This window comes from Triticum urartu, chromosome 3, assembly GCF_003073215.2.
Source record: "Triticum urartu cultivar G1812 chromosome 3, Tu2.1, whole genome shotgun sequence".
Taxonomy (NCBI): Eukaryota; Viridiplantae; Streptophyta; class Magnoliopsida; order Poales; family Poaceae; genus Triticum; species Triticum urartu.
The window spans coordinates 239687003-239831181 of record NC_053024.1 but is presented as its reverse complement, the minus strand read 5'-3'; positions in this window follow the sequence as shown (position 1 = coordinate 239831181).

Sequence of the window (144179 nt, the reverse complement as noted above, 5' to 3'; positions counted from 1 at the left end):
CGGAACGCTTCAAGCGAGATCATGAGGAGGAGGCACCAGAGTCATCTACCCCCGGTTTATGAGCCAAGGAACCTCTTCAACACACCTGGAGCAGGAACCTGCTACCTCTTGAGCACTGAGTCGGTTTTCCCTTGAAGAGGAAAGGGTGATACAGTAAAGTAGTGTAAGTATTTCCCTTAGTTTTTGAGAACCAAGGTATAATTCCAGTAGGAGACTACACGCAAGTCCCTCGTACCTACACAGACAAATAAGAACCTCGCAACCAACGCGATAAAAGGGTTGTCAATCCCTTCACGGTCACTTACGAGAGTGAGATCTGATAGAGATAATAATAATAAGATAAATATTTTTGGTCTTTTTATGATATAGATTGAAAGTAAAGATTGCGACATAAAATATATTGGAAACTTATATGATAAAAGATAGACCCGGGGGCCATAGGTTTCACTACTGGCTTCTCTCAAGATAGTATAAGTATTATGGTGAGTGAACATATTACTGTCGAGCAATTGATAGAAAAGTGCATATTTATGAGAATATCTAGGCATGATAATGTATACAGGCATCACGTCAGCGACAAGTAGACAGAAATGATTCTGCATCTACTACTATTACTCCACACATCGACCGCTATCCAGCATGCATCTAGAGTATTAAGTTCATAAGAACAGAGTAACGCATTAAGCAAGATGACATCATGTAGAGGGATAAACTCAAGCAATATGATATAAAACCCATCTTTTTATCCTCGATGGCAACAATACAATACGTGCCTTGCTGCCCCTGTTGTCACTGGGGAAAGGACACCGCAAGATTGAACCCAAAGCTAAGCACTTCTCCCATTTTAAGAAAGATCAATCTAGTAGGCCAAACCAAACTAATAATTCGAAGAGACTTGCAAAGATAATTAAATCATACATATAAGAATTCAGAGAATAACCAAATATTGTTCATAGATAATCTTGATCATAAACCCACAATTCATCGGATCTCGACAAATACACCGCAAAAAGAGTTACATCAAATAGGTCTCCAAGAAGATCGAGGAGAACTTTATATTGAGATCCAAAGAGAGAGAAGAAGCCCGCTAGCTAATAACTATGGACCCGAAGGTCTGAGGTAAACTACTCACACATCATCGGAGAGGCTATGGTGTTGATGTAGAAGCCCTCCGTGATCGATTCCCCCTCCAACGGAGCTCCGGAAAAGGCCCCAAGATGGGATCTCTTGGCTACAGAAGGTTGCGGTGGTGGAAATAGGGTTTCGTGGTACTCATGGATGTTTTCGGGGTATATGGGTATATATAGGGAAGAAGTAGGTCGGTGGAGCTACGAGGGGCCCGCGAGGGTGGAGGGCACGCCCAGGGGGGTAGGCGCGCCCCCTGCCTCGTGGCCGCCTCGTTTGTTTCTTGACATCCACTCCAAGTCCCCTGGGTCACCTTTGTTCCAAAAATAACTCTCCCGAAGGTTTCATTCCGTTTGGATTCCGTTTGATTTTCCGTTTCTCTGAAACACTGAAATAGGCAAAAAAAACAACAATTTGCACTGGGCCTTGGGTTAGTAGGTTAGTCCCAAAAATAATATAAAAGTTCTTAGTAAAGCCCATTAAACATCCAAAACAGATAATATGATAGCATGGAACAATCAAAAAATTTAGATACGTTGGAGACGTATCAAGCATCCCCAAGCTTAATTCCTGCTCGTCCTCGAGTAGGTAAATGGTAAAAACGGAATTTTTGATGTGGAATGCTACCTACCATATTTCTCAATGTAATTTTCTTTATTGTGGCATGAATGTTCAAATCCGAAAGATTCAAGAAAAAAGTTTAGTATTGACATAAAAATAGTAATACTTCAAGCATACTAACAAAATAACATGGCCAAAGAAAGTTATCCCTACAAAATCATATAGTCTGGCTATGCTCTATCTTCATCACACAAAGTATTTAATCATGCACAACCTCGACGACAAGCCAAGCAATTCTTTCATACTTTTGGTGTTCTCAAACTTTTTCAATCTTCATGCAATACATGAGCGTGAGCCATGGACATAGCACTATAGGTGGAATAGAATGGTGGTTGCGGAGAAGATAAAAAATGAGAAAATAGTCTCACATCAACTAGATGTATCAATGCGCTATGGAGATGCCCATCAATAGATATGAATGTGAGTGAGTAGGGATTGCCATGCAACGGATGCACTAGAGCTATAAGTGTATGAAAACTCAACAAAAGAAACTAAGTGGGTGTGCATCCAACTCGCTTGCTCACGAAGACTTAGGGCATTTTGAGGAAGCCCATCATTGGAATGTACAAGACAAGTTCTATAATGTGAAATTCCCACTAGTGTATGAAGGTAACAACATAGGAGACTCTCTATCATGAAGATCATGGTGCTACTTTGAAGCACAAGTGTGGAAAAAGGATAGTAACATTGTCCCTTCTCTCTTTTTCTCTCATTTTTTCATTTTTTTCAATTTGGGCCTTCTTCTTCCCTTTTTTATGGCCTCTTTTATTTTTTTATTTTCGTCCAGAGTCTCATCCCGACTTGTGGGGGAATCATAGTCTCCATCATCCTTTCCTCACTTGGGACAATGCTCTAATAATGATGATCATCACACTTTTATTTACTTACAACTCAAAGATTACAACTCAATACTTAGAACAAGATATGACTCTATGTGAATGCCTCCGGCGGTGTACCAGGATATGCAATGAATCAAGAGTGACATGTATGAAAGAATTATGAACGGTGGCTTTGCCACAAATACGATGTTAACTACATGATCATGCAATGCAATATGACAATGATGAAGCGTGTCATAATAACAGAACAGTGGAAAGTTGCATGGCAATATATCTCGGAATGGCTATGGAAATGCCATAATAGGTAGGTATGGTGGCTGTTTTGAGGAAGGTATATGGTGGGCGTATGATACCGGCCAAAGGTGCGCGGTATTAGAGACGCTAGCAATGGTGGAAGGGTGAGAGTGCGTATAATCCCTGGACTCAACATTAGTCATAAAGAACTCACATACTTATTGCAAAAATCTATTAGTTATCGAAACAAAGTTCTACGCGCATGCTCCTAGGGAGATAGATTGGTAGGTAAAGACCATCGCTCGTCCCCGACCGCCACTCATAAGGAAGACAATCAATAAATAAATCATGCTCCGACTTCATCACATAACGGTTCACCATACATGCATGCTACGGGAATCACAAACTTTAGAACAGGTATTTCTCAAATTCACAACTACTCAACTAGCATGACTCTAATATCACCATCTTCATATCTCAAAACAATCATCAAGTATCAAACTTCTCATAGTATTCAATGCACTTTTTATGATAGTTTTTATTATACCCATCTTGGATGCCTATCATACTAGGACTAATTCTTAACCAAAGCAAACTACCATGCTGTTCTAAAAGACTCTCAAAATAATATAAGTGAAGCACGAGAGATCGATAATTTATATAAAATAAAACCACCACCGTGCTCTAAAAGATATAAGTGAAGCACTAGAGCAAAATTATCTAGCTCAAAAGCTATAAGTGAAGAACATAGAGTATTCTAATAAATTCCAATTCATGTGTATCTCTCCCAAAAGTTGTGTACAGAAAGGATGATTGTGGTAAACTAAAAATCAAAGACTCAAATCATACAAGACGCTCCAAGCAAAACACATATCATATGGTGAATATAAATATAGCCTCAAGTAAAGTTATCGATAGAAGAAGACGTAAGAGGGGATGCCTTCCGGGGCATCCCAAAGCTTAGGCTTTTGGTTGTCCTTGAATTTTACCTTGGGGGGCCTTGGGAATCCCCAATCTTAGGCTCTTGCCACTCCTTATTCCATAATCCATCAAATCTTTACCCAAAACTTGAAAACTTCACAACACAAAACTTAAACAGAAAATCTCATGAGCTCCGTTAGTATAAGAAAACAAACCACCACTTAAGGTACTGTAATGAACTCATTCTTTATTTATTTTGGTGTTAAACCTACTGTATTCCAACTTCTCTATGGTTCATAACCTCCGATACTAGCCATAGATTCATCAAAATTAGCAAACAACACGCGAAAAACAGAATCTGTCAAAAACAGAACAGTCTGTAGTAATCTGTAGGTTTCAAATACTTATGTAACCCCAAAAATTATAAAATAAATTTCTGGACGTGAGGAATTTATATATTAATCATCTGCAAAAATAATAAACCTAATCTCACTCTCTAGTCAAAAATGGCAGCAAATCTCGTGAGCACTAAAGTTTCTGTTTTTTACAGCAAGATCGCAAAGAGTTTCCCCATGTCTTCCCAAAGGTTCTACCTGGAACAAACACTAATTAAAAGCATAAAACCACATACAAACAGAGGCTAGATGAATTATTTATTACTAAACATAACCAAAAAGCAAGGAACAAAAATAAAATTGGGTTGCCTCCCAACAAGCGCTATCGTTTAACGCCCCTAGCTAGGCATAAAAGCAAGAATAGATCTAGGTATTACCATGATAATGATAAGGTAAATCGTGAAAAATCATCTCATACTCCCTACGTTCAGCAGCAAGCTTTCTTTGTGGCAAGAAAAATTAATCAAAAGGGCCAAATTTAATGGGACAAAAGTCCCCAAGATCAAGCTCGGGAGGTATTGGTTCCTCCTTTGGCCCTTCATATTGCTCAACCAATTCATCATTATAAGCATTGTTTTGGCAAAGAGTCATGAGCCTTTGTTCAAGGGAAAAACCTAACCCATTATTCTGGATAGAAAAATTATCATTAAGTTCAGAGATCCTGTCAACAAGAACATCGGTAGGAACCTTTTTTCTAAGGTTTTCATTAAAAGCAACATGATATAAAGATCGTAAACACATAATGTCTTCTTGATAAAAAAGGATTGCTTCTACGGGAGGACGGCCGACGTCCACCCTATAATGCGCAAAAATTTCATTGGCCTCTTTTATTATAAATCTGAACTCATGAGATAAAAAGATGGTTGCTGCTCGCTTAACAGAAGAATGCTCAATATTAGAAAATTCTAGGAAAATCCTTTGTATGGAAGGATGCATATGTAAAAATTGTCTTTCAAGTTCAACTATGAGCAAAGATATAGCATCCGTGAGACTACTAGTTTTATGAAGAATAGAACCGCTCATGGTAGGCAAAGCACCGGCACAAGTAAAGAAATCCTGAATAACTCCCTTCCCAATAATATTACCGCTACCAATCCGAAACTTTTTAGTGTGTAAAATAGTATGATTTTCAAGGGGATCATCAATAGAATCAAAGTTTTCCATATTATTATCCTTATCAACGATAACCTCCCCAGTTTCAGAGATGATGGCAACAAATTGCAAAAAGAACGAGCACACAGAAGGCAGGAAGGAAAAAGAGGGCGAACAAAATGGCAAGGGTGAAGTGGGGGAGAGGAAAACGAGAGGCAAATGGCAAATAATGTAATGCGGGGGATAAGAGTTTGTGATGGGTACTTGGTATGTCTTGACTTGATGTAGATCTCCCCGGCAACGGCGCCATAAATGGCTTGTTGACGGGAGATCAAATCTTGACTTTTCTTGGTGCAACCTCCCCGGCAACGACGCCAGAAATCCTTCTTGCTACCTCTTCAGCACTTCGTTGGTTTTCCCTTGAAGAGGAAAGGGTGATGCCGTAAAGTAGTGTAAGTATTTCCCTCAGTTTTTGAGAACCAAGGTATCAATCCAGTAGGAGACTACACGCAAGTCCCTCGTACCTACACAGACAAATAAGAACCTCGCAACCAACGCGATAAAGGGCTTGTCAATCCCGTCACGGTCACTTACGAGAGTGAGATCTGATAGATATGATAATAATAAGATAAATATTTTTGGTATTTTTATTATATAGATTGAAAGTAAAGATTGCGAAATAAAATAGATTGGAAACTTATATGATAAAAGATAGAGCTGGGGGCCATAGGTTTCACTACTGGCTTCTCTCAAGATAGCATAAATATTACGGTGGGTGAACAAATTACTGTCGAGCAATTGATAGAAAAGTGCATAATTATGAGAATATCTAGGCATGATCATGTATATAGGCATCATGTCCGCGAAAAGTAGACTGAAACGATTCTGCATCTACTACTATTACTCCACACATCGACCGCTATCCAGCATGCATCTAGAGTATTAAGTTCATAAGAACAGAGTAACGCATTAGGCAAGATGACATGATGTAGAGGGATAAACTCAAGCAATATGATATAAACACCATCTTTTTATCCTCGATGGCAACAATACAATACGTGCCTTTCTGCTCCTGCTGTCAGTGGGAAAGGACACCGCAAGATTGAACCCAAAGCTAAGCACTTCTCCCATTGCAAGAAAGATCAATCTAGTAGTCCAAAACAAACTGATAATCTGAAGGGACTTGCAAAGATAATTAAGTCGTACATATAAGAATTTAGAGAAGAACCAAATATTGTTCATAGATAATCTTGATCATAAACCCACAATTCATCGGATCTCGACAAACACACCGCAAAAAGAGTTACATCGAATAGATCTCCAAGAAGATCGAGGAGAACTTTGTATTGAGATCCGAAGAGAGAGAAGAAGCCATCTAGCTAATAACTATGGACCCGGAGATCTTAGGTAAACTACTCACACATTATCGAAGAGACTATGGTGTTAATGTAGAAACCCTCCGTGATCGATTCCCCCTCCGGCGGAGCTCCGGAAAAGGCCCCAAGATGGGATCTCTTGGATACATAAGGTTGCGGCGGTGGAAATAGGGTTTCGTGGTGCTCCTGGATGTTTTTGGGGTATATGGGTATATATAGGAGGAAGAAGTAGGTCGGCGGAGCTATGAGGGGCCCACGAGGGTGGAGGGCCCGCCCAGGGGGGTAGGGGTGCCCCCCTACCTCGTGGCCGTCTCGTTTGTTTCTTGACGTCCGCTCCAAGTCCCCTGGGTCACGTTTGTTCCAAAAATAACCCTCCCGAAGGTTTCATTCCATTTGGATTCCGTTTGATATTCCTTTTCTGCCAAACACTGAAATAGGCAAAAAAACAGCAATTTGCACTGGGCCTTGGGTTAGTAGGTTAGTCCCAAAAATAATACACAAGTGCTTAAGCTTCCCATCGCTCGAAGTACACTTCCGGTGCACTTCTGACTGGTCAAGCACTATCGCTTGATTTCTCTCATAACTCTTCCACCTACTCCTTTGAGTAAAGGAAAAGATTGTTGGATTGATCACTTGATTTGGACACTGGAGGGAGCTTATTGCAGAGAACAACCATCACATGGATCAAGCTATAAGGAATAACCCGCGAGCGAGGGAAAGTATCAATTACGGTAGGAATGGAATACACCAATCATAACTCTGGTCTGGTCCCTAGTTCCCTAAGTAGTTAGTGAAACTTCCAGCTGGACTGACTTGATTTAGAGCTTAATGCTCCTATCTTTGAACTAGAATCTTATATGAATTTGAATTGGTTCTTAATTGAGATTCGATTTGATAATTTTAAAATACAAGGATAAGATGTTAGAGATCTTGGTATCCAAAGAAAGGTCCGTAAGGGGCATTCTTTTTTTCAATCTTCCACGAACCCCCCATGAATGGCCCTCCCTTAATTCAATGAACTATGAGAATTCCTTTTTTTCTTTTTTTCTTTTCAGTTCTCATAAATATACTAGCAGAAACTCAATACTTGACCGACTGCGTCACAGTGCTCAAGTAAAGTGGCAGTGGTTGAAAGAGAGCGGCAATGTCAGTGTTTTCTATCTTTTCGGCGCCTCATTCATTATTAATCTTCCTCCAGAGATTCAGGATCCCCAAGCTCTAGCTCATTTAGCAGGGCTAAACTTATATCTGAGCCTTTACGAGCAGGATCCTGGATGGGTTACGTTCATTCTGAACGAGCTTAATCACAATACCCCTCTAGAGGACATACCTGGACGGCACAAGAAATCAAACCAAACAAAGACACTTAGCATAGGAGTAGATCGGAATCAAACTAAGACAAAGAACACCTAACATGAAAACAAATGTCTCTAGACACTTATTGAATTTAAACCAACCTTAGAAAACTAAAAAGAGTCTACGGACTCTCCTATTCTAGCGAGATGCTAGACAAATAAAGAGCACTTGCTGCTAAAGCCCATTAAACATCCAAAACAGATAATATAATAGCATGGAACAATCAAAAATTATAGATACGTTGGAGACGTATCAGAACCAGTAACCCGCCGTTGGTGAACCTAGCGGTCGAAGCCCCTGGGACTGGAGCACCGGTTCAGCCACGTGCAGTGGACCCACCACATTTGAATAACACTCCACCTCAATATGTTCACGCCTCTGGGTCATTATTCTAACCCTTTGGACAATATGATTACTACAGCAACGCGATTGGCGGCTCTACCAGTTGAAGGCGAATCTCCGACGGTAATAGAGACACGAAGGGACAGAGAACTTCTTCAGACAGCTGTGGCTCAACATGCGGCTTATTCTTACAGCCACGAGCGGATTCACTCAACTCCTCATCCAAGCCGGAGCTATAGCAGGCACACTGACTCACCGGAGGTTTCAAGCAGTGAATAGCGTCGTAACTAGCCTCGTGGACATGACCCGGCGCATGGTGGTACCAATGCTCAGACTTTAGTTGATAAGGGTAGAGCGCGTCAGGAGGCCGAGCTAGCGGCTCAGCAAGCGGCTCATCAATATTCCCTGATTTATCTGTCATCTTCAATGGAAGCAGGCATGGCATCTAGAACCTTGGGTGTGCCATGTCTAGTGCCGGCTTTGCGTAACGAGCGATTGCCCAAGGATTTCAAGGGTCCTCGTAAGGTGCCTAACTATACAGCAGATCAACCCCCTAAAGCCTGGATCGAAAGTTATGAGATGGCAATGGAGATGCTGGACGTTGGCGATGCTGCATGTGCTAAGTATCTCACCATGATGTTGGATGGGACGGCTCATACTTGGTTGAAACGGTTGCCTGCTAACTCCATCGGGTCATGGGCCGGGCTAAAAGTTCGGTTTATCGTGGATTTGGACTCCTCTGTCCAAGGCAAGGGCGAGTCAACAACCCAATGGGTGCGCCAGGTCTCAACCATCCTACATTCATCGGATCGTATCAATGTCAGTTCTGGAGTTCTGATGTTGGAGAAGTGTCGGTGTACAAAAGTAGGGGCCTTTTTGTACCCCTTTACTTGTGCACGGGCAGTCGTAGCCACACCTGCGGCCATGCTTGGTAGGGCAGAGGAAGAAAAGGTACGAGGCTGCCAAGGCAGCACTCAAGCCAGAGGCATGAAGAGCAAAGGGACAAGATGGACCTCCCCCGGCAACACTCTTGCCGGGAGGGCCTACGTAGCCCCGGCAAGAGCCTTGCCGGGGCGACTTGCCCAGCACCATCAAGACCGCCACCCTTGATCCTGAGAGTTCTGACACCATAGACAACGTCGAGACCAAGACTCGGGGGCGCCTGCATGGTGGCATGTAGATCTTTGTGAAGACCAAAGCCCTGTGAGTCTAGATAAGCACCCGAGGACCCCCGACAAGATCCTTGCCGGGGACGGCCGAAGACCCCCGGCAAGATCCTTGCCTGGGACGGCCGTGAGACCCCGATGCGGGGCCATGGCCAGGCTTGCACCTGCCAAGGTTTCGCTGCCCCGTGGCCGTTCCAACGCGGCAACAAGCCCGGTAACTAGACAAGCGCCTATGTGGCAGCATGCAGCTTCTAGGACAACTAGTCAAGCACCTGCGTGATGGCATGCAGATCTTCGTGAAGGCCCTATCACCACACCAGCACAGCGACCAGCCAGCCAGCATGGCGCAGCATGCCTCGTCAGACTAGATGCGCGTCAAAGCCAGGCGAGGCGGTGACGGACGGGACGAGCTCTGTTGCCGTCCCCAATAAAGCAAGAGGGCACGTAGGCAGCGCATTAAATGCGTTTGTCCTACGGTGTCAGGTGATAAACTTGTACACTGTAGATACTTTCCACCTCCTGTGTGCCACTGTGGCGACCCCTTTGACATATAAAAGGAGGCACGAGGCATACTTTGGAAGGATTCAGACTTTTTGGACTGGGCACGCATAGTAGCTAGTCCAAGAACTGAAGAGCACAAATAAACACAGACAGGCAGGACTAGGGTTTTACACGTCATTTGTGTCTTGAACCTGGGAAAAATCCCCTCGCGTTGATTGCTAAACCTGCTCTTTGCACAACTCATCACCCCCGCCCACCGTAGTAGGGGTTCCCGGGATCCCATAGGTGTCGTTTTCCCCGACAAGAAGAATTGTCGTTTCATGCCCCTTAAGCAGAAACTGGGGCGGCCTAAACACCACTGCAGCGACATGGGGGAGCTAATGGTTGCTCTTGTCAAGTATGCCGACTCTGATAGTACCAAGGACCCCGAGTCTGATGATGAAAAGCCGGGAAAGGCAAAGAAGAGCGGCAACACGAAAGGGCAGCACTATAACCCGGCAAGTCAGGGTGGCAACGGTAAGTGCAAGGCTGATGGTAATATGGATTTTGTGGCCAATACCAATACCCAGAATAATGGTCAACGCCGCAAGGGAAAGTCGCCCCTCGATTTGGAGGACCAAAATTCAATCTTGAGGCGATGATGAATTAGCCTTGCCCGAAGCATGGTACGCGGGAAAGCCGACCACTCACCCCTGGAAGAATTGCTTCATTATGAGGGAGTATAGAAATTCCAATTTTTTCAGAATAATCATGGACCAGATGGCGGCTCAGGATTCGGCTCTCACGGTCCTGGTTATGGTGGTGGCGGTTCTAATTCCGGTTTCCATGGCCAAGGCAATCAAGGTGGTTTTAATCAACAATCCGGTCAAGGGAATCAGCAGCAGCAGTCTGGTTATCAGAGTAACCCAAAGCGGTGAAATGGTGGACAATACCATGTTTTCACCATAGTTTATGCAAGCGGGATCAGAAGCTCCATAAAAGGGCAGTGAACGCAGTTGCGCCGGTGATTCCCCGTTACTTGCGATGGTCTGAACACCCTATTCTCTGGAGTCGTGAGGATCACCTGCCCCGGGTTGATAACCCGGGTCATTTGGCGTTGGTGGTGGCACCCCAAGTCGGAGGGTACAAATTCACTAAGGTACTCATGGATGGGGGTAGCAGCATCAATATTTTGTATTATCTAACTTGTCGTCGTATGAGCTTGACTGACAAAGTTCTTAAGCCGTCAAACATTGTTTTTCACGGTATGGTGCCTAGTAAGTCGCCATATCCAGTGGGCAAAATATCTTTGGAATTAGCCTTTGGAGATGATCATGATTCCATATCTGAGACATTGACTTTTGAGGTGGTTAAAGTCAAAAGCCCTTATCATGCTCTGTTTGGGCGGCCGGCTTATGCTAAGTTCATGGCAATGCCTTGCTATGTTTATTTGCAGCTTAAGATGCCGGGTCACAAGGGCACCATCACAGTGCATGGAACCCGGAATATAGCCTTGTAGTGTGAGGAAGGCGATGCTTCTTATGCTAAGTCTGTCTGTGCAACAGAAGAATTGAAATTTTACAAGGATGACGTTGACCCGGCGGACATGACATCTTTGAAGAGGCCAACCACAAAGCATGACCCCATGTTGAAGTTTATGTCGGAAGATGACACTAAGCTAGTTGACTTCGTTCCTGGTGATTCATCCAAGCAGTTCAGTATCAGTGCTAATCTGGATCCGAAATAGGAAAGCACGCTCATCGAGTTCATCCGTGAGAATCAGGACATCTTTGCATGGAAACCTTCAGACATGTCAGGTGTACCGAGGGAACTCGCTGAGCACACTCTCAATATTGATCTGAATTTTAAACTGGTCAAGCAATTCCTTCACCGTTTCAATGAAGAGAGGCGCAAGGCTATTGGTGAAGAAGTAGCCCGGCTTTTGGCGGCTAGGTTTATTGTTGAAGTTTTTCATCCGTAGTGGTTGGCTAACCTGGTGCCGGTACTTAAGAAAAACGGTACTTGGCGTATGTGGGTGGATTACACGAATTTAAACAATGCTTGTCCGGCTGATCCCTTTGCTCTCCCCATATTGATCAGATCATTGATACTACGGCGGGTTGTGAGCGTTTGAGTTTTTTTGGATGCTTATTATGGTTATCATCGGATCAAGATGGCAGTTCAGGACCAAGGGAAGACAGGCTTCATCACTCCCTTTGGAGCCTTCTGTTATGTGTCTATGCCTTTTGGGCTCAAGAGTGCCCAGGCGACTTACCAACGGTGTGTGCAAAATTGCCTTCATGATCAGATTGGGCGCAATGTTCATGCTTATGTGGATGATATTGTGGTGAAATCCAGGAAGAAGGAAACATTGATAGATGACTTGAAAGAGACCTTTGATAATCTCCGGGTCTACAAGATGATGCTTAATCCGGCCAAGTGTGTCTTTGGTGTACCAGCTGGCAAGCTCTTAGGCTTTCTGGTTTTTGAACAGGGTATCGAAGCTAACCCAGAGAAGATAAAGGTCATCACCTCCCTGGCTAAACCGGCATGTATTAATGATGTTCAGCGTCTGGCGGGTTGTATTGCAGCCTTAAGCCGGTTCATAAGCCGGCTGGGTGAAAAGGCTATTCCACTTTACCAGATGATGAAGAAGACATGTCACTTTGTCTGGAATGGTGTTGCTGATCAGGCGTTTGAGGCCTTGGAGAAACAGTTGGCTAAGCCGCTGGTTCTCACTGCTCCCAATGATAAAGAGCCTTTGTTGTTATATGTGGCTGCCAACAGCCGAGCTGTCTGCGTGGCAATTGGTGTGCGAAGGAAGGAGTCAGACAAGGAATATCTGGTTCAGAGGCCGGTTTACTACATCAGTGAGGTGCTCATTGAGTCCAAGCAGAGGTATCCGCATTGGCAGAAGCTTGTATATGGGGTGTTCATGGCTAGTCGAAAGCTCAAGCAATATTTTCTGTGTCATCCCATCATTGTGGTTAGTTCTGCTCCTTTAGGGGATATTATTCAAAACAGAGAAGCCACAGGTCGGGTAGCCTAGTGGGCCATTGAGCTTGGACCCCATGGGTTGAAGTATATGCCTTGCACAACCATTAAGTCTCAAGCACTTGTGGATTTCATCAATGATTGGACAGAGTTGCAGATGCCTGAGGAGAAGCCGGATAGCACATATTGGACTATTCACTTTGATGGATCCAGGCAGTTGGAAGGCTCGGGGGCTGGAGTTATCTTGACTTCCCCACGAGGTGATAAATTTTGTTATGTTTTAAGGTTGATGTTCCCTTGTACTAACAATGCAGCTGAGTATGAGGCCTTGATCCACGGTCTTCGGATGGCTAAGGAGATGAACTTAAGTCGGGTAAGGTGTTTTGGTGACTCGGATTTGGTAACTCGGGAGGTCTCTGGCACTTGGGATTCTAAGGACCCACTCATGGCGGCTTATCACCGAGAGGTTGATGCTATTGCTGGTCACTTCAAAGGATATCAAGTGGAGCCTGTTGGTCGAAGAAAAAACGAGGCGGCTGATGCTTTGAGCCAGTTGGGATCCCAGCGTAAATCGGTGCCACCCAATATTTTTTTCCTTGATATTCTGCATAATCCTTCAGTTTAACTGCCTACAAAGGAAGATCTTGGTATTCTTGACTCGAAGGCGCAGCTGGTGGCAGCTCTTCATGCTATTCCTGATTGGACAGTTCCATATTTGGTGTATATGACCCGGGGCGAGTTGCCTGAAGATGAAACTTTGGCCAGGAAGGTAACCCGGCGATCCAATTCAATGACTATTGTCAATGGAGAGTTGCATCATCGTAGTGTTACAGGGGCATTCCAACGTTGTGTTTCTCCTGAAGAAGGTCGTGAGATCCTATGAGAGATTCATGAAGGAGATTGTGGTCGTCATTCCGGCTCTAAGTCTCTCGTGGCCAAGGCTTTTCGTCATGGATTTTATTGGCTGACGGCTCATGCGGATGCAGAGGATTTGGTTAGTAAATGTGATGGTTGTCAGAAAGTTTCAAGATGAGCTCACGTGCCAGCTCAAGAGTTGAGGATGATTTCAGCTTCTTGGCCATTTGCAGTCTGGGGGCTTGATATGGTTCGGCCTTTCAAAAAGTCCAAGGATAAAAAGACCCACCTTTTGGTGGCGGTTGACAAATTCACAAAGTGGGTCGAAGCAGAGCCGGTTAGTAAGTGTGAAGCGGCAACAGTGGTTCAATTCATCAAAAAGGTGATTTCTGTTTTGGTTTTCCCTATAACATTATAACTGATAATGGCACTAATCTGTCCAAGGGTGTTATGAAAGAGTTTTGTCAACGGGAGCATATTCTACTTGATGTATCATCATTGGCTCACCCCCAGTCCAATGGCCAAGCTAAGAGAGCCAATCAGGAAATCTTAAAAGGCATAAAGCCCCGGCTTATGGTCCCTTTGCAGAGGACGCCGGGTTGTTGGGTGGAGGAATTACCCTCAGTGTTATGGAGCATCAATACCACACCCAACAGATCTACGGGTCACACGCCTTTCTTCATGGTTTACGGAGCAGAGGCGGTTCTCCCTAGTGACATCCGTCACGACTCGTCCCGTGTGGTGGCTTATGTTGAAGCTGATTATGAAAAAACACGTCGTGTAACGACCAAACCTCGAAGGATTTGAGTCTCTGTGCGTACCGTGCTAGTCCCTGGATCGAACTCGCAGCACACACAGTATAGACGAATACCAGAATAGCAAGTGCATCATTTATTACATCGTATGATCCAGAATATATAAAATAAAACAATCTGCATAGCACTTGGCTAGCTTTATTCAATCAAACAGCGGAAAGTAGCAGAAAATAACAATGAGTCAAATCATAGCCCACTGGCGATGCTGAGTGCAGACTCGCGACCCTAACGGTACCTTACTCTTCGTCAGAATATCCTGCAACATGAGACGTTGCAGCCATATAGGTCAATACTTGGAATGTATTGGCAAGTTACACAGGAGTAATAATATAGCAGACCTACATGTATATGCATAGTATATCAAAAGGAAGGCTTGAGGGTTTATTTTTGCACAAAGCTGATTTTGTCCTCATAACTACCTAATAGTCAAATTTTTATTTAGTTCTTTTATTACTACAATTAAATGCACAAGGTTGAGTTGGCAAAATCAACTCCAACCTACCCTTTATTAAGTTGCCCACAAATATTATTAAGTGTCACATCTGTCAAGATCATCCAACAACTGTAATGGCATAGTGGCTCAAATTTACCCGGCTAATCATGCATAGTTTTAATACTCTGCAGAGTTTTGTACGCTTTACCCACTGGACCCAATCCGAAGATTGAGACAAAGTATTTCAGAAGAGGTTCCCTTAACCACCTGACGGCCACATCCCACCTACATATGGTATATCTGTCGACACTGTCTGGGCAAGGGTTCCAACAACTGATCAACTAAGCCAGAGCCCATATAGCCAGTGGCCGCACATGGAAGCTACTAGTCACTAAGTCTGTCTGATCTTTTTGAACCTGGGCGGCATTGCACTTAGGGTGCACTCTCATGGGCGCATGGCCTTAGAAAAGGTGCAAGACCCCATGACGCATTCCCTCAACACCAAGCAATACCACTTCCGCCCAGAGGTGAGTTAAATACTGAGTTACTACTCAATTTGTTAAATATATATAATCCTCACATAAACTCAATGCATACATGAACCACCCCCGTCTACAAAGCATAGCAACCTACCACTACCACGATTTGCAAAGACGGGAAGATAGCTCAACAGCATAGCAAAAAATAATATAGTATTCCTATACATGCATATATTCATAGTGTGATATAACTACATGCATAGAAAACAATAGGTAAAGGATGATCAACATGTAACTTGCCTTGGTTCTGGTTCAGAAAGTCACACTCCTGACAATATCTCGCGTCGCACTCCGAACAATCTACACGTTTCACACAATTCAACAACCAATCACCGGAACACGAAAAGAACCAAAACAAAACCAAAAGCAACAAAACCATTTTAAAACTCAACAACGGAATCTTAAAAGCACCTAAATTGCACTACGGTCACAACGCAAAAAGAATCACTCGATTCCGATAAACGGTTTGAAAGTTACGGCCTCCGGAAGATTTAATTCAAATTCAAACGAATTCAAATTTGAATAGAGAAAACATGTGCCAAGTTGGTACTGTGATATTGTGCTGATTTTTGTGAGTGCACAGGAAAAGGAATTACCTAAATTGGATATCTAGAAAAGAAGTTATACCTAATTGACTTTGGATGAAAAACTGAAAGAAGGAAAAAAACAAAAACAACAGAAAATTCCTGGGCTGTAGCAACTCCTGTGCGGTACTGTAGCAGAGCGCCACGTGTCAGCTGCTGATTGGCTGGGCGCGTGTGGTGTGCGCGTGTGCTCACCAGAACAGGGGAAAACGGCGATGGTGGTCGGGTGTCAGCGGCGGCGGCTCTCCGGCGGGTTTCCGGCGAAGGCGAGGTGACAGACGGGTGCGGAGGTGAGTGGTGGAGGCACTTGTGGTGCTCAACGGCGGCGGGGCGTCCTCGAGCGGCGGTAGCGAAGACGTGAACTCCGGCGAACTCAGGTGAAGTCGGCTGGCTTGTTCCTCTCCCTCTGCTGCGTTTTCGGCAACACAAAGACGTCAGGCGAGGGCGGCTTCGAGCGAGGAAACGAGTGGAGCAGGCGGAGTGGATCTGCGAGTTCTTACGGCGCCAGGAACAATCGGTGAACGACGGCGAACAGTGGAGCTCCGGACGAGATGCGTTCTGCCCTAGCTCGCGCGTGCGGCAGCGAGAGGTGTTGAGGGAAAGAGGTTCGGCACGCCGGGGCCTTGGGTATGCGCCAGACAGGTCGGGCTGCATCGGGGTGGCCCGGGTCGGCCTCGGTGTGCGTACGTGCGTGCAGCGCGGCGGCTGCAGTGTCCATCTCGGGGTAGGGGACGAACAGGGGCGCGGGACCTGCTGTCAGCGGCTGGAGGCGAGGTGGATCGGGCGCGGGTCGGGTGCGAGCGACGCTGCGGCGTACTGCTTCGCGGGAAGTGGGCTGCTGGGCTGCGGGCGGTGGGGTTTGGTGGGCCGCGGCTGTCTGGGCCGCACAGTGCGCTGCGCTGCATTTTTTTCTTTCTTTTTTTTAAACACAAACCCCAGCAGTAAAAATAAATAAAATAACATACATAACATAAAATCTAAATAAAAATACCCAGACACATAGTAAATCTATACTGCTAATATAAACTACAGGAACACTAGTTCCTCACCTAATGCAATTTTAGAAATTCATTTTGATGCAAAAGGCCACACAAACAGTAAAATAACACACAATTAAAATATTTTGAAGATCGCAAAAATTACCAGAACATATTAGATGAACTGGAAATAATATTCTGCACATTATGAACATTTTTTTAAAAATAGGGGAGAAGTCATGTTATCTCCACTCCAAATAAATTGCCTTTTGTTGCATAATGATTCGAATATTGCAGAAAGACAAATAATGCAATAAAAATATGATATGCATATGAATGATCTAATAACATCCTAATTTAGGAAAATTGGGATGTTACAAACCTACCCCCCTTAAGATGAATCTTGCCCTCGAGATTCAGGCTGGCTAGCAAATAGGTGTGGGTGATCCTTCCTGAGATCTTCCTCTCGTTCCCAGGTAGCTTCCTCCTCTGTATGATGATCCCACTGAACCTTGCATAACTTGATTGTCTTGGTGCGAGTAACTCTCTCTGCTGTCTCCGGAATCTTAACAGGCTTCTCCTCATATGTCAAATCACTCTCCAACTGAATTGCCTCAAGTGGCACCGTGTCCCTCAATGGAACATCCATCATCTCTGCATGGCACTTCTTCAACTGAGATACATGAAACACATTATGAACTCCTGACAAGGATTCTGGCAACTCCAGCTGATAAGCTACCTCTCCTCTACGCTCCAAGATCTTGTAAGGCCCCACAAAACGTGGTGCTAACTTACCCTTGATTCCAAACCTCTTAATTCCACGAAGTGGTGAAACTCTAAGGTATGCACGGTCTCCTACCTCATATGTCACCTCCTTACGTTTTGCATATGCATAACTCTTCTGTCTGGACTGTGCTATCTTCAGCCTGTCATGAATCAACTTGACCTTCTCCTCAGCATCTCTGATCAAGTCTGGTCCAAAGAATTGAAGCTCTCCAACCTCATCCCACATCAATGGTGTCCTGCACTTCCTACCATACAATACCTCAAATGGTGCCATCTTCAGACTAGCCTGGTAACTTTTATTATATGAGAACTCTGCATAAGGTAAATTATCATCCCAACTAGACCCATAGTCCAAAGCACAAGCTCTCAACATATCCTCCAAAATCTGATTTACCCTCTCTGTCTGCCCATCTGTCTGTGGATGGAAAGCTGTACTGAACTCCAACCTGGTGCCCAAGGATTCATGCAACTGACGCCAAAATTTAGATGTGAACTGGGTACCTCTATCAGACACTACCTTCCTTGGAACTCCATGCAGACAAACAATCTTAGACATATAAATCTTTGCTAGCTGAGCACTAGTATAAGTAGTCTTTACCGGGATGAAGTGAGCAACCTTAGTCAAACGATCAACAACTACCCAAATAGAATCATAACCTGACCGAGTCCTGGGTAAACCTGTAATGAAGTCCATACCAATATCATCCCACTTCCAATCAGGTATAGGCAATCGCTGTAACAAACCTGCTGGTCTCTGATGTTCCGCCTTAACTCTTTGGCACACATCACATGTTGCAATATACCCAGCAATTTCCCTCTTCAGGCTAGGCCACCAAAATCTTTCCCTCAAATCCAAATACATCTTAGTATTACCTGGGTGAATAGAATAAGGTGAATCATGCGCCTCCTGAAGAATCAACTTCCTGATATCTGCATCTTGCGGTACACAAATACGCTTCTCAAACCATATGGCTCCATGTTCATCCTCACGGAAACCTTCTGCCTTACCTTTAGCCATTTTCTCTTTTATCTCAGCAATCTCCTTATCACCCTTTTGATCTTCTCTGATCCTGTCAAGCAAAGTAGGCTTTACCTCAAGTGTTGACAAATATCCCTTAGGAACCATCTCCAACCTGAGATTCCTGAACTGTTCACATAACTCGGGTGGCATATCATCAATGTTAATTGCATTAGCATGGCTCCTACGACTCAATGCATCAGCAACAACATTAGCCTTACCAGGATGATACTGCACATTCAAATCATAATCCTTAATAAGCTCCAAGCATCTCCTCTGCCTGAGGTTCAAATCCTTCTGAGTAAAAATATACTTCAAGCTCTTATGATCAGTAAATATATCACAATGATTACCAATAAGATATTGTCTCCAAGTTTTCAATGCATGCACAACTGAGGCTAACTCCAAATCATGTATAGGATAATTGTGCTCGTGATTCTTAAGCTGACGTGAAGCATAAGAAACAACTTTACCTTCCTGCATCAAAACACTCCCAAGTCCTTGACGAGAAGCATCACAATATACCTGGAAGTCCTTATGTATATTCGACAGAGTTAAGACTGGTGCTGTAACCAAACGCTGCTTCAATTCCTGAAAGCTGGCTTCACATTCATCAGTCCAAACAAACTTCTTCTCCTTCTTCAATAATTCAGTCATAGGCTTTGCAATCTTGGAAAAGTTCTCAATAAACCTCCTGTAATAACCTGCAAGGCCCAAAAAGCTGCGAATCTCTCCAACTGTCGTGGGTGTCTCCCACTCTGTAACTGCAGCAACCTTAGATGGATCAACTGCAACTCCATTACCTGACACAACATGTCCAAGGAATGCTACCTCATCCAGCCAAAACTCACATTTGCTGAACTTGGCATACAGCTGATGTTCCCTTAGTTTCTCCATTACCAAACGCAAATGCACCTCATGCTCTTGCTTATTCTTGGAGAACACCAATATATCATCAATGAAAACAACCACAAATTTATCCAAGAACTCCATAAACACCTTGTTCATCATATTCATGAAGTATGCAGGGGCGTTAGTCAATCCAAATGACATAACAGTATATTCATACAACCAATACCTCGTAGTAAAAGCAGTCTTTGGAATATCTTGTTCATGAATCTTTAATTGATGATAACCAGAACGAAGATCAATCTTAGAAAACACAGTAGCTCCCTCCAACTGGTCAAATAGATCATTTATCATAGGGAAAGGATACTTATTCTTAATGGTTACCTCATTCAGAGAACGATAATCAACACACATCCTCAAGGTCCCATCCTTCTTCTCCACAAACAAAACTAGGGCTCCCCAAGGTGATGAACTTGGGCGAATAAATCCTTGTGCCTGCAATTCTGTTATCTGCTTCTTCAATTCCTCCAACTCTTGAGGAGGCATTCTATACGGTCTCTTTGCAATAGGTCCAGTGTCTGGTATTAAATCAATCAGAAACTCAATATCTCTATCTGGTGGCATACCTGGCAACTCCTCTGGAAACACATCTGGATAATCTCTCACAACTGGCACCTCTTCCAGGCTACCCCCCTTAAGAGAGTTCACCTGCACCTGATTACGCTTATACTTACACACATATTTGATCCTCTTCCCTCCTGGTGCACTGAGAGTAATAGATCGACTGGCACAATCAATACGACATTTATATAACTGCAACCAATCCATACCCAAAATAACATCCAGACCTTGTGACTTCAATATAATCAAATCCATAGGAAAATCATGCTTTCCAATAGACAAAGTCAACTGAAGGCAACCAACACCTGCTATCATCTCAGCTCCTAGGGAACTCACTCTAATAGGCATACTAAGTGTTTTGGTTGGAAATCCATGTTTATCAACAAATACCCTCGAAATAAATGAATGTGATGCTCCAGTATCAAAAAGAACTAGTGCAGGTACTGAATTAATCAAGAACTTACCAATCACTGCATCAGGTTCATTGTAAACCTCCTCCACATTAACATGATTTACATGACCCTTTTGGAAGGGGTTTGGCTTGCTGGATCCTGAGTTCTTCGCCCCCGGGCAATCTGTGGCATAGTGCCCCATAGCCTTACACCTGAAGCACTGCACCTGACTCAAATCCCTTGGCGCACGTGTAACCTGGTGGTTCTGGTTATTGTTCCCTCCATTGCCATTACCATTACCATTACCTCTGCCATTGCCATTGTTACTCTTGTGCCCATTATGATGATGGTGGCCATTATGGTTGTGGCCATTCCCTCCATGATGATTATGATCATTACCTCCATGATGATTATGTCCATTACCTCCATTACCATGATATGAAGTGCGTGGTTTCTGCTGTGGTCCTGAATTATACTTGTTATTGTTGTTGTACTTCCTCTTGCGATTCTCTATGGCATGTTGCTTTCCCTCCAACACAATGGCCTTATCAATTAGGTCCTGACAATTCCTAAAAGTGGCCACTGTCAACTGAAGGCTCAAGTCATCATTTAGGCCCTCCAAAAATTTCTCCTGCCTAGATGCATCAGTGTTAACATCATTAGGAGCATAGCGTGCAAGATTATTAAATTCCTCCACATAAGCATTAACTGTGCGACCTCCCTGGCGCAAACTGTGAAACTCCTTCTTTTTCAGACTCATAGCACCAGAAGACACATGTGCAGCACGAAAAGCATCCTGAAACTGAGGCCATGTGATAGTAGCAATGGGATAAGTGACCAAGTAATTGTCCCACCAAGCTGCAGCAGGACCCTCCAACAAATGTGAGGCAGAAACCTCACCCTCTCTGCATCAGTGCATCCAACCGTCTCCAGGTTCCTATTGACTGCACGGAGCCAGTCATCAGCCACAATAGGTTCAGGGGAACTGGAGAACCTCTGAGGATTCAACCTCAAGAACCTGGTAAGCATATCCACAGGTGGCGGTGGCGGCGATTGTTGTTGTTATTGTTGTTGTTCTGGTTCTGAGTAAGCAACTGGATCAACTGGGCCTGTCCCTCAATAACCTCTGTATGTATGGTGGTACTCCATTGCCATTATTGTCTCCTCCTGCAGTATTGCGTCTAGTATCACGCCTCGGCGGCATCTGGTGGGCAAGCATAGATGAGTTATAGATATAATAGGGCCAAAAGCTATGTATATATAAATATATTCTACCCATATGCATAATATGATCAAGCCAACAAAACACAACAACGAATAACACCAACAAACAAACAACAAACAATATGGTAATATTATTATATATAGTCGAATAATTTCGACACTAAGCAATTTAACAAACAACTACCAATCAAGCAAACAATCTAGTATCTTCATACCACGAAAGTGGGCATAATCAGATACGCTAACACGATAACGTTGCAATATAAAACAAACATGAATGGTGGTTTTCAGCACTAGTTCCTACTTAACTGTTCAAGATACTTGAGGGGGTTAACTAATAAACAGTAAGAAGGATAGCTAGTTTATAAAATAACTTTCACTCCTATGGTTTTTCTAATCCATTTTCTAGGGTCACGTCCTACAGTCAACACACTGCTCTGATACCATCTGTAACGACCAAACCTCGAAGGATTTGAGTGTCTGTGCTTACCGTGCTAGTCCTTGCATCGAACTCGCTAGCACACACAGTATAGACGAATACCAGAATAGCAAGTGCATCATTTATTACATCGTATGATCCAGAATATATAAAATAAAACAATCTGCATAGCACTTGGCTAGCTTTATTCAATAAAACAGCGGAAAGTAGAAGAAAATAACGATGAGTCCCATCATAGCCCACTGGCGATGCTGAGTGCAGACTCGCGACCCTACTGGTACCTTACTCTTCGTCAGAATATCCTGCAACATGAGACGTTGCAGCCATATAGGTCAATACTTGGAATCTATTGGCAAGTTACACAGGAGTAATAATATAGCAGACCTACATGTATATGCATAGTATATCAAAAGGAAGGCTTGAGGGTTTATTTTTGCACAAAGCTGATTTTGTCCTCATAACTACCTAATAGTCAAATTTTTATTTAGTTCTTTTATTACTACAATTAAATGCACAAGGTTGAGTTGGCAAAATTAACTCCAACCTACCCTTTATTAAGTTGCCCACAAATATTATTAAGTTTCACATCTGTCAAGATCATCCAACAACTGTAATGGCATAGTGGCTCAAATTTACCCATAACCGGGGGCACGGCTAATCATGATTAGTTTTAATACTCTGCAGAGTTTTGTACGCTTTACCCACTGGACCCAATCCGAAGATTGAGACAAAGTATTTCAGAAGAGGTTCCCTTAACCACCTGACGGCCACATCCCACCTACATATGGTACATCTGTCGACACTGTCTGGGCAAGGGTTCCAACAACTGATCAACTAAGCCAGAGCCCATATAGCCAGTGGCCGCACATGGAAGCTACTAGTCACTAAGTCTGTCTGATCTTTTTGAACCTGGGCGGCATTGCACTTAGGGTGCACTCTCATGGGCACATGGCCTTAGAAAAGGTGCAAGACCCCATGACGCCTTCCCTCAACACCAAGCAATACCACTTCCGCCCAGAGGTGAGTTAAATCCTGAGTTACTACTCAATTTGTTAAATATATATAATCCTCACATAAACACAATGAATACACGAACCACCCCCGTCTACAAAGCATAGCAACCTACCACTACCACGATTTGCAAAGACTGGAAGATAGCTCAACAGCATAGCAAAAAATAATATAGTATTCCTATACATGCATATATTGATAGTGTGATATAACTACATGCATAGAAAACAATAGGTAAAGGATGATCAAGATGTAACTTGCCTTGGTTCTGGTTCAGAAAGTCACACTCCTGACAATAGCTCGCGTCGCACTCCGAACAATCTACACGTTTCACACAATTCAACAATCAATCACCGGAACACGAAAAGAACCAAAACAAAACCAACAGCAACAAAACCATTTTAAAACTCAACAACAGAAGCTTAAAAGCACCTAAATTGCACTATGGTCACAACGCGAAAAGAATCACTCGATTCCGATAAACGGTTTGAAAGTTACGGCCTCCGGAAGATTTAATTCAAATTCAAATGAATTCAAATTTGAAGGCGAGTGGCGGAGGTGAGTGGCGGAGGCGCTGGTGGTGCTCAACGGCAGCGGGGCGTCCTCGAGCGGCGGTGGCGAAGAGGTGAACTCCGATGAACTCAGATGAAGTCGGCTGGCTTGTTCCTCTCCCTCTGCTGCGTTTCGGCAACACAAAGACATCAGGCGAGGGTGGCTTCGAGCGAGGAAATGAGTGGAGCAGGCGGAGCGGATCTGCAAGTTCTTATGGCGACAGGAACAACCGGCGAACGACGGCGAACAGCGGAGCTCCGGACGAGATGCGTTCTGCCCTAGCTCGCGCGTGAGGCAGCGAGAGGTGTCGAGGGAAAGAGGTTCGGCGCGTCGGGGCCTTGGGTATGCGCCAGACAGGTCGGGCTGCACCGGGGTGGCCAGGTCGGCCTCGGTGTGCGTGCGTGTGTGCGGCGCGGCGGCTGCTGTGTCCGGCTAGGGGTAGGGGATGAACAGGGGGACGGGACCCGCTGTCAGCGGATGGAGGCGAGGTGGATCGGGCGCGGGTCGGGTGCAAGCGACGCTGTGGCGTATCGCTTCGCGGGAAGTGGGCTGCTGGGCTGCGGGCGGTGGGGTTTGGTGGGCCGCGGCTGTCTGGGCCGCGCAGTGCACTGCGCTGCGTTTTTTTTCTTTTTTTTTAAACACAAACCCCAGTAGCAAAAATAAATAAAATAACATTCCCAACATAAAATCTAAATAAAAATACCCAGACACACAGTAAAATCTATACTGCTAATATAAACTACAGGAACACTACTTCCTCACCTAATGCAATTTTAGAAATTCATTTTGATGCAAAAGGCCACACAAACAGTAAAATAACACACAATTAAAATATTTTGAAGATCGCAAAAATTACCAGAACATATTAGATGAACTGGAAATAATATTCTGCACATTATGAACATTTTTTTAAAATAGGGGAGAAGTCATGTTATCTCCACTCCAAATAAATTGCCTTTTGTTGCATAATCATTCGAATATTGCAGAAAGACAAATAATGCAATAAAAATATGATATGCATATGAATGATCTAATAACATCCTAATTTAGGAAAATTGGGATGTTACACGTCGGGATGCTATTGACCTGTTGGATGAGGAGCATGACCTTGCAGCGGCTCGTTCGGTGATTTACCAGCAAGATCTGCGCCATTATCACAGCCGCCGGGTTAAAACCAGGACCTTTCAAGAAGGTGATTTGGTGCCCCGCCTTATCCAGGATCAAACTGATATGCACAAGCTATCCCCACCTTGGGAAGGGCCCTTTGTGGTCAGCAAAAATCTGAACAACGGGTCATACTACCTTATCGATGTTCGAGACCACAAGGACTCACGCACATCGGAGGAGGAGACCCGCCGGTCGTGGAATATTGCTCATCTTCGGCCTTATTACACTTGAGCCACTGGCTCTTGTGATGTACATATTATAATGAGTATAATAAAGCTAGCATCCCTTATAATTCAGGGCCTCTGTCGTTTCATTTCTGAGAATAATGAGTCTTTATTGTCACCTCATATTATCACTTGTGGGCTTCCTGCTCATTGAGCATAGCTATGACTACCCTTTTGATCTGGCTTGTACGCCATGATTACAAAATACTTGGGGGCTTCGTGCTCATTGAGCATAGCTATGACTACCCTATTGATCTGGCTTGTACTTCTGGACTGAAATATTACTTGGGGGCTCTTTGTTAAAATGGACAAGAGCTTTTGATGACCCCTGTAGTAGGCTTAGAAGCCAGGTGTATTCGCCTAAAAATCCGGGTTATCCTGCCTTTTTTAATTCTGCCACTCCACCCAGGAATGCCTGGAATGACTCGCCGTACTCTTGAAAGTCAATCTTATATAGACCCTGAACTTGTCAAAGTTAGAACGGCGATTGGTCATGTGAGGCCTGACTTATAAGGTTGAATGAAGGTTTAACTCAGTGGTTGTGCGGCCCTTGAAAAGTACTTGACTTGAAGGCTTGGCAGCCTGTGAAAGCCTTGTTTTGTTTTTGATTTACATTGGATTTAACCATTTTTTAGATTCATCTTTTGTGACATGTTAATACATGGTTGAAAACCGATGAGGGCTATGTTGCCTTATGGTTCATATACGAATCTATCCGGTCCTTGTTAACCCGGCCTGGTTTTGGACTTTAAGTCACTAGTGTATGATGATTTCATGTGCTTAGAGCGTTGTGCTCTAATTTTTGGGATACTACCCCTTGCTGCATGCGGCGTTGTAAGCCGGCGGTACAAATCACTTGAACAGGGTGTTGCGCTCCCCATCTTTGGGTTATAACCCTTACTGCACAGCTTTGATAAGCCGGCAGTATGAGCAAATATCACAGGTATGATATTTTCTTATGAGTATATAAGGTTGTGATTAAACCGGCCCTGGTTATGGACAGTTTTAGTCACCAATGGTTTTTTATATCAAGTATTATGACCCGCACTGGGGTAAGCTGCCAGGGCACTTGTGATCTATTTGTATGTAGGAAAAATGGTAAATCTGATCTGCATAATTGATGATATCATGAAGCATAAAGTTGCAGATCTTCCACTGGCGGATCAGCAGTATTTATGCAAAACAAAACATGCATGATGGCACGGTAGATCAAAGTTTAACTAGCCTATTACAAGGCATTCGATGGCCCAAAGAGGATAAGTGTTTTTGAGGCATCAACAATAAACTACTATAAAACGGCTCATGACTCCTGGCGGGTTGAAGCCTCCGGATCATCCTGCGCTTCTTCTTCTTTAGCTCCTTGATTATCCATCAGCTGGAAGTCAGACGTAGCCCAGTTGATACCGTTCAATGCTCTAAACACATCTTCATCATCAATAAGGTTGGATGGATCAATGCCACAAGCAAAGGTGTGCTTATGAATCAGCAGGGTGAGATCCGTCTCCTGATGAACCGTCGCCTTCATTTTCTTGTTAACAGCGTCATAAGCCGCCTGGTAGGTGGATAGATTGGTTTCTTCGGCCAACTTACTTGCTCGTGGGTGCATTGTTCTGGCTATTTCTGCAAAGTCATCAGCACTGAAGGCAGATCCATCCTCTTTGACACTGGGGCAACAATTGGCCAAATCTTCTGGATCCAAGTTTGCTTGCCATGCCTCTGCCCGGCTTAAGGCAGTCAGTGCGTTGGCTCTGGCAGAGGCTCGCTTTAACTCATCAATCCTTTGGGGGAGCACTGATAGCCTCTCCAGTGTATCTTTGATAAGAGTGGGTGCAGATTTCTTGTGCATAGCAGCAGCAATTGTACATTGGGCGCCAGTATATAATTGTTCTACAAGAGTGTAGACAGCTTTAAGCCGGATGTGCAAATCTGGGCCCAACTTGGCGCTCCGAGAACTTGCATCGGTAAATTTATTGATAAGCTGACAGATGCTTTATAATATGTTTATGGAGATGCAAGGGGATAAAATTTTTCTACTTACCAAAGATGGCTGATGACATGTTATTGATCTGTTGCCTTAAGCCGGACAACTCGTCAGTCACCGGTTTAAGTGCAGCTTCAGCATCCTCTGCTCTCTTTAATAGAGCCGCATTTTCAGTCTCCCACCTGTTTTTGTCAGTGTTGAAGTTTTGCTTCAGCTGCTCAATGTTTTCTAAAGTAGTCTTCAGTTTTGATTTGGCCTTGGATGTCTCAGATTGCTGAGTTTTAATATTGGCCTTCAGATCATTGAGCTGTGAATCCTTCTCACTCAGTTCAGCCTGCTATATAGACAAACATGGAAGATATTATTAGCATGATTTTTTTGAAGTCCTGAGGACAATACAAGTATTTTCCTTGGCACTTGGGGGCTAATGTCCATTGCTCTTATGAATTTTTGAAGTCCCAAGCACAATACAAGTATTTTCCTTGGCACTTGGGGGCTAATGCCTATTACTCTTTTCAAAGACAAATTTATATGATGACCCGGGTATAATGATATGATCCGGTTTACTAAGGTGATATGTTGAAGTGTTGAATTATCAATGTGCATAAGGCCTGGTTTAACTATACTAGTTAAATCGACCCTTGGGGGCTACGGATGCGAAGTTCATTTCTTATACTTAAAGTCACAGCTTAACTTGGTGATTTAAGCCAGCCCTTGGGGGCTACTAATGATGATGTTTAGTTTCTTTATGGCAATTGGAAATTCTACGGCTTATTCAATCCTACCATAGCCAATAGACTTGGCGGCTGATAGACATATGATTATGGCAATAGTGGTTGGATTACCTCATAGCGTTCCCTCATCAAATTGATTAAGCCGGTTCAAAATCACGGATGGTGTATAGACGGTTCAAGTAACCAGAGTGGATGTCTTGGGCAGTAAACAGGGCGTAGCTCTCTAAGTCGACCTTCCACTTGCATTTATCATCAACGGAAATTTCTTCCTTGGCGCTATGCTTGGATAAGACAGTGGGGTTACCCGGTGCTATGTAACCAAACCTAGTGGCGACGATGTTGTCAGTCTTCTCTTCAGTAGGCTTAGCTGGGTTTGGTGGTTTAGAAATGGCCGGTTCAACATCCTATGGTCTACGGAGATTTCATGGTCTTCTGGTGGCGGGTCATCAATGGTGGCTTCAGCAATTGGGTAAGAATATTCAGGCTGTTGTTTTTCTGGCTCAGACGGATTGGAGTCGTCAGTCGGCTTGTTTAGTTTTGCCTTTTTACTGGGTTTAGCCTGGCCATTGAGAATAAGAAATACACAGATGTCAACATATCAATCAAGTATGAAGTTTGATGGATTAAATATACCCTTACCCAGGCACAGTCTTGAAGGCTGGGACGTGAGTTCATGTTGAGTCGCCGGAGGAGGAAAGAGACGTTCCCTGATAATTTGAATCAAACGGATTAAGAGTTTGACGGAGATGACTCGCCTTGGGATAATCTAAGTCAGAAATGTTTGAAACGTCATGTCGACGTTTTCGAGGTGCTGGCGTGTTGGGTAAGCCGGAGGATAACACTCCACCGCCACTGTTCCAGGTTGTGGGGCGAGCTTCATGTTGCTGCTTCTTCAAAAGAAAGTTGAGATCCAAGTGAGCTAAAGGGTGATAAAATCTTACTTTATGGCTTGCTTGTCGAGTTTTCTATGTTGGCAGAGGTTCTGAGTCGGAGGAAAGAATAATTACCTCTGCATCACCTGCATGGCTGGCCTCCGCCTCATCCTAATAATAGTCATTGTCAATAAGATGTACAAAAAACGAGCTAAGGGAATCAAGTTCTACTTCTGGCTCGTCATCATCATCTTTGTAATCCAAATTGAGTAATTTGGCAGTGTTGGACTTCTTCTTAGCAGGCCTTTTGGTGGCCTTAGTCTTTGTCCAGGTTTTCTTTGGCTTTTCGGGCAATTTTTTGTCCCTGAAGGGTGAGTTGGCCTATAAACAAATGAATAAGTACGAACTAGAAGTAGAAATGAAGATATGAGTTAAGTAAAGGCTTGATTAAAAACTTACAGATGGCGGCTTATTCAGAATACAGAAAGGACTCGGTCCGAATTGACTGCAATCTTCCAAGCTCTCATTCAATAGACTCTTGGTCATGTTGTTGGTATCTTCCTCAGTTATCTCGGTCTGATAATGGCACTGAGGATCTGTTAGCTCGCCAGTATATTCACACATTAAGCCGGCCCGGATGGTTAGAGGCAATATTCTCCAGGCGACCCAGCAGCGAACTAGATCGATCCCGGTCAAGCCGTTGGCCATCAGAGCTCAGATCTTTGCAAAAGTTGGCACATATTTCTTCCGTTCTGCTGTGCTAATATGGTCTGGAAGAGGGTGTCTGCTGCTAAGCCGGCTGGCGCGGTAACCCGTCAGGGGATTTTCTCCATCTGGCAAGGTATCTTGGCAGTGAAACCAAGTCTGGTTCCAGTCTTTGGGGTAACTGTGCAGATTAGCAGCTAGGAAGATGGCCTCCTTCCGGCGTTGTATGGATATACCGCCTAGTTCAAGGCTAGGTCCATCTGTGAATTCATTCTGCCGGTTCAAATAGTAGAACTCTCTGAATAGTTCTACGATGGGATCCTCTTGAAGGTACACCTCGCAGAACACTTGAAAATTGCAGATGTTTGAAACGGAGTTTGGTCTGATATCTTGTGGATGGAGCTTGAAGAAATGCAGCACATCATGGAAGAATCTTGAGCCGGGAGGACTAAAGCTCCGGTCCATATGATCCATAAAAACCACCACTTCACCATCTTTGGGCTTAGGGCGAGTTTCGTTACCCGGAACCCTCTAGTGGATGGCTTCTTTCTTGGCTAAAACGCCAGTTTGAACGTATGTGTTCAAGTCTTCTTTCGCAACCCGGGAAACAGCCCAGTTGCAGGTGATGATGGTCTTGACCACCTTCGAAAATAAGGTGCTAAATGAAGGAAACATCATCGGTTTAAGGTCAAGCTATTAAACTGAACCATTGATTCAAAGCTAAAGTGTTATGAACAATTGACAGATTAAGCCGGGGGATGAACATTGAAGTACTGGCGGCTTAAGTGGGGTCTAATGGTACCTACCAGATTAAGGATTTTGCTGGTAAGCCGGACAGAGTCTAACCATCAAGATATATGTTGCAGAGTTAAAATTATGCGCAAGCATGGTTAAACCGGAAATATATTTTGCCGGGTCAAGCAAGTTATAAAGTGTATGGTGGCGGGTTTAACAAAATTTGGTGTCTTATGATGGATCGTGGTTTACAGTATAAGTCACCGTAACAGTTATGGCACTTCAAATTTATCAAGTGGTGGACAAGAAGGTTTTCACAAGTTACCACTATAATTTTGGATCTACCGCAGTTCAGAAAAAAGCAGTAAAATTCTATCCTAAGGTGGCGGCAATGGAAAGGTTTGGATGCACTGATGAGATCTTCTATGGAGAGATGTTGTTCTAATAATAAAAATGATGTTTAAACTACTTCCGCACAAGATTTATGACTGATCTAGAATGAAAGTCATCAGATTTGATGGGAACAATGCAAGAATAACAAGACACAGACGAACAAGCCCAAACCCTAAATGCAGATCTGAAGTTGAGGAAGAGAAGCACTTAAAGTGGCGGATGGGCTGCGGCGCCTTCCCAGAGTTCTCTGGTCCGATCAGGTTGATGTAGCGGCCTGCGTTGATGCGGCGGTCGGAGGTCGCGGCGGCGGAGCTCGAGCGATGGTGCGGCCATGTGAAGGAGGAATACGAAGGAGGAAACGAAGGAGAAAATGATAAAGACCCCCTGCCCCTATTTATAAGGGGTGGTTGCAAAGGCATGCACGGGAATCGAGGGGCCGAAATCATTATATGGCTATATGGACGCCACGATTCTCGGGACGTTTATTAAGATAAGGATCAATTAAAATGTTCTGGGCCACGTGCGAAGTTAATATGAAGTGACGTCACGACGGCTTAAGAAAATTCTGTGAGCTGACATCATGGCGGTTTATAGCAAGGTCTATCAAATAAAGGCGATGCAAGATTTTGACATGTCAGATATTGAAGATTGACATGAACAAGTTCAAGTCAATCTGGGGCCTAATGTTGGGGATATGACTATTGGGTATGAACCACCAAGGAGGGGTCAGGTCATACCACTGGCGATTTATCAATGAAGATGGCGGATCATATGAGCCCGTTGAAGGCCCAAGACCTAGAAGAGACTTAAGGCCCGGGAGGATGAACCTCCATGTATGTATGACTTGTGTTGTAAGGCATGCGTAGTTAGTCACCAAGCCGGACACGTTGTGTATGAGCCAACCGGGACTCCGTGAACCGCCGGGCGTCACCCTGTGTATATAAAGGAGCGACCCAGCGGCGACTTAGGGCAAGAAACAAGAGATCGATAACTAGCTCAAGCGTATTCTCTCCCTGGTAATCGAAACCCTAGCAATACAATCCCAAACAGGAGTAGGCCTTTACCTTCATCGTAAGGGGCCGAACCAGTATAAACTCTCTATGTCCTTTGTCCCGTTTAACCCCTTTAAGCTAAGCTAGCTGCGATGGCCCTGCGACTAAGTCCTTCTGCTAGGACATCTGCCGTGACAATTCCACAATAGAACCCATCTAATAAGTCTAGGTTTAGCATCTTTCTTTTCCATAAGATATTTAATAGTAGCATGATCAGTGTGAATAGTTACTTTGGAATCAACAGTATAAGGTCTGAACTTATCACATGCAAATACAACTGCGAAAAATTCTTTTTCAGTGGTAGCATAATTTCTCTGGGCACCGTCTAGAGTTTTACTAGCATACTGAATAACATTTAATTTCTTATCAACTCTTTGTCCTAGAATAGCACCAACAGCATAATCACTAGCATCACACATAATTTCAAAGGGTAAATTCCAATCAGGTGGTTGAATAGTAGGTGCAGAAATCAAGGCTTTCTTAAGTATTTCAAATGCTGCTACACAATCATCATCAAAAATAAAAGGAACATCTTTTTGTAAGAGATCAGTGAGAGGCCCAGAAATTTTAGAGAATTCTTAAATAAACCTCCTATAGAAATCAGCATGACCAAGGAAACTTCTTATACCTTTGATATCTTCAGGGCATAGCATCTTTGAAAGGTAGCAGGTGCATTGCATAAACCAAAAGGCATACGTCTATAAGCAAAGGTACCGAAAGGGCAAGTAAAAGTGTTTTTCTCTTGATCCTCTTTCGATACAGGTATTTCAGAGAAACTAGAATAACCATCTAGAAAGCAAAAATGAGTATGTTTGGATAATATTTCTAGCATTTGATCAATAAAAGTTAAGGGGTAATGATCTATTCTAGTAGCTTTATTTAATTTGCGGAAATCAATTACCATTCTATAAACTGTAACAATTCTTTGAGGAATCAATTCATTCTTATCATTAGGAACAACAATAATACCTCCCTTCTTAGGGACACAATGAACAGGGCTTACCCATTGACTATCAGCAATAGGATAAATTATACCTGCCTCCACAAGCTTTAGTATTTCATTTCTTACCACTTCTTTCATCTTAGGATTTAACCGTCGTTCATGATCAACAACTGGTTTAGCATCTTTCTCCAATTTAATTTTGTGCTGACATCAATGTTGAGGATATCGCTTATCGTTATCGTCTCGGTTAGCTAGGGATTAGAGATTAATCCGAAATCGGCCGATTAATCGATTTTATTGGTCGACTATTAATCGGATATTTTTTGCAAATTTCATGTTCCCAACAATAAAATACGCTATATCCAACACTAAATCAATATTTGAAAGAAGTGTTACCTTGATTCCTACCCTTTGAATCCTTGTATAATGACAAAAAATAGGACACCAATACATATTGCGTAACAAGGTCCACAAATCATAAATAAACATAGTTTTTGCAAACATAGTGCTATGAATAGGTCTGATTTATCTGTAGATTCTCGATAAATCGCTTGTCAGAGCAATAAATCGGTCCAAAAGATAGATGGTGAAGATAAGGCATAATCTTATCGGTCACCCCCGATTAGCGATAAATCGGAAGATTAATCGCTGAATCGGAAGATTTATTGAACAATGGCTGACATAGAGTGGGACTAATGCCCTTAAGATCATCAAGAGTATATCCAATAGCGGCATGATGCTTCTTCAGTGTTTTCAATAATTTCTTTTCTTCATGCTCTGAAAGGTTAGCGCTAATAATAACAGGATATATCTTCTTTTGATCAAGATAAGCATATTTTAGAGTATCAGGTAACAGTTTAAGCTCGAATACGGGATCATCCTTAGGTGGCGGAGGATCCCCAAGGATTTCAACAGGCAAATTGTGTTTCAAAATAGGTCCCTGATGAAAGAATACTTCTTCTATTTCTCTTCTTTCATTCATAAACATATCATTTTCATGGTCTAGCAAATATTGTTCTAAAGGATCATTAGGAGGCACGGCAGTAGAAGCAAGACCAATAATTTCATCTTTACTAGGCAATTCTTTATCATGGGGTTGTCTATGAAATTTAGAGAAATTAAAATCATGAGACATATCTCCCAAACCAACAGTAACACTATCTTTCTCGCAGTCTATCGTAGCATTAATAGTATTCAAGAAAGGTCTACCAAATATAATGGGACAAAAATTATCTTCTGGGGAACCAAGAACAAGAAAATCACTAGGATATTTAATTTTCCCACACAAGACTTCGACATCTCTAACAATCCCAATTGGTGATATAGTATCTCTCTTGGCAAGCTTAATAGTAACATCAATATCTTCTATCTCAGCAGGTGCAATATCATTCATAATTTCTTTATACAAGGTATAAGGAATTGCACTCACACTAGCACCCACATCACATAAGCCATGACAACAATGATCTCCTATTTTAACAGAAACAACAGGCCTGCCAACAACAGGTCTATGTTTACCTTTCATATCGGGTTTAGCAATACTGGCAACTTCATCACAGAATAAATAACATGCCCATCAATATTATCAACCAAGAGATCTTTAACCATAGCAATACTAGGTTCAACTTTAATTTGCTCAGAGGGTGTAGGTGTTTCCGTATAACTCTTACGAACCACAGCTAAAGCTTTAGTGTCGGTGTACTAGAGTAGGGGTACCCTAGTATCCCGAACTTGTGCACGGGCAGTCGCAGCATCCCGCGGCAAGGCTTGCCGGGTGGCCGCCAAGACCCTCCGCGGCTACCTTGAAGACCATTCAAGGACAAAGTACTCAAAACAAGGCCCCGGCAAGAGGAGCTTGCCGGGAAGGCCAACCAAGGCCACGGCAAGAGAAGCTGGCCGGGAAGGAAACAAGACCCCGGCAAGAGGAGCTTGCCGGGAAGGCCACTCAAGGCATACCAAGAAAACTTACCGCGACGCGCCACGCATCCCGGCAAGGCCCGGTGAGCGACAAGCTCCCGGACACGCCAAGACGACGACCGCGGCAAGGAGCTTGCCGCGGGAAACCCCCACTTCGTGCCCGCGCTCTAGCACACCTGCCAACGTGTCGCTCTAGGGCCATCTGGAGCACACGTGGCAGGGGGGCGTGCAGCTAGGGGTGCGAGGTGGCAAGCAGGCGCTGACAAGATAACCACCGTGGCAAACGGTGGCGTCCCTAGCGGTCCCTTTCGGTACTGTCTAGGCGACACAGACGGGCAATTAATGCCCTTGTCCCCTACCGCCAGGGTTAGGTATGATAACACTGTAGCAGGTAGCTGTACCTACCACAAGCACCTTTCCATTTTTGCCCTTTACCTCCGTTGCTATGTCGGTAACCCCTTGAGCATATAAAAGGAGGCCCGAGTGCAATGAGAGAGGAGGTTAGCCACTTCGTCCACTCACGCTCGGTCTTGCTAGCCGCCGGTGTGTACTGTAGCACTCCGCGCTCCCGAGCTAGAAATCAATACAACACCACAAAGCAGGAGTAGGGTTTTACGCATCCGTGCGGCCCGAACCTAGGTAAATCGCCCGTGTGCTTCGCCTCGATCTGCTCTTTGCGCGACCTCCGCCCCTGCCGAAACGAAAGGGACCCGGTCCGCCGGTCCCATAGGTGCCCGTGGATCTAGCAGCCCCGGCATCTCTGGCGCGCTAGGTAGGGGGCGTCGAAGTTGTGTGAACCAGATCCGGCGTTCTTGCGAGCTAGATCTTCATCATCTTCATCAACATGCCGCCGAAGAAGAAAGTTTCGGAGGCAGCTGCTCCGTCCGCGCCGAGCCAGCCACCGCCGGAGCAAACGGTTGGTGGGGCAGGCACCAGCGGAAGAACACGCGTCGACGAGGGAACTCACGGTGCTGCCAGGTCCCAGGACAAGGATGCGCTGCCCCCCGGCGGCGTAGCCGGCTCCCACAATGACCGGGCGCACTCCAAGACCTCGGCGTCCGTGCATGCACCGCGCCCATCTCAGGAGGCGCGGGACCGGCAGCGTCATGGTACTCACGGTACCATGCGTTCGCTAGGTCAAGATCGAGCTGGTGGACCTCGGAGCGCTCGGGACCACCATGTACGCCAACCTGCTGGCGCGAGCGAGACACGGTTGCCTGGACGGGATACGGCTCCTTCTAACGTAGTTAGAAGTCCGAGCATATCCCGCTCCTCGCACCGTTCGCCACCGCCACCCGCCACCGCAGCAGAAGCTTTGGCGCGAGCTCAGCTGCTCCTAGACTACCCTCCAGCGACGGACAAGATCGACGACTGGAGAGCCACTATCCAGAGTCTCATCGGCTTTGCCAACGGCGACGCTCCGCGGCAGCCGAGCACGTCTCAGCCGCGGCAAGCCAGCCAGGCACGAGCCAGAGATGACAAGACTGGTGGGGGTGCAACTACTGTGCACTCTCCACCCCGAAGGCCAAGATCGCCGACTCGCTGGGTCCACCTCGACAGCGACTCCACCGCGTCGTCAGATCCACGAGCTCATCGCGATCAGCGCCAAGTTCTCCAAGAACGACAACAAGAAGACGCTCGTACTCGCATCGAGCGCCGGAGAGAAGCGCGGCGTCAATCAGACCAGCGCGCTGGGCCCTCTGTTGACATGCATGCGCCAGGGGAACCAGGCGGCTTGCCGTACGCGGTAGGCTGCCCTGCGTTCACTCGTGAGCTGCGGCAAGTCCAGTGGCCCAGTACGAAGAATTTCAAACCAGATGTACCCGAGAAGTACGACGGCAAGTCACATCCATCGGAGTTCCTCAGCATCTACACCATCGCGGTGCAGGCTGCTGGGGGGCGGGACGATAAGATCCTTGCCAACTACTTCCCGTTGGTGCTCAAGCCCAACGTCAGGTCCTGGCTCATGCACTTGCCGGACAACTCCATATCCTCTTGGGCTGATCTATGCCAGCAGTTTGTCGGCGCCTTCACAGGCGGCCACAAACCCCATGGCCAAGAGAGCGATCTTCATTTGCTCGTCCAGAAGGAAGGAGAGCCCCTGCGCAAGTATATCCAGAGGTACAGCCGTGTACAACACAACATCCCAAATATCCACCCTGCCACGGTAATCAGCGCGTTCCATCAGAACGTGCGTAATCACAGGATGCGGGAGGAGATGGCGATGTGCAAGATTCGGGACGTCAGCGAGCTATATGCCCTGGCCGACAAGTGTGCACGCGCTGAGGAAGGGAGAAAATTCCCCAGAGAAAGCACTGGAGAAGGGGGATCTGACAGCGAGGATGCCGCCCCGGCAAGGAAAAATCGGCGGCGCAACAACAGGAAGAAGCAGAACAAAGAGGTGCTGGTCGTTGAGCAGTCCTGCAGCGACGGCGGCGCCAAGCAAGCCAGGGTCAGTAGCTCCGGCAAGGAGGTTGCCGCGTGTACCAACTGCCAGGCTGTGGCAGCCGCCGACAAGTAGGACGGCTCTGACAAGCAATACTGCAAGATTCACCGCACCAAGGGCCATGACCTCCAGAGCTGCAAGAAAGTCGAGTAGCTTGTCCAGCAGCAAAGAGCTGAGTACGAGCGGAGCGACAAGGAGAGGGCCCAAGGGGGTGCGGGAGGATCCGGTAAGAAGCGCGCCGGACAGGGAGGACGCCGCGACAAGGCCAAGCAGCGGCAAGGAGACAGGCCTCCCCGCGGCCGCGACAACGACGAAGATGACGACGACGAAGACATGGATGATGTTGAGACCAGTGAACAGGAGTTTCAGAAAGCCACAGAGGTCTTGTGCGTTGACGGCGGTGCTTCTCTGCACACTTCACACCGCCAACTCAAGCAGTGGGCGCGGGAAGTCAATGCAGCGGAACCACCTGTCGAATCGCGCAAGCTTATGAAATGGTCCAGCACGCCTATCATCTTTGACATTGAGGACCACCCTGATCGAACAACTGCGGTCGGGTGCTTGCCGATGTTGGTCTCACCAACTATCCGCAACCTCAAGGTCACAAAGATGTTAGTTGACGGCGGGGCCGGCTTGAACTTGATCTCCTCCGCTGTTCTCCAGCAACTCCAAATCCCTGACAGCGAGCTCGAAGAGACCGGCACATTCCAAGGAATTAACCCGGGAAGGAGCAAGCCGAAGGGGAAGGTCACGCTGCCGGTAACATTTGGCAGCGAGCTAAACTTCAGGACTGAGAGGGTCACATTTGACGTTGCCGATATCCCATTGCCCTACAATGGGATACTTGGCCGTCCAGCACTCACCAAGTTCATGGCAGCCTCTCACTACGCATATAACATGCTGAAGATGCCAGGCCCGATAGGCGTCATCTCTGTCCCCGGCGACAAGAAGGATGCTCTTATCTGTGCCGACAAGATCTACCGGGAAGCAGCAGCCACGGCAGATCGCAATCCACTTGCCGCTGAAGCTCCCGGGGGGAAGAAGACCCAGTCTGGCAAGAGTTCTGATGCCCACTCCGGCAAGCGCACCCCTTCGGAATGCTGCGCTGCCGTCGAGGACGCACCATCGAGCTCCACCGGCAAGACCAAGTCCGGCAAGAGTTCTGATACCCACTCCGGCAAGCGCACCCCTTCGGAATGCTGCGCTGCTGTCGAGGACGCACCATCGAGCTCCACCAGCAAGACCAAGTCCGGCAAGAGTTCTGGTGCCCACTCCGGCAAGCGCACCTCTTCGGAGTGCTGCACTGCCGTTGAGGACGCACCATCGAGCTCCACCGGCAAGTGCAAGAAGACGATGGCAGCTCCGCCAGAGACGAAGAAGGTGTCCGCTAGGGAGGACGGCACTGGTGGTACCTTCACCATCAGTGCCGCGCTCGGCCCTAAATAGGAAAGCGTGCTCGTTACTTTCCTGAGGGCGAATGTCGACGTGTTTGCATGGCAGCCGTCTGACATCCCCGGTGTTCCCAGGAAAGTGATTGAGCACCACCTCGCCGTTTGTCCTCATGCGCGGCCCGTCAAGCAGAAAGTCAGGAAGCAGGCAGTGGAGCGCCAAGAATTCATTACAGAAGAGATCAAAAAACTGGAAGCAGCAGGCCTTGTCAGAGGAGTGCTCCATCCCACGTGGTTGGCCAATCCTGTAGTCGTGCGCAAGGCAAACGGGAAATGGAGACTTTGCATCGATTTTACCGATGTTAACAAAGCTTGTCCCAAAGACCCATTTCCTTTGCCGCGCATTGACCAGATTGTTGACTCCACAGCTGGATGTGATTTGCTTTCATTCCTTGACGCATACTCAGGATATCATCAGATCTTCATGGCAGAAGAAGATGAGGAGAAGACCGCATTTATTACTCCATGTGGCACGTACTGTTTCGTACGGATGCCTTTCAGACTAAAAAATGCTGGTTCGACATTTGCAAGGGTAGTCCACATTGCTCTTGAGCCGCAAATACACAGAAATGTGGAAGCCTACATGGATGATATAGTGGTCAAGAGCGAGGACAGAGCAACCCTGATTCAAGACCTAGACGAGACCTTTGCAAATCTGCGCAAGATCAGCCTCAAGCTCAACCCAGAGAAGTGTGTGTTTGGAGTTCCCTCCGGCAAGCTTCTCGGGTTCTTCGTGTCTCAGCGGGGAATTGAAGCAAATCCCGACAAGATCAGGGCCATCGAGCAGATTGAAGCACCAAAGCGCGTCAAGGATGTACAGAAACTTGCCGGTTGCGTGGCCGCTCTCAGCAGGTTTATCTCTCGGTCTGCTGAGCGCGCCCTGCCGTTTTTCAAATTATTGAAAAAGGCAGGTCCAATGAAATGGACTCCGGAAGCGGAGGCTGCGCTGCAGGACCTGAAGAGATACCTGTCCTCCCCTCCAATACTTGTCGCACCTAAGCCACAAGAGAAGTTGCTGCTGTACATAGCGGCAACCAATCAAGTGGTTAGTGCTGCGCTAGTAGCAGAGAGGGAGGCAGATGATGAGCCAGCAACCGCGGCAAGCGCATCCAGCGACAAGCAGGGGGCTTGCCCGACAAGCTCTGGTCCCGACAAAGATGGATCTGCGCAGATGCACGAGGAGACACGGAAGAGAATGGTGCAGCGCCCAGTTTACTTTGTCAGTTCCCTCCTGCAGGGGGCTAGGTCAAGGTATTCTGGTGTGCAGAAATTGCTTTTCGGCCTTCTCATGGCCTCGAGAAAGTTGCGCCATTACTTCCAAGCACATGAGATCACAGTCGTCACTCGCTTTCCGCTGAAGAGGATACTGCAGAATCCCGAAGCGACAGGCAGGATTGTTGAGTGGGCGCTGGAACTGTCAAGCTTTGGCCTCAAGTTTGAAAGTACTTCAACTATCCAGAGCAGAGCATTGGCAGAGTTTATAGCAAAATGGACGCCAACACCAGATGAAGAAATTCCAGAAACGAGCATCCCCGACAAGGAAGCAAGCAAAGAGTGGCTGATGTACTTCGATGGTGCCTTCTCGCTGCAAGGCGCCGGCGCTGGTGTGCTTCTTATCGCACCCACCGGAGAGCACCTCAAGTACATAGTCCAGATGCACTTTCCCAAGGAGCAAGCAACAAACAATACTGTAGAGTATGAGGGATTGCTTGCCGGTCTCAGGATCGCGGCAGACCTTGGGATCAAAAAGCTCATTGTCAAGGAAGACTCACAGCTTGTCGTCCGCCAAGTAAACAAGAATTATCAGAGTCCGTTGATGGAAGCTTACGTTGACGAAGTGAGAAAGCTGGAAGAGCACTTTGTCGGCCTACAAATGGAATATGTTCCAAGAGCTCAGAACGCCATTGCCGACGGCCTGTCAAAGTGCGCCGCACTTAAGTTACCTGTGGAACCAGGGATCTTTGTGCTCAAGCTGACTCAACCGTCTGTAACATCATCAACTGGACAGAGCAAGAAGAGGAAGTTGGTTTCTGGTGACTATTTGCCGGCAGAGCTTCCCGAAGCCGCCGCCAAGAAGGTCCCCAAGATCAACGCCAAGAGCACTGAGGAGCAAGATGCTCCGGCAAACCCTAGGGTTTGTTCCGTTGAAGCAGAAGCTCCCGGCAAGCTTGTCGCGGAACGTCAAGCTCCGGCAGAGACACAACTTCTCGCCGTAGAAGCGGATGTTCCCGCGGCAGCTGAGTCCAACACCAAGAGCGCTGAGGAGCAAGATGCTCCGGCAAGCCCCTGGGTTTGTTCCGTTGAAGCAGAAGCTCCCGGCAAGTTTTGCTCCGGCAAGCTTGTCGGGGAACGTCGAGCTCCGGCAGAGCCGCAGGTCCTTGCCGTAGAAGCGGATGTTCCCGCAGCAGCAGAGTTGCCTTTAGTCCTTGTTGTCGAGCCACAAGCTCCAACGTGGGCGCAGCAGATTGTCCGTTTCCTTCAGACAGGAGAACTTCCCGAAGAGCAAGAAGAAGCGGAAAGAGTAGCCCGGCAGTCAAGTATGTACCAGTTCATCGACAAGACACTGTACAGAAGAAGGCTCAATGGGGTGAAATTGAAGTGTATTCCCCGGGAAGACGGACAAAAGCTATTGGCAGAGATACACGGAGGCATGTGTGGTCACCACATTGGCGCAAGAGCACTTGTCGGCAAAGCGTTCCGGCAAGGTTTCTTCTAGCCAACAGCCCTCCAGGATGCAACTGCACAAGTAACCAAGTGTGAAGCGTGCCAGTTCCATTCCAAGCAGATACACCAGCCAGCTCAAGCTCTCCAGACAATCCCTTTATCCTGGCCATTTTCGGTCTGGGGGCTCGACATCCTCGGCCCCTTTCCCCGAGCTGTCGGGGGCTTTGAGTACTTGTACGTTGCAATCGACAAGTTCACAAAGTGGCCAGAAGTGGAACCAGCGAGGAAGGTGACCGCACAGTCAGCCGTCAAGTTCTTCAGGTCGATTGTCTGCCGCTTCGGGATCCCTAACAGGATAATCACCGACAACGATACACAATTCACGAGCCGCACCTTCATGCAGTACATCCAAGATCTTGGCGCCAAGGTCTGTTTCGCTTCTGTTGCTCACCCGAGAAGCAACGGTCAAGCGGAGAGGGCAAATGCTGAAGTGCTGCGCGGGCTCAAGACCAGAACTTTCGACAGGCTGCACAAGTGCGGAAGAAACTGGATCGAGGAGCTGCCGGTGGTTCTTTGGTCGATCAGAACGACGCCAAATCGAGCCACTGGACAGACACCCTTTGCTCTAGTCTATGGAGCAGAGGTAGTTACCCCCACGGAACTCGTATACGGGTCACCTCGAGTGCTCGCTTATGATGAGCTCGAGCAAGAGCGGCTGCGACAAGATGACGCGCTGCTCCTTGAGGAAGACCGTCTCCAGGCTGCTGTGCGAGCTGCTCGCTACCAGCAAGCTCTGCGCCGCTACCATAGCCGCAGAGTCAATGCCAGGAGTCTCGAGGAAGGCGACCTTGTTCTTCGGCGCGTTCAGTCGGCCAAGAATTCCAGCAAGTTGACGCCGAAGTGGGAAGGCCCTTACCGAGTGAAGCGAGTCACAAGGCCTGGCGCTGTCCACCTTGAGACCGAAGATGGCGTACCAGTGAGCAACTCCTGGAACATCGAGCATCTACGTAAGTTTTACCCGTAAGGCGCGGTTGTCGGACCCAGTCCGGCAACCACCCTTCTGTACAAGTCTTGCCACTGTTGCATGTAATCCTTTGTACAGAGCCAGGCGCAGACCCTGAGCACCAGTAAATGAAGCGCTGATCACCCCGGGGTTATAGCATGCATGCTAGGTCAAGTCTCGTCCTTGGTTAGGGTTGATAGTGCCTAACAGCGGCTAACCCCTAGCTTAGAGGTCGAGTGTCCGTCCCTTTGCTTTTCCTTCGTTCGCAGGGCTCGCCTATCCTGGCCAGACTGCTTGAGGACGAAAAGGAGAAGAAGGGCGCGCCGGCACCTGAGCCCCGGCAAGCCAGTGTTGCTGGGGGCTGCGAGCGCTAAGATTTATCCACGGCAAGCCAGAGTTGCCGGGCGCTGCAATATCAGATAAGTCTTTCGTCCCTCATCATGTATCCTCTTATGGACTGGGGAATGCGAAACCGCGTTTCTTCCCGAAAACTGCCGTGCTCCCTCAACTCCAGGCCCCGGGGCCAAGTTCGGTCGTAGTCGCGGCAGCAAAGGGATGAAACGAGGGGGCCGCACTCACCTCGTTCCCGCCTCCGTCAAAGGCATGAGAAAGGTCGAGCGACGTGGGAAGGCGGCAGGGCCTGTTGCCGGGAGACGTAATGTCTGTCCGAGGGATACCAAGGATGTACTCCTTGGCGTGGGTTCAACCCGCGAGACAAATAACCCGGCAAGCATCCCCTTTTCATTAAAAAAAATCCCACTCAGGTACAGTCCATAGAGGATGAAAAACATGAAAGAGAGGACTACAAGTTTTAGATGCAGCTAAGGCCCGAAGGCTTACAAATTAAAAAGATAAGATGCCCGTAATCCTTTTCATGTCCCTCTCTTCAGGAGGTAGGTCAAGGAGGCGAGAAGGGCAAAAGAGGCACCTAGGCGAGCTACGGGCGCCAGAAGACACCAAGAGAACATCCCGGGGCCGTCCGAAGGCTGGACGGTGATGGCGGCGCCGGAAGCGGGGCTCGAAGACGGGGCGGCAGGACGTCAGCACGCTGTCGGGGGCACCACGCCCTCGTACTCCGACCTGACGGCCTTGTCGCCAGCCCTCTTCCCCTTCCGCAGCCTCCCTACGCCAGCCGCCCAAGGAGACGACCCCGGGGAGTTCAAGACGCCGGCGGCACGGATGATGGGGTCGCCGATGCCGCACGGAGCGGCGCCCGACACCTAGTCGGACCCGCCATCCCGCCGCTCGTTACCCTCATCGTCGTTGTCGCTCCCCTCCTCGTCACTATCGCTCGAGGAGGAGCCTTCACTATCGGAGGAGCTGTCCACGCAGCACTTCGCCCGAGTGCCGAAGCACCCGAAGACCTTGACGGAGAGGAGATCGCCCTCCATCAACTTAAAATGGAGGGTGAGCCCCCCCGTCAGGCTGTGGATACGTGCGAACGTCTTCCACCCTCGATCAAGATACATCACATTAGGGGCTGGGAATACAACGCGGACTCGTGTGCCGCTGATCCCACAGCCCCTCATGTGCAGCCTCAGTGTCTCGGGCGGGTCCGACTCCATCGCGCTCGCAAACGGAGCTGGAAGCCGGAGGCGACGACGAGGCGCCCGGCGCAGCCTGGCGAAGAACTCGCAAGGGTCGTCCCCTATATGGACCGCCGTGGGGAGGGGAGCCGCCGGCGGAGGCGGAGCTGGCGCGCCGCCCCGTCCGCCTCTTCCCCGAGCGCCTCGACCTCGTCCACGACCTCGCCCCCTCCCTCTTCCCCTTGTGGCTGGCTCTGCCACCACGGGCGCGGGGGAGGAAGGGGTGCGCTGTCTGGCGGCGACCCTCGCCGCCACCGATGAAGGGCCAGGATTCCCTTTCTCCATGGCGAATGAGAGAAAGGGAAGCAGAAGCTGAAGAAAGGAGGAGATGAGAGAGTGCGGGCTTCTGTGCTCCCCTCCCGCTCTTTATAAAGGAGCGAGGTGGGGGCTCGGCCGCCCCGCTCAGCGAGTCAAGGCACGGGCAAAGCAGGGAGTCGGGCCCAGCCCGCTGCCTCTGCTCACGTTTCCCGCTCCCACCATCCGCGACCCCAAGCGCATGGGAGCCGCGTGGCGGGGATGCAGAACCAAGGCGACGAATGAGGCGGCCTCACCCCACCCCGTGATCGCGGGGAGCAGACGCCTCGAAAACCGCGCATCGGCCCCGTCCAGTAAATGCACCACGCCCCCGCGCCTACCTCCATTTAGGGAGGAGGGCGCGAACCGTCCCCTTCATCATGGCCTGACGCATGCTCGCGGGGCTTAGCCCCGCGCACGCCGCCCACGTCACCCACGACGCCGCATTTGACGCGTGCTGTTCCGTGCGTGCGCGGTGGAAGCGGGGAATGCGGCATGACCTAGGCCGCGTGTGCCCGTGCACTGTTTTGGGCCTGGCCCAACAGCGCTCGGCACCGTGTCTGGCCCAGGCCCGGGGGCTCCTGTCGGTGTACTAGAGTAGGGGTACCCTAGTATCCCGAACTTGTGCACGGGCAGTCGCAGCATCCCGCGGCAAGGCTTGCCGCGTGGCCGCGAAGACCCTCCGCGGCTACCTTGAAGACCATTCAAGGACAAAGTACTCAAAACAAGGCCCCGGAAAGAGGAGCTTGCCGGGAAGGCCAACCAAGGCCCCGGCAAGAGAAGCTGGCCGGGAAGGAAACAAGACCCCGGCAAGAGGAGCTTGCCGGGAAGGCCACTCAAGGCATACCAAGAAAACTTACCGTGACGCGCCACGCATCCCGGCAAGGCCCGGTGAGCGACAAGCTCCCGGACACGCCAAGACGACGACCGTGGCAAGGAGCTTGCCGCGGGAAACCCCCACTTCGTGCCCGCGCTCCAGCACACCTGCCAACGTGTCGCTCTAGGGCCCTCTGGAGCACACGTGGCAGGGGGGCGTGCAGCTAGGGGTGCGAGGTGGCAAGCAGGCGCTGACAAGATAACCACCGTGGCAAACGGTGGCGTCCCTAGCGGTCCCTTTCGGTACTGTCTAGGCGACACAGACAGGCAATTAATGCCCTTGTCCCCTGCCGCCAGGGTTAGGTATGATAACACTGTAGCAGGTAGCTGTACCTACCACAAGCACCTTTCCATTTTTGCCCTTTACCTCCGTTGCTATGTCGGTAACCCCTTGAGCATATAAAAGGAGGCCCGAGTGCAATGAGAGAGGAGGTTAGCCACTTCGTCCACTCATGCTCGGTCTTGCTAGCCGTCGGTGTGTACTATAGCACTCCTCGCTCCCGAGCTAGAAATCAATACAACACCACAAAGCAGGAGTAGGGTTTTACGCATCCGTGCGGCCCGAACCTGGGTAAATCGCCCGCGTGCTTTGCCTCGATCTGCTCTTTGCGTGACCTCCGCCCCTGCCGAACCGAAAGGGACCCGGTCCGGCGGTCCCATAGGTGCCCGTGGATCTAGCAGCCCCGGCATTTAGCATGACCCTTTATTCTAACAGGGAAGGTGGTTTCTCAATATAAGCAGTTGGTACAATAGGATCTACATTATAAGTAATAGTTTCTTCTTCAACTTTGATAGGTTCAACTACTTTAACTTCAATGGGAGGATGATATTTAAACCACTTATCCTTAGGGAGATCAACATGAGTAGCAAAATATTCACAAAAAGAAGCTACTATCTCAGAGTCAAGTCCATATTTAGTGCTAAAATCACGAAAAGCATCGGTATCCATAAAAGATTTAACACAATCAAACTTAAGGTTTATACCCGACTCCTTACCTTCATCGAGATCCCAACCTTCATATTTGCGTTTAATTCTTTCCAGTAAATCCCATTTGAATTCAATATCCTTCTTCATATAGGAACTAGTACTAGAAGTATCGAGCATGTATCGATCATTATGAGAAAGCCGAGCGTAAAGTTTTTGAATAATAATTTCCCTTGAGAACTCATGATTGGGGCATGAATATAACATTGACTTAAGCCTCCCCCAAGATTGAGCGATACTTTCTCCTTCATGAGGTAAAAAATTATATATATATAATTCCGATCACGATGAACCAGATGCATAGGATAAAACTTCTGATGAAATTCCAATTTCAATCGGTTGTAGTTCCATGATCTAATACCATCCAATAGCCTATACCATATGAATGCCTTTCCCTTCAAATATAAAGGGAAGACCTTCTTCTTGACCACATCCTCGGGCATACCTGCAAGCTTAAATAATCCACAAACTTCATCCACATAGATTAGGTGCATATCGGGATGTAATGTTCCATCTCCTGCATATGGATTAGCTAGCAGTTTCTCTATCATACCCGAAGGAATTTCATAATAAATATTTTTAGTAGGTGCAGTAGGTTGAGGAGCAACTAATAGTGGTTCCGGTTCAGGTGAAGATACCCCGAACAAACCCTTAAAGGGTTATTTTCCATAGTAACAAGTGACGGTAAATTTCAGCACACTATATAAATGTTTCCTTACCAAATTCCACTTACCAAAGGCGCTTCACTCGCCACCAATGGCGCAAGAAAAGAGTCTTGATGACCCACAAGTATTTGGGATCTGTAGTAGTCCTTTTGATAACTAAGAGTGTCGAACCCAACAAGGAGCAGAAGGAAATGACAAGTGGTTTTCAGCAAGGTATTCTCTTCAAGCATTGAAATTATTGGTAATAGATAGTTTTGTGATAAGATAAATTGTAACGGGTAACAAGTAAATAAAGTAACTAAGGTGCAGCAAGGTGGCCCATGATACGTCTCCAATGTATCTATAATTTTTGATTGCTCCATGCTATATTATCTACTGTTTTGGACATTATTGGGCTTTATGATCCACTTTTATATTATTTTTGGGACTAACCTATTGACCGGAGGCCCAGCCCAGAATTGCTGTTTTTTTGCCTATTTTAGGGTTTCGAAGAAAAGGAATATCAATCGGAGTCCAAACGGAATGAAACCTTCAGGAACGTGATTTTCTCACCGAACAAGATCCAGGAGACTTGGACCCTACGTCAAGAAACAAAGGAGGAGGCCACGAGGTAGGGGGCGCGCCTACCCCCCCCCCAGGCGCGCCCTCCCCCCCCATGGGCCCCCTGTTGCTCCACCGACGTACTCCTTCCTCCTATACATACCTACGTACCCCCAAACGATCAGATACGGAGCCAAAACCCTAATTCCACCATCGTAACTTCCTGTATCCACGAGATCCCATCTTGGAGCCTGTTCCGGAGCTCCGCCGAAGGGGCCATCCATCACGGAGGGCTTCTACATCAACACCATAGCCTCTCCGATGAAGTGTGAGTAGTTTACCTTAGACCTTCGGGTCCATAGTTATTAGCTAGATGGCTTCTTCTCTATTTTTGGATCTCAATACAATGTTCTGCCCCTCTCTTGTGGAGATCTATTCGATGTAATCTTCTTTTTGCGGTGTGTTTGTTGAGACGGTGAATTGTGGGTTTATGATCAAGACTATCTATGAATAATATTTGAATCTTCTCTGAATTCTTTTATGTATGATTGGTTATCTTTGCAAGTTTCTTCGAATTATCAGTTTGGTTTGGCCTACTAGATTGATCTTTCTTGCAATGGGAGAAGTGCTTAGCTTTGGGTTCAATCTTGCGGTGTCATTTCCCAGTGACAGTAGGGGCAGCAAGGCACGTATTGTATTGTTGCCATCGAGGATAACAAGATGGGGTTTTTATCATATTGCATGAATTTATCCCTCTACATCATGTCATCTTGCTTAAGGTGTTACTCTATTTTCATGAACTTAATACTCTAGATGCATGCTATATAGCGGTCGATGAGTGGAGTAATACTAGTAGATGTAGGCAGGAGTCGGTCTACTTGTCTTGGACGTGATGCATATATACATGATCATACCTAGATATTCTCATAACTATGCTCAATTCTGTCAATTGCTCAACAGTAATTCGTTCACCCAGCGTAAAATACTTATGCTCTTGAGAGAAGACACTAGTGAAACCTATGGCCCCCGGGTCTAGCTTCATCATATTAATCTTTCAATACTTAGTTATTTCCTTTGCTTTTTATTTTGCTTTTATTTTACTTTGCATCTTTATCACAAAAATACCAAAAATATTATCTTATCATATCTATCAGATCTCACTCTTGTAAGTGACTGTGAAGGGATTGACAACCCCTTATAGCGTTGGTTGCGAGGAGTTATTTGTCTTGTGTAGGTGCGAGGAGTTATTTGTCTAGGGACTTCGCGTGCAGCCTCCTAGTGGATTGATACATTGGTTCTCAAAAACTGAGGGAAATACTTACGCTACTTTGCTGCATCATCCTTTCCTCTTCAAGGAAATCCAACGCAGTGCTCAAGAGGTAGCAAGAAGAACTTCTGGCGCCGTTGCCGGGGAGGTTCGCGCAAGTCAAGATTTGACTCCCGACAATGAGCCATTTCTGGCGCTGTTGCCAGGGAGTCTACGCAAAAGTCAACATACCAAGTACCCATCACATACCCTTATCTCCCGCATTACATTATTTGCTATTTGCCTCTCGTTTTCCTCTCCCCCACTTCACCCTTGCCATTTTATTTGCCCTCTCTTCTCGCTCGCCTTTCTTCTGCCATGTCTGGATCAAAAAGGGTTGGGGGTTCTCTCCAGAGTTTTAGTACTTTGGACAACCCTTCTATTCTCGCTAAGCTCATAAATAAGGATACTATGGAAAAACCTACCAGAGTTATCAATGAGAGTCTTAATAATTTTGATGAAGATGATTCTGGAATTTTTCGTTATTTACTTGATGAATCTTTGAAAGATGCTTGGTATAGACTATTAAGGATCAGGGCCAGCTATGTGCCCCAATATCAAATTGAAGTTTACTTAAAGAGCTTTTATATTGCCCTTCCTTCTTATTTTAAGCATGTCTTAGATTATATATTTGAAGAAGGTTTTCTTGAAGGGGATGTCGTAGACACTTATGAAAAAAAATGAAAACCATATTTGGGCAACCCATGAATGAGAAATTTGAATCTACATCTCTTTTGCTCTCTTACCAAAACGAATCTATTAAAGAGATAAAGGCTAGCCTAGATACACATTTCCGTAACATACTTAATATTTCCTCTACCATTAATAACCATGTGCTTTATCAAAATATAAGGATTAATTCTATAGATAGCAAGTTTGCTCTTTTCTTTCCTAATACCAAAGATGGCAATACCTAGATCTACCCTTGCTTTTTATGCCTAGCTAGGGGCGTTAAACGATAGCGCTTGTTGGGAGGCAACCCAATTTTATTTTTATTCCTTGCTTTTCGCTCCTGTTTAGTAATAAATAAATTACCTAGCCTATATTTTGGTTGAGTTTTTGTGTTTAATTAGTGTTTGTGCCAAGTAGAACCGTTGGGAAGACTTGGGGAAAGTCTTGATATCTTGCTGTAAAAAACAGAAACTTTAGCGCTCACGAGAACTGCTGCCATTTTTATTTGGAAAGTGATATTTAGTTAATTCTTTTTTATATGATTAATAGATAAATTCCTAAAGTCCAGAAATTTATTTTAGAATTTTTGGGGCTCCAGATCTTGCGCTAGCTACAGATTACTACAGACTGTTCTGTTTTTGACAGATTCTGTTTTTCATGTGTTGTTTGCTTATTTTGATGAATCTATGGCTAGTAAAATAGTTTATAAACCATAGAGAAGTTGGAATACAGTAGGTTTAACACCAATATAAATAAAGAATGAGTTCATTACAGTACCTTGAAGTGGTCTTTTGTTTTCTTTCGCTAACGGAGCTCACGAGATTTTCTACTTTAAGTTTTGTGTTGTGAAGTTTTCAAGTTTTGGGTGAAGATTTGATGGATTATGGAACAAGGAGTGGCAAGAGCCTAAGCTTGGGGATGCCCATGGCACCCCCAAGATAATATAAGGACACCTAAAAGCCAAAGCTTGGGGATGCCCCGGAAGGCATCTCCTCTTTTGTCTACTTCTATCGGTAACTTTACTTGGAGCTATATTTTTATTCACCATGTGATATGTGTTTTGCTTGGAGCGTCTTGTATGATTTGAGTCTTTGCTTTTTAGTTTACCACAATCATCCTTGCTGTACACACATTTTGAGAGAGCCATACATGATTTGTAATTTGTTAGAATACTCTATGTGCTTCGCTTATATCATTTGAGTTATATAGTTTTGCTCTAGTACTTCACTTATATCTTTTAGAGCACGGTGGTGGAATTGTTTTATAGAAACTATTGATCTCTCACGCTTCACTTAGATTATTTTGAGAGTCTTAAATCGCATGGTAATTTGCTTAAATAATCCTAATTTGCTTGGTATTCAAGAATAGTAAAAACTTTCTTATCAGTGTGTTGAATGCTATGAGAAGTTTGATGCTAGATAATTGTTTTGAGATATGAAGATGGTGATATTAGAGTCATGCTAGTTGAGTAGTTGTGAATTTGAGAAATACTTGTGTTAAAGTTTGTGATTCCCGTAGCATGCACGTATGGTGAACCGTTATGTGATGAAGTCAGAGCATGATTTATTTTTTGATTGTCTTCCTTATGAGTGGCGGTCGGGGACAAGCGATGGTCTTTTCCTACCAATCTATCCCCCTAGGAGCATGCGCGTAATACTTTGCTTTGATAACTTGTAGATTTTTGCAATAAGTATATGAGTTCTTTATGACTAATGTTGAGTCCATGGATCATACGCACTGTCACCCTTCCACCATTGCTAGCCTCTCTAATACCGCGCACCTTTCGCCGGCATCATACACCCACCATATACCTTCCTCAAAACAGCCACCATACCTACCTATTATGGCATTTCCATAGCCATTCCGAGATATATTGCCATGCAACTTTCCACCGTTCCGCTTATTATGACGCACTCCATCATTGTCATATTGCTTAGCATGATCATGTAGTTGACATCATATTTGTGGCAAAGCCACCATTCATAATTCTTTCATACATGTCACTCATGATTCATTGCATATCCCGGTATACCGCCGGAGGCATTCATATAGAGTCATATTTTGTTCTAAGTATCGAGTTGTAATTGTTGAGTTGTAAGAAAATAAAATTGTGATGATCATCATTATTAGAGCATTGTCCCAGTGAGGAAATGATGATGGATACTATGATTCCCCCACAAGTCGGGATGAGACTCCGGACGAAAAAAAAGAGGCCAAAAAAAGAGAGAGAAAAGGCCCAAATAAAAAAATGAGAGAAAAAGAGAGAAGGGACAATGTTACTATCCTTTACCACACTTGTGCTTCAAAGTAGCACCATGATATTCATAATAGAGAGTCTGTCATTTCGTCACTTTCATATACTAGTGGGAATTTTTCATTTTATAACTTGGCTTGTATATTCCAATGATGGACTGCCTCAAAATGCCCTAGGTCTTCATGAGCAAGCAAGTTGGATGCACACCCACTTAGTTTCTTTTGTTGAGGTTTCATATACTTATAGCTCTAGTGCATCCGTTGCATGGCAATCCCTACTCACTCACATTGATATCTATTGATGGGCATCTCCATAGTCCGTTGATACGCCTAGTTAATGTGAGACTATCTTCTCCCTTTTTCTCTTCTCCACAACCACCATTCTATTCCACATAAAGTGCTATATCCATGGCTCATGCTCATGTATTGCGTGAAGATTGAAAAAGTTTGAGAATGTCAAAAGTATGAAACAATTGCTTGGCTTGTCATCGGGGTTGTGCATGATTTAAATATTTTTTGTGGTGAAGATAGAGCATAGCCAGACTATACGATTTTGTAGGGATAACTTTCTTTTGCCATGTTATTTTGAGAAGACATGATTGCTTTGTTAGTATGCTTGAGGTATTATTATTTTTATGTCAATATTAAAGTTTTATCTTGAATCTTTCGGATCTGAATATTCATACCACAATTAAGAAGAATTACATTGAAAATATGCCAAGTAGCACTCCGCATCAAAAATTCTGTTTTTATCATTTACCTACTCGAGGACAAGCAGGAATTAAGCTTGGGGATGCTTGATGTACGTCTCCAACGTATCTATAATTTTTGATTGCTCCATGCTATATTATCTACTGTTTTGGACATTATTGGGCTTTATTATCCACTTTTATATTATTTTTGGGACTAACCTATTAACCGGAGGCCCAGCCCAGAATTGCTGTTTTTTTGCCTATTTTAGGGTTTCGAAGAAAAGGAATATCGAACGGAGTCCAAACGGAATGAAACCTTCGGGAACGTGATTTTCTCACCGAAGATGATCTAGGAGACTTGGACCCTACGTCAAGAAACAAAGGAGGAGGCCACGAGGTAGGGGCGTGCCTACCCCCCCCCAGGCGCGCCCTCCACCCTCATGGGCCCCCTGTTGCTCCACCGACGTACTCCTTCGTCCTATATATACCTATGTACCCCGAAACGATCAGATACGGAGCCAAAACCCTAATTCCGCTGCCGTAACTTCCTGTATCCACGAGATCCCATCTTGGGGCCTGTTCCGGAGCTCCGCCGGAGGGGGCATCCATCACGGAAGGCTTCTACATCAACACCATTGCCTCTTCGATGAAGTGTGAGTAGTTTACCTCAGACCTTCGGGTCCATAGTTATTAGCTAGATGGCTTCTTCTCTCTTTTTGGATCTCAATACAATGTTCTCCCCCTCTCTTGTGGAGATCTATTCGATGTAATCTTCTTTTTGCAGTGTGTTTGTTGAGACCGATGAATTGTGGGTTTATGATCAAGACTATCTATGAATAATATTTGAATCTTCTCTGAATTCTTTTATGTATGATTGGTTAGCTTTGCAAGTCTCTTCGAATTATCAGTTTGGTTTGGCCTACTAGATTGATCTTTCTTGCAATGGGAGAAGTGCTTAGCTTTGGGTTCAATCTTGCGGTGTCCTTTCCCAGTGACAGTAGGGGCAGCAAGGCACGTATTATATTGTTGCCATCGAGGATAACAAGAAGGGGTTTTATCATATTGCATGAATTTATCCCTCTACATCATGTCATCTTTCTTAAGGCGTTACTCTGTTTTCATGAACTTAATACTCTAGATGCATGCTGTATAGCGGTCGATGAGTGGAGTAATAGTAGTAGATGCAGGCAGGAGTCGGTCTACTTGTCTTGGAGGTGATGCCTATATACATGATCATACCTAGATATTCTCATAACTATGCTCAATTCTGTCAATTGCTCAATAGTAATTCGTTCACCCACTGTAAAATACTTATGCTCTTGAGAGAAGCCACTAGTGAAACCTATGTCCCCCGGGTCTATCTTCATCATATTAATCTTCCAATACTTAGTTATTTCCTTTGCTTTTATTTTACTTTGCATCTTTATCACAAAAATACCAAAAATATTATCTTATCATATCTATCAGATCTCACTCTCGTAAGTGACCGTGAAGGGATTGACAACCCCTTATCGCGTTGGTTGCGAGGAGTTATTTGTCTTGTGCAGGTACTAGGGACTTCGCGCGCAGGCTCCTACTGGATTGATACCTTGGTTCTCAAAAACTGAGGGTAATACTTACGCTACTTTGCTGCATCATCCTTTCCTCTTCAAGGAAATCCAACGCAGTGCTCAAGAGGTAGCAGCCCAATCCTTTTTGTAGAAAAGAACAAGCCTGGACAAACTCTTATATAAAGCAAAGTGCTCCCGAGGACACATGGGAATTGTTGTCAATCTAGTTTTCATCATGCTCATTTGATTCGCGTTCGTTACTTTGATAATTTGATATGTGGATGGACCGATGCTTGGGTGCTTCCCTTCCTTGGGAAAGCCTCCCACTTATGATTAACCCCTCTTGCAAGCATCCGAAACTATGAAAGAAGTATTAAGGTAAACCTAACCATAGCATGAAACATATGGATCCAAATCAGCCCCTTACGAAGCAACGCATAAACTAGGGTTTATGCTTTTGTCACTCTAGCAACCCATCATCTACTTATTACTTCCCAATGCCTTCCCCTAGGCCCAAATAATGGTGAAGTGTCAAGTAGTCGACGTTCACATAACACCACTAGAGGAGAGACAACATGCATCTCATCAAAATATCGAACGAATACCAAATTCACATGATTACTTATAACAAGACTTCTCCCATGTCCTTAGGAACAAATGTAACTACTCACAAAGCATATTCATAATCATAATCAGAGGAGTATTAATTATCATTAAGGATCTGAACATATGATCTTCCACCGAATAAACCAACTAGCATCAACTACAAGGAGTAATCAACACTACTAGCAACCCACAGGTACCAATCTGAGGTTTTGGGACCAAGATCAAATACAAGAGTTGAACTAGGGTTTGAGAGGAGATGGTGCTAGTGAAGATGTTGATGGAGATTGGCCATCCCTCGATGAGAGGATCAATGGTGATGACGATGACGATGATTTCCCCCTCCCGGAGGGATGGTTCCCCAGCAGAATAGCTCCGCCGAAGCCCTAGATTGGTTCTGCCCAGGTTCCACCTCGAGACGGCGGTGCTTCGTCCAGAAAGCTTTTGCTTGATTTTTTCCAGGGTAAAAGACACCATATTGCTAAATATGGGCACCGGAGGCCTGCCAGGGGGCCCACAAGGTCGGGGGGCGCGCCCTCCACCCTTGTGGCTGGCTGGTGGCCCCCCTCTGGTTCTTTCTTCGCCCAATATTTTTTATATATTCCAAAAATAATCTCCGTGAAGTTTTAGGACTTTTGGAGTTGTGCATAATAGGTGTCTAATATTTGCTCCTTTTCTAGTCCTGAATTCCAGCTGCCGGCATTCCCCCTCTTCATGTAAACCTTGTAAAATAAGAGAGAATATATAGGCATAAGTATTGTGATATAATGTCCCATAATGCATTAAATATCAATATAAAAGCATGATGGAAAATGGAAGTATCAAGTATCATCAACCAAAAAGGATCTAACTTAGTAGTACCTGGATAGAAGATGTGTGCAAGGAAAGACGATAAAGCTGCAGTGGAAACATGGCAAGAAGCATGCATGACTAATGGAGGAGAGGAGCAGTGGAGATTATATACACGCCCGTCGAATAAATGGAGAAGATGAATAGACGAATCAGCATTGTAACGGATATGCGATAATCGATCCTTAATGAGTGGCGTACATCGATTTCCATTAATTAAGGCCTCCAGAAACGTCCTCAATCGCCGGTTGTTTCTTTCCTTCAGTCTGGGTGAGTTGGCTGTGTTTTCCATCTCAAGCCCGTAGGCCCAAACAACAGAAAAGCTCTGAATTTGTTCTTGGAGTAGCGGCCCAATCGTGTAGCACTCTGTTTTCGTGAGGGAAGCCTATGCAGGATTGAAACCACATCAAATGGCCACAAACGGTCAGAAGTGCAGATCGACGAGCAAAAATACAAGTGGCATGAGAGGGCTCGAAAGGTGCACAGTTATAATGTCTCTAAATTATATCGTTCTTTATGAACTTAATACTCTAGATGCATGCTAGATAGCGGTTGATGTGTGGAGTAATAGTAGTAGATGCAGCATCGTTTCGGTCTACTTGACACGGACGTGATGCCTATATTCATGATCATTGCCTTAGATATCATCATAACTTTGCGCTTTTCTATCAATTGCTCGGCAGTAATTTGTACACCCACCGTATTATTTGCTATCTTGAGAGAAGCCTCTAGTGAAACCTATGGCCCCGGGGTCTATTTTCCATCATATAAGTTTCCGATCTACAATATTAGTTTCCGATTTACTCTTTTTGCAATGTTTTACTTACCGATCTATAAACCAAAAATATTACTTTACAGTTTATCTATCTCTATCAGATCTCACCGTTGCAAATAACCGTGAAGGGATTGACAACCCCTGTATCGCGTTGGGTGCAAGTTATTTGTTTGTTTGTGCAGGTATTTGGTGATTTGTGCATGGTCTCCTACTGGGCTGATACCTTGGTTCTCAAACTGAAGGAAATACTTATCTCTACTTTGCTGCATCACCCTTTCCTCTTCAAGGGAAAAATCAGCGCAAGCTCAAGAAGTAGGACCAAGACGCAAGCTTGGGGACGCTATGTTTGATGAGAATGGCATGTTTAAGAATTTATTTGCTGCAATTAATGTTTTTCGCAAGCTTGGGGATCCTATGCTTAGTGAGGATGACCTTTTTAGTCCCCCTATATTGAATGATCAAATTTGTTATGATGATTGCATGCCTCCTATTTATGATGATTGCAATATTTATGAAAGTGGGTTTGGAAGAGTGTCAACTTTAGATAATAATTATCCCACTATTTTGGAGGGTGTTAAATTTTATTATAATGATAAAAGTGGATTCAGAGAGGTCGTGACTTTATTTTGTAATGATTCCACTATTTCGGAAGAGGTTTCAATTGACTATGATGAAAACAAAGTGGCTACTTATGATGATTATTGTGATGATACTTATGTTATAAAAATTAGTGATAATTATTATTTAATTTTCAATATCCTCTTACTGAACATTACTCTTTAATGTGGAAGCAATTTATTGTATTCGATTTTCAGATGATACTCCCACTATTATGAATGAGAATAAAATTGCTTGTGTGGACAGTAATAAAAATACTATGCTTGGGGATCATGAAAAGAATGCTTTGTGTGATAGTTATATTGATGAATCTATTCATGATGATACTGAAAATTATTATGAGAGAGGAACTTATGATTCATGATGCTCTCGTTATGTTTCAATTCTTATCTTTTATATGAGCATCATTGAAATCATCATGCCTAACTAAAAAGGCATTAAAGAAAAGCGCTTTTTGGGAGCCAATCCAACACTTTTACCTACTGTTTTTGTCTGTACACATGATTAGTCTACTGTAATAATCATGTTTTACAACTTTTGTTTCAATAAAGAACCAAGTAAAGCCTTTGGGATAGTGTGGATGATAGTTCACTTGATTCTGTGCAAAAACAGAAACTTTTGCGCTCAGTCCAGGAATTTTAAAAACTCACTGGAACGTGATTTTGATCTGAATTTTTTACAAGTGATATATGTACAAATTTCCTACGTTTTCCTATTATTTCAGAATTTTTGAAGTAGCAGAAGTATGGTAGTTTTCCAGATCATTACAGTCTGTTATGTTTTTGACAGATTCTATTTTCAATGCATAGTTTGCTTGTTTTCTAGTTTCTATGGCTTATATTGATCAATATAATTTGTAGAAATGACATTCTACAGTAGGCATTGTGTGGAAACAATTATTAATCCTATCTTGATAGTACCAAAGTAAATGATTTGCCTTTATCATACTAACCTATCTCATGAAGTTCCGTTAAGTTTTGTGTCATTGAAGTTTTCAAGTATTGGGTGAGATATCGATACGTGGATAATAAGGTGTGAAAAGACCATAAGCTTGGGGATTCCCAAGGCACCCCCAAGTTAATATTCAAGGAAGATCCAAGAAACTAAGCTTGGGGATGCTCCGGAAGGCATCCCCTCTTTCGTCTTCAACATTATCGGTAACCTTACTTGGAGCTATATTTTCATTCGTCACATGACATGTGTTTTGCTTGGAGCATCATTTTATTTTGTTAGTATTTGCTTCCTTTTATTTAGAATAATATTTTGCATCTTTTATTTCAATAAAAATGTCAAGTATAGCCTTTGCCATGCTTATTTTGCAAGTCTATATGTTGCTGTTTGAAAATAGAAAGTTGCACGCTAGCGCGTGAATTCTTAAAAAAGGTCAGAATGTGATAAAATGTTGAAATATTTTGCAGAATAAGCTATGCTAAATTTTATACAATGTGATAATTTTTAGGAGTTTTGGAGTTAAATAAGTATTGATATACTTGCATCCTTACAGACTGTCCTGTTTAGACAAATTGTTGTTATGTTTGCATTGTTTGCATATCTTTGCTTGTTCGATGATTCTATTTGAGGATAGGAGTATTAAATATGCAAACGCATTTAGTATGCAGTGTTAAATAATAATTTTACTGTTTTTCTACAATAGAGAATGATAAGGTTATTGCATTGATTTATACTAACTTATCTCACGAGTTCTTGTTGAGTTTTGTGTGGATGAAGTTTTAAGATTTAGGGAAACTGTGATATAGAAGGAATTAAGGAGAAACAAAAGCTCAAGCTTGGGTATTCCCAAGGCATCCCAAGATAATATTTCAAGAAGTCTCAAGCATCTAAGCTTGGGGATGCCCTGGTAGGAATCCCACCTTTCTTCTTCAACAATTATCGGTTACTATCGGTTGAGCCTAAGTTTTTGCTTCTTCACATGAGTTGTGCTTTTCTTGGAATGTCATTTTATTTTGTTTTGCTTGCTATTTTAATAAAATACTTAGATCTGAAAGTTTTTTAACAAGAGAGAGTCCTCAAATAGCTACCCATTTACTTAACTACTCGCTTGATCTTCACTTATATCTTTTTGGAGTAGTTTGTCATTTACTCTTGTGCTTGCCTTATATCCTATGAGTAAATTGTTGAATGAATTGAATATCATGAAGTTGAAATTATATGTTCATATCGTTCCTAGTAGTAGCTTCATAATGGGTTTAGAAAGTGAAATCTTTTGAAGCTTGAACAATATTGGTCATACAAGCAATTCCTGAATGATTAATATAAGGAAGAGAACTTCCACATGAAAATATATTATCTTAGAAATCTTCTATGATTGTGAATACCCATTAATTATTTTCAAACTTTAGAAAATTAGTTGAAGTTGGAGAAGCAAGACAACATAATGAGTTATGGTTGTGTATATTTGCATAGAAGTTTTATTGTTATGGATCCTCCAACATGTGGTGTTTTCTTAGGATCTTTTGCTAGCCAAAAATTCGTACTAAGTAGAGATACTACTTGTGCATCCAAAAACCCCTAAACCCAGTTTCTTGCCATGAGTGTCCACCATACCTACCTATGGATTGAATAAAATCCTTCAAGTAAGTTGTCATCGGTGCATAAAGCAACAAAAATTGCTCCTAAATATGTTTGATCTTTTATTACAAGGGAAAATTGAGCGTTGTATGCACTTGTGATGGCAAATTATAAAAGCGATGGACTGCATAATAAAGGTTGCTATCATAAGGGGCAATATAACGTGACGTTCCTTTGTATTAAGAGCTTGGGCATCCAAATAAAAAGTGCATGGCAACCTCTGCTTCCCTCTGTGAAGGGCCTATGTTTTACTTTTCATTACTTTTATGCAAGAGTCAATAGTATGAATTCTCATTTCAACCTCAATTATTCTCTAGTTGGCAAGCATCATGTGGTGGGGAAAGATCTAGGCACATATGACCATTCAAATATATTTGATCATGAATTATTATTGTTGACAATTATGTCTATCATAAATGAGTTGGGAGGCGAAACATTAAGCCCCTATCTTTCTCTGTGTTCAATGGATGCCATTAGTTCTAAGAATATGCTTTGAGTACTAGCAATCATAGAAGACTATATGATGATTGAGTATGTAGAGATCTTACTTAGAATTTGTTGAATACATTGAATTGCAATTGCTTGGTGACTGAGAACATAGGTTGTTAAGTTTCAAGAGAATTCATTGTTTGAACCTTAACATGGGAATTGGTTGCTACTTTATCATGATGAGTTTGAGAAAGATTTTCTCATGATGCAAGGAAAAGTGATTGAAATTATCATTGATCAAACTTGTGCACTTTGCTAGCATTCACACTTCATAAATTATTTCTTTTATCATTTACCTACTCGAGGACGAGTAGGAATTAAGCTTGGGGATGCTGATACATCTCCAACGTATCTATAATTTATGAAGTATTCATGCTGTTATATTAGCATTATTGGATGTTTTACAATCATTTTATAGCAACTATATATCATTTTTTGGGACTAACCTATTGACATAGTGCCAAGTGCAAGTTGCTATTTTTTCTTGTTTTTTACATGCAGAAAATCAATAACAAACGGAGTACAAACTCAGCAAAACTTTTTGGAGAATTTTTATAGAATAGAAGACACAACATGGGCCAAACAAGTACCATAGGGGGCACAACCCACCTGGGCACGCCTGGGCCCCCAGGCGCGCCCTGGTGGGTTGTGCCGACCTCGATGGCCTCCCGCACCGCCTCTTTGCCCTATAAATTCTCAAATATTCCAGAAAACCCTAGGGGAGTCGATATATCAAAAGTTCCGCCGCCAGAAGCTTTTGTAGCCACGAAAAACCAATCTAGACCCCATTTCGGCACTCCGTCGAAGGGGAAAATCATCACCGGTGGCCATCTTCATCATCCGGTGGCCACCATGATGAGGAGGGTATAGTCCACCCTCGGGGCTGAGGGTTTGTACCAGTAGCTATGTGTTTAATCTCTCTCTCTCTCTCGTGTTCTTGAGATGTCACGATCTTGATGTATTGCGGGCTTTGTTAATGTAGTCGGATCATATGGTATTTTCCCCTCTCTATCTTCTTGTGAATTGAGTTTTCCCTTTGAGATTTCGTTCTTATCGGATTGAATACTTTTATGGATTTGAGAACACTTTATGTATGTCTTGCTATGAATACTCATGGTGACAATGGGGTATCATATTGATTCACTTGATATATGTTCTGGCACTCAACTCACGGATTCCCGAGGTGACATATGGGTAATCTATGCATAGGGGTTGATGCACGTTATTGTCTTTGTTTCTTCGGTAGACTTGGGGCACTCTTTGAGGTTCTTTGTGTTGGATTGAGTATTATGAATCTTATTTTTTTATGTATATCGCATAATCAACTCACGGATACTCGCGGTGACATTGGAGTATCTAGGTGACATTAGAGTTGGGTGATGTGTATCATATGGTGTTATTTTAGTACGAACTCTTGGTTAGATCGACCAGAAAGAATAGCTTGGTGTTATTTTAGTATGACCTCTAGGATAGATTGATCGGAAATAATAGCTTTGAGGTGGTTTCGTACCCTACAAACAATTTCTTCTTATGTGCTCCGCTAGATAAGAACTTCGAATTTATTCTTCATCGCACGTGAGGGAAGGTTATATGATCCAATTATATTAGCATTGTTGAGAGATTGCACTTGTGAAAGTACGGACCCTAGGCCTCATTTTCAAGCATTGCAATACTGTTTGTGCTCCGTTTTATCAATTGCTACCTTGCTGTTTTTTTATTGTTCCTATTACAAAAATCAATATCTACTATCATTACTATGCTTCCATTACCATCTCTTCACCGAACTAGTGCACCTATACAAATTACCATTGTATTTGGTGTGTTGGGACACAAGAGACTTTTTGTTATTTGGTTGCAGGGTTGTTTGAGAGAGACCATCTTCATCCTACGCCTCCCACGGATTGATAAACCTTAGGTCATCCACTTGAGGGAAATTTGCTACTATCCTACAAAACTCTACGCTTGGAGGCCCAACACAAGTCTACAAGAACAAGTTGTGTAGTAGACAACACAGAGGTTTGGCCATGTGAATTCCCAAGTGATGCATTCTTGAGGGAGGCCGGAATTTATGATGACTTCTATTATTTGGCGGAGAATGCCGACATCACTGCCTTCCTCCAAGATAAGTGTAACCAATACCTCCTACTCACTAATACCTTCGCGCAAAACTTTCATTTTTATCCGAGGAAATCACCACATATGATAGAGTTTCATTTATATGATGAGCCTAAGGAGATAACACTTTATGATTTTTGCGATGTTTGCAAATTACCTTACGAGCGCAGCGTCAGTGAACCACGTCCTAGAGATGTGGAGGAATTTATTGCTAAAACTACTGTGGGAGAAGAGAGAGAGGGGGGGTGTCGAAAGCGAGAGTGGGTAGCTTACATTTTCCTATTTTACGCTATTACTCATTATTTTCTGGGAGATGTTTGATTGGTCGTGGGGAGAGAGGAACCCTTAGTGCCCTTGACCTTGCTATTTTGCGCCATGCTTTATATTGTGATAAAACGTTTAGTTTGGGCACTATTGTTGCTCATCGGTTAAACACAAAATGCTCGAAGGGCCCTATCTTTGGAGGTATCTATGCCTCCCACCTTGCTAAACATTTTGAGATACCCATTAGGCTTGATGAGGAGGAGGAGATGTTGTTACCCACTAAGTATTTAAACTATGCTAGTTTGGTAACACATCATTTTATTAAGAAAGATGGTAACAAACGACTCCTCTACAACCTAGCATTTAGTCGGGGTACTTGTAAGACTATTGCTCTGCCTGCACCTTCTTTGATCGATACTTATTCAAGCAGGTACACTATTATGCTCGAGGACATCTACATATTTTGGGGTCTTTCACAACCCCCAGCACCTGAGCAAGCACCAGTTCTTGATCCGTATCAGGAGTCTGTTTATCAGCGGGAGCCACAGGAGCTGACCAACCATTGGAACCCTCGGGACCCTCCGGAGTATTGCGGAGAGGGTTATTTCGAGTTTTGGCCATAGACCAACATAGGCCAAAAGCCTAAGCTTGGGGGAGTACGTATTTCTCATTGATATTAGATTCATGTTCACACATTCATTCCAGTTGTCGGTGTTCATCCTTTTTCATTGTATCATCCATGCTAGTTTATTTTTCTTGCTTTCTTCTTGTGTGTTTGAAAAACTTTTAGAAAATCCAAAAAAATTAGTTCTCGCTTCTTTCTATATTTTCTTTGAAGTTTATTTAGTAGTAGTATTAATAGAAAACCCAAAAGATTTCTTGTTCTTCTTTTGCTTGTTGGGAGCTTTCCCGTGTAAATAGTTTTTCTCATTCTTGTTTTTGCTTTGTTTAGAAAAACAAAAACTCCAAAAATATTTCAGTGTGTTTCTTTGAAATTATCTTCCTTTCTTTGGGTCGAAAGGAGAAGACCGCAATGAAAATGTTGAGTGGCTCACATATGCATTATTGTTGATCTAACAAACAGCCCATATTACCTTGCTTTCTCCTTTGAATAAATGTTTGCAGATTCCAGCATAGTCCAATGTACGTGCACTCTTATTATGCACATTGTTCGGTCGTGCAAGTGAAAGGCAATAATGCCGATATTTGATAAAATTATTGAGATGGAGAAAAGCCAGTACGAAGTCGACCTATTTTGTTTCCGTAAATATGATTAGCTCATCGTTCTTGATTCGGCCCATTATGAATGAGACATGTTTGCAATGACAATTAGATATTATAGTTCCTCTTGCCATGCTTAATTAGCTAGGAATGGATAATGGTTTATCTTGTGTGCTAACATGCTTTTAAAATGGTTATGATGTAGTATGATAGGATGCTATCCTCCTTTGAATGATACAAGTGGCTTGACTTGGCACATGTTCACACATGTAGTTGAAATAAAAACAACATAGCCTCCAAAATATTTATGTTCATGGTGATTGATACGTCTGCAACGTATCTATAATTTTTGATTGTTCCATGCTATTGTATTATCTGTTTTCAATGTTTTATATGCATTAATATGCTATTTTATATGATTTTTGGGACTAACCTATTAACCTAGAGCCCAATGCTAGCTTCTGTTTTTTCCTTGTTTTAGAGTTTCCCAGAAAAGGAATACCAAACGGAATAAAACTTTCACGATGATTTTTCTTGGACCAGAAGACACCTAGGAGACTTGGAGTGCAAGTTAGAAGAGCCATGAGGCGGCCACAAGGCTGTACGGCACGCCCAGGGGGTGGGGGCGCCCCCCAACCTTGTGGGCCCCTCGATGACCTCCTGACCAAGATCTTCCTCCTATATATACTCTTATACCCCAAAAACTTTCAAGGGAGCCACGAAACCACTTTTCCACCGCCGTAACTTTCTGTACCCGTGAGATCCCATCTAGGGGCCTTTTCCGGCATCCTATCGGAGGGGGATTCGATCACAGAGGGCTTCTACATCAACACCATTGCCTCTCCGATGAAGCGTCAGTAGTTTACCACAGACCTATGGGTCCATAGCTAGTAGCGAGATGGATTTTTCTCTCTGTTTAATTCTCAATACAAAGTTCTCCTTGATGTTCTTGGAGATCTATTTGATGTAATACTCTTTTGTGGTGTGTTTTCCGAGATCCGATGAATTATGGATTTATGATTAGCTTATCTATGAATATTATTTGAATCTTCTCTAAATTCTTATATGCATGATTTTATATCTTTGTAGGTCTCTTCGAACTATCGATTTGGTTTGGCCAACTAGATTGGCTTTTCTTGCGATGGGAGAAGTGCTTAGCTTTGGGTTCAATCTTGCGGTGCTCGATCCTAGTGACATAAGGGGAACCGACACGTATTGTATTGTTGCCATCGAGGATAATAAGATGGGGTTTTCATCATATTGCTTGAGTTAATTCCTCTACATCATGTCATCTTGCTTAAGGTGTTACTTTGTTCTTATGAACTTAGTACTCTAGATGCATGCTGGATAGCATTCGATGTGTGGAGTAATAGTAGTAGATGCAGAATCGTTTCGGTCTACTTGACACAGACGTGGTGCCTATATTCATGATCATTGCCTTAGATATCGTCATAACTTTGCGCTTTTCCAACAATTTCTCGGCAGTAATTTGTTCACCCACCGTAATAATTCCGTTCTTGAGAAAGCTTCTAGTGAAACCTATGGCCCCCGGGTCTATTTTCCATCATATAAGTTTCCGATCTACACTTTTAGTTTCCTATTTATTTTCTTTGCAATCTTTTTATTTCCGTGCAATAAACCCAAAAATACCAAAAACAGTACTTTGTCGTTTATCTATCTCTACCAAATCTCATGTTGCAAATAACCGTGAAGGGATTGACAACCCCTTTATCGTGTTGGGTGCAAGGTTGGTGTTTGTTTGTGCAGGTATTCGGTGGCTTGCGTGTTATCTCCTACTAGATTGATACCTTGGTTCTCAAAACTGAGGGAAATACTTACTCTACTTTGCTACATCACCCTTTCCTCTTCAAGGGAAAAACCAATGCAAGCTCAAGAGGTAGCAGTGATTTATATCCTACTCATGCCTACACTCAATGTTGGTTAATCTCAATGCACGTTTATTACCATTCTCGCTCTCTAGTTGGTTGCTCCTCAATCTTTTGCTAGCCTTCACTTGTACTAAGTGGCAATACTGCTTGTGCATCCACTTCCTTAAACCCAAAGTTGTTCCATATGAGTCCACCATACCTACCTATATGTGATATTTACCTGCTGTTCCAAGTAAAGTTGCATGTGCCAAACTCTAAACCTTCACATGATAATCTGTTTTGTATGCCCGAATCGCTAATGTAGCAAATGGGGGTTGTGTGTATCTTCCATGCTAGGTGGGTTATTCTCACGATGAGCGTTTATTCACTTGTCATTCACGAGAAAGTGGCCGATATTCGGGATTCCCAGTTCCTTACTCTAAATCAATTCAAAATATAAATATCAAACAGAACTCCCCCAGGACTGTTGTTGGTATGGACGGTACCCGTGGATTCGCCTAGCCGTGGAGTGTGATTGCTGGTGGAAGGGGAGTAAAAACTTTACCATTCTGTTTGGGAACCGCCTATAATTGAAAGTGCAACTAATCCCCGGGTGGTTTTGGAATTCATAACAACATATAGCTCATTGAAGTAATGTCCATTCAAGTTAAATATTTCAGAAAGTTCAATGATTGGCATGGCATGGACTAGACATATGAACCCCTCAAAATGCTAAGGACAAAGACTGGCAAAAGCTCAAGACTCTTCCTTTCTATTTTAGTGACCCAAGATCACATTGAGTCCATAGGAAAGCCAATACTATTAAAAGGGGGTAAGGTGTTGCTTAATGGTCTACTTTCTCAAAGTTCTTAGTGATATTGCTCCAAAACCCTCAGCCACTTTCTCATTTCCACATATGTCCAAAACTCAGAGTCAAACTTGGCCCCAACGATTTGATCTATCCGGCGCCATCGAGATCATTTGACATAGCCACTGCCAGAAACCCTAGACAATTCAGTCACACCGATACGGATCTCGGTCTCACCGAGATGGCCCTGCAAACTCTCTGTTGCCTATTGTAATTATTTCGCTCTCACTGACATGGCCCTGCAAACTCTCTATTGCCTATTGTAATTATTTCGGTCTCACCGAAATGTGCATTCGGTCCCATCGAGTTTGTTTGAGATATTCTCTATTTGCTCTTTGTTGAAATTGGTCTCACCGAGTTCAAGAAATCGGTCCCACCGAGATGAGGTTTTGCCCTAGCCCTAGCACATCGGTCCCACTGAGTTGTTCCTGTCGGTCCCGCCGAGATTCCTAATGTTCACATTTTGAACTAAATCGGTCTTACTGAGACCTTCTATTCAGTCTGACCAAGTTGGGTCAAATGTGTGTAACGGTTGGATTTTGTGTGCACACCTCTCTCCATCCCCCTCTCCATCTATGAGAGAGCCATCAGAACGTGCCTACACTTCCACTACTCATTTTTTGAGAGAGAACGGCCTACTCATGTGTTGAGACCAAGATATTTCAATTCTACCACAAGAATCTTGATCTCTAGCCTGCCCCAAGTTGCTTTACACTCAAATCATCTTTACACCATAGCCAAATCTGTGAGAGAGAGTTGAATGTTGGGGAGACTATCATTTGAAGAACAAGAGCAAGGAGTTCATCATCAACACACCATCTATTACCTTTTGGAGAGTGGTGTCTCCTAGACTAGTTAGGTGTCGCTTGGGAGCCTCCGGCAAGATTGTGGAGTTGAACCAAGAAGTTTGTAAGGGCAAGGAGATCGCCTAGTTCGTGGAGATCTACCTGAGTGAGGCAAGTCCTTCGTGAGTGATGGCCATGGTGGGATAGGCAAGGTTGCTTCTTTGTGGACCAATTGTGGGTGGAGCCCTCTGTGGACTCGCGCAACCGTTACCCTTCATGTGTTGAAGTCTCCATCAAGGTGGACGTACGATAGCACCACCTATCGGAACCACGCCAAAAATCGTTGTGTCTACATTGCGTTTGCCTTCTCCAAACCCTTCCCTTTACCTTCATATGCAATGTTTTACTTTCCGCCGCTACACTCTTAGAATTGCATGTGTAGGTTAATTGCTTGACTTGTACTAGTTGCTAAAATCTACCAACACTTAAAATTGGGAAAAGGTTAGATTTTTATTTGGTCAATTAGTCCAATCACCCCCCTCTAGACCTACTTTTGATCCTACAAGTGGTATCAGATCTTTGGTCTCTATTTGCCTTGATTTCGATAGCTTTGGTGATCATAGCCTTGGTTTCACAACCTAGGAGAGTATGTCATCTGGCAAGGGAAATTACAACCTTAGAGGTCCTTACTTTGATGGCACTAATTTTGCAAGTTGGAAGCATAAGATGAAAATGCATATTCTTGGTCATAAACCTGCCCTTTGGGCTATTCTGCGTATTGGCTTGCAAGGTGAATACTTAGAGGATGGAAGATAAGTAGATCATGAAGCGTCTGCGGAAGAATTGAAGATGTTGCAATACAATGCTCAAGCTTGCGATATTCTCTTCAACGGATTGTGCCCTGAAGAATTCAACAAAATCAGCCACCTTGATAATGCAAAGGAAATTTGGGATACTTTGGTTGATATGCACGAAGGTACCGAGTCCGTCAAGGAATCCAAATTGGATGTGCTTCAAAGTCAACTTGACAAGTTCAAAATGAAGGATGGTGAAGGAGTCACTGAGATGTACTATAGGCTTGCTCTCATCACAAATGAGATTGTCGGCTTAGGAAGCGAAGAGATGACCGACAAATTCATCATCAAGAATATTCTAAGAGCCTTGGATGAAAAATATGATACCTTGTGCACCTTGATCCAAATGATGCCCAATTACAAAGATCTCAAGCCAACATAAGTCATTGGTAGAATTGTTGCTCATGAGATGTCACTCAAGGATAAGGAAGAGCTCCATAACAAGTCAAGTGGTGCTTGTAAAGCTTCATGTGATGCTCCTACAACATCAAGTGAGAAACAAGTTGTCAGATCCGGGGTTCCGCAGACTGTTGAGAGGTTAGAACACTGGAGTGTGTGTGGAGAACTCGTCCTCACCAATCTGCCTACTCAACGATACCTAGGCCTAACTCGACGAACCCAAGGGACAAGAGACGCAACAGTTTATCCTCGTTCGGGCCACCTTGCGGTGTAATACCCTACTCCAGCTTTGTGGTGGATTGCCGCGAGGGGCTAAGCATGAACTAGTACATTGGTTGAACAGCCTCAGGAGGTGAGGTGTTCTTGAGCTCGATGAGCTAGTGGGCGAGAGATGATCTGAATGATCGCCCTCTCTATGGTGGTTTCTAATTCCTATTTATAGCAGCCTTGGTTCTCTTCCCAAATTCCAGGCGGGAAAGAATCCCACAACGGCCAAATTTGAAGGGGGACAACTAGTACAAGTTATCCTGGTAAAAGTAGTCTTCGCCTGCGAAAGCCTCTGGTGGTGACGCCAAGGTGGGCTTTGCGATGACCTCCGTCCTGCCATCCCGGCAGTCTTGGTCTTGTTGCACCGATATGGAAACCTTTGCTTGATTCCTCGAGACTCCGCGCCTGCGCTTTCCTCCTTCGCACCAAAGGGGAAACTGGTACATTGCGCCGGCTGGCGCCCGCCTGGCCTTGTTCATGGCTCATGTCCTGTGAACCTCGCGAGGTGCACCTTGCCTTGATATCTCCGCTCCTCGGGAGCCAGCCTGGTGAGCCCCCCCCCCCCCCAAGGGGGGCCTTGGTGTCATCCGCCTCGCGAGGCTTGGCCCCTCGCGAGGTTCTTGGGTCGTTGTTGCTAAAGCTAGGGCGTATCGGACCATCGATGGAGCCACGTCGTGGGCCACAGGCAGGCAAGCCTGGGTACCCCCGTTCCCAGGACGCCGACACAAGTCTTCAATGAGGAATTGAGATTAATGGTGAAGAACTTCAATAAGTTCTACAAGAGTAGAAGCAAAGAGAGAAGTTCCAAGTCAAGGTCCTACAATGACAAAAGATCTTCTAGCCGTGATTGCAATTGCTACAATTGTAGAAGACCCAGACACTACTCCAATGAGTGTACGACTCCCTACAAAAGAGAGAAGATTCGCCAAAAAGGAGAAGTAAAAGTGATGAATCACCACCAAGAGAGAGAGAGAAGGAGTAGAGATGATCGCTATGAACGAAGACCCTCTCGTAGAAGCAAGGATTCGGAAAGGAAGGACAAGTCATCAAAGAGCTACACAAGACAAAGACATCAAGCTCACATTGGTGAATGGGTATCCGGTTCCGACTCCGACAACTACTCCGAGAGAAGCTATCACTCCGACTCTGAATATACTCAAGATGAAGGTGTTGCCGGTCTTGCACTTGTGTCATCCAACTCCTATGACATATTTGACTCACCAAACGAAGGAATTGTAAGATGCTTCATGGTTGAAGGTCCTAAGGTATCACACCCCATGTATGTTGATTTCAATAATGATGAAGACGATTTGCTAGGTGATGATGATTTACTTGTTGACAACACTAGTGATGAAAACTATGAGGAACTTGCTATTAATCATGCTAATCAAGATGAAACGAATGACAATGATAAGAAGGAGATTTAGCGTCTAACTTAAGAACTAAACACTCTTAAGTTAGCTCATGAAACTACTTTAGAGGATCATCGAGAGCTTTTAAATACTCAAGAGAAGCTACGGTTTGAGAAGCTAAATTTGGAACAAGAGCATGGGTTCTTAAAAGCAATCAATGATGATCTTCAAAAGAAAAGTTCTTCTTACATTGTCAAGCGTTTACTCTTGTCTACTTATATGCCACAAGTAGAATCTAGCAACAAGAGCAAGAAAGATTATTCTTCTAGTAGTAACAATAATCATGTTAAATCCAATGTTGTTGCTTCTAGTAGTTCTCTTGATTCCACTAATGATTCTCTTAGCCAAGTTACACTTGAGCAAGAAAATATCTTATTGAAGGGAATTATAGAGAAAGGTGTTTACAAGAGCCTTGCCGAAAGTAAGCAATTTGAGGGAATTATACGCTAGAAAGGAAGGCACTAGAAGAATCAAGGTGTTGGTTTTGAACGAAAGTTCAATGCCAATGGAGTTGAGTGGGAAGAAGATCAATACCCCAAGACGAAGTTCTTTCCTCAACAAGAGAAGTATGACCCCACCTCTTCCAAAGGAACACAAGCTCAAGATGATCTTCCACCACAAGACCACAAGCTAAAAGGCAAGGACAAGCTTCAAGAAGAGATTGATTCATTTGAAGAAGCTCCTAAGGCCATGGACAAGTGGGTTCCCAAGACTACGTCAAGTTCCAATACATCAAGTATGACTACAACTCCAAGGATTCCCATCAAGTTGATGTGGATCCCAAATAAGAAGAACTAGAGTGTTCTTGAGGGTGACTCCGCCAACATACTTAACTCACATTCATTTTGGCAAGGACAAGTGCAATCAATTTTCATATCTTGCACTAGTTCAAGGAGTCACAAACCCTCTTATTGGTAAGACAAGGGACAAGGTAACCTAATGTTTTCATAGACATCATCATATGTGTGTTTCACTCTATGTCTGTGGATATCCTTGTGTGTTCCTCGTGGGACTAACCCATAAGTGCAACTCACTCCAATGTATTGCTCCAAATGATCTACATCAACATTAAGCATCCACATCTTCAACACCTACATGAGGTCATCATCGACAAAACCCAAGGTTAGTTCAGCCCTGTAAGGGGGGGTATCACATCTAGGGGGAGCTTTGCTCTAAGAATTGAGCTAAAGCAACTCTAATGGAGCGAACATAGCAATGCTTTATGTAAAAGTGGTAACCCCACTTATGCTCAAACGATGAGTATGACCTACGATCAAATGTTCTCATTTGACTCCACAATCAATATACTCATATAGATGACCAGTCATCGCCAATTGCTTGATAGATGCTAGAGTGTTTGTGCATGCTTTGCCACATGTTTTATTTGCCATTGATGACCCACAAGTATAGGGGATAAATTGTAGCTCTTTTCGATAAGTAAGAGTGTCGAACCCAACGAGGAGCAGAAGGAAATGACAAGTAGTTTTCAATAAGGTAGTGTCAGCAAGTGCTAAAATTGTAAGTAGCGAGTAGTTTGATAGCAAGATAGTTTGTAACGAACAAGTAACGATAATAGTAACAAGTATGCAGCAAGGTAGCCCAATCCTTTCGAGGCAAAGGACAGTCCAAAACGGTTTCTTATAATGAGCAAAGCGTTCTTGAGGGTACACGGGAATTTCATCTAGTCACTTTCATCATATTGGTTTGATTTGTGTTCGCTACTTTGATAATTTGATATGTGGGTGGACCGGTGCTTAGGTGTTGTTCTTACTTGAACAAACCTCCTACTTATGATTAACTCTCCCGCAAGAATCTGCAACTCCAAGAAAAGTATTAAGAATAAATTCTAACCATAGCATTAAACTCTAGGATCCAATCGGTCCCTTACGGAATAGTGCATAAACTGGGTTTACGTTTCTGTCACTCTCGCAACCCACCATCTATTTAATACTCCAGAATGCATTCCCTTAGGCCCAAATATGGTGAAGTGTCATGTAGTCGACGTTCACATGACACCACTAAGGGAATCACAACATGCATACTATCAAAATATCAAACACATATCAAATTCACATGATTACTTGCAACATGATTTATCCCGTGACCTCAAGAACGAAGGCAACTACTCACAAACAACAAACGTGCTCAGGATCAGAGGGGTATTAATATGCATAATGGATCTGAACATATAATCTTCCACCAAATAAACCATATATTAATCAACTATAAGATGCAATCAACACTAGTAGTCACCCCCTAGCAACAATCTATAGTTTCGGTAACAAGATTGAATATAAGAGATGAACTAGGGTTTGATATGAGATGGTGCTGGTGAAGATGTTGATGGAGATTGCCCTCCCCAAGATGGGAGAGTTGTTGGTGCTGATGATGATGATGATTTCCCCTTCGGGAGGGAAGTTCCCCGGGCAGAATCGCTCCGGCGGAGGGCAAAAGTGCTCCTGCCCAAGTTCCGCCTCGAGGCAGCGGTGCTTCATCCTGAAAGTCCTCTTCTTATTTTTTTCTAGGTCAAAACCACTTATATACCAAAAAATGGTCACTTGAAGTGGGCCGAGGAGGCCACAACCCACCAGGGCGCGCCAGCGGGGCCTGGCGCTCCCAGGTGGGTTGTGCCCACCTGGTGGCCCTCCTCTGGTGTTTATTGACTCCAATATTTCATAAAAAATCCGTAAAAAATCTCCGTAAAGTTTTAGCCCATTTGGAGTTGTGTAGAATAGGTGGCCTGACGTAGCTTTTCCAGGTCCAGATTTCCATATGCCGGAATTCTCCCTCTTGGTGTGTTCCTTGTAAATTATGAGAGAAAAGGCATTAGAATTACTCCAAAAAGCATTATTATGGATAAAAACATTATAAATAATAGCAAGGAAACATGATGCAAAATGGACGTATCAACTCCCCCAAGCTTAGACCTCGGTTGTCCTCAAGCGAAAAACAAAATCGAAAAACATGTCCACATGCTTTGAGAGAGAGGTGTCGATAAAAAAATATAGACATAGAAGAATCATGTTGATTATTATAACAGCAACAAGATTAAACAAAGGACTTTTATCATAGAAATTTTATCATATACTTCCCATGAATAAGTAAGAGTTCATCACATAATCAAAGTATAAAGCAAAAACTCTATTAGAAACCAACAAACTATGTTCTCAGTCAACTTTGCAACTACAATTCATCATCTTTTCAAGAAGAGTCACATGTCGGAGCCTTTAAAGCAAGTCCACATACTCAACCATCATATAGTCTTCTATGATCGCTAACACTCACCTTGTACCCATGAATAAAATGTTTCAACGAGACACATAAAAAGATAGGGGCTTATGATTTTGCCTCCCAACAACCTCACCTCAAGGGTGATGTCAACATTAATAACTCATGCCATCTATATTCAACTAGACATATGTGCCTAGATCTTTCCTCACCACATGATGCTTGCCAAAAAGAGAAAATAAAAGGAATAGAGAGAAAAACTTTGACTCTTTGCATATTGCAGAGGGAAGCAGAGGTTGCCATGCGCTTATTTGTTTGTATGCTCAATCCCTTAGTGCAAGAGAACGTCACATTGTATTGCCCCTTAAGGTGACAACCTTTATTATGCAGTCTGTCGCTTTTATTCTTTGTCATCCAAGTTCGTACAACGCTCAATTTTCTCTTACACTAAATGATCTCACACTTTTAGATGCAATTTTTATTGCCCTTTTGCACCGATGACAACTTGCTTGAGGGATCTTGCTCAATCCCTAGGTAGTTATGGTGGACTCTTGAGAAAGATTTGGGTTTTTGGATGCACAAGTAGTATCTCTACTTAGTACAGAATTTTTGGCTAGCAAATATAGGGGGCAAGCATCACATGTTAAAGGATTTATGACAATATGACTTCTATGTGAATATAAACAAACATAAACCATTAAGTTGTCTTCCTTGTCCAACTTCAACAATTTTGGCATATAATATTTTGATGAGGGCTCACAATCACAAAAGATTTCTAGGATAGTATATCTATATGTGAATCTTCTCTTCCCTTATTAATTCCTTCATGAGTTGCATCATTGACTAATGCTATGTTTGTCAATCTCTAATAAAATTTTCTTACTTATACTTTTCCTTATGTTGTGCTATCACTTACCATAGGATTAGTATATGATTGTTTTCATTATCTCTATCCTTCCTTTATTTCTTTATTTCTTGTTTCTTTTCTTTTCTTTATTTGCAACATGAGAGTAAAGAAAACAAAAACTCATACTAAACTTTATTATATAACTTGCACACAATTATAAGGGTAGATTACTAAGAAAACTTTCAAATAAGAAAGGATTGAACTAAACTTTATTTTATCTAAAGTGAAAGATTGAACTAACATGAGTAAAAGCAAAAAGATAGTGGGATGATACAATACCGGGGCACCTCCCCCAAGCTTGGAGAAAGCCAAGGGGAGTGCCCATACCCGATACTCAATTTTATTTTGGTGGTGAAGAAGATAATGGTGGTGGTTTACCGGGGCACCTCCCCCATACCGGGGCACCTCCCCCAAGCTTGGAGTCAGTTTACTTACCGTATCACGTACCTCCTTATTTTCATGATTCTGGAGTGTTCCAAAAGGACTCTTTTATGTGTTCTTCCGGTGTCCAGGTTTGGATAATATTACTTTCAACATTAATAGGCTTACCTGAGATATAATGTTTTATTCGTTGCCCGTTGACAACCTTCGGGTTAGTGCCTTCGAAATTATTTATTTTGATTGCACCAGACCGGTAAACCTCCTCGATGACATATGGGCCTTCCTATTTCGAGAGGAGCTTCCCTGCAAAGAATCTAAAACGAGAGTTGTACAAAATAACATATTCTCCGACTTTAAACTCATGTTTTTTGAATTCTATCGCCATGCGATCTTTTAACTTTTTCTTTGAATAGATTTGCATTTTCATAAGCTTGGGTTCTCCACTCATCTAATGAGCTGATATCAAATAACCTCTTTTCTCCAGCAAGTTTGTAATCATAGTTGAGTTCTTTAACTGCCCAATATGCTTTATGTTCTAACTCAAGAGGCAAATGGCAAGCTTTTCCATAAACCATTTTATAAGGAGACATGACCATAGGATTTTTATATGCTGTTCTGTAAGCCCAAAGTGCATCATCTAATTTCTTAGACCAATTCTTCCTCGGCCTATTGAAAGTCTTTTGCAAAATTAATTTTATTTCTCTATTGCTAAGTTCAACTTGACCACTAGACTGAGGATGATAGGGTGATGCAATTCTATGGTTTTTTTATGGGACACTATGATTCCATAGATTAACCAGGTCTAGCCAAGTTGCTGGCCGATCGCACAGTTACATCATTTGGCAGGTACTCAGACCAAACCTCCTGGACTATTTGACGCCTAGCACCAAAGGCTGCTAAAGCATGAGCGAGATGATTACACGCCCTCGGGGCAAAAGAGAAATTAATTCTATTGAAGTTCAGCTGAGCGAAGGTCCATATCTCTCGAAACAGGATTCCTTCTCGGGCGAGATTAGCTTCAGAGCTTCTTAGAGCATTGACAAGCACTTGACAGTCCAATTCCACCTCCACATTGGTCATTCCTAGCTTGATGCTGCCTCAGGTGCTCTAGCACATGCTTCCGCTTCAGCCTGCACCGGAGAGGCCACATGGTGCAGGTAGCCTGCTCCAGACCCTCGTACATCTCCTCTGTGGTCCCTGATGACGAAGCCCCAGCCGCCTGTGCACGATGTCGCTGAGAATGCGCTGTCGCAGTTAATTTTTAGACAGTCCTCCTCAGGCCTTTGCCATTCCTGGGCCAGGCGCTGGTAGTTTGCCTTACTAGGTTGTCGGCACAGGGCGAGGGAATCCATTGCCCAATGATTGATCTCCCCAGCAAGATTGTCTATTGGTCCAGCAGCTTCGCCCATGTTTGTTTTGTTCCTCCAATTCCACCATCGCCATAGAAGGCAGACCACCAGAATCCTTTTCTCTTCTGATAGCTGAAATACATTATTCACCACTGCATGTGCATCAATACATGTACACATCTCCATTCGAATATGCTCCAATTGCAAAGAATGCCACACTATCTTCACTTGTTTACACTTCAGAAACAGGTGAGCTCCATCCTCATCAAGGCGTTTACAGCAAACACACAAAGTGTCACAGTTGATGCCCCGGCGTTTCATGTTCAGCTTCAGTGGTAGGCTGTTGTGAGCTAGACGCCACACGAACTGTTGGATTTTTGGTTGGCACGGTAACTTCCAGATGTCAGACCACTCCCATTGGTTGGAAAGACAGTCGAGGTCCCCGGTAGTGCTGCATCCCTCATCTTGATGTAGATTTGGTAAGCCGATTTAACTGAGAAAACTCCCTTGCTATCATGATACCAGGCATAGCAGTCCTCCCAATCGTCCCGGACCGGAGTTGCCAAGATGATGCTATCCTCTTCCGGACTGAAATCGTCACACACCAAAGCATCATCCCAAGTCTGTGTGTCTGGATCCACTAGTTCACAAACTCTAGTAAGGAGGAGCCTCCCCTGGGGGTGGATGGAGTTCTTGGTCCGTCTCTGTTCAGCCATGGATCCGTCCAGATTTTGACCGAGCTTCCATCTCCAACTGTATGTATCAGACCCTCCTTCAAAAGTGACACCTCCTTCAGAATACTTCTCCATGTATATGATATACCCGGATGAGCCTCTTCCTCAAGAATCGATGTGCGCGGAAAGTATCTGGCCTTCAAGACCCTAGCGCACAGGCAGTCAGGTGCAGTTAACAGCCGCCATGCCTACCGTGACAACATAGCGATATTGAAGCCATATATATCTCTGAATCCCATCCCCCCATCTTTATTTGGTCTAGTCAACAACTCCCAGCTTAGCCAGTGCATTGTGTTATTTTGTCTTATTTTGCCCACCAAAATCGACATATCATCGTGCCAATCTCCTCGCACAAAGTCTTGGTCAAATCGAAACATGACATAGCAAAAGTAGGGATGGCTTGGGCACATGCTTTGATCAGCACGTCCTTCCCCACTTTGGACAGCATCCTCTCCTGCCACCCTTGTATCTGCTGCCATATCCTCTCCTTCAGGTACTCAAAGGTCTGCTTTCTAGCTTGTCCAACATAGACGGGTAGTCCCAGGTACTTCTCAGTACGCGCTTCAGCTCTAATATTCAGCAATCCAAGCACTTCATGTCTCCTTTGATTCCTTATATTCTTACTGAACATAACAGATGATTTGTCATAGTTTACAACTTGCCCCAAGCAAACCTCATACAGTTGTAGCACATTTTGCAGAGCCATAGCACTCTCGCTTGTAGCTTTAATGAGTACTAGTGAGTCATCCGCAAATAATAGATGATTAAAGCTCGGTGCATTGTTGCAAATGCGTATCCCACTCAATGTTCCATCCGCCTCAGCAGCATTCAGCAGAGATGAAAGTCCTTCTACACATATGAGGAAAAGATACGGTGATAAAGGCTCGCCTTGCCTTAGACCCCGATGTGTCACAATCACATCTGTATAATCTCCGTTCACTTTCATCCTATAGGATACTGAGGATACACATGGCATAATTCTGTTAATCCACTCTTCGCCAAACCCCAGTTTCCGCATCATCTTTTTCGGGAAGATCCATTCAATGCGATCATAGGCTTTAATCATATCGAGTTTGACCGCTGCAAGCCCCTCCTTGCCTCCCCTTTTGTTCTGCATAAGATGTGTGCACTCATATGCTAGCAGGATATTGTCCGTAATTAACCGACCGGGTACAAAGGCACTCTAATTGGAGGATATAATATCAAGAAGAATTTGTTCGAGACGGTTTGCCAATACTTTCGTGACCAGTTTATAGGCGGCGTTGCAGAGGCTGATTGGTCTAAGATCTTTCATATTATCTGGATACTTCACCTTAGGTATCAGCACAACACAGTCTCGTTCCAACCCTCCGGCATCGGCCCCCCATTGAGTACTGCAAGGGCCTCCGTAGCAATATCATCGCCCACAAAGTCCCAACATTTCTTATAAAATACGACTGGCATACCATCCGGGCCCAAAGCTTTGAGGTCACCGATACTTTGCAACGCTTCATATACCTCCTCACTCGTGTACTCCTTCTGGAAGAGGGTGTTCATGTCGGGAGTGACACGAGAGTCCACCGGCGCTAGAACTTCGTCATGCCAGCCACCTACATGAGAAGTGAACAGATTCATAAAGTAATTAGTTACAACTTCCTTCAGCTCCTCCTCCCTCTCCACCACAGTCCCATCATCCCTTCTTAGCTTCTTGAACCTATTCTTCCTCCTCCTCCTCTCTGACGCTACCACATGAAAAAAATTCGAAATTTCGGTCTCCCCACTTCATCCAATTGATGTGCGCCTGTTGTTTCCAGTATGTTTCTAGCTGGTCCTCCAGCCGACTCAATTTAAATCGCAGAATATGCTCCCTCTGAACCTGCTCGTCATCAATACTCTTCCTTCTTACAGCCTCTCAGCTCTTTCTTCAGTCTATGAATTCTTTTATCCAGGTCGCCGAGAACGTTCTTGCTCCAATCAAATACTTCCTTCAGCACTCCCTTCACTGCTCCTGCTACTTCATTTCCTTCTATATTCTTCTCCCTCTCCCACGCATTTTGCACTATTTCCCTACATCCTTCTTCATCTAGCCATCTTGCCTCAAACCTGGGCATACAATTTTGCGGGTCTCCTTTCCTGATTGCTGCCACCCCGGTCGTATCTATGATGATTGGTCTGTGGTTCGAGTGGAACGGGTCACCATTGATCACCTTGTAAGCAGGAAAACGGTTATGCCATGATTGCGTAGCTACTGCCCTATCTAGCCGCTCCTTGACATAATTGCACACGGCCTGGTTTTTATTCCTCCAAGTAAACGCATCTCCAGTAAAAGCCAAGGTCATCCAATTCACACACTTCGAGAGCTGATTTAAACTGATCCATACATGCCTGGCTGCATGGAACCCCCCCTTCCTTCACCCAGCTATGTAATACCTCATTGAAGTCGCATGCACAAAGCCATGGTTTATTATTGTGGTGTTTCAGATTCCTCATGAGGCGCCAAGTTTTATCTTTCTCACTCATCTTTGGCTCACCATAAACACCCGTAAACCTGGGAAACTTTGTTTTTGCCACTCTAGCTTTTGCCAATTTTGCTTATGCCACTCTAGAATTTCATCTCTCACTTTTGCCACTCCTAGCTTTCAATAATATATCACAAATGCCATTCTGTTACACATCCGTTAGTTGAGTATTTATTCTATCTAGTTGACTAGGAGAAGAGCTGTCAGTATTTGTAAAAATGACACAGGTTGCCCCTACTGACTTGTGGGGCCACTTTGTAAGTGACACAAACAGAGAATATACACACACGGGTCCAACCACACCACACACCCACCCGTTCCCTGAAAAAAAAAGAATGACCTAGGCCGCAGCCACTAGCCGCATCGACACCACACACGGGCCGCATCCACCAGCCGCGCCCGCATCCATGTTGGCGTCCTCCTGCCAGCCGCCTCCGCGGCAACACTCCGCTGCCTGCCGCTGCCGCATCCACGTCCCCTCTGGCCTCCCGTCCTCCGGCCTCGCTGATGGATCGCGACTCTCAGGTCCCCCCATCACGGCGCCCTGCTCCGACCTCACCGATCCATGGCGCACCTCCGCCCTCCCCTCTGCGGTGCCCATCTCCGGCCTCCCTCACCGACGCGGTCCGCAGCAGGGGGCTTGGTTCCTCTTCTCCGGCCTCCCTCCCTGACGTGGTCCGCAGTAGCGGGCTTGGTTCCTCTGCTCCGGCCTCCCTCCCCGACGCGGTCCGCACCAGCGACGGCCCATCCTCTACACCGGCCTCCCTCCTTGACATTGTCCGCACCAGCGACCCCCCTTCCTCTGCCTTCAACAGCTCACACGGGATGGAGGGAGCCGCACCGTCGGCCATGGCGGCAGGGGCGGCACGGAAGACCTCGAACCTGCTGGTTCCTCTTCCTGATGGGCAAGTTTTCAACTCCTCACATTGATGTGTAGCATATTGTCTGCTAGAAATAAACATCTTTTTATGCTAGAAATAGAATTCCTTGTATGCTCATGCTGGTTCGTTTGTGTTCTGTTCATGGGGCATATTGGCTGGTGGTTTGTGAGATGCTACTGCTAGTTTGTTGGGATTGCAAGTCTGGTTGTCTGTTTGTGAGCCACGTCGTCGGATGTCTAATTTGAATGCATCAGTGAACACACACGCAATGCATCCAATAATGTGTAGCATCCAACAATTTCTTCACTATACACATGTCTGTGAGATGGTACTGCTTGTTTGTTTGTTTGTTATTCTGGTCTGCAAATGTTGATTGCATAGTGTTCTTCATGTCTGTAAACAAGCTATGTTCTGGTAGCATTTAAGTAAATCACTAGATCAGTAGATCATTTAAGTAAATCACCTGTGCATTCACTGATGTCAAATTTCTATCAATGTAGGTCCAACATGCCACCTTATAAGCTGATTGTGACATATGGGGCACGTTCTTACAAGAATTACAAGGGCGAGCAGTGCACTGTCTCTTCTTGGAGCTGGGACATTCATGTAGAGAGGCTGACTAGTTACGATCAACTTGTGGGGCTCATGCAGAGTAAATATCCATGGGGAAATGATGAGGGTGTTGTGTTCTCAAAGTGTAATACTTGCAACCAATATTTTGTGCTAATTCGCAATGCTAAAGATTTGGTGAGCATGTATGATGAGGATTAGGAAGAAAAGCTTATTAAGATACTTGTCCAGTTTTGCAAGAATGGTGAGGAGGATGAGCTTGCTATTAGTTTTCTTCAACCAATCCAACCTCCAGCAAAGGACATACCAAGGTCATACTGGAAGATTTAACTCAGAATTCTCAGTATGAGTATGAGATACCCGAGGAGAACTTGGCAGGGCAAAAAAGATCTAAAGAGGGCTATCAAGGAGAAGACCATGTAGGAATAGATGAGGAGGAGCAGTACCTTGATGGCGGTGAGCAGGAAAATGGAGGCAAGCTAGCCAAATATGCTGACCATGAGGCAATCGAGGATGTTCCCCAAGATGTTGATGAAGATAGTGGTGAGCAGGAAGAGGATAATGATGATGAGGAAGTTGATAGTGATGAAGGGGCTGTTAGTGATGAGGATAGTGACGGGGGCATAGTGCATGATATTCCAGCAATAAGTTATGACAAGGCCAATCCACCTATGACAAAAGGGACATTATTTCCCTCAATTGAAGAGTTCAGAGTTGCACTTGCTACACATGCCATTGTCAATGAGTTTAGTTACAAAACTGATAAAAGTGATCAAAAGAGGGTGAGGGTTTCTTGTTCCTATGAACCACCGGAAGGAAAAAACCCATGCAAGTGGAGGGTGAATGGTTCGATCTTATATGACAACAAAACAATTCAGGTGAAGAATGAACCCAAGATGCACACATGTCCTAGCACACAAAGAGATAGAAAAGTAAAGGTTGCTAAGATAAAATGGATTGTGGCCAGGGTGACTGATTGGTTGAAGGGTGACCCAAGTATGACTAGCATCTCTTTGAAGAAAAGGTTGTTCGAGAAATACCATGTCGATATCGATTATCAGAGAGTGCTTGCAGGTAGGCGCATAGCCTTGGACCAGATATTTGGGAAGTGGGAGGACAGCTTTGAGTGCTTGTATAGCTGGCAAGCTGAGGTGCTTAGGAAGTGCCCAACAAGTATTGTAGTGATAAATCACAAAGAGGTAGAAGGGCAGCAACAATTCACAAGGGCATTTGTGTGTTTTAGAGCTTGCATTGATGGATTTCTGTCAGGATGTAGGCCTTACTTGAGCGTTGATGCCACTGCCTTGAATTGGAAATGGAAAGGACATCTCACAGTTGCTTGTGGTGTTGATGGACACAACTGGTTGTATCCTGTAGCTTATGTTGTCTTCGATTCAGAGACTAAAGAAAATTGGGATTGGTTCATGGAGAATCTCAAATCAGCTATTGGCACGCCGGATGGCTTAGTCATATGCACAGATGCGTGCAAAGGGTTGGAAACAGTAGTGCATACGGTATTCCCAGTTGTTGAACATAGGGAATGCTTTAGACACATGATAATGAACTTCAGAAAGAAATATCATGGAAAGGTTTTTGAAGAAAATCTATGGCTAGCAGCATACACGTATTCTCTTGCCAAGCATAATCACCATATGGACAAAATTATGGAAGCCAATCCAGAAGCTATCGCATACCTTGATGAGTGGCATTCTAATTTGTGGAGTAGAAGCAAGTTCTCTACGGCATGCAAATGTGACTATGTGATGAACAACATAGCCGAGTCATTCAACTCCATGATTAAAAAATTGAAGGGTTTCCCTGTTCTTGAATTATTGGATGCATTGCGAGAATGGCTAATGGCCAGATTCGAAATAAGAGCTAAAATAGCGGAGAAATTTGTACGCAGACATCTACAAATTCTGCCAAGGATCAGCAACATGATGAACAATAGATCAAGGGGGATTGTGCTAGTTGGGATCTATAGAAGTGATGACTGCAAAGCGGAGGTCACTATAAAGATCCATGGATATAATTGGAAGCATTGTGTAGATTTGGAGAAGTGGGAATGCTCATGTAGGCGGTGGCAAGTAACTGGACAACCTTGCCTACATGCCATTGCATTCATCACAAGTATTAGAGGAGGTCGAGAGATAGATGACTATGTGCATGAGTACTACTCTGTGAAATCATTCAGCAATGCATATGCAAAAAATGTGGCCACCATGACTGATAAGAAACAATGGCCAATGGTCGATGTTGGGTTCAAATTGCACCCTCCTGTACTGAAAAAGGCTGCTGGTAGACCTATGACACAAAGGATAAAGTCAGCCTTTGAGAGCATATCAAAGAGAGGACACAAGTGCCAAGAATGCAAAGAACTTGGGCATTTGTTGAAGACATGTCCAAAACTTCATCCCGAACGCAAGACAAGAAATAGGTACTTTCTAGCAAAGAATTGTACATTCGAAATTTAAATGCAAAGAAATGTATAGTCTAACTAATTTTCTCTATCTCAAATCTGCTAGGAAAAGGAAAAATGTTGAGCCAGTAGACATCAAAGACGCAGAAGCTATTGCCATAGATGCTGAGACTATGGGCACTACAAGGTTAATATTCTTTGTTTTGCTTCCAACAATCCATAATGGTCTGATTTTGTCTATTGTAAATATGCATTTTGCCTACTCGGGTGCGTCTAATTTTGTTTCGAACAAGCCAATCCATAGAAGTCTATTTTTGCCTATTAAATATGCATCTCAACACTTATTTGCATTCATTCTCAGTGCTGAAAATGGTTCTACAAACAAGAGAAGAGGTGGTAAAAGGGCAAAGTCTAGCCCAGTTCTTGAAGCATCTAAGAAGACTTCTGCTACCCATGATAGCCCAGCAAAGAACACAAGAAGCAAATGTCCTCCGTCGAAGAACACAAGAAGCAAAAAATGTCCTCTTTACTAGGCTACTACTCATGATCTTATTAATGTGCATACTTCTCATCTAAATATTGTGCAACTATGTGTGATGGTTAGATTTTCAAATAGGTCATGCCAAAATTTTCACTTTACGGTGGTGTTGGTCATGATCTCTAAATATTGTGCAATTATGTGTGATGGTTAGATTTTCAAATGTCAACCAAAATGTCCTCTTTAGTATGCTGCTGGTCATGGCGTTAATATAATGGCAAAAGCAATAGTTGAATAAAACGAGAGTGGCAAAAGCAAAACAAATTAATTGGGGGAAATCTGGTCTTTTCTCTGCTCTGTTTGGTCAAAACGTCCATTGACCTAACAGAATGGCATTTGTGATATATTATCGAAAGCTAGGAGTGGCAAAAGTGAGAGATAAATTCTAGAGTGGAATAAGCAAAGTTGGCAAAAGCTAGAGTGGCAAAAACAAAGTTTTCCCCCACTTGAACTCATCCTCCTCAGTGATCTCTACATCAATATGATATTTGGACATAAAACCCACAATGCGCAGGTTCACTTCTTACTTCCAGAACATGGCCAACCCCCCACTCTGTCCCTCGCAATTCTTCACCATTAAACAAGTCATGTTCAATTTCCACCTTAACCATTCCAGTCTACATTGCTCCATCTTCGTCTCCGACAAAAACAAAACATCGGGGTCCTCCTTCTTATGGAGATCCAGAAGACCACGAATCACCGGGCCATTCCCCAACTGAAAGCACAAGTGCTCCCTGGGTGGTTTTGGTAATTAATGTCAACATATCTCTTGTTGGACTAATGTTTTTATCTAGTATATTTTAGATAAGTTCAACAGATGGAGTGGCATGGACTAGAGGATGTGGAACCCGTTCAAGATGATGAAGACAAATGATTGGCTCAAGCTCAAAGCTCAGGACTCTACATTTTCTATTTTAGTGATCCAAGATCACATTGAGTCCATAGGAAAGCCAATACTATCAAAAGGGGATGAGGTGTTGCTTAATGGCTTTCTTGCTCAAAGTGCTTAGTGATATGCTCCAAAGCCCTCAACCACTTTCTCAAAACCACATATGTCCCAAACCAAAAGTCAAACTCAGCCCCATCGAAATTTTCTATCCGGCGCCACCGAGTTCACTTGACATAGCCAGTGCCAGAAACCCTAGTCAATTCAGTCACACCGATGGGATCTCGGTCTCACTGAGATGGTCTTTCCAACTCTTTGTTGCCTATTGCAATAATTTCGGTCTCAGGGAAATATGCAATCGGTCTCAGCGAGTTTGCTTGGCCAACTCTCTGTTTTGCTTATTACCCAAATCGGTCCCACCGAGTTTGTGTAATCGGTCCAACCGAGATGAGGCTTTACCCTAACCCTAGCACATCAGTCCTACCAAGTTGATAATATCGGTCCCACCGATAATCCTAACATTCACATTTTGAACTAAATCGGTCTAGCCGAGTTTCATGATTCGGTCCCACCTAGTTTGGTGATCTATGTGTAACGGCTAGATTTTGTGTGGAGGCTATATATACCCCTCCACCCACTCTTCATTCATGGAGAGAGCCATCAGAACATGCCTACACTTCCAACACATATTTTCTGAGAGAGAACCACCTACACTTGTGTTGAGGTCAAGATATTCTATTCCAACCACATAAATCTTGATCTCTAGCCTTCCCCAAGTTGCTTTACACTCAAAACCTCTTTCCACCAAATCCAATCCTATGAGAGAGAGATGAGTGTTGGGGAGACTATCATTTGAAGCACAAGAGCAAGGAGTTCATCATCAACACACCGTCTATTACCTTTTGGAGAGTGGTGTCTCCTAGATTGGTTAGGTGTCACTTGGGAGCCTCCGTCAAGATTGTGGAGTTGAACCAAGGAGTTTGTACGGGCAAGGAGATCGCCTACTTCGTGAAGATCTACCCTGGTGAGGCAAGTCCTTCGTGGGCGATGGCCACGGTGGGATAGACAAGGTTGCTTCTTCGTGGACCCTTTGTGGGTGGAGCCCTCCGTGGACTCACCCAACTGTTACCCTTCGTGGGTTCAAGTCTCCATCAACGTGGATGTACGATAGCACCACCTATCAGAACCACGCCAAAAATCTCCGTGTCTCCATTTGCGTTTGCACACTCAAATCCCATCCCTTTACATTCTCTTGCATGATTTACTTTCTGCTGCTCATATACTCTTATCATGCTTGCTTGATATGTATTGTGAATGTTTAAACTTGTGCCAAAACTTCACTTCAACTTAAAGAAATAAAAAATTGCAACTTTTCTTGCTAAGAGTCTATTCACCCCCTGTCGGTGTCAAAACCGGCGGATCTCGGGTAGGGGGTCCCGAACTGTGCATCTAAGGTGGATGGTAACAGGAGGCAGGGGACACGATGTTTTACCCAGGTTTAAGCCCTCTTGATGGAGGTAAAATCCTACGTCCTGCTTGATTTATTCTTGATGATATGAGTAGTACAAGAGTTGATCTATCACGAGATCGGAAAGGCTAAACCCTAAAAGCTAGCCTATGGTATGATTGTATGTTGTCCTACGGACTAAAACCCTCCGGTTTATATAGACACCGGAGGGGGCTACAGTTACACAAGGTCGGTTACAAAGGAGGAGATATACATATCCGTATTGCCTAGCTTGCCTTCCACTCCAAGTAGAGTCCCATCCGGACATGGAACGAAGTCTTCAATCTTGTATCTTCATAGTCCAACAGTCCAACCAAAGGATATAGTCCGGCTGTTCGGAGACCCCCTAATCCAGGACTCCCTCAGTAGCCCTTGAACCAGGCTTCAATGACGATGAGTCCGGCGCGCAGTGTTGTCTTCGGCATTGCAAGGCGGGTTCCTCCTCCGAATACACCACGGGATGAGTTTGAATACAAAGATAGTGTCCGACCCTGCAAAATAAGTTCCACATACCACCGTAGAGAGAATAATATTTCCACAAATCTAATCTGCTGACACGTTTTGGCAACATGACATCATGCCATGGCCCGGTGATTATTCGAACCGTTTTTCTTTAACAAGCCCCACACATAACGCGAGGCGGTTTCTTGACATGTCTTGTCAAAGCAGAGATCGTGTAACCCAACCGCACCATCAATTATGGCGCTTGGGGGATAAGCGAGTTTTACCAGGCTAGTGGGGGCGCATAGTTTCGTCCGCCCTTATAAAGGGACAAGGTTTAACCTTCTTCTACCCACGCCTTCTTCCTCCTTGCTCATCCATTCTCGCGCACTCGAGCTCCAATGCCCAAGACCACATACTTATCCTCAACCTTCTCCAAACATGTCTGGAGCGGGAGGCAAGTGGATGGCTTCCTCCATTACGGAGGGACACATCAAAAAGCTACGCCGAGCCGGATACTTAGCCGCGGATATCGCGCATCGGCTGCCCGCTGCGGGGCAGATTGTCCCTACCCTAGAACCTCACGAGAGGGTGGTTTTCCTCCATCACTTCCTCCGTGGACTGGGGTTTCCCCTCCATCCATTTGTCCGTGGCCTTATGTTTTACTACAGGCTGGACTTTCATGATCTGGCCCCGAATTTCATCCTCAACATTTCGGCGTTCATCGTCGTGTGCGAGGCTTTCCTCCACATCCGGCCCCACTTCGATCTGTGGCTGAAGACCTTCAATATCAAACCGAAGGTGGTGGGCGGCCAACAAGCGGAATGCGGCGGAGCCATGGTGGGCAAGATGCCCAATGTTATATGGCTCGAAGGCTCCTTCGTGGAGACCATAAAGGGGTGGCAATCGGCATGGTTCTATATCACCGAGCCGCACGACACCAACTGGGTGGCGGCCCCCGAGTTTTGATCTGGAATCCCCATGCGGCTCACTTCCTGGAAGGAGAAGGGCTTGTCCTGGGGTTCATCGGTGGAGCTGGACGGACTCCAGAAGTGTATCCGGAACATGATAAGCAAGAAACTCAAGCTTGTCAACATAGTCCAGGTCATGCTCTTCCGCCGGATCCTCCCGTGTCAATAACGGGATTTCAATATATGGGAGTTTGACCTGGCCCAGCACCAGACTCTAAGCGAGCTCTTCGACACGACGCACAAGGACGTCTAGAGGGTGCTGTTCAAGGGCGCCGAGGTCCCTCCTTCTCTTACCGAGGACCGCGGGCTAAGCGTGAAGCACCCTGCGAATTCGATGAGTTCCATACATCCGTAGGATATTTATTTCCCATAGCTTAACCATGTGCGGGGTCTGAGCTCCATGCCTTTGGCAGGACTGGGTGGATACGTCGGGCAGATTAACTGTCCGGCCCCTCTGCCCGAAGATAATGCGGACGCTCTCCTGGCGAAGATGCTGGCTCCGGCTCCTTACAAGGTGCCGGAGAAGACCAAGAAGAAGGCCAAGGGAACCCGAAAGAGTTCCCGGCGCCAGGTGGTATCAGACTCATCGTCCGATGACTCCGCGACGCACTCCTCCCACGAAGACGAGGAGGAAGATGAAGATGCTCCCCCCCCCCCAGCCGGGGGAGACAAGAAAAGGAAAGCTGCCCCAACCGGGGGGGGCCGAAGGGTCCAAGAAGGGAAGGACTCTCCTTCCGAACTGCTCCACCACTGCCGCCGAAGGCGAAGATGAGTGGCTGCTCAGGGTCAAGCCCCTGGCGAAGTCATAAGTATTCGGATACCAGAGTAACTCATAGCATACCTTTGTCGCACTACTTCTCCTAACGCCGAATATGATTATGCAGACCGCCCCGAGCCCGTATCGACGTATCTTCGTCGAACGGCTCCCTGGACTCGTCGGATATGGATAGCGAACCACTTCCGACCGCCTCCTCCCCATGCCCTACAGACAATGCCGAGGTATTGTCTCAAGAGGCGTCGGGTCGAGGGGAGACAGTCCCAGAGGCGCCTCAAGGCGACCTTCTGGACTGCAGGAGCAAAGGGAGTAAGGCTCCCGAGGGCTCCGAGTTCGGCTCTCAGCCGAACACCGCGCCGGAACCTCCAGTGGTTCCGGACTCGGGTAGGCGCCCTCCTTCCAAAAGGGGCAAGACGCCCGTGCCGGTGACCTCTGTTCATCCAGAGGCACCGGACAACCTACTGGGAGCGCTTCGCGACACTTCCATCGACGAAGAGCACCGCACTATTATGAGTGTGGTGATCAAGAAGGTTCAGTCCACCAAGAGTGGATTGACTGAAGCCTGTGCCAGCCATCTAACAGGCTTTGAGGTAAGTGTTTAAAATATAGGAAAAATATTACCGCATAGACAGTAGCCCCTGATGCTCTGTTTGGTGTTCACAAGGAAAAGCCAAATAGAGGATCAAATAATATCTGCAGGAGTCTAATATAAGTATGTCTATATGCGTATGCAGGCTTCGCTGCTGACCTCTGCCGCACTGACTGCGGAGGTCGCCGCACTGAAGCAGGACCTCAAGGGGTCCGAGAAAGAGCTTGGCCTTGCCAAGAGGCAGCTCGAGGAGAACAAAGGTGAGTAATACCTTGTCTATATATATATATATATATATATATACAAAAAAGATGCGATTGCGAAATGACAGGATCATCATGAATGTGCCAGGGGCCACGACCGAAGTAGCGACCCCGAAGCAAGCATTGTCCGAGGCCGAAGATAAAGCGGCCAAGGAGAGCACCGAGCGGGAAAGGCAAGAGGCACGGGTGGGTGAGATGCAGCAAGAGCTCCAAGCTCTCGTGACGAAGCACGAGGCTTTGGAGCTTGACTCGAAGACTCGAGAGTCCGAGCTTGCCGCGGCCCTCAAGAGTGCAAAAAATGCCAAGGCCAAAGCCCAAAAGGCCCTCCAGGAGATTGAGGCGCTGAGGAAGATAGCGGCGGGTAAGGCATTCAATATGCAAAGAAAGCATGTGAGAGTAAATTACTTGTTACTTACCCGAGTCCAGAGCTCTCCAGGAGCATTCACAGATTTGCCCCGCAGCGTGTCGGATGCCGCCAAGTTTTACCAGGCCGAGGAGGGAAGCTCGACGGAGAAGCTGTTCTGGTCTCAGTATACTGGGACCGAACACCCGATGCCTATGAGCGACCAGCTGAAGCAACTGGTCAAGCTGCACAAGGCGGCCGAACAAGCCATGAAGGGCTTTATAGTCCGGATGTGGCCTGGCAACGCCCTTCCCAACAGTTACTTCGGCCTGGTGAGGCGGCTTCTGGATGCCTGCCCACGGCTGGAAGTCGTCAAGCAGTCCGTCTGCATCGAAGGTGCACGTCGGGCTTTCGCCCGTGCGAAGGTGCACTGGGCCAAGATGGACGTCGTGAAGCTGGTGAAGGAGGGGCCGCCGCAGCGCAAGGAGCATCGCCACCCCGATATGTACTATGAGGGTGTCCTGAAGGGTGCCAGTCTTGTAGCAGACGAGTGTGCGAAAGATGTAATATTTGAATGAACTTGCTCGTGTGATCCTGTATGATGAAAACTTGTTCATATGCGCTATGCAACGCTTGTTTGAATTTAAAATATTACCTTTTGTTCGGCTGTTTATCAAATCTGAGAGATGGCTAGTCGTCGGCTTCTGCCCCCATGCCGCGAGTGTTGGGGTGTTCGGGATAAACCTGAGCACTCTTGTTCCCATTTTTGGGTCCTTCGAGGGAGGTGCTCAGCACAACGAACAAGGCAATCGGACTATAATGCTTTATCACTGTCACTTAGCCATAGAATTCTATAATTTTAAATTTCAGCGAAGCCCCTGGTATTTGGAAGGCCGAATTCGGGGCGCTATACACGCCTTAAGCCGGACAGAGCCGACTCCTCGCTCTAAGCGGCATATAGTCTTTAGGGACTCGAAACCTCTCGAATAGCGACCAGTCTCTCGCCTTATCATGATAGTCAGTTTTAGCTTTCTCTACTGAGGCTCTTAGCCCAGCAGAACCAGGGCACAATCGCAGTAGTTCTCCCAGTGCAACCTTAGCCGATATAGCGGAACGTAAGGTACCAAAACATGGGAGCCGGGCAAACCCAACTATTGACCCAAGACATGATTCAGAGCTGATGCATATAATGATATAAGTTCGGGGTGCCGCACCGTCGAAAGTGTTCGAACTTCTAACGCCATACTATGGGGTACGTTTAAGCCCCTGGCATATTGGCCGTACCAGAGTGTACGGGTGCTGAATGTCATGAATGAACATGTATGTATATATGAAAAGAAGAATAGAGAATGCGATAATAGACTAGTGCTATGCATTGTTTATTCAAAAAGGTGCGTTAAAGCAAAATGATACAAGTAGTGCGATAAGCAAAAAGCGGGACAATTTGACATTTCCCTTCCAAGGACAAGCTGAGGAATGTTATTGAAAGCAGGTATTTCACTCATTATCAGAGACCACCTGGGGATTCCATGATGCGACGTAGCTTTTTGCCTCCTTGGTTGTTGTATCGTGTGTCCGACAAACATAATTCCGGACGGTGTTTCCAGAGAGTGAAGTCCTGAAAGAGAGAAAAAATAATAAGGTGGGAAGCCCCTAGTGCGGTTGAGCCGCGTCTTGGGGCGTGCCGTAGTCGTGCCCCCATCCCCACCTGTGCCCATGGTATTTTCAATGTGTAATTATGTACGCGGGGCACGGGTTTAGCCGTTTGGCTAGGGCTGGGTGGGGGACGCATTGCTATGCGAGCTTGGAACATGCCAGACGGTCTTGTTGCCGATTACTCCGGGCGCGCTTGAAGGTGTCCGGGTCTTGAATTGCCGAGCTGGTGGATTGCCTTAAGAGGCTGCTCGGCGCTTCTGCTACGAGGGCCGCAGTGTGCTCCTCCGTGCGGAGAGAGCGCTCTGTGTTTCCATTGACTGTGATGACCCCCCGAGGTCCTGGAATCTTGAGCTAGAGATATGCATAGTGTGGTACCGCATTGAATCTCACAAATGTGGTTCGCCCGAGCAGTGCATGATAGCCACTGCGGAACAGGACTATATCGAAGATTAACTCCTCGCTTCGGAAGTTATCCGGGGATCCGAAGACCACTTCCAGTGTGACTGAGCCTGTGCAATGGACCTCTACACCTGGTATGACGCCTTTAAAGGTCGTTTTTGTGGGTTTGATCCTTGAGGGGTCTATGCCCATTTTGCGCACTGTGTCCTGATAAAGCAGGTTCAGGCTGCTGCCGCCATCCATAAGGACTCGAGTGAGGTGAAATCTGTCAATGATTGGGTCTAGGACCAGTGCGGCGAATCCGCCATGATGGATAATAGTGGGGTGGTCCCTGCGATCGAAGGTGATCGGACAGGAGGACCATGGGTTGAACTTTGGGGCAACTGGCTCCAATGCATATACGTCCCTGAGCGCACACTTCCACTCCCTCTTGGGGATGTGGGTTGCATATATCATGTTCACCGTCCGATTGTGGGGGAAACCTCTTCTGTCCTCCGGTGTTCGGCTGTTGGGGCTCCTCCTCGTCATCGCTATGTGACCCCTTATCTTTGTTTTCGGCATTTAACTTGTCGGCCTGCTTGAACACCCAACAATCCCTATTGGTGTGGTTGGCTGGCTTGTCGGGGGTGCCGTGTATTTGATAGGAGCGATCGAGTATACGGTCCAACCTGGACGGGCCTGGAGTGCTTCTTTTGAATGGCTTTTTCCGATGACCGAGTTTAGAGCCTTTGAATCCAGCATTGACTGCCATATCCTCGGTATTGTCGTTGTTGATGCAGCGCTTATGTTTGTTGCGACGTGACCTGCCATTGTCGTCCTTGGTATCCGAAGTACCATGGTTCTTTGATATGTATTGCTGCGAGCCAGCCAGCTGTCCTCTCCCGCACAAAAGTGGGTCATGAGTGTCGTGAGGGCTGCCATAGATTTCGGCTTTTCCTGGCCAAGGTGCCGGGCGAGCCACTCGTCGCAGATGTTGTGCTTAAAAGCTGCTAGGGACTCTGCATCCGGACAGTCGACGATTTGATTTTTCTTTGTTAGGAACCGTGTCAAGAATTGCCTGGCCGATTCCTCTGGCTGCTAAATTATGTGACTCAAGTCATCGGCATCTGGTGGTCGCACATAAGTGCCCTGGAAGTTGTCGAGGAATGCGGCTTCCAGATCTTCCCAACAGCCAATGGATTCTGCTGGCAGGCTATTGAGCCAATGCCGAGCTGGTCGTTTGAGTTTGAGTGGGAGATATTTGATGGCGTGTAGATCGTCACCGCGGGCCATGTGGATGTGCAGGAGGAAGTCCTCGATCCATACCGCAGGATCTGTTGTGCTGTCGTATGATTCAATGTTTACGGGTTTGAAACCTCTGGGATCTGGTGATCCATTACTTCGTCTGTGAAGCATAGGGGGTGTGTGGCGCCTCTGTACTGGGCTATATCGCGACGCGGCTCAAATGAGTCTTGTCCGCTGTGTTCGGCCCGGTCGGATTTACTTTTACTGTATCCGGCGTGGCGGTTATCGTCTCGCATAGTGGCGCGCCCTCTTGATCCGTAGATCGATCTTGCATGTTTTGCTTTTTCCTCCAATACGTCTCGCAGGTCTGGCGTATTTCCCCATGCCCTGACATTTTTATTTGAGTGGCGTCGGGGTGCCGGCTGAGCTTTTGGCTGAAGTGCCTCTCGGTCGTGGCCACGGGGTGGCCGATCAGCCGCGTCATACACTGGAGATGTAGGTTTTGGTACTTCCTCTTCCAGTCGAGGTAGCAACCTGCACTTTGGGTAACTCTTGGAGGGGCGTTCGAGTTTATATTCCTCGGCCGCAAGGACTTCAGTCAATTTGTCAGCTAGTAAATCTTGATCAGCTTGAAGCTGCTGCTGCTTTTTCTAAAGGCTATTTGCCGTGGCTATAAGCCGGCGCTTGAAGCGCTCTTGTTCGATGGGATCCTCAGGCACGACGAATTCGTCATCGCCGAGGCTTGCCTCGTCTTTGGAGGGAGGCATGTAATTATCATACTCCGCCTCTCCATATGTCGCTCTCTCGGGAGGGCTGGCTTCTGCATCCTCCTGCTCTAAATCTTGCTGGAGGGGATTGTTGTTGTCTTCGGCACTGTCAGGAGTGCTATTATCTCCGGTGCCGGTATCACCACTTTTGCCTTGGCGGGACTTAGAGCGGCGCCGCTGACATCGGTGCTTGGGTTGCTTCTTGGAGGGGTCATCATCTGTTGTCCCGTCGCCATTGCCTTCTTTGGGTGTGTCCACCATATATATATATATATATATGTCATATGATGAGGTGGCTGTCCAGTGCCCTGTGGGCAGTGGTTCTTGTTTGCCTCCTGCATCGTCGTCCATGTCGTCGATGTCTTCGAAGTCGAAGTCGAGCATGTCGGTTAAATCGTCGACAGTAGCTGCTAAGTGGGTGGTGGGTGGGCGGCGAATTTCTTCGTCATCCGCATCCCAATCCTGCCGAACATGGTTCGGCCAGGACTCTCCTGACAGGGATAGAGACCTTAATGAGTTCAGTATGTCGCCGAAGGGCGAGTGCTGAAAGATATCCGCGGAGGTAAACTCCATGATCGGCACCCAGTCGGATTCGATACGCACGGGCGCAGGCGGTTCGGAGTCCGTGGCTGGGGAAGAATCCGATAGTTCGGCGTCATGGCTCCCGTGAAGGGTAAGGTCAATCCTCGGCTCGATCGCCGCTGAGAGTACAACCTCCATGGCGGGGTCTATCCACCCGTCCATGGATGGCGCGATTGGCTCCGAATTGAGGGTCGGAGCGGTTGCCGGTGCGATCTCCTGAACACTGTCCGATGGCAGAGCTAAATCATGCTCATCGAGACCGTGTGGCGCACTCGGCAGGGGCTCGAATCCGTCGAAGATCAAGTCTCCGCGGATGTCGGCCGTGTAGTTTAAGCTTCCAAACCTGACCTGGTGGCCAGGGGCGTAACTCTCAATCTGCTCCAGATGGCCAAGCGAGTTGGCCTGTAGTGTGAAGCCGTCGAATACAAAGATCTGTCCGGGGAGAAAAGTCTCACCCTGGACTGCATCGCTATCGATGATCAGAGGAGCCATCAAGCCTAATGGTGACGACACAAAGGAACTCTCAATGAAAGCACCAATGTCGGTGTCAAAACCGGCGGATCTCGGGTAGGGGGTCCCGAACTGTGCGTCTAAGGCGGATGGTAATAGGAGGCAGGGGAAACGATGTTTTACCCAGGTTCGGGCCCTCTTGATGGAGGTAAAACCCTACGTCCTGCTTGATTTATTCTTGATGATATGAGTAGTACAAGAGTTGATCTACCACGAGATCGGAAAGGCTAAACCCTAAAAGCTAGCCTATGGTATGATTGTATGTTGTCCTACGGACTAAAACCCTCCGGTTTATATAGACACCAGAGGGGGCTAGGGTTACACAAGGTCAGTTACAAAGGAGGAGATATACATATCTGTATTGCCCAGCTTGCCTTCCACGCCAAGTAGAGTCCCATCCGGACACGGAGCGAAGTCTTCAATCTTGTATATTCATAGTCCAACAGTCCGGCCAAAGGATATAGTCCGGCTGTCCGGAGACCCCCTAATCCAGGACTCCCTCCCCCCCCCCCCCTCTAGACACCTCTTCTCGATCCTTTCAATTGGTATCAGAGCATTGGTCTCCATTGCTTTGGTTTAAACACCTTTGGAGGAACATGGATGATTCTACATTGGGGAGTCTTAGACATATAGTGCCTACACTTGATGAAGAGTACTTTCATGAGTGGAAAAATGAGATGCTTGATATTTTCAATGAATATCATTTGAACAAGTACATTACTAGCCCTTGTGCACCTCATGTTGATCCTTTACACCCTCCCTTGATGAGTCTATTGACATGATATGTAATCTTAGAACTATCAATTTAATCACTAGAGCTTTACCTAGAACTTGCCCAATTGCTAAATCCTCGAAAGGTTGGTTGTGGCATAGAAGGTTAGGTCATGTGGGCATGCGAAATCTTGATAAGCTTATTAAAGGTGATCATATCCTTGGAGTAAAAGATTTTATATTTGACAAGGATAGACTTTGTAGTGCTTGTCAAGCAGGAAAACAAGTTGTAGGAAGTCACCCCGTGAAGAAAATTATGACCACGAGAAGACAGCTCGAGCTACTTCATATGGATCTCTTTGGTCCCAATGCCTACAAGAGTCTCGGTGGTAACTCATTTGGTCTAGTTATAGTTGATGATTTTTCAAGATTTACGTGGGTACTCTTTCTTGATGATAAATCGCAGGTCCAAAAGATCTTCAAGAACTTAGCTAGGAAGGCCCAAAATCAATTTGAAGTGAAGATCAAGAAGGTTCGCAGTGACAATGGAACGGAGTTCAAGAACGCAAATGTGGATACCTTTCTTGATGAAGAAGGGATTTCACATGAGTTCTCAGCTACGTACACGCCTCAACAAAATGGAGTTGTTGAGAGGAAGAACCGAAGTCTTATTGAGATGGCGAGAATGATGCTTGATGAGTACAAGACTCCAAAACACTTTTGGGCGGAAGCAGTTGAGACAGCTTGTCATGCAACAAATCGCTTGTATCTTCACAAGCTACTCAGCAAGACGGCATATGAGCTTCTCACCGGTAACAAACCCCAAGTTGGATACTTTCGAGTATTCGGCTCAAAGTGCTACATTCTTGATAAGCATCGTCATTCTAAATTTTCTCCTAAATCTCATGAAGGTTTACTACTTGGTTATGGCTCAAACTCTCACACTTACCGTGTCTACAACAATTTCACCTGAAAGGTTGAAGAGACGGTAGATGTGAAGTTTGATGAATCTAACGGCTCGCATTTAGAGCAATTGCCAATTGATGTAGGAGATAAGGATCCTTCGGAAGCAATTCAAGACTTGTCTATTGGCAAGATTCGTCCAATGGAAGTAAAGGAGAGTACCTCGTCCGTCCAAGTGGAAGCTTCTACCTCACGGCAAGGTGAAACAAGAGTTGATACGGAAGCATCCACAAGTGGGACACATCAAGATGAAGAAAACGAGGAAGTACACCAAGATGATTCTCCACCAAGACAAGAGAACAACAACACCAATAATGAAGAAGGCCAAGAAGAAGGACGAGATGATGAAGAAGATGTTCCACCCCGACCCAAACAAAAGCTCCCACGAGTTCGAGCAAGAGTCTCAAGAGATCATCCCGTCAAACAAATCTTCAAATATATTCAAACCGGGAGAATCACTTGCTCTAAAACTCGTTTGGCTAATTTTTGTGAACATTATTCATTCATCTCTAGCATTGAACCTATGAAGGTCAAAGAAGCATTGGAAGATCCGGATTGGATAAACGCCATCCATGAAGAGCTACACAAATTTGAGAGAAATCAAGTGTGGACATTGGTCGAGAAGCCCGACAACAACCACAACATCGTTGGTACCAAATGGGTGTTTCGCAACAAGCAAGACGAAGATGGTCAAGTCGTCCGCAACAAAGCTCGTCTCGTCGCCCAAGGCTACACTCAAGTCGAAGGTATGCACTACGGTGAGACATATGCCCCCGTTGCTAGACTTAAGTCCATCCGCATCTTGCTTGCCTATGCTAATCACCATGATATCACTTTATACCAAATGGACATTTGGTGAAATTGAGTAGGAAGTTTATGTTAAACAACCTCCCGGCTTTGTCAATCCTAAGAAACCCGATCACGTTTACAAACTTCACAAAGCTCTTTATGGTCTTAAACAAGCTCCTAGAGTGTGGTATAAATTCTTGACCAAGTTCTTTGTTGAGAAAGGCTTTGAGATTGGTGAGGGAGTCCTGGACTAAGGGGTCCTCGGGCGTCCGGCCTGTTATCCATGGGTCGGACTGATGGGCTGTGAAGACATGAAGGTCGAAGACTGCGCCGTGTCCGGATTGGACTCTACTTGGCGTGGAAGGCAAGCTTGGCGACCGTAGATTCCTTCTTATGTAACCGACTCCATGTAAACCCTAGATCCCCTCGGTGTCTATATAAACCGAAGGGGGTAGTCCGGAAAGGACACCATATATACTCATTACCATACCCACATAGGCTAGACTTCTAGGGTTTAGCCATTACTATCTCGTGGTAGATCCACTCTTGTAACACTCATATTCATCAATATCAATCAAGAAGGACGTAGGGTTTTACCTCCATATAGAGGGCTCGAACCTGGGTAAACATTGTGTCCCCTGTCTCCTGTTACCATCGATCCTAGACGCATAGTTCGGGACCCCCTACCCGAGTTCCGCCGGTTTTAACACCGACAATTGGAAAAATAGATTCTACTCTTTTTACTAAAAGGGTTAATGGTGAATTATTTGTATGCCAAATTTATGTTGATGAAATCATATTTGGTTCGACTAACCCTCATTTTAGTGAAAAGTTTGGGAAGCTAATGTCGGTGAAGTTTGAGATGTCTATGATGAGTGAACTCAAGTTCTTTCTTGGTTTGCAAATCAAGCAAACTAAGGAAGGCACCTTTGTTTCTCAAACAAAGTACACCAAGGACTAATTCAAGAAGTTCGACATGCAAGAAAGCAAAGCTATGAAAACTCCCATGCCTACTAGTGGACATCTTGACTTGACCAAGGATGGCAAACCGGCTGACCAAAAGGTTTACCGATCTATGATTGGTTCATTGTTATATCTATGTGCCTCCCATGCCGATATCATGCTAAGTGTGTGCATGTGTGCACGATATCAAGCGGCCGCCAAAGAATGTCATCTTGAGGTTGTGAAAAGGATAGTGAGATACTTAATACATACACCAAATTTTGGCATTTGGTATCCTAAGAGGTCCTCTTTTGATCTTGTTGGCTATTCCGATTCGGACTATGCCGGAGACAAGGTTGATAGAAAGTCCACTTCGAGTACTTGTCAATTTCTTTGTAGATCTCTTGTATCTTGGTCCTCCAAGAAACAAAAATCGGTATCCTTATCCACCGCCAAAGCGGAATACATTGCCGCCGGTTCATGTTGTGCTCAATTACTTTGGATGACCCAAACTCTTAAAGATTATGGGATCAATATGAAACATGTTCCATTATTTTGTGACAATGAGAGTGCTATTAAGATTGCTCACAATTCCGTGCAACATTCTCTAACTAAGCATATTTAAGTTCATCATCATTTCATTCGACATCATGTTGCTAAAGGGGACATTGATCTTAAACATGTTCATACCGTTAAGCAATTGCTGGATATATTCACCAAACCGCTTGATGAGAAAGTCTTTTTCTGTTTGAGAGGTGAATTGAACGTCATTGATGCTTCAAACTTGGAGTAGGAACTCCATTTGGATACATTCAAGGCATGAGCCTATGACTAATCCTTGATACTTCTCTTATGATGAAGATCATATGTCTTGGATATATTTGCACCCTTGCATGCTATATAACCCTTGTAGGTACTTGGATGAATCTAAATCCATGAGATTGAAACTCACTCACATCTTGAGCAATCTCTACATCACCAAGTCTCTACTCCATGGTGGTTGAAGACAAGGAAGCATGAAACCCTTCAACATATCCATTGACAAATTCTATATATCAAATTTCATTTGGTATAAAATTTCATGATTGTCATTTTGGATACACAAGTGCTTTTCCTTGCAAAACTAACCCATGTAGGTAGATGAACTCAACTCCAAGTGGTGCTCCCAACCATTCTTGCGCTACATCAACCTTGAGCACCCCACGCAATTTCAACTACATGATCAAGATCAACACCACTACCCAAGGTATGTCATTCCATCTTAGAGAAGCTTTACCTCAAGTCATAGGTCAAAGAACCTCAACAAGATGTGAATACATCAAATTCTTAAACAAAAAATGGTAACCCCATTTTGAGCTTAAACGATGAGTATGACTTATGATCAAGTGTTCTCGCTTAACTCCTTAGTCAATATACTCTAACATAGGTGAGTTTGTCACCGCCCAATTCTAGATGAAGTTCTCTAGTGTTTCCTTGAGTTTTTGCATTTGTCCTTTGCATATTTATTCCCTTTCCTTTATAAAAACAAACTTCATCTAGATTTTCTTTTATTTGTTTAGTTCAGCATTTTCTGCATCCAATTCATTGCAAATCCTTCAGTCAATTCCTTGCAAATATTTGTGAGATCTTATTTGCCTAGTGAGCTGAGGTGACAAGTGTTCTCTCTGTGTTGAACTCGGTCATGCCGATATGTTGATTTCGGTCACACCGAACCAATTCGGCACCACCGAGGACTACAACTCGGTAACACCGATTTCACTGCAGAGAAGACAATTTGCCATATGTTCCATTAGTTTTATTCCAACTCCACTCGATGATTCTTGTCCTCTACCAGCATCACATTCTATATGATGCTTTTCTTTGTGACTCAAGGACCAAACTCTTGACTCACACTCCAGAAGATCCCTTCGTGGAAATTGATGTCAAAGGGGGAGAGAGATCACATCAAAGCTTATTCTCTTCAAAGGGGGGGGAGAGAGAAAAATGGAGAGAGAGGTTTATCTCATCAAAGGCCCTAGATGCTTGGTGTTCAAGAGGAGAAGTCACATGTCTTTAAGAGGGGAAAGACATGTATATTTTATGTTTATATTTGTGATTTGTTTTCCTCTGATTTTGTTTCCCTATGTTCTCCCATTATACAATACAAGATTCAGGGGGAGAAAGACTGCTAGGGAAGGAAATCATTGAATTCATTGCATATCTTTTTCCTTTGGGGACATGTCTACATCCAATAGAGTACTCAGTACTCACTCCCTACATGTCATCCCAGTCTTGGTACTCTTGTGGTTTCTTTTGGTTGCTCTGGCTTGTAGATGTATCTGTGTTATCTAACCATGTTTACTCAGGTTGATTCCTTCCTAAGCCAACTCAAGACCACAAGGTAAGTATATGCCTCACACTCATGTGCATGAGGATTTCTTGCTGATGTACATACTGTTTGCAAGAAGGACTCATGAGCATGTAGGTACATTTCCTATATTCACATCTTTTGCTTTGATGCATATAGCCAAGATACATGTAATGCATTGCTTACTCTGTCATGCTTATGCATTCACATGCTCCTATATTCCATATTTGAATGATTGCATATATGTAGGGGAGCCTATGCATGTTACATGTCTTTCCAAAGCTTTACTGGTTTTTCCCTATATCTTTATCTAAAGCTTTGATGTATGTTGACATCAATTACCAAAAGGGGGGAGATTGAAAGCACAAGTGCTCCCTGGGTGGTTTTGGTAATTAATGTCAACATATCTCTTGTTGGACTAATGTTTTTATCTAGTATATGTTAGATAACTTCAACAGATGAAGTGGCGTGGACTAGAGGATGTGGAACCCCTTCAAGATGATGAAGACAAATGATTGGCTCAAGCTCAAATCTTAGGACTCTACATTTTATATTTTAGTGATCCAAGATCACATTGAGTCCATAGGAAAGCCAATACTATTAAAAGGGGATGAGGTGTTGCTTAATGGCTTGCTTGCTCAAAGTGCTTAGTGATATGCTCCAAAGCCCTCAACCACTTTCTCACATCCACATATGTCCCAAACCAAAAGTCAAACTCGGCCCCACCGAAATTTCCTATCCGGCGCCACCGAGTTCACTTAACATAGCCACTGCCAGAAACCCTAGTCAATTTGGTCACACCGATCGGATCTCAGTCTCACTGAGATGGGCTTGCCAACTCTCTGTTGCCTATTGCAGTAATTTCGGTCTCACCGAAATATGCAATTAGTCTCACCGAGTTTGCTTGGCCAACTCTCTGTTTTGCTTATTACCCAAATCGGTCCCACCGATTTTGTGTAATCGGTCCAACCGATATGAGGCTTTACCCTAACCCTAGCACATCGGTCCTAACGAGTTGATAATATTGGTCCCACCGAAAATCCTAACGTTCACATTTTGAACTAAGTCGGTCTGACCAAGTTTCATGATTCGGTCCCACCGAGTTTGGTGATCTATGTGTAACGGCTAGATTTTGTGTGGAGGCTATATATACCCCTCCACCCACTCTTCATTCATGAAGAGAGCCATTAGAACATGCCTACACTTCCAACACATATTTTCTGAGAGAGAACCACCTACACTTGTGTTGAGGTCAAGATATTCCATTCCAACCACATAAATCTTGATCTCTAGCCTTCCCCAAGTTGCTTTCCACTCAAACCTCTTTCCACCAAATCCAATCCTATGAGAGAGAGCTGAGTGTTGGGGAGACTATCATTTGAAGCACAAGAGCAAGGAGTTCATCATCAACACACCGTCTATTACCTTTTGGAGAGTGGTGTCTCCTAGATTGGTTAGGTGTCACTTGGGAGCCTCCGTCAAGATTGTGGAGTTGAACCAAGGAGTTTGTACGGGCAAGGAGATCGCCTACTTCGTGAAGATCTACCCTAGTGAGGCAAGTCCTTCGTGGGAGATGGCCATGGTGGGATAGACAAGGTTGCTTCTTTGTGGACCCTTCATGGGTGGAGCCCTCCGTGGACTTGCGCAACCATTACCCTTCGTTGGTTGAAGTCTCCATCAACGTGGATGTACGATAGCACCACCTATCAGAACCACGCCAAAAATCTTCGTGTCTCCATTTGAGTTTGCACACTCAAATCACATCCCTTTACATTCTTGCAACTTGCATGATTTACTTTCCGCTGCTCATATACTCTTATCATGCTTGCTTGATATGTATTGTGAATGTTTAAACTTGTGCCAAAACTCCACTTCAACTTAAAGAACTTAAAAACTGCAACTTTTCTTGCTAAGAGTCTATTCACCCCCTCTAGACACCTCTTCTCGATCCTTTCACCAACCCCCGGCAATTCCAGGAGATAAGATTCATTGGGGCATGCAGGGTTGTTCCAACAGCCCCGCTTTAGCATTGTCTGTGACCTCCACACCATCTGCACCGTGTCCTTCTAGCTTGCTCTTCTTGCTCTCCGGGTTCAGCTCCTCAACCACCATGTCATCCCCACCTCTCTTCTTCTCAAGGAGCACATTATCTGCATGCCCCAAAACCCTTCCCTCCCTTCCTTTCTTCTTGTACATCCCCCCTTTCCCCATTAAATTCTGCTTCTCACCTTCAATATGTACAATGGCCGGCCCACTTGTATTTGCTGATTGACCTCGTACTGCCTCCCCCACCTTACCGGTCACCGACTTTGCTTCCTTGATACTATCTTCGTTCTCCCCTCCTTTTACCTGACCCACTCCTTTGATCAAGCCCCCTCCTTCTTTTGGACCCCCCCCCCCCTCCACTACCTCCCCAGTTGAGGCTCCCTTCTGTATGATTTGGGGTCCTTTCACCTATCTGCCACTTCCTGTATCGCTCTGGAACCCCGGCTACTTCGCCAGATCAGTTCTCCTGCTTGGGGCTACCCCGGTCGTGTTTTTGATCCTTAATGGACTGGTAACCTCCTCCCCATCATTCCTCTGGCATTCATTCCCACTGCCTCTCTCTGACCCTTCTGTATTCTTCCTCCAAGAAGGAAGAATAATTAGCAAGCATCTTACGGAAAGCACCATGAATAAAGTGTGAACCACCATCAGTCATTAAATATCTAGGGTCTCCATACCTTGGGAAAATAACTTCCTTACACTACAAAAAAATACACTTTCGTGATGATACGTGTTTGTCACAGTAGGTCGCTTTTTTGGTCATGCATGTACATCCATGACAAATTTATGACAGAATCAAGATAGTCATACCTGTGCTGTCGTAGAAGTGTTCCATGACATTACCAAAATTATCATCACGGAAGTGTCCACTTCCATGACGATAAATCGGGCATCACAGAAGTGCTTTCGTCAAGGGTGACCGGCCCGTGGCATCCACCGTAACGGAACACCGTTAAGCTATCGGGTCGGGTTTTGGATCCAATAACCCGTTAACAGCCCCGACCAATGGGGATTTTCCACATGTAAAATCATCATTGGCTAGGGGAAACACGTGTCAGCTCATCGTCGGGACAGATGTCATCCACTCACTGGACAGAAGGCGCCTATGATACGTCAACACGTGGCATGGCCCAACAAGTTTAAATGGGCCGGCCCAACTAAAGGCCCACAAGATTTTGCGGACCATGATGGGCCGGCCCAGCTAAAGGCCCACGAGATTTTGCGGACCATAATGGGCTGGCCCAGCTAAAGGCCCACAAGATTTTGCGGGCCATAATGGGCCGGCCCAGGTAAAGGCCCACAAGATTTTTTTGTGCCATAATGGGTCGGCCCAGGTAAAGGCCCACAAGATTCTTGCGGGTCATAATGGGCCGGCCTAGCTAAAGGCCCACGAGATTTCGCCAACATTAATGGGTCGACCCAGCTGTAGGCCCACAAGATTTTGAGGACCCTAGTAGGCCGGCCCATTAACTGGCTGCCATGTTTTGGGCCAAATGCCGGCCCATATTTGATCCGATCCATTAATGGCCTGCCATGCTCCAGGCCTAATAGTGGCCCATATGAGATCCGGCCCATTAAAAGCCTACCACGTTCTGGGCCAAATTATGGCCCAGATCAGGTCTGGCCCTTTAAGAGGCTTTGGGCTCAATTATGGCCCATATCAGATTCAGCCTGTCAACTGGACACTATGCTTTTGGGCCCACTTGCTAAAGGCCCACTTAGTAATTCGGCCTGATATTAGTTTTAGCCTGTTAAGGGCCCGTTTAGCATTTCAGCCCTATATTAATTTCAGCCTGTTAAAAGCATGTCATATAGTTGGGCCTAACTACGGCCCGGTTTGCATCCGGCCTCCTCGCAGCCGATATCTAATTGGGCCAAATAAGGACCGAGACAATTTTTCGGCCTATTAAAAGCCCGTGATTTGATTCGCACAATCATGGGTCAGGGTTCATTTCGGGCTGCTGCCGGCCCGTGAGCTGATCGGCACGTTTCAGGCCCAACCTCCATCGTGATTGCATGACGGCCCGCTTATGTACCGTAATTTTACGGTTTGGCCGGTTTACTGCGAAGACAGGATATATATACAGTAAAATAATTGCAGCATCGTGAATAAGAAAAAACCTATACTATACAATAAATAAATTATGGCATATTACATCCACTGGGCATCAAAGTTCGCCACTATGATAATAAAGCACAAGAAGACATCAGATTACATACACTGGGCATCAAAGATCGCCACCAGTGCAAATAAACATGCCGACAAAATAATATACAAAACCGACAGCACTTCAATAGAGTTCAAGAAAGGTTAGCCCTGCTGGGGAGCTGCAGCGCAAGCAGCTGAGCAAGATGATGAGACTGCGCTTGTTCAACACTTATATCTTCCTCACTCTGAAAGATAAACAAGTAGACAGATGACAGGTTTTGCACATAAAAGTATTAGTGCTGACAATTCATCACTTTCTTACTAACGAATAAAGTGACACAGTTTAAATTTGCATTAACACAATATGGTATTGTTCAGGTCAAGACATGGAAGGAAATGACATTGTGAAGGAGTTGGCAGCTTCACGACACCACTGTATTACAGATCAAGAACTCATAAGTATCAATGGTTAGTGTGCTGTCAATTTATACCATTTCAGATTGGCAAATAAAGAGACGGTTTAAATAATAGTATAATGATATGACATTGTTCATAGTTAAGACATTGCAGAATATGACATTGTGACGTAGTTGCTAGGTTCACCACACCACTGGATTACAGATGAAGAACAGAAGCATACATGCAGTGCAAAACAAGATCACTTGCTCTGTATAGTTTAATTTACATGGTATGAAGAAGGAACTTGGTTGTACAACTGAAAACTTAAATTGAGAAAGGACGAAGTTTTGTTTATGAACTACATATAATACACTTTAAACAAGCAATTTGATGCAAACACCAAAAATAAACAGTTGTTGCAGTCATGCCTAACCAAATATATACAACAAAGTTTGAAGGCTTGAGATGGACAAACTTACATTATTGGTGAAGACAGGCTCTATAAAGGCCTTGTCCATGATGATGGGGGGCAATTCAAGAAGTTTATCACAAAATCTTCTTCAAAAGCATTGCCTTTATTCTACATCTTGTTAAGAGTAAATATAGATGTGATAATATACGAAAAAATGGAGAATATTTAAGATAAGATGAAGAGTGATGCTACATAACCAATTAGCTATAAATGTAAGTGCAGCGATACAGGAAAAAGGTACAGCCAAGAGCAATGCACAGCTAAACTTCTTCAGTACCAACCTTATGGTAAGAGTAAATATAGATCTGATGTGTATAAAATGGAGGGCAAAGGAAAATAAGCTGCAGAGTGATGGTACATGAACAACTACCTGTCATTATAAGTACACTGATAAAGGACGGCATGGACTTACAAGAACAATGCAGAGCTAAAAAAACATTGGCATTGGATATATTCTACACTAATGTAACCATTCATATAGATCAGATAATTTGGAGCAAACAACTGATAAGCAAGCTATCATGCATACTGCTGTCACATAATGAACCAGGTATGTATGCAAGTACAGTGATACAGGACAACAGGTACTAACAAGAGCAAAGCAGCGGGCAGCATATTTGCGATATCCTGTCGTTCTTGTCAAACCGGAATTCTTCTTCGAGCAGATTTCCTACAAAAAAGATCCATAAGGCACATGCGGAAAAGTAGAAGTTCAAATTGTCATGTGATTTTATAGACAGTACCTCATCCTGGGAACGAGACCAGTGCATAACAAGGATTTTCCATTCAATGTCTTCTAAATTTAGCACAAGAGACCTCACCGGAAATTCGTTTATAGACTTGCCATCAAAGTGTGATTTCCTCGGGTAACACCGATACTGCTGCAATGCTTCCTTGAAAAGCACAAGCAAGCTTTGCTCGTCATGACTATCCAGATTGACCCTCACCTAGTTACAACAATGTAATGTAAATCATTGATGTGTTCAATCAGCAGAAAACAGGAAAATAATAACCATGAATAAAAGCACTTACACGTAAGTTGGATAGGAAGATGTGAAAATGGTGTTTGTCTTCACAATAATCTTCCCATGATGAGAATATATGCACGTAGTCCCTAACGACATTGAAAGCATTGTCTTTTAAACTGGGAATAAATGGAATGGGGTTCCAATCTGCAGGAATTGGCCGTCTCTGCAGTTGGGATAGGTCTTTGGCCGGTGGACTTGCTGTACTTTTTGCTGGAGTGGTATTTTTTTGTGGTACAGCTGGTGCTATGGCAAATGAAATCGGTATACCTTTTGCTGGAGTGCAGGTCCTGTGTGGTGGGGCTAGTGGTGTGGCCAGTGAAGTATGGGTACAGTCTGCTAGAGCCGGTCATATACCTTTTGATGTCTGATGCACAAGAACAACATTTGAGTGGAAAAACATGGTATGATGACAGATGGAATATGTATTGATAATGGATGGGCATGGCATCTCGACATATATGATGAGTAAACTAAGAAGATGGCGGCGCAACAAAGTAGAAGAAATGCAAGACAACATATGAAAGATACGCGCAATCAATAAAACCTTGCCAAATTAGAACAGGCACCTTGATGGGTGAACAGGATAGGCCATCTGCCTTTGACTCCTCGAGGTTAGAATAGTCATTAGGATGATATTCTGAACAAGAATCAACATGTGGGGAACGTACGAGTTTCATTGCTTCCAAAATGGCACTCAATGCCTTGCTGCCAATTTTGTAAGTCATTGCAGTGTTCTGTTCCACAATATTCTTCTGATGCGCGGATTCTGATATTCACTATAATTGCGTATAATATCTGAGAACCATGAAAACATAAATAGTTGTGAGATTATCTTTGTAATGCAGATGATATTCTAATATAGGAGCGCCCCTATAAACACTTGTGTGCTATCACTGGATTCTGATGAGAGAGCTCATGTGTGCTGTAATATGGTGCATGCATTTATATAATCTGGCACAAGTACACAAAAAATAGGCTCCAGAAGTAAGGATAGCTGGCAGATGATAGGTTCATAATATATTGTATCGAGAGTTTATTGCCAATCCATGATAACAAGAGCACACAGCAACTAGGCAGATCATAGGGGCTGTTTGGTTTTAGGACTAGCATTGCCACACTTCGCCACACATTTTTGCCAAACTTGACTAAGGTTAGTTCATCAAAATGAGAGCCACAAGTTGGCAAGCCAATGGGAATCTTACCACACTTTTTGTGTGTATGCCATGTGGGCTCCAAGTGTGGCTTGCCTAAGATGTGGCTTGAACCAAACACTCACCTAAGTTGGTCAAACTTGCCTAACCTTAGGTGTGGCAATCTTTGGCAAAGTTAGTCACAAACCAAACAGCCCCATAGTGTACATAACAGGGGTACACCATAACCAGGATATATAAATCGGGAAAGTGGAACTGGCTGGAAATTACGGTGTTGTATTGCCGCTAGTAATTGAAAGCCTATCGATCACGTACAGGCCAGCTCTATCAGCTGTTGACTGCAGATGTCCCTGCTCCCCTTCCTGACAAGGAACATACTGTGCTTCCCGTACAGAACACCGCACGGGCCGCCGGCCGAACCACCGGCCCCACTGCCTGTGTTCCCCCCCCCCCCCCCCCCCCCCCCCCCCCCCCCTCAAGTTTTCTTCGTTCGACGAGGCCCCACCACCGCCCCCACAACCACCATCCCCACCCAAGCCCCTTCGATCGCACTGGCGAAGAGCTCTGAAAAATTGACTGACCCAATTTTGAAATTTAGTCTACTGTGATTTAACTAATGTGGAATATAAAAGGGGAAAACCATAAGCATTGCGAGTATGGTGTTGAGCGTGCCATGGCGGATCTGAAGGTGCAAACCGGACAAAGGCAACTTCGCAACCAAGACAAGAAATCAGAGTAAAGCAGTGGTGATCTACTTTCTTGCTGCGATAAACAAGTTGAGCAGATACGAAAGAGTACCGCCTCTGGTGTGGCGCCGTGTACGCATCTGCTGAGAATTTGACAGTGTTGCGGTAGCGATGGCTGTCGGCGGCGTGGAAGCAGATCTAGGAGGGTAGACGGTGGCGGCGGGGCGCGGTGGACGAGACGGTCATAGGAGCGGCGCCGGCAAGGTGGACGACGGCGGGGACGAAGCGAGAGGACGGGATGCAAGGATCCCGGTCCGAAGCCGTGGATGAGAGAGGTCGATCTCTTGTAATGGACGGCGGTGTCGGGGTATCAGCTCCGGCATGGTGGAGGATGATGACGCTGGATGGGGTGGCGGACGGCGGCGGACAGAGGAGGGTGGGGTGGAGAGGGTGTTTTGGCGCCCACGGAGTACGAATGGGGAAAAGGGAGGTAGAGAGGAAGGGGGGAACCATGTATTCAGGGCGCGCTTGTCTCAAATGCGAGGAAATTTACAAACTTAGCCCCGTTTCAAATTTCTACTACTACATCACAGCAACACTAGTCGGTTGGGGATAGGACGGTAATCTCGCATACACCGAATATTTGCCGACGAGAGTTTGTTTTTGGCGCCCACCGTGTATGAATATGAATCGGGGAGGGAGTCGATTTTGGCCGAGGACACACTGTGTTTTGGCGTCCATCGTGTATGAATCCGGGTGAGAGGCGGTTACGTCACGTTTGGGTGAAATTACAAACCTACCCCTATCGAAACCTATAGAAATCCAGCATATAGGCTTTCCATGGCAGGGACAGACAGTAGTGATTTCCATCTCGCTGATTTTGGTTTCGGGCGGTTACTGCGACTTTCCCCGCTTCGTTCAAATTTTGCAGAGTGCACGTTTACCGTGCCAACTCAATTCGAATCCCGTTTGTATTCTATTTTTCGGACGGGATCCATTTTCAATTGGAATTAAATTCTATATACATCATTTATATATATATATACTTTCAAAAGCACAACACCATTTATACATAAATATGGTTTACAAATGGCATGATCTCAGATTCATAAGGTTGTATCCATCAATTTGGATTTTCAAATATTTGAAACCACTTTATGTTGAAATCCAATGTATGCATTCCTCGCTAACTGTCTCCAATTAATGTGTGTTTCATGCGGGTTTTTTTTTACTTCTCAAACATGTATAATGTGTTTCACACACGCAACATATAGTGTAATCCCATTTAGACATTAATTGCATATAAACCATGCACTGTTTGTAATTGAAGAATCTATGGATCACTAATATTGATAAACTATATAACATTACACGTGTGCCCAAATTCAAATGAATATGCATGTTTGATACACCAATTTGCGTTATGATATTATCGATGTCATGATCTCTAGTTTAAATATTTGAATCCCCTTTAATCCAGATATTCGGTTCATATAGCTATCACTCATGCTTATATAGGACAATCTCTCCGGACCTATACGCGTTCATCGTCTCTCAGGTATCTCTCGTGCTACCTGTATGTCAACAATGATCTTTTATCTTCGTAACACACTGATGGTACTCTCTCCCTCGACCTTCATCACTCTATCTCTCTCTCTCTCTAAGTATATCTCGCTCCTTGCTATGTGTCTCTAACTATGATTCTCCATGTGGAATCTCTTTCTCTCACACAAACACAAAACTTTGTCTCCCGGGGTCTCATTTCTCTCTACTATTCCCATGTGTGCCACTCGCACACCCCTCATACAAAGATGTCTTTCGCTCCTTAGATATGAGAACCTACGACTCTTCCTCTTCAATATCTCTTTCTCACACACAAACACAAACTCTGTCTCCCAGGGTCTCATATTTCTCCACTGTTCTCTTGTATGTCGCTCACACACACCCTCTCTCCCTAGAGATATCTTGCGTTCCCTCGTATGTCTCTATAGCTATCACTCTCGTTGTGAAATATCTTTCTCTCTCGCAGACACAAAACTCCGTCTCTCTGGATCTCATTTCTCTCTGATATCTGTTTGTATGTGACTCACACGCACCCTCTCTCTATCTCTCTCACACCCACACACATAACCCAGCCTTCTGATCCACTTGACTCCTATCTCTAACGCACACTAGCTAGCATCTTTATCTTCCTATTTATCTGTTTCTCCATCAACCTTCTTTCTCGCCCTCACTCTTGATTCCTATCACGCACACTACATATGTTTCTCTCTACATGCAGTCAAGTGCCCTCTCACACACATATATAACTTCACCCTTTGAACCACCCGACGGTCATCTCCAACACCCAAACTAGCGGATGTCCCTCTAGCTAGCATCTCCATCTCTGTATCTATCTGTAGTTTCTCCGTCAACATTTCTTTCTCGCACGGAGTCTTGCTTCCTATCACCCACACTATATATGTCTCTCCATACATATGCATTTATAGGTTGGTCTCTTTTGCACAATCGTTGCGCCTCACTCCCTCTGCTCGCCATAGATGCATGCTCCAGCCCACGCCACTATCTCTTAAAGACAAAAACACATGCTCAATTGTCGGGACTTCTTCCATGCATTCTCACATGCATGCATATTGTCATACCAATCCGTCTCTCCCATGTTGTTGATCTTATGACTTATGTCTTCTTTCTTTTATCTCGATCATGCATGCGTGCACACACACACATCCCACGTATACATGTATACCTCTCACACATGCACGTTCAAGGTCTCTATGTCTCCATACGTAGTTAATTACCCTCAATCCTAACGCCACATCGAATCGTTGTCCTCTTTTGTGCACATAACTTCCGCCTGGATGGGTAAAACACACACACTCACACTTAACAATCTCCTTCTAGCTACCCCCCCCCCCCCGCCTCTCACTCTTCCCCTATATCCCCGAAACCAATAAGACCATCCCTTAGTTTAATTCCCGCCTACATGCACCATCAATATATAGTAGTCTTCCTCGGTGTCTCTCGAACAAACACGTTCTCTCGAAGTCGACTCCTCTCACGCGCACACACCATCTCTCCCCTCTCTACGGGCATTTTCTCTCTCGCACCCCATCGTTGGTGGCCTCTGCCATACACATCACCTCTCTATGATGAAAGCCATGCACACTTAAATTACATCCGCCACAGAGGACCCCGCGACACACACACACACACACATGCACGTACGCACCCCCAACACACATACACTAAGACTCCATCTCTCTCTCTCTCTCACACACACACACACAAACACACACACGCAAGCACGCACCCCCCCCCCCCCCCCCCCCCCACTAAGACTCCATCTCTCTCCCTCTCTCTCTCACACACACACAAACTAAGACTCCATCTCTCTCTCCTCTCTCTCTCTCACACACACACACACACACACTAAGACTCCATCTCACACACACATGCTCCAGGCGGAGCATTTGTTCCTACCACCCTTCATCCAACCTTACCCGTATGATAAACAATCACCTTCATTTACTTTCATAACATGGACAAATTCCACTTTACTTTAGTAGTCAGCAAACTTATCATCTGTACCATTATAAAAAACGAGTTGGTGGTGATGGTGTGCCTGCCATCTTGTAATACATACCGTATGATCTATATCTGAGGATAGAAAGCAAACTATGATAATTTTACAAAAGATACCGGCACCTCTCTCCACATCATTATCTCCCGCAACCTCATTGCTCAGCAACTGAAAAAGGAATAAGTCTCTGGAACAATCTAGCATGCATGGTGGCCGCTGCCGCCTGCCGGCACCGTCCAGCCCCATGCCTCCGCCCATTCCGACCACCAGTCACCACCACGCTCCACTCCTCCTCGCCTTATCTCTCATCTTTCATTTTTTCGATGACATTCTCGAGATACCAGTTTTCCGATAAAATTCTTGAGATATCATTAGTTTTTACACATGGGATTACTCCTGCACGGGTCAATCACAACATGTGTTCTGTAAAAAAATGCATATTGATGTTTCGTGCAATGCACGAGAATCTTGCTTGTAATTATATAACGCAAATCACGAGCAGGAAGTGACATTTTTTGACACAACCACGTTAACATGGACACATAAATCACTAGCTAAAGTAAATACCATTATACTTATATCCCGATGCAAAAGGTTGAGTACATGTCCGAAGAGTAGAGTCGCACACACGCACTCTATCTCTCAGAATCTCTCACACACACACCAGTTACGTGACGCCCACTTAAGCAGACACATATGTTACAATTTGTGCACCCGCGGGTACACGTGATGTTGCGCATTTATTTAAGCCGGAAGGCGAATCCAAACAGTAGTTGCATTCATTCCCCTCCCGCCGCCTCTTCTCTGGTCACCGTCGCCCGGTAGCCATGGGCCGACCGAAGGTAACAACATACGCCATACTCCCGCCGGAGCGGCGCTTTAATATGGAAATTTTAGTGGTCATGCATGCATCTTTTTGTGCTAGCACTCCTATATAAGGGTTGACCGGTCGCTTCCCGCGGACGTGCGCGGGCGGTGGAAGAGGAAGGAGAAGGGAAGCGGGCTGTGGAGTAACATTTTTTACCACAATTTCTTAGGAAACTGAGTGCAATAATTGAGTAGTTTTGCAAACACCAGTACTACGCCTGAAACGGTTCAAAACCTATACTCCCTTGCCAGCGCGCGCTTCCCGCGTGAAACGGTCAGCGTCGCCCTGGAGCGTCAGTGCCGCATTGGGCATCTACAATGCAGGCGCTAACACCAGGCGCTAGGGTCAGGATCCCGGCCGTGTCCTCGTAATCCCGTCCAAATCCTGAAATTTGGTTAGCATCTATGCTATAAGAGTCGTTTGGCGCTAAACGAGCTGCCCGTTCTATTTTTCATGCGTAGCACCCATACGCTGGCTCTCACCGTTGCATGCCTGGACTCCAAGCCGAGGCGCTAGGAGAAAAATCCTTTTTTATTCCTAATCAAGCGCCTGATTAGGCGCCTTGCGATGGAGATGCCCTTAATGCCCGGCCAGAGTGGAGGCGACCTCTCACTGGCGCCGGCTTTGAAGTGGCGCGACGACCGAGAAAGCGCCGCTTCCCGGTGCACGCGACTGCTCCGCGTCGAGACTGGCCATAGGCCCTGTTTGGATCCATGGGTTAGAGTTAGTTTGATCTAGTTGGGGCTCAAATAGCCCTAAACTATCCAAGCATGAGGGTTTAAATTGGAGCAAGTTGCACCGAACCCACCAAAAAAAAATTTCCCACCCAAGAGGTGCTAACTGGAGATAGTTCTCATTGGGACCACTGAAAAATCACTTTTCTCTCTCCATGAAGTGCATTTATTGTCAATCTAACCCTGTCACCCAAACACCTCTTTGGCTACAGTTAGTTCAGGGTTAGTCATGAGTTAGTCTAACCTCTAGCTAAGTTAGAGTATCAAACAGGAGCAGTATAGGACATGCAAGTTGCTCAAAGAATACAGGCAAATTCGTACGTGAAAGGATTTTTTCTTTTCGAAAATGGAACGTGAAAGGAATTTTTTTAGAATGCTCTTGGCATGTCGCTAACATGTGATAGTTAACCGACCTCAATAGACGGCAGAAACGCCAGCCCGCCGCACTTTGATAGAGACGAGGAGGGAGAAGCGATATAGGCTGCTGGATTACTAGAGATAGGTGTCGCACGGAAGCCAACAAATATGGTGATAGCATGGGTTAGCCATGTACTAGTATGATACTACACTGGGTTGCCATGTTTCGTACTCTTCCAGTCCACTGTGGAGATGATTGGTTAATTTTATATCGCTGAATAATATTAAATATTATGAGCACAGACGCTCCACCACGATGTTCCTTGCTCCTTCTCGGTCGTCCGGAATCTATGTTCTTACACTCTATTTTTTTTACGTGAGCTTTGTTCATCCTTTTGCCAACACGCGAGACATCTAGCATCAAGGTGCACGTGTTATGCAAGGATTGTTCCATCTATATGAAGAACACGTGGGACTGGAACTACGAGACGAACATGTACCCAGGAGTGGACGTACGAACCTGAGTAATGTAGCGCAGTAAGTGAAGTAGAAAGGCACAAATGGTATGAACATGCGTGGCATATAGGGTGTGTTTGGTCGCGTTCTCGTCTTAGCATAGTTGTTCCCTCTTCATGCATGCTCAACTCAACACCCCTCTACATGCATGCTCTCTTCATGCATGCTTCTAGTGTATTTGTGCTAAGCTAGTGTGGACTCATGCACCCTCCATACATTCTACCAAACACCCAAAAGTAGGTCGAGAAGGGAACTCTTGGGCGGCATTTGTCTCTTACTACGTACTGCCACCAAATTTTGTACGTGCAATGCATGGTGATGTTATGGAGTACGTACCTAAGCACTCTACTACTACTATATTAGTTGGAGGCACATATTAACTTTTATATTTGTTTACGTGTATGCCCCGAGACATTCCAACTAGACGTGTCTTTGTCTCTAGGTCGCACTTTGTATCGTTCATACCACTAAGTACTACTACGTGTGGCCTCCGACCCAGAAGTGGAAGAAGTGGAGACGCTCTACCACGCTATTTTTTTATGCTGGGCTCTACCACGCTGTTCATGTCCCACTCCTTTCGCTGACGTGTGGGACATCCAGCACGTGCCGTGTTTGGCACCCTTCGTCGTAAGAGTTGAAACGCTAGCATTCATCAGAAATAAAAAATAATTATAAATCGGCAGTGATACTATTTTTTTGCGAACCAATCAGCAGTGATACTATACCACGCGGTTTCCTTGCTCCTCGATATCGGAAAGAATACTTCCGTTCGCCAACATGTGGGACGTCGACCATCCTGGTCCACTTGCCATGCACGCAGAACTCCAAGGGAGTCACCCAGGTCATCGTGCCGCAGTAACAATGACTAATGAGCCGTCAAATCACAGGCCCACTTCCCACTTTGAAGTTGCTTGGATGAAGGAACCATCATGACTTTGTTGAATTCCACTTCTTGAAGAAAACTACTATACCAGCAGTACTGCTAGCTACAGTAGTTACTCCAACAGAGGCCTCCTTTCGTTCATAGGATAGGAATATGAAAATCATAGGAAGTGAGATGACATGCATCTAAATTCCTATAGAGAAAGAGATGCCATTTGATGCTTAGGATAGGAATTTTCCATTTAGTCTAGGCTAATGTACTGGTAATTTGCTCTAAAAACTACAGTAGTAACTAGTAGTACTGGTACATGCTCGTACTCAGACACACACACACACACACACACACACACTAACTACTAGTACTACTACTTCTCACATGTTGGCCAGACGTCGTCGTTCTCCTTCCCGGCTTTGTCAGCGACACCCACCATGCTTGGATCTCCGCCGACCTCTCCGCAGCAGCGCGTGCGTCCTTTTCTTTCTTGCTGCGGCGGGCCTCTCTTTTCTTGAGTGCTCTCTGACTTTTCCGCTCCCTCTATGCGGCTTTGGCCGCCTCTTGCTCTACCGCCCATTCGGCCTTGGCATCTTCAAATTCCTCCCACATAGTTGTGAGGTCACGAGCGGCGATGAACTCGGCACGACGGGATGACATCGCTTCCCTACCATTTTGTGTGCGGGCATGGGCGGCGAGGAACTCGGCGCGGCGGGATGCCATCGTTGCCTTACCGATTAGTGTGCAGCGTGGTGGCATGAACGATGCTTGGTGAGAGCTCTGGGGTGGAGTGGCCGGACAACCGTATAGTGCGTTGGTTTGTCAAGAGCACAAGGACAGAAGACGAAGCAAATTTGGATTCCCCTTCAATCCTGGTCATTTATTACCGAGTAAAATGCATTGGAGGTCATCGAACTTGTCTTGATAGCTCACTTTGATCATTGTATACGAGATATGGTGATTATACGGTCACTGGCTCGGCGTATAGCTCCGTATTTGTCTGGTTGACCAGTCAAACATTCCGCGTGCGCCTCATCAGCTCGTGTTCTTTATCTATCTACGCGGGCCTACCTGTCAATGGAGAAAGAAATATTGTAAAACCAAAATTATGCTCGAGTCCGGACCACTTCCGGAGCCCGCTCTCACCGCCCTGGCCCCTCAAGACGCCAGTTGCCCGCCGCATGCATGCATAGCAAGTAGTACTCCTTATGTGGAGGAGAGATAGGCATTGACAAAGTCAAGGAGTGGGCTCTGCAAGAGCCCGTCTCTACACGTGCTCCTAGGTATAAAAAAATAATTCTAAAAAGGCATAAAAAACAATTGTGTCTTAAAAAAGAAAGGTAAAAACATTTGAGAGGAATTAGATAGAGAGAAAGTGAGAAAAAGATGTAACATGGGCATTACATGAGGAAGGAGGGAGTGGTGCACATGCCAAGTTCACTGGGCTGCCGTGTTTCACACTCCTACGTCATAACAGTGGAGACAATAGCTTTCATCAAAAATAAAAAATGAATACTTGTTGCTCGTCCTCTATATCGGAAAGAATACTTCCATTCGCCGACATGTGGGACGTCGACCATCCTGGTCCACCTACCATGCACAAAATTATCCTGGTCTACCCCGGTCGTATCACAGGCCCAACCTTTCCCATTGTAAGTTGTTCGGACGAAGGAACCATCGATTTCTGGGGCGATGTCCGCAGGACTGACCGCGACATCGGAATCGATCTCTGGGGCGATGTCCACAGGATGGACAGTGGCATCGGAATCAATCTCCGGGGCGATGCCAACAGGACGAGCCATGACATCGGAATCATCAAGGACGTCCACCGGCACCTGCACAACCCTAACATATTAGCAAGCACATTGCAAATAATCAAAAACCACAACTACGGTAATAAGCCATTATTTTTTACCTTGTGCAGCTCACCGGGGGATCTCAACCCTCCGGGGGCCATCTCCTCGTCCTCGATGGGGGCCATCACCTTGCCAGGGGAATATTGCTTCTCAACGGCGACTATCTCCTCAAACTCGGTCTTGAGCCTCACATAGGTGGCAATCAGAGTTCCTGGGGTAAGCACGGTGGGGCCCTTGCTGTTCTTCCAACTTCCTTTGAGGAGTTCGTCCGCCAACGTCCTCAACTCTTTGGCCAATGCTTGTTTCTTGGAGTTCTTCGTCTCCATGGGTTGGCCTGCCAACATGGTCAACTCGTTGGTCGGTGCTCACTTCCTTGAGATCGCTGTCTCCAGTGGGTTGTCCGTCGGCAACTTTTTGCCTAGTGCTCCAGGATCCATCAATGAACTAACAAGAAAAAGCAATCGAAAGGAAACCACAATCGCAATGAAAACGGGAAAAGAATAGGATGTGAGAATCAGTCGGTGCTTCGCAAAAAGAAGATTCTTGGAATGAAAATATAGCAGCATAACTAATTCGCCCACCTTTCCTTCGTCGGTACAGAAGAAAATGGCATAAGTGAGTAGCCTGGAGTGAGGTTTTCTTCAATAAAGGGAAGAAAGGGCTTGAACGAGCATTCCAGTGAAATGATGGTTGCTTCGTCCAGTCCAACTTGGAGGCCACCTTACCACTGGTGGTAAAGGTGTGGGTTTTGTGATATGACGGGTCATGACGGCCACACCGGGGTTACAAGTGAGTCTCGACTGTAGCACCTCGCTGTGATTTGGTGGATGGCATGCGGGCCCGGATGCTATGAAATGTCCCGCATGTAGATAGAGCGGCTAGTCATATAGGAGTGCTCAATATTGTGCACCGCGACCAAGGCGGAGAGGAAAAGAGAGAACTACGTAATTAATGCATGAGTTTAATTAGGGTAGTTTTGTAAAGTACAAGATACATCCCTCCAATCGCAAAATGCCTTGGTTCTCGAGATTTGAGATTTGAGCCCTATAAACCGGAATGGAGGGAGTACTGCACATGGTGTAGTCTAGTCACTTGTTGAAATCTCTAGAAAGGCAAATACTCCTTTCCGGTTTACAGGGCTATACTACTCCCTCCGTCTAGGTGTGTAAGTCGTCTTACGAAAACCAAATAGTCCCAAAACACTTAGGCACGGTGCATTAACTTCTACCTTGTTTCTTGTTTCTTGACATATCAACCAATAAGAGATGAGAGGTGTGCATGTTTTTAATGACTTGCAATGGCTAGTTCATTGCATGCAATGCTATTAATTAGCAAATAAACATTGGTGACCCCAGGAGGAAACAGTGCTAAGCGCGTGGACCTATGCAGAATGAGTATCAACCAATGGATAATGGAGTTTAATTGTTAAACAATAGCAATTTTGTCTCATGCAAGAGCCTGGCTAGTACTCCAAGGAACCGCACCACGCAAGCGTTCGCAATTGCCACGTTTGGGTTGCGCTTGGCTCTTCGCCTCTTCGAGAAGACAAACAATAATGATGTTACTCCTACTTCTAAAGTATCGAATCCACTTCTGCATGTCCGTCCACCTCGTGCGGGAGGGATAGCGAAAGCTTCAACTTACTGCTCCTGCCTTTGCGTCTATGATAGGTGGGCCCAACAGGTGGTTGGCCCTCCTGTCATGCAGCCAAAGGCAGGTGCAGTTAAGGCACCGGAGCTCAGTCCGCGAGGGAGAGGGCGTTGTAGTAATCAAATTTCTCGGTCTTGTACGAGTTGATGAAGATAGGAGTTGCTTGCTTGCTAGGGTTGCTTGCTAGGGTTGCTCACTACGTATATATAGGCCGGAGCCTCCGCGCTTGCTTGCTAGGGTTGCTCTATTCAAACACTCTCATCCTCTCTAGATTTAAACAAGATAGGGGTAGTAACACTGTCTTTCTCCCTTCAAAAAACACTGGCTTTCTATCCTCACTGCTGGTTACAGATCCGGACGTATCCCCCTCCGCCGGTGAAGGGGGAGGGGCAGCGTTTAGGACGTCATCGACAGCGAGGGAGGAGACACATTGTTGGCGGCACCGTTATCTCTGGCCGAGCGCCGGCGCGGGAGGTCCTCTGATCCCTTCGTCGTTGCCTATGGGAGGATCCAGTCTCCCGCCGCCCACCTATGCACATCCCAACGACCTTCAGGTATATCTTTGTTCGAAACCGCCTTAGATCTTCTTCACTAGCTCGCTACGTCGCTGCATGTGCATCATTTTCTACCTCTCATCCCCTCTCGATCGGATGGTCCAACGTCACATTTGTTTTCTTCTATTGTTAGAGGTAAAGCTACTTCATGGAGTCGAATCTTGTACTCCCTCTGTCCGAAAATACTTGTCATTGAAATGGATGTATCTAGATGTATTTTAGTTCTAGACACATCCATTTTGATGACAAGTAATTCCGGGCGGAGGGAGTACTTGGTTCGAACAAGAAATAAAGTGGGGGTGGGGGAATTTAGTATGTACATCGGACTTGGTACAAACAGGAAGGAAAGGGGGTGAAAGTAGTACAGACTGGTCATCCAACCGGTCTCTTGGTCGAAAAGGGAAATATAGGGGTAACGCTGTACACAGTGGTATGACCAGGACTAGATTAGCTATCCACACATAGGAGTAGGTGGCTAGAGTGAACAAAAATGGGACCAACCCGGATATGTTTCTTGGATGTTTGTTTCTTAGGGCAACAAACTATGAATCACCACTTTATGCCCCTGTTTACATACATGGTGCTGGACTGCTAGTGCACCCACTGTTATAAGCCATGACAAGTTTAGCCAAATGTTTTTGCCTGTAATTGTTTGAGACTCTGACTGTTTCCTCTGTGCCTTTTTGTGCAAACAGGGATATCCAATTCACCTGGTTGCTGTTGTGACCTTTTGGTGCACTGCACAAAACTCTTCTTAAAAGAAGTTACTTTTGTGCTGTTTAACTGGAATGTCAGAATGGAACAGTTGGTTCATTTTGGTGGAACTGCACAAAGGGAGATCTGTGTTCCAATCTTCATCATCCATATTGGCGCCATAACCTTCCTTTAGGTAAGAATGATATTTAATGCATTTGTTCATCTCTATTTTCCAACTGCCATGAGAAAATAATGTTGTTTTTTAATAGTACACTTGTACTCCCTCACTGACAAAACCAATTCTAAATTAGAAGGCCAATCATGTACTTGGTTTCACCAACTGGTGAGAAGAAAGAGAAACAGAGCATGAAGAGGAAGAAGAAGAAGAAGAAGAAGAAGAAGAAGAAACAGTGCCAAGGCGATCTTGCTGAAGCCAGAAGCCTCAGTCGAGGCCATTCAAGGGCTCCGGCAACGACTACCTTACATGTGAGATGATCCTCCAGGGAGCCCTTCCACTTCTGCTGTCTCACTTAATTAATTAGGAGTACTTAAGTACCACTAATTTATTACTTCCTAATTTTCCTGTTGGAGTTAAACAAATCTTTAGTAGGACCCTATGCTGAATCATGTACGTGTGTATGTTTGTCTATGGAGGTGAATCATGTGGTGGAGCAGGGAGGGAATATTATTAGTGTCATCACATAATAGTGCTATTGTTTTGCATGTCAATTTATCGCCATTGGTTCAATGAGGCAATGTTTTGCGTATTGTCCATCATGAATTTGATGCTACCGGCTGAGTAATATGCTAATGTCTTCCTATCCTTTCTCACTAAGGTAATGAAGGTTTCACCTTGTTCCTACTTGTGCAAAAAGGGATCATGTTGTGCCAATCATACATTTTAGTGGAACTACACAAGACAATACAATGAACTGTATCCCAGCCAGTGCTCTAACTCTGCTGGAAGTTCTTGATAATCTTTCGATATAATCTCAGCACTGGTAAACAAGAGTGATTTCAACCATACATTTGAAGTGCACAAAAATATATACTATTGTGTGATTCCAGTGAGTGCTTTATCATCTCTTATGGGACTACATGAATAAGCTTTTTTCTCAGGTTGGTATGGGCCTAAGGCCTTCATCCATATTAGTTTGCTGTCATCTCTATTTGTATCATGCTACTGTCATGAGAAACTCCTTTATATTTGCACGTTAAAGTTTTGCAACCTATGATAAATGGCAATGCTTTGAGTGTTGAGTTGAGCTAATTGGCACTGATTAAATAAACTAATACCTCTCTTTAAGCAAGAGTACTATGTAGCTAACTTCACCCATTAAGATAATGAGGGTGCTTCTATTTGTTAGTGTATGTTTCATAAACTAGTCCCACTATTACAGTAATCTCACTCTCTCAATATATGTGCCAACAGGGATGCTCGATTTTGGTGGAACTGTACAAAAAATTTGGGTGCTTCATTGCCTCGACAGCTTCTTTCCTTTCCTGTCAGTCGCAAAACTCCGCATGCTTTCTTCCTTTGTTGTCAGTCGCTTGGCTTATCTCGTCTTCCAGTCAAAGGAAATAGTAATTGATATGCTACCTCACACAGGTTGGTACTGGTCTTTATCCTGATTATTGTGCCTGTCATATGTATTGGTAATTTGGTATTGTGCTACTGTTTGCCGATTTCGTAAAGGAGTAATTTGGAGCCTGAACTCGCAGGCAAATCATTACATCAGGTGATTTCAGTAGAACTGCACAAAATGATCAGATGGACAGGTACTTATGCCGCTGCTATGTACTCCAAAGTTCACTCAGACAAGCATCGATGTTGACAAGAAGTGCCTATATTCATTCGAATATCAACCGGCGTCAACCAATTGTCAAACTCCAAGTGTTAGGAGAGTGAACGCCAAAAATATTGCTTGGTGCATAGCCCAGAAAAATGTTGTCCAGTCTTTGGTCCCAACTTGTGCCTTTTGGTTATCGGCACATATGGTAGCGAACTATATGGCATGGAGTCTAAAGATTCCAGACAAGTTGGTTGACGCGTATATTCATCTGCCACTTAATCAGTCTGCACGCCAAGGATGCTCCACTAAAGTTGAACTGCACAAAAAATTTGGGTGGTTCATTTTCTCAACCGCCTCCTTTCTCGTCTTCAATGTAGAATTTTGGCGAGATATAGGACCAAGATGACCCAGTAAACTGGTTGGATGAAAGTAGTGGCCAAGTTGCTCAAACCTCCCACGGCACGAGGCCACTATTTGAGGATAAACCTACAAGCAAAGTTCAGATTGTCTGTGCTGCCTCTTATGTACTCGAAAGTTTACTCGTACAAGAACTAATTTTAGCAAGAAGTACCTCCGATTGAACACCATTTACCAGTCTTAATTAATCGACGAGGCAATTCTTTTGCCTCCGTTTCGAAAAAAAATATTAACGTCTAACTGAGCCAGTTAGTTAGATGCGTACACTTGGTGTAGTAGGATCTTTATTTAGTTTGATGCATACACTTGTTCTTTTTTGGTAGCCCTTTTGTAATGATGGCTGATGTTTGGTTTGGAAGAGAGAGCTGCGTCTTCACTCTTCTGGCCTGCTTACTGCTTGTGTTGCACCCCCAGCCCTGGTTGCTGCTGCTGCTGCTGTTTTCAATGTACAATCAGTAGTATATTTTGTTTGTTGGTTGAATAAATGTGTTGTTAGAACGACAAACACAATGTTTTGGAAGTCGTTGCATGGTTCGATCCTTTAGTGCCCCGTACGGTACGTAGCGCATACTATTTATTGTACGGAACACATTTTTTTTGAAAATCGGAACACATTTTCCACTTGTTGATAACATGCAGCCCACTGATGAAGGCCCAATAGAGAAGCCCATAATTAAATGAAAGGGAGGCTCTCACATGAATCCGGCCCAGGTACATGCTCATGGTCCCCTAAACATAAATAAGTAAATAAATAAATAAATAAAGCTAAATGCTCATGCACCAGTTCTTTGGGAAAATAGGTAGCCCAGTATTTCTTTTTGAAGAATACCCAAGCTAGGCCTATTTGTTTTCTCCGAATTACTGGGCTGCAAATCTTTCAAGACGAGGAGGGATGCATTCCGGCCTGGCTTAAGAGTATGGTCAATGTCTGTTAAAAGTAATATCAAAAGGGGTTGAAAATTCCAAAAAAATTATAGCAAATGGGATATAAGTTTCTTTTTTGTTTTTGTTCTTCACTGATATCTTATACGCATTTCATTGGATTTAACATGACATAGTACTAATTTATTTTTAAATTTGTTTTAGTATGGCTATTAATTTTTGGATTAAGAATATTTCGTTCCCCATCAAAAATTTGCGAATTTTCAAAATTTCCCACATATTTAGTTAATTTTTTGACCCTGATACTGACCAGAAAATGCCAACAATTCTAAAAATGGAAAACGGGCTGCAATAAATTCCATATGAATTAGAAAATGAGTAAAAATTATAAAAATAATAGCAAATGGGCTATACACGCCACAGATTTCGAGGCTGACTTGTTTACGCAAGGCTTTGTCAGTGAACACACGATTTTAGTAGCAGTTAGTGTTGGATGTCCATCCAACGGCCGACGTGCTTCTTCAATATCTGATCTTCCTGCTCCAGCCGCCTAAACTAGCGCCGGCGGGACTGCCTGCTCCCTCCTATTGTGGCCCGCTATGATGCCGCGCAGGCTTCCCCGGCCCACCCTACTCCCTCCGCTGGCCTGGCCGCACGCAATCAACTGCCTCCTTATTATGCGAAAAAAAAGATTCCTCCCACTGACATCTGGGGTGCACCGGTTGGGAGGCTGACCTGTGGGCCTACTAAGTTGATGCGTACGCAGGGCTTGTCAACTTAGTCAACAAACAATTCTAGCAGCAGTAACCGTTGGACTTGAATCGAATGGTCCTACTGCTTCTTCAATCGCTGCTCTTCTTGCACCAGCCGCCCAAACCAGCGTCGGGGAGACCGCCTGCTCCTGCCTCCAGTGGTCGGCTGTGTTGCCAATGAGGCCTCATCGCCCCCTACTACTCCCACCGCTAGCCAGGCCCTGCGGCGACGACAGCCTCACACCGCAGCCGAACCAGTGAACCCTCGTACTCCTCTCCGTGTGGGCATCCACTGCCGCGTCTTCCTCGGCTCCGCGTCGTCCCCTTCCTAGGCCTCGCCGTTGTCCACCGCCTTGGTGCTCTCGGCGCGGCGTGGTCAACGTGGTCAACGACATTCCATCGGAAGAGTACTGTACGTGGAGAGGCTGACAGTTGGGTCCACGGCGACAGCCCAGTTTTTTTGTGATTTGCCAAGTAAGTCGCTTTGTCAGGCCTGTTGGGCTGCAAATCTTTCAAGACGAGGAGAGCTTTCATTCGGCTGGCTGAGAAAATGGCCCATGAGTAATGAGAAATGGGTTGTACATTTTTAAAACACATCAAACCGGCAATTGGTTTCAAATATCTTTTTTTCATTTCGAGATTTGAAATTACATTAATTTTTATGCGTGGAGAATTTGTTGGATTTTAAATTGATATACATTTATTTTTAAAATCAGTTTGAATGTGAGTCAAAATTTCGAGATTAAAAATAGTTCGGACCGCACCAAAATATGCAAAATTTCGTATAATTTTTTAACCGTGGCCACAATATGGGCTGTAATGCTAACGAAAAGAATATGGGCTCCAAAAAAACCTTAATAATTAGCAAATGGGCTGTAAATTATTAGAAATAATGGCAGATGGGTTGTATGCTGTTTTCCACAGATTTGAGGCTTTCCTAAAAAAAGGTTGACGCACAAGCAGTGACTGTTGGATGGCCATCCAACGGCCGTCGTGCTTCTTCAATCTCTGATCTTCCTGCTCCAGCCGCTCAAACAGGCGTCGGCGAGACTGCCTGCTCCCTCCTCCCCGCGGTCGGCTCTGCTGCCGTGCAGGCCTCACCGCCCCACCGTACTCCCATCGCTGGCCTAGCCATCCCTCTACTCACCCACATCTGCTGTTATTCTCCGGCGACGGCAGACGAACTAGTAAACCCCCGTACAGTCGTACTCCCCTCCACGTGGGAAACAACTGCCGAGTCTTCCCTGCCTCCTTGTCGTTCCCTTCCTGGGCCTCGCCGTCGTCCACCACCCTGGTGCTCTCGGCGCGGCCTGGTCAACGTGGTCAACGACCGACATGCATCTGAAGTGGACTTTATGTGGAGAGGCCGACAGCTGGGTCCACAGCCGCACGCAAGGAAATGCCTCCTTATTACGTGCAAAATAATGATTCCTCCACCTGACATCAGGGACCCACCGAAAGGGCCTCTGTATTTCGCAAAAAAACGTTACCGCCGCTGACAGCTCAGACCCACCTGCTATATCTTCGCACGCAAGGAAGTGCCTTCTTATTACGCACAAAAAAATGAATACTCCCCCTGTTAGTAGGGACCCAGTATAGTGGCAGGCTGACTTGTGGGGCTACTAAGTTGACAGGGACGGAGGGCTTTGTCAACTTAGTCAATATGCACGATTCTAGCTCAAGTGACCGTACGATGTCCATCCAACGGCCATAGTGCTTCTTCAACCTCTGGTCTTCTTGCTCCAGCCGCCCAAACCAGCGCCGGTCGTGCCTCATGCTCCTGCCTCCCGTGGCCGGCTGCGATGCGGCGGATGCCTCACCGCCCCTACTACTCCCACCGCTGGCCAGGCCATCCCTCTACTCACCCACACCCCCTGTTATTCGGCGGCGACGGCAGCCTCACACCGCAGCGAACCAGTGAACCCTCGTACTCCTCTACGCGTGGGCAACCACTGCCGCGTCTTCCCCAGCTCCGCGTCGTCCCCTTCCTAGGCCTCGCCGTCGTCCACCGCCCTGGTGCTCTCAGCGCGGCGTGGTCAACGTGGTCAAGGAACGGCTTCCATTGAACGTGGACTGTACATGGAGAGGCTGACAGCTGGGTCCGCGGCCGCAGCAAGGAAGTGCCTCCTTATTACGTGCAAAATAATTATTCCCCCACATGACAGCGGGGACCCACCGGACGGGCCACTGTATTTCGCCCCCCTGACTGCTGGGACCCACCAGCTACATCTTCGCACGCAAGGAAGTGCCTGACAGTCGGGACCCACCTGGTCGAAGCATACGTAGCGTTGTCATTCTGGTCGTGAACGTGTGCGTACATATACTGGTGGATGTAGAGGCGCGCACGTGTCGTAGTAGAGGCGGCCAGGGTGCAAGAAAGAAAATATGGCCACGTATATGTACATACGGGCGGGGTCTCAAACGCCTACTCGCGCATACGTACGGCAAGGGCTCGTGTACATGGCTGGGTCGGAACGGAGAAATAGTGTCGTCGTCGTGTTCATGGGGAGGCAACGGAATGCGTCGTGTTCATGGGGAGGCAACGGAATGCGTCGTGTTCATCGGGAGGCAACGGAATGCGTCGTGTTCATCGGGAGGGCTTGGACGGAACAGGCAATGGAAACGAGGCCTAGCGTACCGAAGAACGGTGGAAACGTCCTTGTGTTCGACCGGCCACGTTCGAAACGGGATCCTGTTCATCGGGAGGGGTCTGGCGTACCGCAAAACAGAGGAAACGGACCTCCTACGGTTGAAACGGGGGTCCTGTTGATCGAGAGGGGTGTGGCGTACCGCAAAACGGACGAAACGGACTTGTGTTGGAGCGCTACGGTCGAAACAGAGGTCCTGTTCATCGGGAGGGGTGTGGCGTACTGCAAAACGGGACTCCACGGGATACTGTTCATCTTCACCGTCGACCCCCTCCAGCCTCCACGAGCTACTGTTCATCCACCGTCGACCTCCTCCAGCCTCCACCTGCGACTGTTCATCCACGGCCTCCTGTTCATCCAGCCTCCACCGCGCGCTACTCCACCGGCTACTGTTCAACCAGCCCTCTCCACGGGCTCCTGTTCAACCACCCCTCCACGAGCTACTGTTCATCCTGCCCTCCACCGTCTACTGTTCATCCTGCCCTCCACGGGGTGGTCCTGTTCATCCAGCCCTCCACGGGGTCCTGTTCATCCAGCCCCAACCGGCTCGATCGATCGGGGTCCTGTTCATCCAGAGGCAACACCACGGGGTCCTGTTCAAACACCCCACCGGGAACTGTTCATCCAACCCCCCCCCCCCCCCCCCCCCGGCAACGCTCACTGTTCATCCAGAGGCAGCATCGATCAGCTTTAGTTAGCAGCAGTAGCGAAGGAATCGCTCAATCGGGTTCAGTTAACAGCCATCGATCGATCGCTCGGGTTCAGTAACGCGTAGCCTGCAGTGCAGTCGCTCTGGTTCAGTTAGAGCCCAACGCCTCGCTCGGGTTCATTTAGAGCCAACGCCTCGCGCACACGTGCGTACGTGTACGAGATAAGCGCGCATCGCTCAGCCCCCGACCTCCCACCGTAACCGAGAACTCCCCGAAATTTTCCTCCCCCTCGCTTCTACCACGGTTTTTTCCGTCATGGACGCCCCAAAGAATGTCATGCAGCTGCGTCTCCGGCCCGCCCAGGACGAAAAGCCCATTTTCTGTCATGATTTTTTGTCATAGAAGTAGGAGCCCACCACATCTATGATGATACCGGGTTTTGTCACAATTATCGTCATAGAAGTGTCATATGTATGACAGAAAAAAAATTCGTTCGGCCCAAAATGTCACGGATGTGTCTTTTTTGTAGTGTTAAGCATTTTAATAGAGGTGTTGTGATGAGCGCTACTAGTTGGAATAGCTTCTACCCATTTAGTAACATAATCAACAGCAACCAAAATATGTGTATACCCATTAGAGGAAGGAAAAGGTCCCATGTAATCAAATCCCCAAACATCAAAAGGTTCAACAGCAAGGGAATAGTTCGTAGGCATTTCTTGATGCTTACCAATATTACCTATTCTTTGGCATTCATCACAAGATAAGACATACTTACGAGCATCCTTGAAGAGAGTAGGCCAAAATCCAGACTGCAATACCTTATGAGTGGTTCTATCTCCAGCATGATGCCCTCCATAAGCTTCGGCGTGACATTTCCATAGGATTTGTCCCTGTTCATGCTCAAGTACAGAACGTCTAATAATACCATCTACTCCTTCTTTATAAAGATGTGGGTCATCCCAAAAGTAATGTCTTAGATCACAGAAGATTTTTTTTTCTTTTGTTGATACGTAAAGCTAGGTGGCAAATATTTAGCAACAATGTAATTAGCATAGTCAGCATACCAAGGAGTACCATTAGCAACATTTATTGTACCTAACTTCTCATCAGGAAAACTATCATCAATAAGAAGTGGGCCATCAAGCACATTTTCAAGCCTAGACAAATTATCAGCTACGGGGTTCTCAACTCCTTTTCTATCAATGATATGTAAATCAAATTCTTGTAACAAGAGAACCCAATGAAAAATTCTAGGTTTAGCATCTTTCTTTTCCATAAGATATTTAATAGTAGCATGGTCTGTGTGAATAGTTACATTGGAATCAACAATATAAGGTCTAAATTCATCACAAGCAAACACCACTACTAAGAATTCTTTTTCAGTAGTAGCATAATTTCTTTGAGCACTGTCTAGAGTTTTACTAGCATAATGAATAACATTCAATTTCTTATCAACTCTTTGTCCTAGAACAGCACCAACAGCATAATCACTAGCATCACACATAATTTCAAAAGGCAAGTTCCAATCAGGTGGTTGAACAATAGGTGCAGAAATTAAGGCTTTCTTGAGTGTTTCAAAGGCTTCAAGAGAATCATCATCAAAAACAAAAGGAATATCCTTTTGCAAGAGACTATTAAGAGGCCTAGAAATTTTAGAGAAGTCTTTAATAAATCTCCTATAGAAACCAGCATCACCTAGGAAACTACGAATACCTTTGATGTCCTTAGGACATGGCATTTTCTCAATAGCATCAACTATAGCTTGGTCCACTTCAATACCTCTCTTAAAAATTTTATGACCCAAGACAATGCCTTCATTAACCATAAAGTGGGACTTCTCCCAATTCAAGACAAGATTTGTTTGTTCACATCTCTGCAAAACTCGCTCAAGATTGCTTAAACAATCTTCAAAAGACTTCCCATAAACAGAAAGTCATCAATGAAAACCTCAACAATCTTTTCACAAAAGTCAGAGAATATTGTAGTCATACATCTTTGAAACGTAGCAGGTGCATTACATAAACCAAATGGCATACGTCTATAAGCATAAGTTCCAAATGGACAAGTAAAAGTAGTCTTTTCTTGATCAGGTTGAGAGACAGGTATTTGTGAAAAGCTAGAGTATCCATCTAGGAAGCAAAAGTGTGCATGCTTATATAATCTTTCAAGCATTTGATCAATAAAAGGCAAAGGGTAATAATCTTTTCTAGTTGCTTTATTTAGTTTTTTGTAATCAATTACCATTCTATAGCATGTAACAATTCTTTGTGGAATAAGTTCATTCTTATCATTAGGAAAACAGTTATACCTCCCTTCTTAGGGACACAATGAACAGGACTTACCCATCTACTATCTGCTATTGGATAAATTATACCTGCTTCAAGAAGTTTTAATATTTCCGTTCTTACCACCTCTTTCATTTTAGAATTTAACCGATGTTGGTGGTCAACAACGGGTGTAGCATCAGGTTCCATATTAATTTTGTGTTGACATAGAGTGGGACTAATGCCCTTTAAATCATCAAGAGTATATCCAATAGCAGCTCGATGCTTCCTTAGAACTTTCAATAATCTTTCTTCTTCATGTTCTGGAAGTTTAGCACTAATAATAACAGGATATATCTTCTTTTCATCAAGATAAGCATATTTCAAATTGTCTGGCAATTTTTTTAATTCAAACACAGGATCACTCTTAGGTGGAGGAGGACCTCCAAGTGTTTCAATAGGAAAATTGTGCTTAAGCAAAGGACGTTGTTCAAAGAAAATATTATCTATTTCATTTCTTTCATGCATATGTAAATCATTCTCATGGTCTAGCAAATATTGTTTTAAAGGATCGATAGGTGGCATAGCAATATAAGCAAGACCAATTAATTCATCCTTACTAGGAAATTCTTTTTTATGATGGTTCCTACTAAACTTGTAAATTAAACTCATGAGACTCATCACCAAAGCTAACACCCACAGTTTGTTTCTGACAATCTATCTTACCATTAATGGTGTTCAAGAAAGGTCTACAAAAGATAATGGGACAAAAGTCATCTTGTGGGGAACCAAGAACAAGAAAAACAGTAGGGTATTTTATTTTCCAGCACAAGACTTCAACATCTCTAATAATCCCACAAGGTGATATAGTGTCTCTATTTGTAAGTTTGATAGTGACATCTATGTCTTCTAACTCTGTAGGTGCTATGTCTTCCCTAATTTCTTGATATAACTTGTAAGGAATAGCACTCACACTAGCACCCATGTCACATAAACCATGATAACAGTGATCTCCTATTTTAACTGAAATAGCAAGCATGCCAACAACAGGTATATGTTTATCTTTCCCATCAGGTTTAGCAATTCTACAAGCTTCTTCACAGAAGTAGATAACATGCCCGTCCACATCTTCTTCCAAGAGATCTTTAACTATAGCAATATTAGGTTCAACTCTAATTTGTTCATCTGGTTTAGGTGTTCTAACACAGCTTTTGTTAACCAGAGTTGAAACTTTAGCACGTTCCTTTATCCTACCAGGAAAAGCAGGTTTCTCAAAATAAGCAGTAGGAACAACTGGATCAACATTATAAAGTATAGTTTCTTCTTTAACTGGTACCAGTTCTTTAATTTCTTCTTTAATAGGTGGTTGATATCTAATCCACTTCTCTTTAGGGAGTTCAACATGAGTAACAAAATATTCACAAAAGGATGCTACTATCTCAGAGTCAAGTCCATATTTAGTGCTAAACTTTTGAAAAGCATCGGTATCCATAAAAGATTTAACACAATCATACTTAAGTTTGATACCTGACTCTTTACCTTCGTTGAGTTCCCAATCTTCATAGTTGCATTTAATTCTTTCTGAAAGATCCCACCGGAATTCAATAGTCTTCTTCATAAAAGACCCAGCACAAGAAGTATCAAGCATGGTTTGATCATTACTAGAAAGCCGAGCATAGAAATTCTGAATAATAATTTCTCCTGAGAGCTCATGATTGGGGCATGAATAGAACATTGACTTAAGCCTCCCCCAAGCTATAGCGATACTTTCTCCTTCACGAGGACAAAAATTATAGATATAATTCCGATCACGATGAACTAGATGCATAGGATAAAAAATTTGGTGGAACTCCAACTTCAGACGATTCCAATTCCATGATCCAATATCATCGCAAAGCCTATACCATGCCGGTGCTTTTCCCTTCAAAGATAAAGGGAAAACCTTTCTCATCATCTCATCTCCGGGTAAACCTGCAAGCTTAAACAATCCACAAATTTGTTCCACATATATCAACTGCATATTAGGATGTTCAGTTCCATCTCCTAGATAAGGATTAGCTAGCAGTTCTTCTATCATACCTGTTGGGGATATTACTATTGGATGTAAACCGGCCAGGAGTAGCCGGATTAACTCCAAGAAGATCAGAAGCCCATGAAAACGTAAGGAGGGTGGCGCTTTACGAAGGCCCGAGGCCCAAAGGTGAATTAAGGCCCGTAGATGTAAACCGACTTTCTCATGTAACTTGCATTGTAAGATAGGAAGGATAAAGACCGATCCGGACACGTTTATGATCCGGCCTCGGGACTCTGTAAACCGGCGAGTGTCAACCTATGTATATAAAGGGACAACCCGGCAGCGGTTCAGGGACAACAGACAACAACTCGAGAACCAGGCAAAGCGGATTCGCTCCCTGGTCATCGAAACCCTAGCAATACCAACACAACTAGACGTAGGCTTTTACCTTCATCGAAGGGGCCAAACTAGTATAAAAACCCCTCGAGTCCCTTGTCTGGTTTAACCCCTTTAAGCTAACCCATAGCAATATCTCAACTACTAAGTCCTTTCACAAGGACATTTGTCGTGACAACTCCACGACAGCTGGCGCCCACCGTGGGGCTATTGTACGATAGTTCCAAGTTCTTGAAGGGCAACTTCGAAGGACTCAAGGGATACGCTGTGGGCCGGATGACGAAGAGTCGTTGCGGCAAGCTCTACATCGACGACGCAGGGTGGGGTCCCGAGGCCGGTTCGATCGAATACGGGTATCGGGTCCCCTTTGGTGGAATTCACGTCTTCATCGGCAAAATCAGTGGACCGGGCCCTGAGCTGGACACCTGCACCGACATCATCGAGACGGCTCAGCGTGCAAGCCTTGCCCCGGTTCAGCCCGCAGCGGGGCATGTTTTCGTAGGTGTCATCCATGGAGCGGAGTATGAGGATGGACCAGCATCTGATGGAGAACCCCTCATCTGTTCCGATGACGAGTCTTCAACCAGAGAAACCGAGTCCCTGCATCAGCTGCACGATGGCCGGATTAGCGGAGGGTCCGATGGCAACAGTATTCTGGACCTCCTCGATCTGCCAAGCCGGGTCGCGGTCTTCATGGCCGGTACACAACCAGTGCATCATTCTTCTACCGCCGCGGTGATGTTCTCCGATTCAGCAATAGCAACGCCAGCAGGAGCAGGGGGCTCCGCGCCGCCTCCCGCTCAAGTTTTATCTGATTTGTTCGACGCCTTGGCAACATTGATGGCTGCGGAGGTGGACGCTGCAGCCCGAGATCAGCACAACATGGAGATTGCAAAGGTGAAGGATCAAATAACTCAGGCTAAAGCGGATCTGGCAGCAGAAAACGCCAGGATGGCTACAGAACAGGCCGAGTTGGAAGCTCAGGCCTACCGGCTCAGGTTGGACCAGAATGCCTCAGATGAGGTCATGAGGAGGAGATACCGGTCGCACCTCCCGCCGGGTTATGAGCCAAGAAATCTCTTCAACACGCCAAGAGCCGAACCAGCCAGTGGTAAACCGGACGGAGGCACCGGGAACAGGAGCGCCGGTTCAGCCGCGCGCGATGAACCCGCCTCGTCAGAACAACGTTGTGCCGCAGTATGTTCCGACGCCCCCGGGGCATTACTCTGACCCATTGGATAACATTGTGGCCGCCGCTTCACGATTGGCAGCCCTCCCAACTGACGGCGAGTCACCAGTGGCGATTGAGACACAATGGGCCAGAGAGCTCCTTCAAACAGCTTTAAACCAGCAGCAGGTTTATTCGCATAGTCGCGGGAGGATTCATTCCACCCCCCGTCCGAGTAGGAGCTACAGCAGGCACGTTGAGGATGAACCGGCCGTGTCAAGCAGTGCACGTCACCGTAACTCGCCACAAGGACACAACCCGGCAGGTGGTGCTGCTAATGCACAGGATGTGGTGGATCATGGCCGTGCGCGTCGAGAAGCCGAGTTAGCGGCTCTGAACGCCGCTCATCAACCTACTCCGGTTCGCCCTACCACCTTGGTGGAGCCCGGCGTAGTCTTCAGTTCTTTAGGGGTGTCGTGTCTTACCCCCGCTTTGCGTAATGTATGACTGCCTAAGGATTTTAAAGGCCCCCATAAGGTGCCCAATTACACCACCGATTTACAACCGGAGTCATGGGTGGAGAGTTATGAGATGGCAATGGAGATGCTGGACATGGATGAAGCGGTGTGTGCTAAATACTTCACCATGATGTTGGAGGGGACAGCTCGAACCTGGTTAAAGAGCTTACCGGCTAACTCTGTCGGGCCATGGGCTGAGCTAAAGCACCGGTTTATCCAGAATTCCAAAGATACATGTAAGAAGCCTATGTCAATTGTGGACCTATCCGCTTGTGTTCAAGAGGAGGGGGAGTCTACTACGCATTGGGTGAAGCGAGTCTCAGCTATTTTGCATTCATCAGACCGCCTTAATGTAAATACAGCAGTTTTGACGTTGGAGGGCAACTGTCGGTTTATGCCATTAAAATTGAAACTAGGGAGGCTCAAGCGTCACTGCAATGACATGTCAACTCTTATGACTGCTTTGGTGAAATACGCTGATTCAGATAGTACCAAAGACCCTAAGTTTGAGGGTGACAAACCGGGGAAAGGGAAAAAGAACGGCAATACCAAGGGGCAGCAGCACAATCTGGCAGGTCATGGGAATAATGGCAAGCGCAAGGCAGACAATACTTTGGACTTTGTGGATAACACCAACGCTCAGGACAACAGTCAGCGTCGTAAGGGTAAACAGCCTCAGAGGGGCAGAGGGTCAGGCCCCAATCTGGAGCGCCTGTTAAATTAGCCTTGTCCGAAGCACGGGTCGAAGGAAAGGCTAGCTTCACATCTTTGGAAGGATTGTTTCATTATGCGGGAGTTTAAGAATTCCAATATGTTTCAATATGACAACGGCCCGCCCGGTGGTTCAGGAGGCGGTTTTCATGGGCCGAGTTACGAAGGTGGCAGCTCCGGTTCAGGATTCCAAGGCAATCAAACTGGACATGGCCATCAAGGGAACCAGGGTAATCAAGGAGGCTATAACCATTAGGGGAATTAGCAGCAGCAGCAGTCGGGTTATCAGAGCAATCCGAAGCAGTTGAATAGTGGGCAGTATCATGTCTTTACCACTAGCTTGTGTAAACACGATCAGAAGCTTCACAAGAGGGCAGTAAACTCTGTTGAACCGTCGGTCCTCAGTATCTGTGCTGGTCTGAGCAGCCCATTGTATGGAGTAGAGAGGATCACCCACCCCAGGTTGATAATCCGGGTCATCTGGCCTTAGTGGTGGCACCTCAAGTTGGGGGGTATAAGTTCACCAAGGTTCTTATGGATGGGGGAAGCAGTATCAATATTCTTTACTATGATACCTTCCGCCGTATGGGGTTGATAGATAAGAATCTTAAACCATCGAACACCGTTTTCCATGGTGTTGTGCCCGGTAAGTCTGCGTATCCAGTGGGCAAGATAGCCCTAGAGGTGGCCTTTGGAGATGATCGTGATTCAAGGTCAGAAACATTTACTTTTGAGGTGGTGAAAATCAAGAGTCCGTATCACGCCCTGTTTGGGCGACCGGTTTATGCCAAGTTGATGGCGAGGCCGTGTTATGTTTATCTGCAGCTTAAGATGCCAGGTCATAAGGGGACCATTACAGTACATGGGAGCAGGAAGATTGCTTTGGAATGTGAGGAAGGTGATGCGGCTTACGCTGAGTCGGTTTGTGCCACAAAAGAGCTAAAGTTTTATAAAGACAAGGTTGATCCGGCAGACATTACTTCTTTGAAAAAACCAACTACGGAGCACGATCAGGCGTTGAAGTTTAAATTGGCCACAGACACTAAGATGGTTGATTTTGTTCCTGGCGATTCATCCAAGCAGTTCAGCATCAGCGCTAACCTGGATCCCAAATAGGAAAGCGCGCTCATCAAGTTCATCTGTGAGAACCGGGACATCTTTGCATGGAAGCCTTCTGACATGCTAGGTGTACCAAGGGAACTCGCTGAGCACACACTTAATATAGATCCTAAGTTTAAACCGTTCAGGCAGTTTCTCCGCCGCTTCAACGAAGAAAGGCGTAAGGCTACTGGTGAGGAGGTAGCTCGGCTGTTGGCTGCATGGTTTATCGTGGAGGTTTTTCACCCTGAATGGTTAGCTAATCCGGTGGTGGTTCTTAAGAAAAACGGCACTTGGCGTATGTGTGTGGACTACACAGATTTGAACAAAGCTTGTCCAGCAGATCCCTTTGCCCTCCCTCGCATTGATCAGATTATTGATGCTACGGCAGGTTGTGACCGTTTGTGTTTTCTGGATGCTTACTCTGGTTATCATCAGATCAAAATGGCAGTTAAGGACCAGGAGAAGACGGCTTTTATAACTCCCTTTGGAGACTTCTGCTATGTCTCCATGCCCTTTGGGCTCAAGAGTGCCCAGGCGACTTATCAGAGTTGTGTTCGGAATTGTCTTCATAAATAGATTGGCGCGATGTTCATGCATATGTGGATGATATTGTGGTGAAATCCAGGAAGGAGGAAACATTGATAGATGACTTGAGGGAGACTTTTGACAACCTCCAGGTTTATAAGATGATGCTTAATCCGGACAATGTGTATTTGGTGTTCCAGCAGGCAAGCTCCTAGGTTTTTTGGTGTCAAACAGGGGCATTGAGGCTAATCCGGAAAAAAATTCAGCAATCACGTCCCTGGCTAAACCGGCGTGTATCAATGACGTTCAATGTTTAGCCGGCCGAATTGCGGCTTCGAGCCGGTTTATCAGTCGTCTCGGGGAGAAAGCTATCCCTTTATATCAGATGCTAAAGAAAACGGATGACTTTGTATGGAGTGATGCGGCTGATAAAGCGTTTGAGGATTTGAAGAGGCAGTTAGTTGAACCGCCTATCCTTGCGGCTCCGGTCGATAAAGAGCCTTTACTGCTATATGTGGCTGCTAATGCCCGGGCTGTCAGTGTGGCTATTGTTGTGGAACGCAAGGAGGCCGGAAAGGAGTATCTGGTTCAATGGTCGGTTTATTATATTAGTGAGGTGCTTATCGAATCAAAGCAGAGGTATCTGCATTGGCAGAAGCTGGTGTATGGGGTGTTTATGGCAAGCCGGAAGCTCAAGCATTGTTTTCAGGGTCATCCTATCACAGTGGTGAGTTCAGCCCCTCTAGGAGATATCATTCAAAACAGAGAAGCAACTGGCCGGATTGCCAAGTGGGCTATTGAGCTTGGACCTCACGGGCTCAAGTATACACCTCGTACAGCGATCAAATCTCAAGCACTCGTGGACTTCATCAATGATTGGACAAAGTTGCAGGCACCAGAGGAAAATCCAGATAACACTTATTGGACTATTCACTTCGATGGGTCCAGGCAATTGGAGGGCTCGGGGGCTGGAGTCATATTAACTTCCCCACGAGGTGACAAGTTTTGTTATGTTCTTCGCTTAATGTTCCCTTGTACTAGCAATGCAGCTGAGTATGAGGCCTTACTTCACGGTCTTTGGATGGCTAAGGAGATGAACTTAAGCCGGGTTAAGTGCTTCGGTAACTCGGACCTAGTGGCTCAATAGGTATCTGGCACTTGGGACTCTAAGGACCCACTCATGGCTGCATATCGACGAGAGGTGGACATAGTGGCTGGTCATTTCAAGGGTTATCAAGTTTACCATATAGACCGGCGAAAGAATGAAGTGGCGGATTCTTTAAGTCGCCTAGGCTCTCAATGTAAACCGGTGCCACCTAATGCCTTCCTCGACGTACTGCATAATCCGTCGGTCAAGATACCCACGGAGGAGTTGGTTATTCCTAACCCGGAGGCACAATTGGTGGCAGCTTTGCATGTTATACCGGATTGGACAGTCCCATACTTGGCTTACATTAACCGGGGTGAGTTACCGGAGGATGAAACCTTTGCCCGACAGATAATCCGGCGATCCAAGTCAATGACCATTATCAATGGGGAGTTACATCGTTACAGCGTTACAGGAGCAATTCAGCGTTGTGTGTCTCCTCAAGAGGGTTGTGAGATTTTGCGAGAAATCCACGAAGGAGATTGTGGTCATCACGCCGGTTCAAAATCCTTGGTGGCTAAGGCTTTTCGTCGCGTCTTCTATTGGTTGAAAGCTCATGCTGATGCTGAGGATTTAGTCAAAAGGTGTGACGATTGTCAAAAATTTGCACGCCGCGCTCATGTTCCGGCTCAGGAGTTGAGAATGATTCCAATCACTTGGCCGTTTGCAACTTGGGGGCTCGATATGGTTGGACCCTTTAAGAGATCCAAGGACAAAAAGACCCACCTGTTAGTGGCAGTTGAAAAGTTTGCCAAGTGGGTAGAAGCAGAGCCAGTCAGTAAGTGTGATGCAGCCACGGCGGTTCAATTCATCAAAAAGGTGATATTCCGGTTTGGTTTCCCACACAGTATTATAACTGAGAATGGTACTAATCTATCAAAGGGTGAGATGGAGGAATTTTGCCAACGTGAGAACATCCGATTTGATGTAGCATCAGTGGCTCACCCCCAGTCTAATGGTCAAGCAGGGAGGGCAAATCAAGAAATTTTGAGAGGTATTAAACCCCGGCTTATGGTTCCTTTAAAGCGGACACCGGGTTGTTGGGTGGAGGAGTTACCTTCTATGTTATGGAGTATCAACACCACACCTAACAGATCTACGGGTTACACGCCTTTCTTCATGGTTTACGGAGCGGAGTCGGTTCTCGCTAGTGACATCCATCATGACTCATCCCGTGTGACGGCTTATGTTGAAGCTGAGAATGAGAAAGCACGTAAGGACTCACTGGACCTGTTAGATGAGGAGCGTGATTTAGCGGCAGCACGTTCGGCGATTTATCAACAAGATCTCCGACGTTATCACAGCCGCTGGGTTAAGACCAGAACTTTTCAAGAAGGCGATCTGGTGCTCCGGCTCATCCAGGATCAGACTAATACGCACAAGTTATCCCCACCTTGGGAAGGACCTTTTGTGGTCAGCAAAAATCTGCACAACGGGTCATACTACCTCATTGATGTTCGAGAGCACAAAGACTCACGTAAATCAGAGGAGGAGACCAAGCGGCCGTGGAATATATCCCTTCTTCGGCCTTACTATACTTGAGCCACAGGCTCTTCTTATGTACATACTTGTGACAATGTATATATTATATAATAAATAGGAGCCTCGGCTAAAGCGGGGTCTCTATTCTTTTTTACATCATGTGTGGTTTCACAGGAGCTTCTACTGACAAAGCGGAGTTTTATCAACCTGGCCCATAAGGCCACACAGATATAAAGGAAGTCACTAGGGGGCTTGGTTGTCTTCACACCATAGCTACACCTCTTGATCGATTTAAAACCAAAAAGGGAAATCAATAGGGGGCTTGGTTGTCTTCACACCATAGCTACACCTCTTGATAGGCTTAAAGCCAAAAGGAAATTATGTGGAACAAAAGAGAGTCTGTTGCATCAAGCACAACTCAAACATAGGTAACCACTGAGCACAGCTCAAATATTACCTGGGGGCTCCTTGCTTCTCAAAGAGCAACGAGCTTGCACCCTTGTAATAGGCTATCAGGCCAGGCTTGGAAGCCAGGTGTGTTCACCTAAAACCCTGGGTTATCCTGCCTCTTTAAGTAAGACACTCCGTCCAGGTAAACCTGGTATGACCCATCGAACGTTTGACAAATCAATCCCATGGACCGTGAACTTGTCAAAGTTAAAACGGTGATTGGTAAAAGATTGAGGTCCATCTTAAAAGGCTTTGCAAAATAGTTTAACTCAGCAGCCTGGCAGCCCATGAAAAGCCTCGATTTAGGGCCTGGCGGCCCATGAAAAGCCTTGTATATTTCTTTTTGATTTGCTGTTTTTATATCTTTTGATAAGGGATTTATGAATATTTTCTGATAAACCAGTGTTCATTACAACTCGGCATGACTTTCAACGCTTAGTTGTCAGTACATGATCAGTTTTAAACCAGTAGTACTTTGCTCCAGTCTGGTTTTGACTAGATGTCACCAGCATTATACGAACAAATCAATAGCTATTATAGCCCGGTATGGTTTTTATATGAACCGGTAAGAGGGCAAGGAGTCATCAACACTCCGGATTGGTGTTTTTCACTCTTACTATACAAGCAGTTGGTCAGCCAATGAGGTATGTCACAGATATCATCTATTTTATCTGGTTAATACAAATCTTGGTTATCCATCCAACTTATGTATATATTTTTGGGCATCATGACCCGTCCAGTGGTAAACCACTAATACACTTTCAAGTTCTTATATGCAGGAACACAAATCATAATGGACTATGCATAAATAGATCCCAAAGGCAGAACAAGTTTTCAGGTATCAAGCAAAACAAACAAGCTCGATGGCATGGCAGATAAAGGTGTTCATGCTATCCTATTACAAGGCGCTTTAAACAGCCCAAATTGAATAATTGTTTTCAAAGAGTGGAAGACTGCAACTGGTAAACCGACCACTGGTTTAGGATTCTTCATCGGGATGGCTTGATGAGGGTCATCTTGCGCGGTCACATTCTCTTCATCCCTCCCTAGACGCTAGAAATCAATGGTTGAGCAATCGATTCTGGGTAAGGCATGAAAAACGGCCTCTTCATGGATAAGATTGGAGGGGTCAATGTCAGGAGCGTAAGTATGCTTACGGATTGGTGGCACAAGATCTTCAACATTACGGATCAACGCGGGCTGTCTTTTTCCCTCAGCATCATAAACCGGTTGGAAATGAGATAAATCTATGTCATCCGCCAGTTTGCTTGCTATTGGTCGCATCTCCTTTGTCAGCCTTCGAAGATCGTCGTTATTGAAGTCTGAGTCGTCTTCTTTCACGCCAGGATACCCTTTGATGATATCTGCCGGTTCAAGATCCGGAATCCATGCCTTGGCCCGGATGAGCGCGGTCAGCGCTCCTGATCTTGCAGCTGATCTCTTCAGTTAATTGATCCGGGCAGGTAGCATGGCCAGCTTTTCAATAGTTTCCTTTATCAGCGATGGCGGAGGCTTGTTATAAGCTGCAATGCAAATGGCTCGCTGGGATCTAGAGAACAGTTGTTCTATCAAGGTGTAGGCCGCTTTAAGTTTCATCCGCATGTCAGAGCCCAGATGAGCAATGCGGGTCCCTGTCATGATTCAGCGTCAGTAAATCGGTCATTGCTAAGATCTTATGAATTAGACAAACTGCAGAGAAGGTACTTACCAAACACAACGGAAGTCATGGCGTTAATCTGCCTCTTCAAACCGGTCAGTTCTTCAACCACCGGCTTCAGGGCTGCCTCTGCGTCCTCGACCTTCTTGGTTAAAACGGCCTTTCCGTCTCCCAGTCTGCACGCTCTTTGTCAAAGGTTTCTTTCAGCTTCTCCGTAGCTGCTAAGGCATTGGTCAGCTCTTCTTTGGCTTTGGAAGCCTCTGCTTGTTGAGATTTAACATTCTCTTGAAGGTCCACGGTTTGAGCATCCTTCTTATTCAGCTCAGCCTACAAAGGTGAGATATATTGTCGGCGTTCTGGGAACGGGGGTCCCCAGACTTGCCTGCCTACGGCCTGTGGCGTGGCTCAGGTGGGGGCCCAGCGCGGCCCATCTTCATCAACTCAAGCTCAAGACCCTCGCAAGGGGCCAAGCCTCGTGGGGCGGACGACCGGAAGCTTCCTCAAAGGCAGCCTCTTCAGGAAGGCTCGCGAGGAGGCGGAGAGATCAAGGCAGGGGTACCTGGCGAGGAACCCGTGACGCAAGCCATGACGATCGAGGCCAGGCAGGCGCCGGCCTGCGCAGTGTCCTTGTTTCCTCTTTGGTGCATAGGGGGCAAGCACAGGCAAAGGCATCAAGCAAAGGTTACCATTCCGGTGCAACAAGACCAAGACCAGTAGAGCGGCAGGACGGAGGACACCGTGGAGCCCAAGACGGCGTCATTGCCAGTACTTTTGGCAGCCGAAGACCACCTTTGGTCAGGATAACTTGTACCAGATGTTCCCCTTCAAAATGGCCAATTGTTGGCGCCCTTCCCGCTCATTATTTGGGGAGAGGCCCAGGGCCTCTATAAATAGAGCTAGCCACCACAGAGTAGAGGACATCCAGAGAGAGATCGATCGACCCACCGATCGAGAGAGAGAGGCGACTGAACTCACCCTAGCAGTTCATCGCACTAGCTCAAGAACACCTCTCGCGAGGTTGTTCTTCCTTTGTACTGTTCATCATCAGCCCCTGAGGCAATCACCACATCACACACTGGAGTAGGGTATTACACCACAACGGTGGCCCGAACCAGTATAAACCTCATGTCCCTTGTGTTGTTCGTTGTTTTCCAGCTTAGATCACGCGAGGAGATTGGACGTAGATCGATAGGGGAGAGATCTCCGCGCGCACCCCAGTGTTCGAACCTCATGGGTCTGCCGGAACCCGAAATCCAACATTTGGTGCGCCAGGTAGGGGTGCACCGGAATCTTTCTTCCGTTGTCCGCGTGTGATCTTCCATCGCGTCCATGGCTGACGCTCGTCGGGCTCGCGCCGAGCGCCGGGCTGCTCTCGCCACCCGTGTCGCCCAGACGGCACCCGTCGGCGGTCGCCCTCGTCGTTCCCCGTCACCTGCCGCCAACGCCGCCACCAGTCCGGCGGGGAACGAGCAGCAGGCCTCGTCCCAGCATCCATCGGTACGGCGGGAGGGCCGCACCGCCACACCGTCGCCAACTCCAGCCGCTTCGTCGTCCCACGCCCGTCGCGCCCCCGCGGACGCGCACGCCACGCTGCTCCTGGCAAGAGAGCTCCTGCACTACCGCCCCGTCGACGACCTCTACGAGGACTGGCTCACCCGCACCACCGAGCTCGTCAGCGCAGCAGGGGGCTCCCCCTTGCCGTCCTTCTCACTGCCTTGCCCTCCATTCCGCGCGGGAGGCGAAGATCAGGAGGTGCCTCCGCCACCTCCTCCCCAAGAAGGCGCCCTGGCTCCAAGGCGCGCAACCCCAGGGCAAGACCCTCCGTGTCTGGCGCCTGCACAGCAAGAAAGGAGCTGCCAAGAGATTCCTCATCCCCGAGAAGGTGCTGGCGTGCTCCCAGCACCCGCGCGCGATCGCTTGCATCTTGGGTGGCGCGCAGGCCCCAGCCTCACAGCGCGTCTTCAAGCAGTTTGCTCGCGAGGTGAATGCAGTCCTCCCCAAGCTTGAGGCCACGCGCCCACTCAGGTGGTCTGCGTGCGCCATCACGTTCATCTCAGCGGATCAGCTCAAGTGCGCAGCAACGGCCGGAGTCCTTCCGATGCTTTGCTCCCCGGTCATCAGCAACGTGCAGGTCACCAGAACCCTCATCGACGGTGGAGCAGGACTCAACATCTTGTCCGTCGAGACGTTCGACAATCTCCAAGTGCTGTACGATCAGCTTCAGCCAACCAAGCCCTTCTCATGAGTCACTGATGGTTCCACTGTTCCGATAGGGCAGATTCGCCTTCCAGTCACCTTCGGGCAGCGCAACAACTACCGCACCGAGCTCATCAACTTCGACGTCGCCCACATCCGTCTGCCATACAACGCCATCCTCGGGTACCCAGCCCTGGCCAAGTTCATGGCAGTAACTCACCATGGATACAATGTCCTCAAGATGCCGGGAAGCGGTGGAGTCATCACCGTGCCATGTGAGGAAAGAGACGCGGTGTGTTCACTTGAGCGCGCGTTCCAAGCCGCAGCAATCGAAGACCCAGACTACAGGAGCGGAAGACTTCCCAAGGCGACCCTTAAGAAGAAGAAGGTTTTGCCTGGCCCAAGCCACAAGGAGGCAGGCGCCTCCGGAGGTATTGCGTCAGGATCCGCGCCCGGTCAGGGAGCACCACCGTCTCTCGCATAGGAAGGCGCGCCCGGTGCCCTCCTCAGGCAGGGCTCGGGGGCTCTTTCTTGGAGAGCCACCGACCTTGCCAAGGTCACGAGGGAGGCGCTCAGGCACCACTTGGAGGGGTGCTTCCAGGCACGTTTCCCTTAGGAAGGTATAAGGCACGGAAGACTGAACCCACAGGAGTTCATCTCAAGAAACACCCAGGAGCTGCAGGAGTCAAGAGTCATGCGCGGCGGCCACCGCTTACCCACTGTGGCCCCACATCCAGGCGAGGATGGTGGGCTGTGTGTCTGCATCGACGTGCCAGGGCTCAACCGAGCCATGTCTCAGGAGCGCCTCTGGCCTTCGCGCGTGGGGCGTTGCGAAGGTCCACCCCACAGCTATGTTCGCATGCCTTTCGGCCTGCCGAACGCAGTCGCCGCTCATCAGCGCCTGCTGAGGAGCATTCTGGAGGCTCAGGAAGTCAGGCATCATGCGGTCCTAGCGGAGATGGAGATGGCCCTCGGAGACCCACCTGCGCCTCCGGAGCCTCCCGAGCCTCCTGGGCCTGGGGGCTCGTGAGGGTCGACGTCATCATCGCGCCGCGCCCACTTCTTCAACATCACTCCGTCTTCAACGGTACCAGGTGACATCTTTCTAAGTTCTGTTTTTAGCTGGGAGCGCCCACAGGGCCGCATCATTCCCAGGTCGCGTGGGTCCGTCCCTGCGGCATGTATCCGTTTTGCTTATGCTCTTTACTCACCTTGTTGGGGGCGCCCCTCGGGCTGCATCACCCCCGAGCTGCTCGGGCATGGCCCAGCGGCGTTTGCTTTTCTCGCATCTGCTTAAAATGAATTTGCTCTTTCGCACTCAATTATCATCTGCTACTTATCGCGGACTTCTTCGCTTTCATGCAAAGCGCTTGCATGTTAAAAGGGGGTACCTGAGCATCGCGACTCATGGGCTCCTACTGGCTCTCTAGCCCTCACCCCCTGGCCTTGACCCACGGCATCGCGACCTATCATACCAGCGGCGGCTGAGCTAGCTTGAGGGCCGGGACCTGAGGACGTAGAGCATTTGCATTCTAACCACCCTGCAGGAACACACCATTGATAAAGGCCCAGAGCCAGGCGCAACCCGCCTCGAGGTAGGGCCTCATGAGTCCCGCGCTGGCTCACGAGTGCCCAGATACACCTCTCCTAGCCCTACCATGCCGGCCACGTGTCAGGGCAGGGTTGTACACGCCCCAGGGGCTCCTCCCGGAGGGGATCCCCCTCCCACGTACCAGTGGAAGCACCATGCTCCGCGCTGGCTGACGACACTGCCGAGGAGCGGCTATGCTCCGCGCTGGTGATAAACAACTGGGGCGGCCTCCGGTCGTACCAACCTCAGGGAGCCCAGAGCTCAGTGTCCGGCACCATTGCAACGCCTCCCCTCGGGAGTGCCGCACGAGGGGGGT